Here is a 144179-nt window from a genome sequence, read left to right as displayed (position 1 = left end):
GTAGTTTTCAACTTGTTCATTAATGACCTAGAGTTAGGAGTGAGCAGTGAAGTGGCCAAGTTTGCTGACGATACTAAATTGTTCAGGGTTGTTAGAACAAAAAGGGATTGCGAAGAGCTCCAAAAAGACCTCTCCAAACTGAGTGAATGGGCGGGAAAATGGCAAATGCAATTCAATATAAACAAGTGTAAAATTATGAATATTGGAGCAAAAATTCTTAATTTCACATATATGCTCATGGGGTCTGAACTGGCGGTGACCGACCAGGAGAGAGACCTCGGGGTTGTAGTGGACAGCACGATGAAAATGTCGACCCAATGTGCGGCAGCTGTGAAAAAGGCAAATTCCATGCTAGGGATAATTAGGAAAGGTATTGAAAATAAAATAGCCGATATCATAATGCCGTTGTATAAATCTATGGTGCAGCCACATTTGGAATACTGTGTACAGTTCTGGTCACCTCATCTCAAAAAGGATATTATAGAGTTGGAAAAGGTTCAGAAGAGGGCAACCAGAATTATCAAGGGGATGGAACGACTCCCTTATGAGGAAAGGTTGCAGCATTTGGGGCTTTTTAGTTTAGAGAAATGGCAGGTCAGAGGAGACATGATAGAAGTGTATAAAATTATGCATGGCATTGAGAAAGTGGATAGAGAAAAGTTCTTCTCCCTCTCTCATAATACCAGAACTCATGGACATTCAAAGAAGCTGAATGTTGGAAGATTCAGGACAGACAAAAGGAAGTACTTCTTTACTCAGCGCATAGTTAAACTATGGAATTTGCTCCCACAAGATGCAGTAATGGCCACCAGCTTGGACAGCTTTAAAAGAAGATTAGACAAATTCATGGAGGACAGGGCTATCAATGGCTACTAGCCGTGATGGCTGTGCTGTGCCACCCTAGTGCCACCCAGTTGCCGGAAGCCTCAGGAGGGGAGAGTGTTCTTGCACTCGGGTCCTGCTTATGGGCTTCCCCCAGGCACCTGGTTGGCCACTGTGAGAACAGGATGCTGGACTAGATGGGCCACTGGCCTGATCCAGCAGGCTCTTCTTATGTTCTTAAGCAACATCATCTCACTCTATCAAATGCCTGGGGGAAAAAAAGATAAGTCTTTAGCTGGTGCCAAAAAGACATCAAGGAAGTTACCATATGGACCTCACTGGGGAGAGCATTCCATGAACAGGGAGCCTCAGCTGTAAAGGTGTTCTTGCACTTGGGTCCTGCTTGCGGGCTTCCCCCAGGCATCTGGTTGGCCAGTGTGAGAACAGGATGCTGGACTAGATGGGCCACTGGCCTGATCCAGCAGGCTCTTCTTATGTTCTTATGTTCTTATCTACTTCTGAGTAGGGATGGAAAAATCTGTCTGTTTCAATTCTCTCAGTTTATTATTTTTCCAATGTTAAATTCAGTTCTCTACATTTCTACAGCGATCTGCAATTTTTTAAACAAAAATCCTCATGAAAATTCACCATTTTGGTGTGAATTTCTCCAAATAAACACTTTTTTGTAGGCAGTTTTGACAAAGGTACACATTTTTGCAAGCCATTTCTCATCAATTCATGCCTGATTGCATGTTATTTTCACTCATGTATTCATTTTTATGCATAGTTTCCCCCAATATATGCACTTTTATAAATATTGTTTAGTTGGCAAACTGCATCCCAAAATTCTAATAAATACGAATTTCGAAGGATCACTGTGTTTTGGTTCTCATATTGTTTTGGAAATTGTGAATTTGATAAATTGTGCTTGAAATGTGAACAGAATCAAAATTCTCATCCATCCCTACTTCTGAGGTCTTGCTCCAAGTTCCCCCATTATCGGATGTAGCATGGTGAGCACGAGACAGAGGCCTTTTCTGTTGTGGCACCCAGAATTTAGAACATCCTCCCAAGGGAAATCTGCCTGTCCCCATCACTGCTTGCTTCTTGATGTGCAAGTCTGGCTGCAACTGTTTTATTTGTTTATTCATCAGGATTATTAATTGCACTTAGATTAACATTGATAAATTTATTTTATATTGTTTGTACTATACTTTTATATTTTATCACTAATAGGCAAAAAACCCTTGGGGTTTAAGAACATACCTGTAGCCAACATATATTTCTATCAAACTTTTAAAAGCAGGGAAATAGGGCAGCTATAGTGAATGCACCAGGGGTGCAGGAGACCTGACCTCCTCTCTGAGATATTGTACTGCCCTCCCAGTGGCTCCTGAACGGAGTTTGGATAAGGCGGCCCCTTCCGCCGACTTTGCTTCTGCCAGTCTCTAACGAGTCGGATTGTGCCCTAAGTGTGTGCCTTTTGCACTTGCCTCCGGATGATTGATCTCGGGATTCTAGTAAAAAACAAAGCAGATCCTTCAAGCCTGAAGTCAGCCCATTGCTGCCTATATTACTTTATCTACCATTTTATATTAGCTTCCCCATTTGCAATTGTCTCCTTTTCTCCAAGGAGCTCCCCCTCCCCATTTTATCCTCACAACAACCTTATGAGACAGATTAGGCTGAGAAACAGTAACTGGCCCAAGGGTCACCCTGGGAGTTTCATGGCTAAGTGAGGATTTGAACCCTAGTCTCTGCAGTCCTAGTCCAGTGCTCTAACCACTACACCATGCATGTGCAGCACAATCCTGTGCAGGTCTGCTGGGAAGTAAGCCCCATTGAATTCAAGAGGCCTTACTCCCTGGTAACTGAGTGTAGGATTGCAGTCTCAGTTCCCTGGGAATAAATCCCACTGAGCTCAGTGAAGCTTACTTCACTGTGAGAAGACATCTACAGGACTGGACTGCACAAGGGGATTTGTTTATGTTAACGCTACACATTGAGGGATCATGGCCTCAGTCCATGGACTATCTAATATGAATTTCACAAACAGGAAGCAACAGCTCACCGTATCTGCCAGGTACATGATGGTGTGTTGAAGATCTATTTTGTTTGCTTCAAGCATTAGTCACAAACAGCGGAGATGCAGGTAGGGTGCAGGTCACTGCCTGTATATGTGCTGGCTGGTGGACCCGAAATATAAATATCTAATTTTCATTAGTGAGGAATTATATTAGTCATGAACACAGAGAAGCAGGTAGGAGCCAAAAAGTGCCAATTAAACCCTTGGGCAATATCACATTTCCCCCAGTGTGGAAAGGGGCATTTTAGGTGATGATAAAGGAATAGAAAACAGCATACCGTAAGGCTAAATCAGGCTTGGCTAATTTCTATGGCTTGTGTTCAATGTAGAACTAAGGAAATTGTTCCACCGGCACAAGCATTTCTGCTTGCCCAACAGAATGATATCCCCTCTCCTCCCCTGCACACTGTTCTGAGGGTTCTTCTGACCTTCTGGAGCAGATTTGGGGAGGGCCTGGGGGCCGTATGGGGGGAAGAGAGGGGGAAAGTCCCATTGCGCTCTTGGGAATCCTTGTACTGGCTTCTGCTACTGCAATGAGTTAGTTGAATACAGCTCTATAGAATCTTGAGGAAGCCTCTGTTTTGCAGACAGCATTCAAAGAGCTTTGGGTTATATCCAGCTTTAGCCATACTCAGAGTAGACCCACTGAATTTAATGGCTATGACTAATTTAGGCCTATTAATTTCAATGGATGTACTCTGAATGGAACTGAGGTTACTGAAACCCTGAAAGTTTGCTGTGCAAACTCAGGTTTGTCCTTTTAGACCACTTCTATCCAAGGTGGGATCTGCCAGAAGTTCCAGCAGCCTGGAACTCTAGGTTGAATCCAACAAAGGCATTGTGCAGGTGGAAGAACTTCCACTGCTTGTGTAATAATAATAATAATAAAATAATAAAATTTTATTTAATTAGTCGCCCATCTGTCCGCCTAAGCGGACACTCTGGGCAACGTACACAATATAAATACAATATAAAAACATATGCATATAGCAAATTACAATATCAACAGCAATTCATAAACCATCCTTCAGTAATACAATATAAAAACCTAACCCACCCCAGAAATCCCATAGGCCTGCCTGAACAGCCAGGTCTTTAAAGCTTGGCGAAAAGCCATCAGGGAGGAGGTGTGACGAAGGTCAAAAGGAAGTAAGTTCCAGAGGGTGGGGGCCACAATTGAAAAGGCCCTCTCTCTGGTCCGCACCAGTCTAGTTGTTTTCACCGGTGGGACTGAGAGAAGGTCTTGTGAGGCTGATCTTGTTTGGTGGCATATTTGGTGATACTGGAGGCGTTCCTTCAGATAGACTGGGCCAGAACCGTATAGGGTTTTAAAGGTTAGTACCAACACCTTGAATTGGGCCCGGTACACAACTGGCAGCCAGTGTAACTCCATCAACACTGGGGTAACATGATCCCGGCGACGGCTCTGCTTTATTAAGCGTGCCACCGCATTCTGTACCAGTTGTAATTTCCGGACCGTCTTCAGGGGTAACCCCACGTAGAGTGCATTACAATAGTCTAATCGAGAGGAGACCAGGGCATGTATCACTCGTGGGAGCAGGTGTAGAGGAAGGTAGGGACGCAGCCTTTGTACCAGATGAAGTTGGTACCAAGCTGCCCGGCTCACTGCAGAAACCTGAGCCTCCATAGACAGCTGGGAGTCCAAAATGACCCCTAGGCTGCGGACCTGGTCTTTCAGGGGTAATTTCACCCCATTAAGTACCAGGTCAAAATTTCCCAACCTTCTCTTATCCCCCACTAGTAACACCTCGGTCTTGTCGGGGTTTAGCTTCAGCCTGTTCTCTCCCATCCATCCACTTACGGACTCCAGGCAATTGGACAAGGTATCCACAGCCAACTCTGGTGAGGATTTAAATGAGAGGTAGAGCTGCGTGTCATCCGCATATTGGTGACACTGCAGCCCAAAACTCCTGATGATGGCTCCCAGCGGTTTCATATAAATGTTGAATAGCATGGTTGAGAGGATAGAGCCCTGTGGCACACCACAGTTGAGGGGCCAAGGGTCTGAAACCTCATCCCCCAACGCTACCCGTTGGTATCTGTTGGAGAGATAGGAACGGAACCACCGTAAAACAGTGCCTCCTATTCCCAGCCCCTCCAGCTGACTTAACAGGATACCGTGGTCAACGGTATCGAAAGCCACTGAGAGATCCAGGAGGACGAGGAAAGTGTGTTCTCCCCTATCCAACGCCCTCCTCATATCATCCACCAGAGCGACCAAGGCTGTTTCAGTTCCGTGTCCAGTCCTGAAGCCCGACTGGAAAGCATCTAAATAATCTGCTTCCTCCAAGTGTGTCTGTAACTGTGTAGCCACGACATGCTCAATCACCTTGCCCAGGAATGGTAAATTGGAAACTGGGCGAAAGTTGTTTAAATCTTGGGGATCCAAGGAGGACTTTTTCAGAATAGGTCTTATTATTGCCTCCTTGAGGGCTAATGGCATTGCACCCTCCTCCAAGGACGCATTTACCATTGCCTTAATCCCTTTGCCCAGTTCCACTTTACAGCTCATAACGAGCCATGACAGGCAAGGGTCAAGCAAGCAAGTGGTTGGTTTCACAGTAGAGAGCACCTTGTCCACGTCATCAGAGAGAAGAGGCTGAAACCGATCCCAGCAGACCGGACTGCAACTGGCCGCCTCTGGACCACTACTTGTAGCCACGACGTACGGAATCTTGTCCTTCAGGCGCTAGATTTTATCGGCAAAGTGTTTTACAAATGTGTCACAGGAGGCTTTTGAGTGTTCCAAAGGTTCCTGTGCAACTGGACCGACCAGGCTTCGGACTTCCCCTCCCTCTCCTCTCCTCACCCCCCCCACTTCCTCCAAATATGCTCTGGAGAATTGGGGGAATCCCAATAACAGATTTGGGGAGGCGCGGAGAAAGGAGACAGAGGGGACATTTCGTTATACACACAGCAGCTGTTCCACACATGCAATGATTTGGTTAGATGCAGCCCTATGAGGAGTGGCAGCTGGTGCCCAGGATTGCCAGGGCAGAAAGCAGGAAGACCAACGGCAGGTGGGGGTTAGCTGAGGGCAGACTGAGGTTGGTGGGGTAATGCCCCATTTGCCCTAAGGGACCAGCCTCCACTATGAGCTGGTTTGTACGAGGCAGTAGTTCTCCACATGGAGGTGCCATTGGTGGGAACCAGCACTCCTTTATAGTAGCATTTCAATCAGCAACTTACTTAAAACCAATGGTCAACACAATATTACTAGCATTTATATCTGGCCTTTCTCTCATAAATATTCAAAACTGCTGTAGGGTATGCCTTTTAAATTATGTGCAAGGTGAGGCACTCTTAAGGAATTTCTGATCCAGATGTTGCATGTAATCACTGTGGCAAGAATTGTATATGCTAAACCTGGAAAGCAGTGTTATGCCCCAAGTCAACAGGAATTGATTCAGAAATTCTGGGAGCATTCAGAGTGATACAGCTAACAATGATGTTATGAACTGCTAAAACATTAAACAAGTGATATCTAGTCACACAATATATTGAGAAAGAACTGGGAATAATGGGGACCAGAATAGATTTTTTGTAGATTGTTATAAGGAACATATTGCAAATATTCCATTTAGAAATTACCAAAGCATTAGCAGCAAGAACTTGCGGGGCTATCCTTAAATTTTATCGTACAGTGGGTGGTAACCTAATTGAGCCCGCTTTAAAAATCTTCCAGTGTAAGGTTATCCCCCAGATTACATATGGAGCAACAGTATGGGGCTGGGACGAAACCTTTACTGCTAGCCTGGAGGTTATTCAAAATAACTTCTTGAGAGGCTTGTATAGAGAGGCTGGGCGGCAGATGCTGGTGGAAAGCTAGGGGCAGGCCATGTCAGATAAGAGGAACCAGGGAGAGATGCATAATATCTGTCCCTTGTTCCAGGCCTGTCCAGAGCCAACAGATAGCTGGGGGATGCCGGACTCCATACTCCAGCCTTCGATTACTGCTGTGCAATGCCAGGTCTGTAACCCAAAAAACATCCCTCATCCACGATATGATACTGGATGAGGGGGCGGACCTGGCATGTATTACGGAAACCTGGCTGGATAATGCAGCTGCTCCTATTCTGACTGCCATGTGTCCGGCTGGGTTCTCGTATGCACAGCAGCTGAGGGTCGGTAGTCGGGGAGGGGGAGTGGCGGTTATTTATAGAAAGTCTTTGGTTTTCACCATTGGAGGTGGAGGACCTTCCCCATTATCTGTTGTCTTGTCCTATTTACTTGAATCCTCAAGCAAAGTATTTGAAGGGCTTGCTGGCAAGTCAGTACCTGGTCTCAGATCGTGAAAAAATATGTTACCTGATGTCTGACGTAGAAGCCTATATTACGCATAGAGTGTCCTTATTTGCCCTGGCAGCTCAAAAACTATGAGCAAATTATATATCGAACTGACACCTTTGGGGGCTCTACATGGTAACAGTAATCTCCATAAGGCCCTTTTATATGATCATGGTCTGATAAGCCCTATACGGCCCTTTGGAGCTGTTTTTAGTTTATAATGATCCTTTATTGTGAACCGTATTACTCTCTCTTAATTTCAAATGGACTGTTTTAGCTTTGCTTATTTTAAAACGGAATGTGTGTTGGACTTGTGCGATGGCCTATGGCTCTGCAAATAAAGTGAAAAGAAATATTCCTATTATTAAGTACGTTTCTGTAGTAGTAGTAGTAGTAGTAGTAGTAGTAGTAGTAGTAGTAGTAGTAGTGTGTATGTGTACATGTATATATACAGGGCTGGCACCAGAGGGTGGCCAGGTCGGGCCCTGGCCGAGGGCCCCTGAAAGGTCCCTCCTTAGGATGGGTGGGTAGTGCTCATTTGCGTGATCCATGTCAGTGTCAGCTCCTGACCCTGCTGCGGATCACAGAGAGGGAGATCCCAAGCACCCCCTAATACCGTGCAGGCCCACAAAGCTTGCCTGTACTCCCCACCTACCTTTTCCTCGAAGTAAATGTCCTGCCTGAACTCAAAGAGACTCAAACTTAGCTGCAGTTTTTTCTTTTATTGAAGTAAGAGAAAATTCATTTCTGTGTGCTTCATGAATCTACCTATGACTTACTCAGACCTCAGCATCCCTCTCTAGTTAACTAGGCATAACCTGGCAGCAATAAGATGTTGACTCACCAACTAATCCTTCCCCCTCACCCAGCTTAAATAGTGCTGGGTGGGCTCCCTACTTGCATGTAGCCCAAGTTACTGTTGGGTGCGCACATGTAAGTGCAGACTCCTCCTGAGCTGAGATTGTTGAATCTCCTGCTGCATTCACCTCCTGGACTGGGGCAAAGGCGTTGTTTCAGTCTCTGCCCCTCCTCTCCCTCTGCAGGGGGAGAGCTGTCTGGTGGCAGTGCGGGTGCTGGGGGAGGCGCCTTGTCCAGTGGAGGGGTGACAGGCGGGTCTGGTTGTCTCTCTAAGGGGGTGTCTGGGACTGAGAGGTGACCCATCAACATCCAGAGTGGTGCCTGCTTCAACATTCCTTCCCTTGCTGAGTCCTTCACCGATTGGAACATCCCAGTTCCTGTCTTCCTCGCCCCCCTCCTACTCACTGGTCCACCCCCTGCTAGCATGGTTCACGACATCATCCCCCCTCCATGCCAGTATTCTTCATGGAATTTTCTCACCAAGTCTGGCCTATGGACATCAGATGCCGCCTCCAAGGATCTTTCCCACATTCCAAAATCTTTCCAGTGGATGAAATACTGAAATTTCCCACGCCACCACAGCAGGAGTCAAGGATTTGTTCCACCTCATTTTTGTACTCGCCATCAATGATTATTGGCGGTGGGGCGCATCAGGCTCTTGGTAAGGACTTGGAGTCTCTTCTAAGGTTAGCAATGACCTGTGGAACACTGGATGGATCCTTATTGAAGAGGGCAAGCAGAGCTCTATCAGGGACTTTTTTCTGTCAGTGTTCTCCTAATTTGTTGAAATTAATTAAAAATCAGCCATGATCACAGAGTACCTGTAATCCTATTACTGACCTTGCCTCATACTCTGACCTTCATCTTCTGCAGCTAAAAAGTTTTTAAAAATGCCTTGCTGAATTTTAATTAATTTAAGAAATTTAGCATTGGAGTCAATGATAAGCACAGCCATGCTCAGTAAGAACCAACTGTCAGTGTTCTAAAAGCCAGACTCACAGCTGCTTGTCTTGGCTACTCAGGGGGCTACACCCACACCAGACCATTATTTCACTTTAGACAGTGATGGCTTCCCCCAAAGAATCCTGGGAAGTGTAGTTTGTGAAGGTGCTGAGAGTTGTTAGGAGACTCCTATTCCCCTGACAGAGCTCCAGTGGCCAGAGTGGTTTAACAGTCAGTCGCTCTGACTGAAGCTCTGTGAGGGGAACAGGGCATCTCCTTGCAACTCTCAGCACCCTTCACTAACTACACTTCCCAGGATTCTTTGGGAAAAGCCATGACTGTCTAAAGTGAAATAAAGATCAGGTGTGGATGCGGCCAGGGACAGCATTGGTTTAAATTTGGGTGGGAGACTTCATGTGCCTGCTGTAGAATAAAAATGTGGGGGAAACGCTGAAAAACAATGATACTGTTTGCAATGTTTTCCTTTTGGAAAGGATAGGGGCTTTCCCTCTGCCCAGTGCCCACCCACCCAATCTCCTCCCTCTCCCCTCCCTGCCCCTTGCCCAGGTCAGTTTTAACTATCCTAAGCATGATTGCACAGGAGTAAATCCCATTGAACTCAAAAAGCATGCAAATGATCAAACCTGCCCTACCCCCTCCTCTCTCCTATCCCCTTCCTCTTGCCCCTTCCCTCCCCTTCCTTTGCCCCTCCCTCCTTATCTCCTTCCAATCCTCTCCTTCCAATCCTCTCCTTCCTCCTCCTTCCCCTATTCCAATTCCCTCCTCCTCCTCCTTCTTCTCTCCCCCTCCTCCTCCCCCATGGTCAGTTTTACCTATCTTAAGCATGATTGCAGAGGAATAAATTATATTGAACTCAACAAGCATGCAAATGATAAAACCTGCCTTTCCTCTCCTCCCTCCCATCACCTCTCTTTTGCCCCTTCCCTCCCCCTTCCTTTGCCCCTCCGCCTCCCTTTCCAATCCCCTCCTTCCCCCTCTCCTTCCTTCCCTCTCCTCCCCCATGGTCAGTTTTACCTATCCTAACCATGATTGCACAGGAGTAAATCCCATTGAATTCAACAAGCATGCAAATGATCAGACCTGCCTTTCCCCACCTTCCCTTCTACTCTCCATTTCTCCTCCCTTCTTCCTCCCTTCTTCCTCCCTTCCCCTCTCCCTTCTTCCTCCTCCCCTGCCCACTCCAGCCCTCCCTCTCCTCCTCCTCCCCCCATGGTCAGTTTTACCTACTCTAAGCATGATTGCACAGGAGTAAATCCCGCTGAAGTCGACAAGTATACAAATTATCACCTGCCCTCCTCCTCCCTTCCCCTTCCTGCCTGCTCCCCTCCCTGTCCTCCCATCTGCCCTTCCTCCCCTCCCTCCTCCTCCCCTGCCCTCCCTCCTCCTCCCCTCCCCATCCCCTGTGGTCATTTTCAACTATCCTAAGCATGACTGCAGGGGAGAAAATTCGACTGAACTCAATAACCATGCAAATGATCAATCCATTCTCAGCAAGCTTGCACAGGATCCAATTTCTTACCTCCTGGATTAAAAAACAGAGAAATACATTCATAGGCAAAAAAAACTAGCAGTTTAAGAATGTACCTATAGCCAACAGATATTTCTATCAAACTTTAAATAGCAGGGAAATTGGGCAGCTCTAGTGAATGCACCAGGGGAGCAGGAGATCTGACCTCTCTCAGATATTGTACTGCCCTACAAATTTGTCAAAATGCAAACACAATTTGGTTTGGTCTTTCACAGTCCAATCCACTTCATGTGCAGCTTGGAAGAATTTGGTAACATGCGCCTCTGAGCATATGGTGAGTGGTGGCAACATTTGCAATTAGCCTAAATAACCAAAACAAGACATGTGCTGTGCTGATCTTGTACTAGCAGGGAGGAAGCAACAATATTAAGACAGTTGATGTAATTCAGATAGTCACTTTAATGTTTGATTTACTTTGCAATTCTAGTGTCCTATAGTAAATCATTTTCTTTTGCTTCTGTTTCTGTGAATATGTGAAGTACAGCAACACTTTGCATAATTTACATTTAAAAAACTCCAAAAACAATTGTGGAATAATGGCACTGACTCTTCTGCAGAATAGTTTCCAATGGACATGAGGTCTCAGTTTGCACAAGATAAAACAGTGGGAGGTGAAATATACAGGCATACCCGCTTAACGTGGCTTCACTTAACGTCGTCTCGCTATAACGTACATGCTCCATACATCCCCATACCCCACTTAACATTCACATGCTTCGCAATAACGTACACTTTATTGGCATGACGCCGCTGCCATGTGATTGCATGCAGTACAAGTGAAGACAGTTGCTTCACTTAAAGTTTATTTTCGCTTAAAGTATACTCTCCGGTCCCATTGCGAATGTTAAAGCGGGATATGCCTGTATTCTAGCAAATTTCTAGGTATGTTCTATGTTTTTAATTGACCATACCCACCCTTCCTTAAGTGGAGTGGTTTAAGCATAGCAGGCTGAACACATGCATCTTGGGCAGGCCAAGTTTGTTTTTTCTAACAGCTGGAGTTATTGCTTAAATAGCAACATATTGTAATCAGTCTGATATTGCATCACACTGCAGTTTCAGATTCAACTGTTAATACACCCAAAATAGAAACAGAACATAACCTCCAGTTTGAAACACAAAAGACTGTCTTCACCATCATATGACATTGATTAATAAATGTCATATGACATTTCATATGACATTTGAAATTAATAAAAATAAATTTGACGCAGATTTCTGGGATGAATAATGAGAGAAATATAATTTTTTAGATTAGATTCCCTGTAGAAACAGTAGTAACACAGGAAAGAAGCAAAGTAAGAAGAACACTAACAAACATACAAAAATGTAATTCTCCATCTTTGGAGATGGTAGGTATTGCCACCACTCACAATATGCTCAGAGGCACATGTTACCAAATTCTTCCAAGCTACACAGGAAGTGGATTGGACTGTGAAAGACCAACCCAAATTGTGTTTGCATTCTTACAAATTTGTGGGGCAGTACAATATCTCAGAGAGGAGGTCAGGTCTCCTGCTCCCCTGGTGCATTCACTAGAGCTGCCCAATTTCCCTGCTTTTTAAAGTTTGATAGAAATATCTGTGGGCTATAGGTACGTTCTTAAACTGCAAGGATTTTTTTGCCTATGAGTGAATGAGATCTACTTCTGCAGTCGTGCTCCTGGTCTCCTGTCATCAGATGGCAGGGTGGGCACAAGACAGAGGGTCTTTTCTGTTGTGGCTTCTCTGGTGCTTCTTCACAGCCTTGGCCTCACACCTGCCCTGCCCTGCCCCAGCCCCATTCAGGGAATGTGCAATGACAGGTGGGGACAGAAGGCTGGCTTCATAGCTCTGCCCTACCACACTGGCCGCTGTTAACAGCCATTTCCTTTCCACAGTGGATTTTTCTCTGTATAGATTTTGTTGGTGTTTTTCTTGTTAAATCTTTCTCATATATAGGCAATGCACAGTGCAATCCTGAACTTGTTTACTTGCAAATAGCTTCTCACTTAAAAAAAAACAAAAACAGGTTCCCATTCAGTTCAGTGTGGCTTGCTCCCACATTAGCCCACAAAGGATTGCGGTTTTATTTATCTATTTAACAAATATCATATACTCAGAGCCACCCCTAGGCACCAGGAAGCGGGGCAGTTGCCCCGGGCCCCACGCTTTGGGGGGCCCCCGTGCTTGGCGATCTCCCTCCCTGCTTGCTTGCCTTTGCCACGCCAGGCAGGGTGCAGCACTCTCTCTCTCTCTTTCTCTCTGCCCGGGACAGGGGTTTGCTCACCTGCCTGCCCGCCATGCTGAAGCTGCCGCCACCACCGCCACTCCTGCTGTGGTAAGCGAGCGGTAGCCACCCAGGGGACAGCAAGCTGGGCTGGCAGTTCCAGGACTGGTGCCTGCGCACCTACGGTGACTCGGCCAAGACCAAGATGGTGACCTGGAGCAAATGTGGGGGGGGCAACTATGCTTTTGCCCTGGGCCCCGCACATGCTAAGGGAGGGCCATACTGCTTGATTGTAAAAAACAAAACAAAACCAAAAAACCTGCCTAAGCAGTTGTAGCGTGTGTGTTTAGATAGGTATAGGGAACCTGTGGTACCCTCTTGATGTTGCTGGACTACATCTTCCATCACCCCTGACTATTGACCGTGGTGGCTGGGGCTGATGGGAGGTGGAGTCCAAGAACAGGCCACAGGTTACCCATCCCTGGTTTAGGTGGAACTAGGTAACCATTCACTCATAAGCTTCCATATAATAATAATAATAATAATAATGTACTGCCTTCAAGTCGATTCCGACTTATGGCGACTCTATGAATAGGGTTTTCATGAGGCTGAGAGGCAGTGACTGGTCCAAGGTCACCCAGTGGGCTTCATGGCTAGGTGGGGATTTGAACCCTGGTCTTCCAGGTCATAGTCCAACACCTTAACCACTACACCACAATAATAATAATAATAATAATAATAAAGCTAAGTTTTGGGAAATCTCAGAGGTTCTTCACATTCTTTCTCTCCCAGCCCTCTTTTCCCCGCTGGATAACCCTTCCTCAGCTGGTTAAATCTTCCTTTTCTTGCAACTGCCATGACGATAGACCCTGTGCCCTTATTAAGCTTTTTCCTTAGCTTATTAGCAGCAAGGGGTGGGAGGGAGCAATTTCCATCAGAATCGCGGGAAGGGGAAAATGGAAATGGACTGCCTTCAAGTTGATCCCTATGGCGACCCTACAAATAGGGTTTTCATGGTAAACGGTATTCAGAGGTGGTTTTACCATTGTCTTCCTCTGAGGCTGAGAGGCAGTGTCTGGCCCAAGGTCACCCAGTGAGCTTCGTGGCTGTGTGGAGATTCAAACCCTGGTCTCCCAGGTCGTAGTCCAGCACCTTCACCACTACACCACACTGGAAGGGGAGGAGAGGTTTAAAATGTTCCTCTCCCTGCAGCTGACTGGGGAACAGGTGAGAATGGTGGAAAGGGGGTGGGAATGCAGGAAAATGTTCATCCTTAATCTTTGTCGGGAACCCCCACCCACCCCCACTTCGCACTGCTCTGCTGATCAGTGGGAAGGTATATTATGGGCCATGTAAGATTAGGCAGTGGACCAGAAGCAGCTGAGGGGGTGTGTGCAGATTATATACTTCTGGAAATCATGTTCCTTGGAGAGTATGCATACTGACCAAAAAATATATATTTTCCCAGAGAATGGATGAAATGCAGTTGAGATCTGTACATTCCCCAAGGGCTGTTGCAGATTATGCATAAACTGAGAGACCCCCCCCATGGACAAATCCTTCGGATCTCTGTCTCAAAGTTAATCCGAGATAAGTGAGATAGAGCTTGCCCATCTGGGAAGGCTGGATCATTATGAAATCTGCAATCTCCATCCTGAAATTCATTCTGTTAGCAGACCTCATGGCTGGAGTATCCTGCCTAATTTTTTGATCTTTGGGTTTTGTTTTGTTTTTTAAATTTTTCTTCATCCAACCACCCCTTTGTGAAAAGGTTTTGGCTGACGGAGTTCTGTGCTGGAAATCTTATCAAGGAGATTGCAGCAATTCAATTCTCCACTAGGAGGCTCTCTTGTATTAACTGATGCCAGAACAGTGATGTTAGTTACACTTTCAGTCTTTGATTTGTCTACCAAAGAACTTCTGAGAATCCGCTGAGGAACATCTGCCCCTCGTGGGTGATTCTGGGGCATGTCCTAGGATAGACAAAGTTCACATGGGGCCCTGGCTTAGTCTGTTGGGCCTCATGGTCACCCTACATCACAATTACAACATGCATATAAATACTGCTGTTGCAGGAGCAAGCAACCAGAGAATCGTAGCTTTCTTTAACAAGGCTCGATCCTTCCATTCCTGCCACTGGTGGCTGGTGCCCATTGGGACTAGTAGGGCAGAAGGCAGGGAGGCCAACAGTAGGTGGAGTCAGAGCCAATGACAGGCAGACCCACACCCGTGGGCTGGTTGTAAGTAAGTAAGGAGCAAGGTAGGTGGGGACTGGCTGAGCACAGACTGATGTTGGTGGGGCAGCACCCCATTTGCCCTAATGGAGCAGCCTCCGTTGTTTCCTGTCAGTGATAGAGATCCCCATGGACTTCTACTGAGTCCCCCCCTCCCAGATATGCCACCCCTGTGCCACATTTCCAGCAGCAGTACTGGCTCTTCCTAATAATATGAAATCTTCCCACATTTCACTTACTCTCATCCAATAGCATGCTGCTGTCCAGGCCCCAGCCCATAGGCTGACTCTCAGAAGTCAGGCCCTGTCCTGGAAACAGGCAGTGTTTGTAGAGTGCATCAAAAATGCCCCCAACTTCACCACTCCTCTTCTTAAGATGCAAAATTGGGAGGTGTTTTGGTAACTTCATCTGTGCGGGGTGGTGGTGGTTCTAAATGGGTGATGGGTGGCATGGACTTAACAGTGGTGGCAATTGTGCTCTCAGCAGATTCCATTTTTTCTTACCCACAAGCCTCCAGAGAGAGTTAGAGCAGGAAGCATTCTAATGTCTTCACAACAATGCCACATCACCATGAAGACAGCAACAACAAAACTTCAAAGGGAGGCGTCAGCTGGAATTGCTGAATTAGAACTAGCCAATCAGTTTGATTCTGTTTGTTTAGGCTTGAGCTGAGACAACTGTTTCCTCTCCCTCTACAGCTTTAAAAGCGAGGATAACAGCATTATCACCAGTTACGGCTATTGTAAATAGTCACCATGCTTATCTTGTATATGTTCAGGTAGGGATGCATGATTTCCTTTAGAGGTTGCCTGATTTGGCTGAGAGGTCAAATCTGAATCCCCATTTGGAAAATTGAAGCTTCATGCATGCCCCATTCACCGTAATGGAGGAATTTACCCCCCCCCCATTTTGACAGAATTGGGTGAAATATGCAGATGTATCAGCCCCTTCTGAGGGGAAACGTCTGCCAAAATACAGACACATTTGTCTAGGGTTTTTGTGCTGGGCACCATTAAAATTTGACACACACACACACCGCACGCACATACACACGGAAAAAATAACCATCTATAGCTTCTTTTTACTTTTTGGCAGAATTGGATGAAACTTTTCGGCCTGATAGCCCCTTCTGAGGGGATGCACATCAAGTAGCTATCAATAGCTGCTAGCCATTGTTCTGCATCTACGGTTAGCGGCATTATGCTTCTGAATACCAGGTGCAGGAAACTGCAGGAGGGGGAAGTGCTGTTGCACTCAGGCACTGCTTGTGGGCTTCCCACAGGCATCTGGTTGGCCACTGTGAGAACAGGATGCTGGACTAGATGGGCCTTTGGCCTGACCAGCAGGGCTTTTCTTATGTTCTTATGATGGGTTTCAGGATAGCTGCAGCAGTTTTCTTTGCAAGGGCAGTTTTGGAATGGTTAAAGAAAAGGATTCACGTTATCCTCCCTTTTTATAATGTAGGCAATTTGTATGAGAACAGTGTACACGAGAGAGGCATCCCAAAGTAAGAAACTTGCCAAATGAGAGACAAATAGGTCTGTGCCTTTAAAGGTTGATCTTTGGAAGGGAGAAAACAAAAAGGCATTTGCTTCTCTCCCTGTGGTTTTGTGGACAAGTTTAATATGAAAATGGCATGCATTGGAATGATGCCCTTAGGAAAGTAACCTGCAAAGTTTCAGAAGGATGGGGGCAGGGATTAGGGAGTCATGATGAATGAAAAAACAAGCATGTGTTTTGCTCAACTGGCACCAGAAGTCACAGAGATGAAACACAAAGCCAAGGGGATATGTGGGCATGTGGCATGGAGGCACAGAGGGAGAAGAGCATCCAGCATCTCTCAAGCATGCCTTCACTAGCAGAGTTAGCAAAGAGCACAAAACAGACTAGAGCATGTTCTGCACTACTTCAACATCCCTTCCCCAAAGCACTGTGATTGGAAAGCCCTGATAAAATCATTTCCCCTGATTAGAAACTAGAACTGTCAATCACAAAAGAGATCTCCTCTCCCCTCCTTCCACCCAGGCATTTTCCTTATATGGCAAGCTTTGGGAGAAATGTTCCATTTTTGCAGACACACTTTCTGTACAGTGTTTTTTTAAACATCCAGATCTCTGAAGCGTCCCAAATCACTTCAGAGTCTCTGCTTCAATCTGAGAGCACTTCACAGAGATCCCAAATCTGCCCTGCTTCAGTTCTTGATTTGGGATTCATCCAAATCTTTTGCACATCCCTACATTACATTGAATTGTTCCTCTTGTATTTCAAAGCCACTCGGCCCCACTGTAAATATATTAGTCTGCTAGCTAAGCTTCTGCCTGACTTTTTGCTGTTTTCCCATTGATAGTAAAGCGTGTCTTGTTTTTCAACTTACATTACATCAAAGAATTATTGCTGTGCTTGAAATGCTTGTTGGTAATAGCTATGCAGCCCAAAGCTGAGCTGAAAGTTCTTGGCAGAGCATGCTTTAAAAAAAAAAAAAAAAAAACGAAAAAGGGGACTATTACATTTCAGAGCCATTTGACTATACTATTTCTAACCCCCCCTTACATTAAGAATATAAGAGCCTGCTAAATCAGGCCAAAGGCCCACCAAGGCCAGCATCCTGTTCTCACAGATGCCCATGGAAAGCCTACAAGCAGGACCAAAGCACAAGAGCACTCTCGCCTCCTGTGGTTTCCAGCAACTGGTACTTGGAAGCATACTGCCTCTACCTATGCAGAAAGAGCATAGCCATCATGGCTAGTAGCCATGGATAGCCTTTTCCTCCATGAATTTGTCTAATCCTTTTTCAAAGCCATCCAAGTTAGTGGCCGTCACTGCCTCCTGTGGGAGCAAATTCCATAGTTTAACTATGCACTGTGGGGAGAAGTACTTTCTTTTGTCTGTCCTGAGCCTTACAACATTCAGCTTCGTTGGATGTCCGCCAAGTTATGAGAGAGGGAGAAAAACTTTTCTTTATCCACTCATTCCATGCCATGCCTAATTTTATAGACTTCTATCATTATTATTACAATTTTATGTATATATGCATCTGTCAAACTGAGGATAGCACTTCAGGCATCTGATGAAATGTACTCTAGTCCGCAAAAGCGCATCCTATAATAGATTTGTCAGTCTTTAAGGAGCTACAAGACTCTCTATTGTTCCCCCGCCCCCTGCAACAGACCGAATTGGCTAACCTTCTGCAAAGTGTCCGTCCAAGTAGAATCTACTAAGTTAAAACTAAAAAGGCCAGTGGTTCGACTCACTAGAAGGCAGCTTCATATCTTCAGATATGAAGGTGAACGTAAGAAAAGCCTTGCTAGATCAGACCAGAAAGCCCATCTTGCCCCAGCTTCTGGTGTCCACAGTGCCCAACGAGATGCCTATGGGAAGCCTGCAAGCAGACCCTGAATTCAACAGTGCCCTCCCCACTCATGAACCCTGGCAGCTGGTATTCAGGGACATGACCAGTAGCCATTGACAGCCTTACCCTCTGTGAACTTGTCAAATGCCCTTTGAAAGCCCTCCCCGTTGACAGCCATCTGTATATCTTGCAATAGCAAATTCCAGAGTTTTATGTGCTGTATAAAGGAGTACTTCTTTTTGCCTGTCCTGAATCTTTGGAGCCTTATTGGATGACCCCCGCATTGTAGTATTATGCGAGAGGGAGAAAACACTTCTCTACCCATTTGCTCTATACCAGGCATAATTTTGAACACCCCTATCATGTCCCCCTTTCCTTATCTGACCTGCCAGAATTGATGACATCTTCATTTTGCCTTCCCACTTCTTATCTGCACTCACTGGATTTAACAGCATTGACTTATGGCATTGGGTAAGGCACAGTATATGCCTCTCTAGCTATTGGCCTTTACTACCCAGGTTGTCCAGTTGATGGCGGTAGCACACCACAGAACCAAGGCTCTTGAGGAAGTTCTTCCCTTTATTTTACTTGGAATAAGGGTCGCTGCATGCCTGCATGTATCTCCTAAATATTTCAACTCTAAAAACAGATTTGCATTAAAGGCTAGGAGGGAAGCAATTTCCTGTTCATGCACTTACTTTCTTTTCTGGGAATCACCCAGAGACCCTTGCAGCGAGGTGACTGGTTCAGCTCTTGATGCAAGAAGAACTTTATGAAGATGGAGCAAAGCACCAAGATTTCTTTCTCAGTGTGGTATTGCATTCAGTGCTGGCTCCAGAATGTTGGGACTTGCACTAGGGCCCTGGGTCTTGCAAATGTTGGGGGTGAACACAGAGTGAGGAGTCTTTCCTGCTGCCTTGGAACTTTTAGGCAGATTGAGGCACCCACCTTAGGCAGCAGATGCTGGAGGGCAATGGCACCAACTCGACCCACATTTCTCCCGAGCCCCCTTTCTGGCCATACCCCAGCAACACCGTTGTTTGCTTGTTGCTGGCCTGGGCTGTCATTCTGTCTCGCATCCTTGTCTGCTGCCAGTATTTCACAGACAGCACCACCGGGGAAAGCCCCATACCAAGCAAGCAGGCAGAAAGACGGATAGCCCAGACTATTGCACTACAGCAGGCATCACCTGTGCCACCACACATTGGTGCTGCCACTGTAGCATTTGTTTGAAGGGACAGTGCTCAGGTGCCAGGTGGAGCAGAAAGCAAGCAGTACCAGGTGTTGGAAGTGTGTATGTGTGGGATTTTTTAAATTCAGTTCACATTGAAAGGCAAACCTGCCAATTTGCACTTTCTGAAACAGTATGCAAACAGAAATACAGCCATCCTTCAAAATTGGCACTTCTCGGAATTTTGCAATGAAGTTCTCCAGTCCAGTAATGTGTACCAAAATGCATATACTAGGGTAAAGCGTGCTTAAAAATGCATATACTAATGAAAGCAAGTAACATACACACATTATACTAGGGACAATTGCTTTGCAAAACTGTTGATTAGGCAAAACTGGGTATATTAGGAGGAATGTGCACTAAAACACGGATGAATTTTCATGAGAACTTTTAAAAGAAGAAAATATGCAGACTGATGTGAAATGTGAAGAACTGAACTTAAGATTGGAGAAATGAGGAATGGAGAGAAATTGAAATGGACAGATTTGTCCACATCTACTTGGAAGACAGAACGGTGTATATCACCTGGCCAGACCTGCACCCTCTCAGGCGCCTGCTGCCCTCAGATGCAATGGAAGGCACTGCCCTGGCACCAGTGTTGAAGTAAGATTCAGCCGCCATTCTATACACAGAATGGGGTGGGCGCCATCTTGTACTTTGCCTCAGGCAGCAAATGTCTTGGACAAGTCCCGTCCAATGCGCCATGCAAAGCTAGGGGGAAAGGAATATGCATGTTGCTCAGCACTGCACAGCGAACTTACCTTATCTCCCCAGCCTCTCCTGGCTGCTGCCATAACCTAGAAGCACAAAGAGCTAAGAACGCTGTCTACTCCAAATCCTTATCCAAAGGATCAGCCACACTCAGATACCCCTCAGTAGATTAATAGAACCCAAGAAACCTGCCCATGCAATCAATCTAAATAGGAGAAGAGAGAAGGTAGGAAAAAAACACCAATATTTCCCAGCGTGGGAGGTGAAGGTGGGGGAGATGTCGGTGCTTTTTCTTAAGACTGGGCATGTGGCTTCAGACAAATGCAAAATCGCATTGATTAGGTTATCAAATCCAAACCTGGACAAGATCCAAGAGGATTATTATATTGATGTTCACAACGGTATGTTACGTCAGGGTGAGAGATATCGACTGCTCTGAGATCAGTCACTGAATTTCATGGCTGTGTGCAGATTTCAGCCCGGGTTTCTCCTCTCCAAGTGCAGCATGCTGTCCACTATACCCCAGACCTCAGGTCCTCTCTAGCCACCACCAGATGATATCTTCCAAGTGCCACTTCAGCAAGGAATAGAGAACCCATGCCCCTCCAAAAGTTATTGGACTTCAACTTCCATCAGCCCCAGCTAGTACGGCCAATGATCAGGGATAGTCCAATAACATCCAGGAACCCAAGGCTGAAGAATATTGGGTAGCAGATAAGGAACTGGGGTGGGGGGAAGACAGTAATTCTGGGCCAAATCTAGTTTACTGAAGATGCTGCCAACCCTGAGATGAGAGAGGTGTGTGTGTGTGAAGGGAGTGAGAGAAGCAGCATCTGTGACAACAAAGAGACTAGGAGTGGGGAGATCCAGGTTCATGTGCTCTGTCATGAAGCTCACTGGGTGACCTTGAGCCAGTCCATCCCTCCCTCCCTCCCTCTCTCCCTCCCTCCCTCCCTCTCTCTCTCCCTCCCTCTCTCTCTCTCTCTCTCCCTCCCTCCCTCTCTCTCTCTCTCTCTCTCTCTCTCAGCCTAACATACCTTACCTCACAGTGTTGTTGTAAGGAAAAATTGGGGAATTATATATATATATATATATATGCAGGCTTCAGCTCCTTGGTGGAAAGGTGCGATAGGTTCAGGGCCTAAGACTGATCCTGTATCTTTAAAAAAGGTAAAGGTGTCCCCGCACTTATAGTGCGAGTCATTTCTGACTCTTAGAGTGACGTCTTGCAATGTTTACTAGGCAGGCCGTATATATGGGGTGGGATTGCCAGTTCCTTCCCCGGCCTTTCTTTACCCCCCAGCATATGCCGGGTACTCATTTTACCGACCACGGATGGATGGAAGGCTGAGTGGACCTCGACCCCTTTTACCAGAGATTTGACTTCCTCCTTCCGTTGGAATTGAACTCCTGCCGTGAGCAGAGCTTTTCCTGCGTTACCGTCGCTTACCACTCTGCACCATGGAGATACGCCACGTATCTTTAGGAGAAGAGAAAGTCAGCTAAGTGCAGGTGTTCTTGCCACATGGTAATGGGAAAAACCACATGGTGGGATTCTCCCTTCCCCCTGCACAACTTTTAAAAATACAGAAGACCTTGTGGAGGCCGGGCTGGGCAATGAAGAGGTCTTCTGTATCTTTAAAAGTTGTGCAGGGAGAAGGGAGAATCCCACTTTGTGGTTTTTCTCATTACAGTGTTGCAAGAACACCTGCACTTGGCTGACTTTCTCTTCTAAAGATACAGGATCAGTCTCAGGCCCTGAACCTGGCAACCCTAGATATAAATGAAATAATTATTAACAATAACAAACAACAAGTCCTTACATCCATGATGCCGTCCATATAAACAGCCTTCTAAGAAATCTTAGCAGGGGGAGTAAAGCATAGGGGCTCTGCTGAGTCCAGAACAAGCACTGAGCCTAGTGGTATTCATCACAGGCATGGTGCAGCCAGCCTTTGGACTCCTCAAGCAGTAATCCTTGCCTCCCATGCAAAGCGACTGCACCATGGTCAGCAAGTTACTTCCACCACTTTGAAAAGCGGTAGAGTGAAGGTGGGGCACAACATCAACCTCTAAAGGAGCCAGCAAACAAGTTCTGTTTTCACACAGGCTTCTTTTGCCTCTTTGGCTTTTTGGTTGACAGCTGGGCTTTCAAGCTTGTCCTGGGGTTGGGGAAGATGCTCCCATTGCTAGATGGTTACCATAATATTTTCCTTCCTTGCCTTAAGGTCCCCCCCATTTAGAACAACAGCACATCTACCCACATGGTCTTGTGTCATCATCTCTCTAGTGGGAACCACAGTATGAGAAATGACTATCTTGTTTCCTCACCCTCAAAACTGTTCTGTGACATTGTTGTGGACTGTTTCCACCTCAGCAATGGGCGAGGTCCTTCTCAGGAATGCACTTTTGCCAAAGTATAGCAAGGTTAGAAATGCAAGCAAGCATCCCTGAGTGCCTCTTACCATTAATGACAGAGCTGTGACTCAGCCCTTCTCTCCCAGAAGGAGCGCAGCTATGCAGATTGACCCAAGAATGCTTGCAAAGCACTTTGGGGGGTGTTCAGATGGGCTTAGCCATTTGCAGTAATTTGGGTTAAATACTATTTGCACCTACCATGTATTTAACGTAATTAAGCCTCACACCACCCACTGGTGTGCTAACTAATTATCGGCTTGCTTCTTTAAGAGATGGAAAAACCACAGCAGAAGGCTGAGGCAGCCAACTACCCTCAAGGCCAGTTGGGAACTGCAGGGCTTCCTCCTGCTCCAGGGAACCTACAGCTCTCCAGATGTTGGGCTCCAACTCTCATCAGCCCCAGCCAGCATGGCCAATGGTCAGGGAGGATGGGAGTTAGAATCCAGCAACATCTGGAGGGCCACAAGTTCCCCATTTTGGTCCCAGTTCTGAGGTCTCTGAGACATTCCTGGACTATGAACCACTAACAAGTATAGACTGCGGCCTCGTGTGGGATTATTTGCACTTCCTGTCAGGTTGGAGGTACATGTTTCTGCAGAAATAAGCAAAGGGGCTGACTGATCTAGAATCAGGAAGCATGCTTTGGAGTTGCCATGGCTTCCTTCTCCAGACTCAGACTACCAAGGCAGCTGGGTAGCCACAACTGATATATGGCAGTGTGGGGTACAGAAGTCCTATTTCCACAACAGCCCTAACAGAAGATAGGTACACAAGAACAGGCTCCATGTCAGATGCTACATATCCCTGTCTGTGCTGCCGCCACAATAATCATGCAGATTCACTGGACTCCCATGCTTACATAAGCTGGCCTTTGCAACAGTTTACACCCGAGAGTTTCACAGATCCCAGGATGCACAGTGTCCCAGTCATGTTCAAATGCCATAGCCACTTACATAGAAACAATGTAATGACTCCTCCACAGAACTTATGATGCCACGTCAGCCCTAGTGTGACTGGCCGTTTTGCATTTTGATGCCCAAGATGGAAACTTTAAATGGAACTCCCTCCTAGTTCATCACGTGGGCCATCATCTACTAGGCAGTTTTCCTATGGAAGCTTGGATCTGCACAAGCCACCACTCCATTAATGGCACCCTCACAGCTCACTCACTCTTGTCATTGAGGCTTGAACAGGAGAACATCCCGAAGGATTGTGTCGCATAGTTTAGATGTGCCCATTCCACCACCATCAGTTGTAACCAAAACTTATCACTGGTGGCAATTGCTTCATCTTAATATAGGAAACTCCAAGACAGACCACTGGTCCATCTAGCAATATTGTGAACATGTTGGTTGGCAACGGCTCTCCAGGGTTCTAGACAGGGGTCTTTCCTAGCCTTGCCTGGAGATCCTAGGGATTGAACCTGGGACCATCTGCATGCAAAGCATGTGCCCTATCACTGAGCTACAACCCTTCCCTACACGGTAGAGCTGGCAGCCACCTATGAGCCTGGAGGGACCCTTTATCAGGGGCAATACAAAGGGGAAGGAGCTTTCAGAATGAAACATGGTTGCCCTCCCCCATATCAATGGACAGCCCCTTCCATCCTACTTTTCCCTGCTGGATATGTAGGTAGAAGTGAATGGTGGCAGTGACAGCATCAGTAGGCCAATACTGTAATTACCCACAATTACAAAGGAAAGCAGAGTAGTGTTCTGCTGCAGCATTGTGGGCAATTTCAATGGGACCAGGGCAGCAACACCGGCAGTGGTGGGACCTTGCTAGCTTCCCACAGATGCAGCCTGCTAATGCTACCATGCAGGTATAGGAAAAGAAGCAAAGAAGAGTTGGGCAACAATCGAGCACATCAACATGGTGAGTGTGAGTGAGAGGGAGAGAGAGGGAGAGAGAGAGACACCGAGGTGCCCAGGACAAAATTCAGTAGTGATAGTTGGGCTTCATTTTGGAAATTTGCCTAACATGCCAAAATGCCAGGAGTCAGGTGTTTTATAGTTTGATCCCGACACGTCCCATTTGTGCCGAATCTACAAGCTGTGGGAAGCTTGGAGCCAAAAGCGATGCTGGGTATCTAAATACGTGGAAGGACTGAAAGGTACAAAGTTAAGCTTGCACATCCCTGGTATCAGAGGTGCAAAGCCAAGGAAAATATGTGGCAAAATCCAGTTCTGGAGCCCTTACTCTTAAAATGCAAATAAAAATGATTCCATTAGTAAAATCTCTAGGGTTCTCCAGTACAAAACAGGCATTGGGTTTGTTTTTTCCGCCTCAGTCGGAAGAGAAAATGTTCACTTGGTTGAGGCTGGGAGATCTGCCCTAGCCTGAGGCATAAGTGATGTCAGCATCATTCCCAGAAAAGGCACCACCCAATGCGTCCCCTTTGTGCTTGTAGCGTCCACAATGCCTTGGGGTGAGGAATGATCAAAACAAGGGGGCAGGTGGTGGCTCCACTTTGCTTCTTCACGACACCCCACACCTACCTTATGTAGACAGGCCAAAGTCTCTCTCAGGCTTTTAAGAAGAAACTGGGGGCTATCAGCAAAGGGGGGCATTGATTTATCCCCCATTCCATGATTGGATATATGCAAAAGGACCCTCTGACCCTATTGCACAGAGGCTACAAAGGTAAACATCACTTCACCCATCTTATCTCTAAAGCCTAACTTCACATCCACACCATATATTTAAAGCACATTTATACCACTTAATTAGTCTTCCCCCAAAGAATCCTGGGAACCATAGCTTACCCTTCACAGAGCTACAATTTCCAGAACCCTTAACAAGCTGCAGTTCCCAGGATTCTTTGGGGGAAGCCATGTGCTTTAAGTGTATGGTGTGGATGTGAATCAAAAGGCCACAACCATGTGCCCATTCACCATTACCTTGAAAGTGGGATGAAATCCTAACAGAGTAAATATAAATCAAGTTCCCATTTCCCATATCTCCAGCATTCCACAGAATATAAATAAGGGCATTGTTGAAAACGTGTAACATCCCCATCCTCATGCCAAGGATCATGGTCTGAGTCACCCCTTCTCCATATTGTTCTGTATCAGTTTTATTGCTCCTTAGATACGACAGATGTAAATTTGCATACTCTTAACAACATTTAATGTGTTTTAGTGGATTGTCTTCAGCAATTATGTTGAACATCACCTTGTTAACTTCTGGTTCAAAGGCAGTATATACATTATTTTAATTAATGAGTAAATAGATATTCATTTGCTCTGAAATATTCTGTCCCACACTTGCTACCAATGCAGGGTGCGATAGTCAATTGACCATAACTGGCTTTAATAGTGTCAATGCACTGGTAACCTCCAGGCTGGATTACTGTAATGTGCTCTATGTGAGGCTGTCCTTCAGGTTGGTCTGGAAGCTGGAGCTGGTGCAAATGCGGCGGTGAGACTGCTGACTGGGGCAGGGTATCATCAATGTGTCACCCCTATGGTTGAAAGAATTGCACTGGTTGCCCATTAGCTACCAGACCAAGTTCAAGATTCTTGTTTTGGTGTACAAAGCCCTATACAGCTTGGGACCAGATACCTGAAAGATGTTCTTACCCCTTATATACTTAGTCGATCACTATGTTCTGGAGGTGAGGGCCTCCTGCAGATACCATCTTATCAGGAGGTCCGTTCTGCTCAACATAGGAAGTAGACCTTTAGTTTGGTGGCAGCCACCCTTTGGAATTCCCTCCCCTTATATATTAGACAGGGCCATCTCCATTATCTTTTCGGTGCCTACTGAAGACCTTCCTCTTTCAACAAGCCTTTTAAGTAGTGACCGTATCCCAGTCCGCGTCTGTGCGGTAATTTTTAAGAAGTTTTTAAAGCTTTGGGTTTTTGAAAGATGTTTTGTTTTAATCTGTTTTTAAAGATGTTTTATTTTAATATATTTTAAAGTCTGTTTTTAAGATATTTTGGATGTGTTTGCTAATCTGGGCTCCTTCTGGGAGGAAGGACAGGATATAAATTTACTTAATGACTTAATGACTATTATTGTTGTTGTTGTTAATAATAATAATAATCATAATACTTCAATAGAATGGATGGTTGCAGATGGATCCTATGCATGTTTATATTCAATAGTAAAATGGCACAGGATTGCAGCCTTTGGTAAAATGGGTGGGGTTGTTGTCTTACCTCTTTGGGATGCCAGAATAAGTTATCAAGGCTGGAAGCAGAGGTGCCTTGGATCCCAGAGATCAGGGAGGAATTTGATTCAGTTCACATTTAAGGGCAAACATAACTAACTCACACTTTCCAAAACAATATATGACTCAAAATACAGGCATTCTTCAAAAATTGCACTTCTCCAAATTTTGTAATGCAGTTCTCCGCCCAAGTAATGTGTACAAAAATGCATATACTAGGGTAGCGTGTGCATATAAATGCATATATTAATGAAAACAACATACAAAATGCATGCAGTTAGGGAAAATTCTTTGCAAAATTGTGTATATTAAGCAAAATTATACACAAAAATGTGTATATTAGGAGAAATTTGCACTAAAATGCTGATGGATTTTCATGAGGCCTTTTTTAAAAAAATCACAATGTGGAGAATTGCACTTATGACTGGTAAAATTAGAAACTGAGAGAAACAAATTTGCCTTGGAATAAGTCTCACCAAACTCGGTGGACTTACTTTTCCCTCAAAAGGTCAAAATAAGGGCAAATTAGAGGTGGTGACAGATCCTCCGTGGCGCAGAGTGGTAAGCGGTGGTAACGCAGCCAAAGCTCTGCTCACGGCTGGAGTTTGATTCCAACGGAAGGAGGAAGTTGAATCTCCGGTAAAAGGGGTCGTGGTCCACTCAGCCTTCCATCCATCCGTGGTCGGTAAAATGAGTACTCGGCATATGCTGGGGGGTAAAGAAAGGCCGGGGAAGGAACTGGCAATCCCACCCCATATATACGGCCTGCCTAGTAAACTTTGCAAGACGTTACCCTAAGAGTCGGAAACGACTCGCACTATAAGTGCAGGGACACCTTTACCTTTTTTAGAGGCGGTGACTTATCAGGGAGAAAGCCTAGAGAATGTAGACTCTCCAGACAGCTCTTCATATAAATGGCACCACCATAATATTATTTGAAAACCGAGGGCTGTCAGACCACATGGACACCCTAAGTGTCTCAGAGGGCTTTCCCATCTCCTGTTACCTGAACCTGATAACTAGACACACCAGTGATTGCACATGAGACCTTCTGTATGCAAAGCAGGTGTTCTGCCATTTGAGCTAGGGACCCTGTCCAAATGACTGTTCTCTAATTATTATCAGACGTGTTGCAGGTACGGGGTTTCCCCACGACCACCACTCATCTCTGTGCTGGGAAAACCTGCAGCTGCCTCTCACACAGTTTGTAAAGGTGTAGGAGGAGCCTAATTGGGGGCCGGGAAGGCTCAACCTTACTTTCAGGGTTATTCACATGAGACTGCACATTATACAGATCCTTCAGGATGTGACCTGGTTCTCATGAGGCACCAGCTTAAAATCACAATGTGTCCTTTGTGAAGTCATCCAATTTAGGACCCATCTGCATTATACATTTAAATCTGTATCACACCACTTTAAACAATCATGGCTTCCCCCAAAGAATCCTGAGAAGGGGAGTTTGGGAAGGGTGCTGAGGGTGGTTAGGAGACTCCCTTATTCCCCTCACAAAGTTTACTGTTTCTGGAGTGGTTTAACAATCAATTCTGGGAACCCTGGGAATTGTGAGGGGCATATGGGGTTTCCTAACAATTCAGCACCCTTAACAAACTACAGTTCCCATGATTCTTCAGGGGAAAACATGACTTTCTAAAGTGGTAGAATGCTTCTTCAAATTTATAGAGCAGATGGCACCTTCGTCTTGAAATCAACAATGTTCTTTGCAGCCCCAGCTGCGTGTATACTGATACCCACATTCTGATATGAGTTTGAACAGTTCTACACAAAAATACATACACACAAGTGCTCTTTGACCTTATTATTACATCTGTAGTAGACAGCAGTTAATTTTCAGTAAGCCACTCTAGAAGCATTTCCACCTTTCTTGCACACACACCTCTTCTCCCAGTTTAAAGCATATTGTGCTTAGGGACACCTAATTGTGCCCTGTCACGTTCTGGGGGTGTGGCATGAGCACAGAGGTGCATATCCATATTGACTCATGGCAGGGATGGGGAACTGCAGGCAGGAGCGGGAGCCAACTGTGGCCCTTCTGGCCTCGCTATCCAGCTCTCAGAATGCCACACACCCTCTTAAGCCCTACACCCCACCAGCCTTCTTTGCAGCTTCTCTGATTGTTTTTGCCTGCCTGGAACGTATCCTTGAACTCTGATAATGACTCCTGCTTCTCAGGATGGAGGATAGAGATGGGCATGTGAATGGGTGTAGAAACTCACCTAATGTACAGAGGGAAATTTACATTCATTGCTCCACCCACGTTTGCCTCTGACCCTGTCCAGGACTGGCATTTAGCCCCCAGAAGGTTGTCCAGAAGAGAATGTGGCCCTTGGGGTGAAAAAGTTTCCCCATCCCTGACCTATGGCCTAAATCTTTGGTTTTCAGCTAGTGGGCCACGATGGATAGCTGGGTCCTGAATAGGGTTGCCAGGTTCTTGGCCTGAGACTGATCCTGTATCTTTAGGAGAAGAGAAAGTCAGCCAAGTGCAGGTCTTCTTGCAATCCTATAATAGGAAAAACCACAAGGTGGGATTCTCCCTTCCCTCTGCACAACTTTTAAAGATACAAAAGACCTCTTGGTTGCCAGGCCCGGCATGTCACAAGAACACCTGCACTTGGCTGACCTTCTCTTCTCCTAAAGATACAGGATCAGTCTCAGGCCATGGACCTGGCAACCCTAGTCCTGAATGAGACAGGATACTACCAGATGTGTTTGTTTAGCAAGCAGAGAGAGATAAAGAAGGGGAAAGAATAGGAGAGAAAGCAGAAAATTGGATCTCATGCTGCAGAATGTAATTAAAGGTAGAAAGCCAGAAAAGGTTTGACAACTACTGGCCTAAGAGAAGCATGTTTGAATGTCTCTCACTCACAGCAGTTACTTTTTCTGTTTGTTTTCCTTTGGTTTGCCCTTTAAAGCCCATTTGCTGTCTGTTAATTAAAAAAAAAAAAACCACTAAGCACGAAAACGAAGAACTCTTTGCAAATATTTCCTAGAGCAACCTTCAAAATGACTTCCTTGCATCTCCCCCCCTATATTCCTAGGGCAGCTGAAGTCAGCATTTCTTACAAAACTGGCTGAGGCAAGTCCTTACCTCTTGGAGGGAAGAGAAAGGCAAACACACACGCATAGCTGTGCAGCTACCAGCCGGAGCCTGTCGCCTTGGCATGCAAAGTACACGCTTTCTCAGTGACAACACTGCTCAGAAATTCCAAGCGAGTGAGAACAGGGAATGGCAACGAGCCTGCCTTAACCACAAAGCAAAGCCCCCCCCCCCCGTCTCTGAACTGCTGGTTTCAGATGTAGACAGGACAATATACCTCTTCTGCAGGCAGGTAATCTGTCATATAGCCAGCCCATCCCTCTACCACTGCAGTGGGTAGCTTCAGGCCCAGGGGCCAAATGTGGCCCTCCGGGCCTCTCTATGTAGCCCTCACAAAGCTCTCCAGGCCCCCCCTTTGGCCTTGCTTTGAACCCCAAGTGTTTTTTGCCTGGCAGAAATATGTCCTTGAACCCTGATAATGCCTCTTGCTGATCTGGATACACAGGGGTATGTGAGTGTGTGCAGAAACTAGCCTCCTGTACAAAGGGTAAAACATACATTCATTGCTCCATCCACTTTTGCCTCTGTCCCACCCCTGGCATGTGGCCCTCAAAAGGTTGCCCAGAAGGGCATGCAGCCCTCTGGCAGAGAAAAGCTCCGATCCCCTGCCCTACTTCCTTTGGACCTTATTTTGTTCTTGATTGTAAATGATGTACTTTGGAGAGAAGGGCATGAATGAACTAAAGGGGCTGAAAACTGCAGCACACTGCCTATGCCCTGTACAAAATTCAGAAACACAACATATTTCTGATGAAGCAGGTCCACTTCATTTGGTATTCCCAAATCCAGGGAAAACAACTCAAAGTGGGTCATTACATGCAACCCCCCAAGACCAGTGTTAACATTCATGTGTGAAACATTACTGGCTCCCACAACTGATGCAGGCTCCTGTTTTGAGACTATTTAAATCAGCAGGAGCCAGTATGGTACCGTCTAGATGATGTTGCACTCCAGCTCCCATCAGCCCCAGCCAGCACGGCCAATAATCAGGGACGGTGGGAACTGCAATCCAGCAGCACCTAGAGTACATCATGTGATGGGTACACTATAATTCCCACAATTCAGTTGTGGGGGAGCCATTTGCTTCAAATATATGGTGTGGATGTGTCCACGGATTTCTTGGAAAGAGTTTCTGGAGAGAGTCTTAAGGTGGAGGCGACTGGGATGTAGAGTCAAGGGTTGTAGTTCTCCTTATCTTCCCAGGACAAGGCCAGAGCACATGAGAATGATTGGCCTGTGGGCTAAAAGTTCCAAAAATGGAGACTGGCTCTATAACATTTGTCACAGAGAAAGAGTAGAGGTAGGGATTCTCCATCAATGAGCCAAAGCAAGAGACGCCCTTAGTTCTTTTCATCTCTGAGAACACTGACGCTCTGCCTTGGCTTTTGATGTATCATTCTCAGGTTGTTCCCTCAGGGGATGGAGGGCGAGCCTGTCACGGCTTGATGGATGTTCAACCAAGCGCTGCTTTCCCAGAGGATTTTTCAACAGTTGTGCAGCTACCCTCACCCCAACTTTGTGTAACATAGAATGGTCGCTACTCTGCCGTTAATTTTTTTATGGCTAGGAATTTTAAAAAAAAGAAAAGTTGACTCTTCCCTGAAGCGGCTAGTCTAAAGCCAATGATTTACACACATATGTTCATTGTATAGTGACTGCAATGTCAAGTGATAAGACTTTCCCACAGGCAGAACCTCTACATCATCACTTCATTTCACCTCACGCATGGCTCTTTTCCCTGGAAGCAGTTCACGTTTGCACACGTGCACCTGCAAATCGTTGAGAAATCATTGAGAAAGCAAGGCCTGGTCTATTCAAACAGCAGAACGGGGTGGCAGAGTTCTGAGGTGGTGGACCAGTTCCTTCAACTGGCGTGGGAAGGGGGAGCGCAGCTTGTCAGGGAGATTGGGCCTATCCCAGCCTGTTCCCTGCTGTGATAATTAAATTTCCTGGCTGATTGCCGAATGTTGTTACACAGGGAAGCAAGGTAAAACATGATGCCCCATCCTGCTATATGGAACCACAGTCCATTCTACCACCTCTGGACTCTTCTACCTTATTGCCACCTCATTCTGCTGCATGCATAGTACACCACGCCCTGTCAGCCTCTTGTGAAACTCCAGATTTCAGCAGCCAATAGGGATGGGTGAATATGTCATTTTTGGTTTCTCTGCCTTTGGGTTCTCTATGTTGCTTGTTTTTCCATTCTTAAGTTCAGTTCTCCACATTTCCACATCAGTTTGTGAGTTGTTGCTGCTGGTGTGTGTTTTGTTTTGTTTTAAACTTCTCATGAAAGTTCAGCAGCATTTTAGCACGTATTTCTCTTAATATACACACTTTTGTATGCACCTTAGTCTAGTACACGTATTTTTGCAGAGCAATTTTGCCTAATATCATGCATTTTTTGTATGTCGTTTTCACTAACGTATGCATTTATATGCACACTTTCCCCTAGTATACGCATATTTGCACACACTACTTGGCTGGAGCTATTGCACAATTCAAAGAAGTGCACATTCGAAGGAGGGCTGTGTTTCCGTTCACGTATTATTTTGGGAAGTGTGAATTATTAGGTGTTTGCCTTTAAGTGGGAACTGAGTCTAATTCCACATCCCTACCAGCTATTATTGGGGGTTGTATCCAACTAGAGTAGACCCATTGAAATTAATACAGTTATGTTAGGGTGCAATCCCATTCATATTTACGCCAGGCTGGGGGGAGTTGAGATGCAGCGGACCCCCAGCTGAACTAGCAGGCTCCCGGTGCTGCTGGACTTCACCAGGCTCCACCAGCAGAAGCCCCCCACTGAGCCGCAGCGCTGCCAGCGCTGCCAGGGGTTTGCTGGGGATGGCCAGCCTGGCAGCCTGGCAGAAGCTGGCGGTAGTTCTGAAATGGGGCATGGCGGGGGAGGAGCCTCCTCACATTCGGAGCCCTCCTCGGATCCCAATCCGCCCAAAATCTCTGCTGGGCAAAATGCCGGCATAGTAAAAAAAAATGTAATGGGTGTCTACAGGGAATATTTACTCCATGGGAGGCTGATTGGTGGTTGCCAGCTTCTTTCTTCCTGCTCATGCATGCAGCTCCCGATGCAACTGGCAATCAGCCAGGCCGGTGGCTCCTGAGTGGGAAGTGGATGCCGCGGAGCTTTCCACTGGCTCTTCTGCCATCACCACCCCTCCGTTGGCTTCCCACCATTTGGATTGCTCAGCCCATCATGTCCAACATTTTCAGTGGATCTACTCTGAGTAGGACTAATACAGCCTACAGCCTGAGGAGTCTAGCCCTTCTCTGCTTTCTACTTCCTCGCTTGGGCTGCAACCTTCTGAGAGACTCTTGCTTGGCCTGTATCAGGAGAAGTATCAGGAACTCCTTGCTTTCTCTGGATTCTTGCCTGATCTGTTCCACCTTTCTCCAGCATTTACTTATTTTTAAGATGCAAGTTTCACAAATTCAGTTCACAAATTCAGTATACTAACAAACCACAATACCATTTTAATAAAAGCAAGTATTTCATTGCGTCTCAAATAGCACAAATTATTACCAAAACCTGCACATACTAACAGTATCCAGCATGCTATGACCCTACGTAAAAACCAAGACATAGACTAGCCATCCATAGACTAGCCATTAAAAGCAACAGTAAACAGTTCTGTGCTGCTTGGACCATATTTACTTGTGACTCATCATGCCTAACACGCCAGTAGCGTACTGATAGTCAATGTCTTCAGATGGAAAACTTTATGTGACCAAGACCCCCACCCCCTCCTGCTTCCAGAGTATGAGCTGTGAGTTGGGAATTCCAGGTTCAAATCCTACCACAGTTTGTTAGGTAGCTTTATTTAGACAAACCATGATTTTCCCAGGATCAGCCCCCCAATCTGCAAAATGGGGATATTAACAGTAGCCTCCTATGCAGGACTTTGTTGTAACTTGTAGGGATGGATGAATCTGTCGGTTTGGGTTTCTCTCGATTTCTCATTTTTCCGGTCTTAAGTTCATTTCTTTGTATTTCCTTATGAATTTGCAATTATTTTTTTTAAAAAGCCCTCATGAAAATTCATCAGCATTTTAGTGCAAATTTCTCCCAATGGATACATTTTTGTATGCAATTTCCTCTAGAATTATGAATTTTGTATGTTATTTTCATATATGCGTAGTTTTCTGTACACTTTGCCCTAATATATGCATTTTGTACACTTCCTTTGGTCAGAGGACAGCATCCAAAATTCTGAGAAGTGCAAATTTTGAAGGATAACTGTGTTTTGGTTTGCAGAATATTTCGGGAAGTGCGAATTAGATAGATTTGGTTGAAAACGTGAGCCAAACCAAATTTCCTCCCATCCCTACACAACGTCTAACAATCATTGAGATGATGAAAGCAATGGCAGTTCTAGTAATTCTGAGCCCTCACAAGTTTTCCAGTTTCACTGTACAATTGTACTTTAGAGGTATTTGAGGTTTTATTCCAAAATCCAGATTACCTAAAGTTGCAAAGGGGAGAAACGTCAACTCAAATTTACACACACACACCCCATTTTTTTCTTGCCACATCAACCTTATGGGGATGGGATGGAGAGAGAGAGAGAGAGAGAGAGAGAGAGACTCCTTCCTGCCGAATAGAAGGGAGAGAGAATGTTTGTAATACCAGGCACCTTAGTCAGCATCTCTCAAGCTCTCTTTCTGTCTCTCTTCACTTGTGTTTTTGTATTTCTTAAGCACCGGCTCTATTTTAATTACCAGTGTGGGGTTGTTAGAATCACACACTCCCTGATGCTATCATGAAAGAAAAAGTGTTTTGGAGAGCATGAAAGGGCAAATGCCGTTGTGGGAGATGGAGAGGGCAGGAGCTCATCAATTGTCCATTCTGATCTGCCTCACATTTCCCCACCTCATTCCTTCCATGACTTGGGGTAGTTTAGAAATGTGGGTTTCTCTGCACGTTTCAGAGAGATCCAGGCAAAGGTTATAAACAACATATAACACAGTTAGTGGATGGAGCAGCCTATTTCTAGTCCATGCCAATTTCACTTGGGTTTATTTGTGCATGTGGAAGTTCCATTTAACTCTTACAGCTAATTTCTGTGGATTGACTTCTACTCTAAACTCAGGGCTTGGGTGCATTTTTACTTGAAGTTGCTTCAAAATCTACAACACCAGCTGAGGGTTGGATTCTCTTGGCCCAATACATAAAGCCGGATTAAAAAAAAGAAAAAGATGCACCTTAAGAGCCCAACAATTTGTTGAATCCAGCATCCTGTCTCCAAAAGTATGCAGCGTGAAGTGCAGAAGAAGCAGGGACAGAATCAGGATTTACAGGGCTTGATGCAACAGGGAGACGGGCAGTCTAGGATGCCTAAGGAAGGAACAATCTTGCAATGGTTAGTGGTGATCTAGTGGGAGGAACAAAGTGTTTCATAAATTCATATAATGGGTGCTGTCCAGATATTTTGAACTACAACTCCCAAAGGCTGTGCCAGAATAAATGAGCATGCTTGCTGGGGCTGATGGGAGTTGCAGGTCATAATACCTGGAGGGCACCAGGTTGGCAGAGGCTGTGCCAGAATAAAAAATGCCTAGGTGCTGGAATAACACATACATGTATGCTTCTGTGTCTCAGCACTCAGCAGCTAAATAACCAGGCTGCATTCCCCATGTGCCCTTATTTAAGAGTAAGGTCCATTTCACTGAGTGAGAATTAATTCTGAGTAAGTATGCACAGCACAGATAGGACTGGGCTACCAGTGACTCATAGCTGAATGTGCGAGCAAACTGTCTCCACTGAAAACTATTGTGTAGGAGGTGATGTGTGGTGACTTGAAAGCTCTGTCTATGGTGTTTGACCTGTAGTGGCTGTTTCACCCATGCATGTTAGGTTGCAAGGCTGCATCTGTTGAATCACCATATATCACACAGCTGTCAGGTTAAGGAGAAAGTGTGGTAACCTTACTGCAAGTCATAAGCCCATGACATGAAGTTATCTTTAGCAGGAAACCAAACAGAACAGATCTACTTAAGAAATTGTGGGAACAACTAAATACTGTAAAATTAACTGCCACTATTAGATATGAAGAAAGGTTTAGAGAAATTATAAATGGGTGGAATCTAGCAACACAATTTGCTTCAGGAGAAGGAATACATTACATGCATTTTTAACATAATTTATATTCTCCCTGGAATAAGGCAGGATTGAGATCAATATTTAATATAATAACTGATTATTCAGTGGTTCTTTTTATACCATTTATACTAGTTAATATAGTTATTTTCATGTAATCCTTGTGGCTCTTAAACGGCAATCCACTTAAAAATACATGTATATGCCCGAAACTGTAGATACAAAAAAGATGCATGTTTCTTAATATTAGAATGTGGTACTGTATGTTTAAATTATTTCGGTATAAAGTATCTTAAGATTTTGTACATAAATATTTTAAAAGCACATGGCACTGAAGTAAATGAGTGATCATTTCACATATGTGACCTCCCTAGGACAACTAATTGCCTTCACCGTTTGGTATTAGAGATGATAGGAGGAAACTGAGTTCAGATTCATCACGGTCCAGCTGTAATGATATTTAGGAACATTCATTACTGTTTGAAGATTGTTGCATTTTTGTTATCACAGTTGGAAGTGGAGTTTTTTTATTATAAGACATCTAGAGTTTACCTAGATATATAAAAAGTAAGTTCGCAACATTCTGTCACACTCAAGAAACAGAACTGGTGATGGGGCTATGCAGGTGAAGAGGCGGGACTATGCAGATAGGAACAGGCTCAATTCTGAACGGCTGGAGTTCCCAGGAAAGAGATATGTTTAGACCCACTAGACATCATGGTATCTGCAAGTGTCTCCCCTATGAATGAATGGTTGCCATTCACTTCTATTGGGAAGACGGACGAAACTGCTGCATTTGGGTCACGGTTGCAATGAAGATAAAACCTGTTCTGCATGCCTGGCATTGGATGGCCCAGCCCTCAATGGCAGGCAGATGTGTGTGTGTGTGTGGGACACTCCTTGTTAGTACACATACATCATTCACTCAAACTCTCTGTACTTGCCATCACAGGAATGAGGCCATGTGGAAGGATCTGCCAGGGTTTTCCTGCTTTCCACCATGTGAATCAATGGAGCAGTGTCTCCACAGAATTGCATGGAGAGGGGAACCAAGGGTTGTATTCAGCATAACGCTAAGTGCTAAGGTTCTAGCAGTGCAAGGTCTTCTCCTTGTGCAACGGAATGTTCTCTCTTCCCATCACTCCACCTGCCTCCTAAATCTATTCAAGAAGCTTTCCAGTTTTGTCTCACTCCATCCAAAAAGGAAATTCAACCCACTGGATGTCCTGGGCAGGCCAGGGAGCAAATATGGAGCGTTGCAGGGGGAGCCGAGACAGATCTGATTTGCACTTATTCATCTGGTATAACTGCCGCCTCCTGTTCTATACTCACAAAATGCCAATTTTATCCAAAATGGCTTGACTGAGAAGCTTGCACTTTGAGCACCCTTGAACCCCCCTGGCAGAAAGTACACCAGGAACGTTCACATGGATAAGTGACTCGGTGTCAGCGATCCCCTCTGCCTGTGTCCTAGCATTCGTGCCTGTTAAATCTGTGGGCTATACAACTGATTACTGTAATGCAGGGGTAATGGGCTCCAGGGGCTGCATGCCGCCCTCCAGGTGCCTCTGTCTGACCCTTAGGCCACAGAATCCCTTCCCAGGCCTCACTTCCCCGCCCCAGCCACTCCGCTCACTGGCTTCACTCCACATCCACCTTGAGTGCTTTCTGCCTGGCAGGGATGTGTGCTTGGACCTTGACAATGCCTCTTGAATCCCTGAATGGAGGATGGGGAGATGTGGGTGGGTGTGAGTGTGTAGCCTGCTATACAAAGATAAGACTCATATCCATTGAGCTGCCCATTTTGTGCCTCTGGCCATGTCCACCATTGGCCTGTGGCCCCCGGAAGGTTGCTCATTAGAGAATGTGGCCCTTGGGCCGGACAAGGTTCCCCACCCCTGCTGTAACGCAAATGTAAGTGAGAAAGGGGAAGAAATGCAGGCCAAAGATTCTGCTTCATTACAAAAGCACATTCCACATGCTCAGAGATTTGTCTAACTTCTGGCCTTGATCAAGCATTATCACTTTTTTTCTGTGTTTCTTTTTGCCTGGTTGGGGAAGCATGAGTAGTCAATGTGGCACGTTCCAGATGTTGCTGGACTACAATCCCCATCGTTCATTACCATTGGCTGAGTTGGCTGAGGTTCAACAACAACATTTGTCCAACCACATCTAGAGGGCACCAAGTTGGCTACCCAGGTTGGTCATAGTGAGAAAAGGCTCCATCATCACTGTGCAGCTCTAGGAGTGATTTTGACAATTCACCTGCACAGAGGAATTTGAATGTCTTGCTTAACAAGAGGAACAGATGTCTTCATATCTGTGTGCGACTGTGTGGGGGTTTGTCTGCCTGAGCTTGTTAAACCACTGTTATGCATCAGCAAATAACTTGAACAGCGCACTCTCTCAACTCACAGCGTATGGGGCATCTGTGTGGGGAAAGAATAGGAATATTCCAGGTGTGTGGGGAAGGAAAGTGTTGCTATTTGGGTTTTTCAGCTCAGATAGTCTTGAGCAAGCTCCCCAGGACAAACGTCTGTGGTGGGTGGGTGTACAATCCCTAGCAGGATGGGGCACATGTGTGGGGAACCTTTTTTATCCCAAGGGACAATGTTCTAGGGGCCACATCTCAGCGCAAGGCAAGGGCAGAGGCAAAAGTGGGTGGAGCATTGTATGGAAATTTTGCTTTTGTACAGTAGGGTAGTTTCTACACACACAGAGAGAGACCTCTCTGTCCTCCATCTAGGGAAGCAAGAGGCATTATCAAAGTTCAAGCACATATACCAGCCAGGCAAAAGCACTCAAAAAGGGTGAGAGCCAGGACCAGTAGGGAGCGTGGCTGAGAAGGTGATGGGGCCTGGGGAGAGTCCAGAGGGCTAGACAGAGGGGCTTTGAGGGCCATATTTGGGCGCTGGACCTGAGGCTCCCCACCTTTGCACAAAAAGACAATGATGCTCTCCATTCCATTTCCCTGAGGATGATGGGGTAGAGGTGTTCAAGTTCTAGCTGATCACCGTATGTGGAGTTGGAAGGTGTCGCAAACCCGTGAGCATGTCTTGTACTGAGGGTCAAGACCAGGCAAGACTTAAAGCACATGATTTTTTTTTTAAAGTGCTTAGATTGGCCTACCCCTGAGCTTAGGACCTCAGCTCCTTTTAACTGTGGCTGCCATGGATCAACCCATACACCCCTAAAACAACATGCTTTGCCACTGAATTCTGGGCCTTTCCCACTGTCACTGGAAGGCATTTCCCTTGAGCTGCCGCACGTGGCTTGGCCTGCTTGCATGAGCCATCGACCGCTATTTACAGCCGGAGCTGCTTCTTTCTGCAGCACAATTGCTCTTGGGTCATGGCGCCGGCACACTGGCTTGGACCGTGCAGATCGGGGGAGGGAGAACTGAAGGGAGGAAGAGCCATCTTTGCACTGCCCCTTCAGCACCTTTCAACCCTCTGATGCACCAAAAATACACTCCTCTACCTCCAATCATACACTGGAAGGGCAAGCCAGCCTAAGGGTCCTAGTTTCCTGTTGCACATTCCCTTTGTCCTGGGATGGGGAGGAGAAGCTGTTCTTATCTGCACTAGTACTGGCTAGACCTCTTTTTACGGCTGCCCTTTCCCTCCCAGCTCCTGCAGGCCGCTCCCCACCCTGGGATTCCTCAGCTCTGAGGTGGTTCCTTTCATATGTATTTGTTCCCCTTCCAAAGCCCTGAATCAGAGGGTGTGTCTGCCAGGCTCACAAACTTTCGCAGGCTCCAGCAGGAAGAGGGGAGAGACACCCTTTCCCACTGCTAGGTTGCACAGGCTGCCTCAGCCTGGCCTACCGCCACCTGGGCCTTGCCAGAGGAGGCAGCCAACTCTGAAGTACTGGCTCTTTGTTCCACCCTTTTTGATAGCAGGGTTCCTTTTAATTCCCTCCCTGAGTCTCACAATCGCAGCCTTGTTTCCCACAACCAGCTGCAGAGGGGAGGAGGAGAAAGGGGGCAGCCAGCTCTGACTGTGCCATCTCTCCCTTCCACCACCCTCTCCATCGTGACTCGTCCTTTCACCTGTCCTTCAGTCCTCATCAGTGCTCCTCCGGCCTGGCCTATGAAACGCCCCAGCCATGTGCACGGGCTCATATATGGCCCCATGTTTGACAAGGTGTGCGTGTGTATATATATACGGGGGTGGTAAGGGATGGAGGAACCTGCCTACTTTGCCCTTTCTGAAACAATATGAGAGCCGAAACATAGTCAGTTTTTAAAATTCACTTTTCCACATTTTGCAGTGCAGTTTTCCAGGCAAGTAATGTGCATAACAATGCATATATTCATGAAAAGGACCTATAAAATGCATTATATTAGGGAAAATTGCTTTGCAAACGTGTAGATTAGGAGAAATTTGCACTAAAATGTTGATGAATTTTCATGAGGACTTCTATTTAAATTCTTTTAAAGTTTTACATTGAACCAGGGCATCATAGACTCAGCTTTGGACCGTGGGTGTTTTTCTACTCTAGCTCTGGCAGTAACCTCAGTTATTTTTCCTCACTTCTTACACAGGATCCAAGCAACATAGCTGGCTGCTGAACTAGTGCGTTCCAAGCACTCTCCCTGTTGTAGGGTTGCCAGGTTCTTGGCCTGAGACTGATCCTGTATCTTTAGGAGAAGAGAAAGTCAGCCAAGTGCGGTTGTTCTTGCAACCCTGTAATAGGAAAAACCACAAGGTGGGATTCTCCCTTCCCTCTGCACAACTTTTAAAGATACAAAAGACCTCTTGGTTGCCAGGCCTGGCCTCCAAGAGGTCTTCTGTATCTTTAAAAGTTGTGGAGGGGGGAGGGAGAATTCCACCTTGTGGTTTTCCCCATTAAAATGTCGCAAGAACACCTGCGCTTGGCTGACCTTCTCTTCTCCTAAAGATACAGGATCAGTCTCAGGCCATGGACCTGGCAACCCTACCCTGCTGCCTTGCTGTCTTCTTAAAGACCTGGTTTGCAGCAGTTTTTCTGCCTGTTAGCACAGTCACAGGACCAACCTTTCATGTGTGGACTGGCAAAACACTGTTGATACCCATGGTCGGAGGAGTGGTCCATAAGGTAGTGGATGACCCCGCCACTGCCACCGCACACATTTCAGCAATGCTTGCCCTGCATTTCCTAATTCCACCACCCCACCATTCCCTGTCATGCACTCAGCAAGCGCTTAAGGAAAGCTTAATATTCTGCACATCAGCTGTTTGGGATAGAGAGCAGGGGACTAGATTCAGCCTTCCCAACTAAACAGCTGATTGGAGGAATGTTTCCCTTTATTTATTTATTAGCTGCATTTTTATACTTCATCTGAGCTCAGGGTGATGTACAAGAAGGATTATAACAACAATATACAGCTATCACATAAAAATGTATATAAATCACTTAAAAACAAAGTCTCCAATTATTATAAGCATTCCCAAAATCATCACCGATACCTTTAATTGGCTGTTTGCAGTATTTTTAGTTTGAAATGCAAACAGTGAAAGAAGACTTTCTTCTTTTCTCTAACTTGGCTCACTTCCAGATGACCAGTTTGCTGAGTGTTTGTCCTGATTTGTTTGCACAACGTTTGCAGGGAGGGTAGACAACATTGCCTATTCACTAAGAATTTTTCCTGATTGCCTGCTGGGACGTGATAGCACATCACATTGAGCAATTGTTACCCCACCCTTTCCAGTGTGTTCTCCTGTCACTTTCCTTTTTGCAAAAAGTCCGGGGGGGGGGGAGAAGCAGGTCTGTTGTGCAAGAACACCAAACCAACTTCAGCTGTGCAGGCTAAATTTGCTGCTATGTGGTTGAATCCTACCCGAAAATAGCCAACAGTCTAGAAGTGCCCCTGGTTTGAATGTTTAAAGCCACTCAAAGAAAGAAATTAACAGCCACACTAGGATGGATCCCTGGGAAGCTATCAAGGGGGGGGGAGAGAGAGAGACTTCCCACACTCCAGAAAATTGAAGCACTAAGAAACTGACCAGTTTAGGAATCTGACAAGCCTGTCATTGCATCCTTATGTGCCTCACCAAACTAAATTTAAAGGGTGCATCTGAAAAATATATTATTTTGTCCCAAGAAACTTCAAAGTTTGCAAGGAGTAACATATGCAAGCTAGCAAACTATCTGATAAGCTGCTGGTTTTGCATGCACATGCTGAAATCCAAACACTGTTGTTGTTTTTCCTCTGAAGCCTAGGCATGCAATTTTTTTGTTTGAACATACTGGGGTTTCCCCCCCTCAAAGGCATAGTATAGCTGCAGGAGGAACAGAATAATTCAGTGCCCTGAGAGGAAGGCAAGGAAGTCCAAGAAGAGCATCATGTGGCCACACCCTACCATCTGAATGCGAGCTTTTTGCAGTCACAGTCTTCATGTTTTTCCATGTATTTGCAACATAGTCATGAGCGCCTGAAACTTTAAAACCAGAAAGAAAGAAACATTACGTTCTCATGACTGGGTGGCAATGGGAGAACAGGGGGAGGGTAGGCAAAATGCTTGCATGTCTGTGCTTGGAGCATAACGTCCCTGTGCAACATCTGTACCTTAACTTGGTTCAGTTTTCCTTTGCTGCTTCGGGTCCTCAAACTTCAAGTGGCCACTTGGTGGTGCTGTTGTCCTAATTCTTCCCAAACTTGTTAGAGAACAAGAAGCAAGCAATTAAAGAACGCCACCCTTGTGAGAACAGGGTGTCCAATCTGTTTTACTATTGCATAGAGAGGAACGAAACTCAGCCACCCACACAAGCACATCTGTGAAGGTACTGGTGCAGATCCTTGATTAGCAGTTGACAATAACCAGTACTGACCAAAGGTAATAAGGACCTTTAACTGTTACGAAGAAGAGGGATTTCGACAGGTGCAATCTCCCCTCCCCAACATGACAAGCTGGATTTGCTAAAAGCCATTTCTCTACACATCTATTAAAGGTGAAAGCCCTTTTCTTCATTTGGCCATTCTAGATGGGCCCGTTCCTGTCCTATAATGGGTTCAAAGTTCTCTGGGCCTTGCAAAACATCTTTGCGTATGAACTGAGACAACTAGTGTGTGTGTGTGTGTGTGTGTGTGTGTGTGTGTGTGTGAGAGAGAGAGAGAGAGAGAGAGAGAGAGAGAGAGAGAGAGAGAGAGAGAGAGGGAACAGCCAGGCAGATTTACTTCCAAGAAGTGGTATTGTATGGCCCAATATGCACTAGGCACTGTACAACCCCCCCCAAGTTCCTGCCCACGACTCAGAAACTAAAAACAACTTTTAAAGGAAACAACCCTTCCTTCCTTCCTTTAGATGGTGGGCAGATATTCATGTTGATGCTGGCAGTTCTTGCGTGACACAACACGTTACGTTGGATGTAAGATGGTAAAGAATTATCACAGAGGCTTGAGAAAGTTTAAGAGTCTTTACTAAGACATTAGGGCCAAAAGGCTTAAGAGTAAATACATGTAGAGTTTCTTCATTCACCCCCCTTCTGGTACATCTCTCTCCAAAGGTAAACACAGAAGACAACCTCTCAGTTCAGAGGCAATACACAGAAGACACAACTTACAGACTCTGTTAGAACTTTCCCAGTTGCTATCTCACGTTACCATGACAACCGCTGGCCTTGGATGTCTGCTCTCTCTCAGGCCAGGAGATAACACTGTTACTTCTCCAAACTTGCAGGCTTTATGGAAAACAACTAGAGACAGTAATGCCTATGGGTCAACAGTCCAACAATTCATTCATTCATTCATGTCTAACCAAAGTAGGGTTGCCAGGGTCTTGGCCTGAGACTGATCCTGTATCTTTAGGAGAAGAGAAAGTCAGCCAAGTGCAGCCCAAACCAAAGTGTTCTTCAGGACTGATATGGAAGTAACTTGGAAGTTCAGCAGGGAAAATAAAGCTGCTTAGAAAAATTCCTAGTCATGTTCGTTCAGAATCATGACATGCAGAGCTAAGGGTAGCTGCTGGGTGCATATCTGGGTTACTTACATTCCCAAAATGGAAGGCAAGAGTGCACACAAACTACTCTACCCTACCCAGAAGCAAGTCTCCACAGACAGTGGATGGAGCTGAAGTTGGATTTTGCAGACCTGAATCTCATGTCTGCCATAGACTCCGTTGGATGGAGGCTACATGTCAGGCTCAGTTTCCTATATGGAAGGGTGTCTGTGGAAATAGAATGAAAACACAACAGCTGCCAACTCATTTTCCCAGGAAGCAAGTCTGCAGATTCTTCAGGAGGTGGAAGCAACCACCAGCAAATCTGCAAATAAATAAATAAAATCATTACGCAGTTTAAAATGGATGTGTAACTAATAAGCCTGTAACAGCAGAGTGCTCTGATTTGGGGGGGGTGACCCATTACCTTTTATGTCATCTTCCATAGCTACTGTTTTTGGAAGGCTATGGCAGGGCATGATTTTGGGGAAAGATACGGCTTGTGGATTTCATTAAGGAGACTCCTACATTTCTGCCCCCAAAATCTGAGCAATAATAGTATTGCTCTCCATTCATCCCTGCCTTTAGTGCAGGGCTGAAGAACTTGTGGCCCTCCAGATGATATTGGTACTCCAACTCCCATCAGCCCCAGCCAGAGCGCATGGAACTTTTGAAAGAGATGATATGTCCATCAGGTGGACTTCCAACTTTTTAAAATACATGTGCATACCAAAGTGTTGGTGGGGTACAACTCCTGCCCCTTGTTTCTTGCTGTGCGTGCAACAGATTGAGGTGACAGCAGGATCAGTGTGGGGTTAACATACGGTGTGCACACTTGAATGTTCAATGTCACTACAAGGGAAACACGTGGGCAGGCACACATTATCAAGGGGAACATCTCGTCCTTCCAGTTTGGGGCTAAAATGTTAGACAGAGACACAAAGTACAGGAACCTGCCATCTAGACACACCATAGTATGGATTATTTCAGCGGGCATATTGTTTCAGGCTTTCCATTTCCCTGTACAGTAGAAAGTTCAACAAGAAAAGAGTGTAAGTAATACTTATGAGGCTTTCTTTTTTGGTGTGTGTGTGTGTGCAACATCTGCTTATATATAAGGCAGGTAAACAGGCAGTTCTAGTTCCTAAAACAGCATTAGTGTCCACCCTTTGCAAAGCAACAGCAGCCCTTCTGAGACTTCTCTTTGCCTGTTAGTTGCAAAAACCCAAACTTCCTTCCCTGACTAAACTTGTTTTTTCTCTCACACTTTTCCCGTTCCTCACCCTGGCAGAAAACCTGTCTCTGCTTTTTGCCGGCAGGTAGGTGTCAGTGGCATTGCCATCTGACTTTGCCCATTAATCTGCTTTTATTGTTAGTAGCTAAGACAGCCACTAAGGAGACTTTCCCAACACTCGAGAGATTAAAACGGGTACTGAAGCGCTACAAAAAGAGAGCAAAATGCACATGTATGTTATTTTAATCTTGTGCGTTAGGGCCACTGCAGATGGTTTGACTATCACATGAAAAACACTACATGTGGTGGTTGTGTGCAGTGGCACATGGATTCTATGAGTTTTCTGCATACCACCTCACACAACCAAAACATTGGTGTGGCATAAGTGTCTGTTGGGTGGTGGAATTGACTGATCTGCATAGCGATGAGCTCCTGCTCATCAAGGAGTCATCATATAATGATACCTGAACAAATTAAAGCAGTCTCTGTGTTGATAGTTCATAGACATCCAGGATACTATTTTTGCCACACACCGGAAAAAGATACTCAATTCCCACACTGCCCAGAAACATTCCAAATGCCTGAGCAACCTGCCACTCAAAATGTAGTTTCGGTGGGATTCAAAAAAAAATGGGGACTAGGCCATGAAGAGGAGCAGCACTGGATTTCAGTCTTGCTTGAAAGGCAGGAGCTGAGCATTTAGGAGTGGCTTTGACTACCTTACCAGTGCCGAGCCTGTCGACTGCTGTCAAAGCACCTGGGGAGCTCAAATAAGTTGTGTATTTTTTTTAAAGTCCTGGCAGATGTTGCAAGTCTCAGTTAAGGCTGAAATGTTTGCATTCCTCTCCTGATTGGCCAGCTGATCAGTGAGAAGAACAAGAGATGGCCTTATAAGGCAAACATGAACAGTTTGCCTTACTTTGCCACACCCATGTAAGAGACTGGACTTGTCTCGAAAAGATGGTGATCATTTGCCTGCTTGGGTGGAGCTGCTTGTTCTGCCTCCTCTGAAAGGATCTTCCTTTTTTCTTTCTTTCTTAGGAGGGGACAAAAATCTCATGGGCAAGGAGGATGGCAAAGCAAGGGAAACAAGAGGACACCTTACTGGACAGAGAAATATTAAATGCAACATTTTTGTTGTGTTAAATAAAGATCTCACATTGAACTCCTTACAGTACAAGACCTCTTCTTCTGCACTGATTTCTCCAGTGCTCCAGAAATATTAGCAATATAGGGATAAGGGAGAAATCTGATTCAGTTCACAATTGTAGGCAAACTTCCCTAATTCACACTTTTTGAAACAATATACAAACAGAAACACAGCCACCCTTGGCACTTCTCTGAATTTTTGCAATGCAGTTCTCCAGCGAAATAATGTGTACAAAAGTGCATATGCAAGGATAAAATGTGCACATAAAAGCATATGTTAGTGCAAATGACAGACAAAAGTGCACTTTATTAGGGAAAACTGACTTGCAAAACTGTGTATGTTAAGCAAAAAATGTATTCAAAATGTGTATATTAAGATTAATTTGCACTATAGTGCTGATGAAGTTTTTGTGTTTGCTTTCTTTAAAATCACAAACTGATGTGGAAATATGGAAAAGTGAAAGGTTGGCAAATGAGAAACTGAAATCAACACATTCACCCATCCCTAGCATTGCCCCAATTTCCTGCAGCAAGCACGTAAGGTGTGGAAATAATATATGTGCATATATCTAATTGGGCCAGGTTTTCTAGACTTATGCATGGGGAGTTTAAAGACACATTAATTCAAGGCTTTAGTACTCACTGAAAGAAAAACCCATGTAACCTACCCTTTACTATCCCTTGCCACACAATTACTACTTGCGAATTGGATTGCATTTATTTTGAAACCAAATGGAGATGCTGTCAACTACTTCTCTCTTGGGAACTTGTTGAAACTGTGTAATCTTTTTGCCTAGGTACATATGCTGTCCTTTGATCTGGAAACAACAGCAACATTTACGACTCTCAATTAAGACTCTGGCTTTTTATTTTTTGTTTTGTACACAGCTCAGTGTTATTTCTGGTGTTTTGTTTTTATCGCTTTTTCATCTTGATTTTGGGTAATTTTGATAGTATCGTTACTGTTTTTATATAAACTGCTTTGATATCTCACAAGATGGATAATCTCACAAGATGGTTCAGAGTTATTCTCCCCATTTTGCAGATGAGATACTGAGTCACCCTCTTAGCCACTAAACTGCCCTAGCTTCTCCTTGCAATGAGAGGGCTAAGTGTCCTCATGTAATGTGAGACCTCTCTTTGAAAAGGTTTCCCAGAAATGTATCATTCAGAATCCATTAGACACAGCTTTGTCTTTTTGTTCAGCTCTACACAGGTGTGACTGGAGTGGATTCCTACAAATGACAGAGCTCTCATCTTGTTTAGATTACTCACCAAGGCCTTTGCCAAACCCAAGAGAAAGGAAAAGCTCATTAATTCACTCATTTGTCTTGCCAGCAGAATCCGACCCAATGCTATCCACAAATTCTCCAGTCACTTATACAATGACCAGAATCAAGTGGCAAAGCTTTTCCTGGACAGGATCACCACCTCCAGCAGCAGGAGGTCAGGGGGTAATATTGCACATGTGAATGTTCCTCCATGGATGGATAAAACCTTGCATTTCCCTGCATTTGGAACATTAGCATGTGAGGGACAGAACTAGATTTAAACTCTAGATTTCCTTAGCATGCTATTTATCTCAAAAGTATGACCTCCTCCTTCCTGCAGTCTGAAGTTCCAGAATTCTATCAAGTTATTCAGTGTAACGTGTAGAGCAGCCCCAGTTTTACTGATGCTCTGTTCAAGGGGTGGGAGCCTGTGGCGCCCCCAGATGTTGTTGGACTCCGTCTCCCATTAGCCCCAGCCAGCATGGCCAACGGTCAAGGATGATGGGAGTTGGAGTCCCCAAGATCTGGAGGGCCACAAGTTTCCCACCCCTGATCTATTCTCTGAGGCCTTTAATAAGTTACAGCATGCAAAAGGAAGAGGAAAAATGTGACCCTCTTTTCATGCTTTTAAAAAAGACTGCTGTTGCAGGCAAGACAAACTGATAAAGAACAGAGAGTAATGCATGCAGTCCATTTTTGTTATTTCTATAGCTTAATGATAGAGGACATGCTTTGCATTCAAAAGGCCTCAGGTTCGATCCTTGGCATCTCCAGGTAAAAGGATCTTTGATACCAAGGGACAGGAACAGAATCTCTGCCAGAGACCCTGGAGAGTTGCTGACAGTTGAAAGTTTATTATTATTATTATTATTATTATTATTATTATTATTATTATTATTATTATTATTATTATTATTATTATTATTATTATTATTAACAACAACAACAACAACAATTATAATAATCTGATATAAGACAGGTTCCTATGGGCACATTTACACCATACATGTAAAGCACATGAGTTCCCCCAAAGAATCTTGGGAGCTGTAGTTTGTTAAGGGTGTTGGAAATTGTAGCTGTATGAGGGGTAAGCTGCAGTTTCCAGGATTTTATTTGTTTATCTATCTATGTATTTATTTATTTTATATATTTATTAGTCACTTTTCTTCATAAAAATAAACCCAAAGTGACATACAATAAAAAGATTAAAACCAATATAAGACTAACACAAATAAAATGTTTGAAAAACACAATACATGGAAAAAAGGGTGGAACAACCCGCTCCATAAAATAGGCTACACCGTCAAAAGCCATCAGAGTCAAATGCCTGGGAGAAGAGGAATGTTTTTGCCTAGCGCCTAAAGATAGATCATGATGGCGCTAGGCAGGGCCGGCGCCAGAGAATGACCATGTCGGGCCCTGGCCGAGGGCCCTTGCAGCCCAGAGGGATCCCTAAAGGGCACCTCCATAGGGTGGGAGGGTAACGCTCCCATTCCATGATCCATGGCAGCATCGGCTCCCAACCCTGCTGCGGATCATAGGGAGGGAGCTCCCAGGCACCCCCCCAATACAGGTAGTGCAGGCTTCAATAAGCACGCCTGCTCCACCTCCCTGTCCCATCCCTGTGAATGATGTGTGCACTGCAGGTGCATGCCTGTCATCAACCAAGATGGGGTGGTGGCTTTCCTAAGGAGCTGATCCCCCCATCTTGGTTGATGGAGGTATGCGTGCGCAGTGTGCACATCATTCACAGGGATGGGACAGGGAGGTGGGACATGTGGGCGGTCTTATTAGCCCTGTGCTCCCTATATGTGGGGGTTGGGTTATGGCACCACAGGCCTGGTACAGGCTGGTGCCCAAGGGCCGAGTCATGCCTGGCACCAGCCCTGGCACCAGGCATGCCTCTCTGTGGAGAACATTCCATAAGTGGGGCCACAAGTGAAGGCCTGTTCTCATGTTGCCACAAGGAAGTGGTATAAATGTGCTTTAAATGTATGAGTTGGATGTGACCACTGCTGGTTAATGATGATGGGTTTTGAAGGTGGGAATTGGGGGGTGAGTCAAGGCAGTCCATTATTAAATAAACATTTATTCAAAAGGGATCCCAGCTGATACAGAAAAGACACATTCACTAATAGAATGGTAGAAGAACTAGAAGCTTGGCCTCTTCCCTCTCAACCTCAGCTCTCTCTCTCTCTCAGCTCGGCTCCTCACTCCACCACAAAGCTCTGCTTCCAAGGCACAGCAAGCAAGACAAACAAACAATACGTACTGCAAAGAACTAAAATAGAAGTGGGTCTCATGTTTAGGAACGGTGGAGAAATTGGATTCGGTTTGAATTTAAAGGTGAATCTACCTAATTTGCAGTTCTCAAAGCAACAAGTGAGCCAAAACGCAGTCACAATTCAGAATTTGCAGTTCTCCAAAGTAATGTGCACGAAAATGCATATACTAAGGTAAAGTATGCAAAAAATGCATATGTTTGTGAAAATAGCATTAGGTGAATCTGCTTTGCAAAAACGTGTGTATTAGGCAAAATTGCATAAACTGGGGTACGTTAGGAGAAATTCGAACTAAAATGCTGATGAATTAGTCTGAGAGAGAAGATGGCTTACACTGGAGGAAATGTTTCCTGAACCTTTTATCCAGTTAGCCAGATCCATAAGAAAAGACAGAAGAAGTCTCTCCGCATCTCCTGTGCGATGAAAACATGCACAGGGTGTATTTTTTGGCATTCCATACCTTCAGGTCACAGGCTTGTTAGGCAGTTTGGAGACTTCTATATCCCCAGCATTAACAACGCAGATGCCAAGCCCTCATGCATTGCACTCATCTTGTCTGGCTCTAGATGGTGCTCTAAGAGCATGCTTCAAAGCACAAAGGGAGGGGCAGGGAAGGAAGAGAAGAAGACACAGGTTGTGCTCAGGGAATTCCAGCACAATTTGTTCAACAAGAGTGACCACTCTCCCAACAACATAGCTGGAATCATGAGGCTCTCCTCAGCTCTCCACAGCACTGTATCATTTCCAGATTATTCTCCAGTAGGAGGTGGTCAGTGATTACCATTTCTTTTCTGATGCCTCACTTGGCCTCATTCTTCTCACGGGAATAGGACAGCCTTTCCCAACTAGTGGGCCACCAGATGTTGTTGGGCCACAACTCCCATCAGCCTCAGCCAGCATTGCCAATGGTCAGGAAAGATGGGAATTGTGGTCCAACAACATCTGGTGGCCCACTAGTTGGGAAACGCTGGAATAGGAGCATTTAGCTTCATACTTGTTTGCACATTCTCTTTTCAAGAAGGGTGTGTCTGTACACTTTGAGCACTGCTGCCTCCTCTTCTCACAAAAAAGTTAGTTTCTCCCAATCATTTTCCTAGCATAGTGATAGGGCATATGCTTTGCATGCAAAAACTCCCAGATTCACTCCCTGGTGTCTCCAGTTTAAAGGGATGAGAACGCAAGTGATGGGAAAGACCAGCAGAGGCTGGTTCATTAGGGCAAATGGGGCACTGCCCCACTAACCTCCATCTATCCTCAAGCAGCTTCTACCTGCCTGGCTTCTTTCTTACATCCAGTCCAGGGGGTGGCCCTGACTGGCAGCTTCTTCCTCCTTCTTAGTCTTAGGTGCCCCTTGTAGAATTCAGCAGGGAGGAGGATGGGGACAAAACTAGAATTAGTTGGCTCTGCCTGTTATTGGCTCTGACTCCTCCTACTGTTGGCCTTCCTGCTTTATCGCCCTACCAGTTCCAATTAGGGATGGGTGAGAAGTTTGATTCAGTTATTTCAAGACAAATTTATCCAATTTATTTATTTATCAAATGTGAGAACGAAAGCATAGCCACCCTTCAAAATAAGCACTTATTTGAATTTTGCAATGGAGTTTGCCAACCTAACAGTGTTTACAAAAATGCATATATTAGGGGAAAGTGTGCATAAAAAGTGAATATATGAGTGAAAATAACATGCCAAAATGTATTATGAGAAATTGCTTGCAAAAACATGTACATTAGTCAAAACTGTCTACAAAAATGTGTTTATTAGAAGAAAGTCCCACTAAAATGCCGGAGAATTTTCATGAGGATTTTTTTAAAACTGCAAATTGCGGCAGAAATCTGGAGAACCAAATTTAAGACTGGAAAAAATGAGATGCTGAGAGAACCAAAATTGAGAGATCTTTTCGTCCCTCTTTCCAATGGACATCAGCCACCACTGGGAAAGGCCTCTCTCTGCCTGCATCCCTGGAGACCTATAGCTGTCAGTCAGCGTAGGCAATACTGGGCTAGAAGGACAAATACTGTGACCTGGTATAAGGCAGCTTCCTATGATCCTGGGTAAGGGTAATGGGGTGGAGGGCGCTTGCAGGGCAGACTCAGGCTGCATACACACTATACATTTAAAGCACATGGCTTCCCCCAAAGAACTGTAGTTTGTTAAAGGTGCTGGGAATTGTAGTTCTGTGAATGGTAAACTACAGTTCCCAGGAGTGGGGGAAGCTATGTGCTTTAAATATATGGTGTCTACACAGCCTCAGTGAGCAGAAGGATTTTCTCCCCAGTTGGGAGCATTTGGGGAGAGAAAGGGGGGGGAGTTAGGGAGGGAAGATTTGTGTGTTTGGGGAAGGAATTAGCTGGCAGAAAAAAGGTTAGGTACTCGACTTGTCCACCATTTCTCCCTTGCAAATGACCTCTTTCCCACCACATTAACCAACTGTGGGGTTGGGAGCCCTGTGGCTGCTGTCTCTTAACATGTATCCCCTCCGCCCCAGCTTCAAATTTAGCATTCACCAGTGCAGCATGTCCCTTAGGTGATCCATGTAAGAGATCCCAGAGACAAGAGCCCCATTCACTTGTCGTCCCTCATCCAATTAGCTGTTGAATGAGGGGGCAGAGCAGGCCTGCTGGCCCTGCCCCCACACCATTGCATCCCCTGCTGATCGAGCCCACTGTAACCACACGTTGGGGGAATGTCTGAAAATAAGAGCCTGCTCTGTGTACGTAGGCTCCCCCTGTGATTTAAACACCTACACGTTGTGTGGGGTATCCTACAGCTGTAGAACAAAGGCCACATCCACACCAGACATTTAAAGCCCTCTGACATCACTTTAAACAGCCATGGCTTCCTGCAAAGAATCCTGGGAACGGTCGTTTGTGAAGGGAGCTGAGAGTTGTTAGGAGACACCCTATTCCCCTCACAGACCTACAGTTCCCAAAGTTGTTTAACAATCAACCCCTCTTCCCAGGGAGCTCTTGGAATTGTACCTCTGTGAGGGGATTAGGGGGCTCCTAACCACTCTCAGCACCCTTCACAAACTCCCAGGATTCTTTGGGGGAAGCCACGACTATTTAAAGTAGTACAATGGTGCTTTAAATGTAAGGTGCAGATGTGGCCAAGCTTTCTGCTTCAGAGGTTCCTTGTACACATATGGATGGCAGGGGCCAGGAGGCAATGTGACGCAGGATTAGGGTAAGTGAGGTGCACTTCCCCCATGTTCAATCACATGAGGGGCAACAAGTGAATATAGGGCACTGACCGCATCTCTGTTCAACTGTAGGTGCCAGGCTGCTGTTAAAGGCACAGGATAAATTCTGGCCTGTATAGCTTCTGTGTCTGATAACAGCTTGGGGGCAAGGAATGACTCACACAGGCCTCAAGGGCAGCTGGGAGCTGGACTGAGAAGAACATGCCTGGCCTGCAACCAGCACTGCTTCGAGTAACAACCCTTTTGTGCCTATTAGCAACCAGCCCTCCTTGTCTTCAACCAACGGCTATTTTTCACTTTAGATTTGGGCCAAGTCCTGCTCTGCATCACGAGTTCAAATACTTAACTAGTCTATCTGGTGCTGGCTTAAAACATGTCCCCTGCTCAAACTGGCCCCTCCCCAATCCAAAGAATTCACTGCTTGATTTGTGGAAGCACAGCGTTTTCTCTCTCTCTCTCTCCAGTTCCTCATCCCCACCCCTCAATCTACAGAGATGCTATTCAGCCTTTAGCCTCTAATCCTCTGGGCTTCATGCCCCCTTTCATTTCGGGAAGCAGCTCATCAGTACAAGCCCTGCATTGTTCTCTGCTGGAAGGAAAGCAGTGCCACTTCTCAGGGTTAGAGGGCGCTGCATACATGTGTACATTTTCATTGCCCACAGGCTGTCCTTATATAATGTGCAGAGTGTGCACCTGGGGTACGGGTGGCAGCAGCAAGCAGTTGCTTCAAGCAGCAGAGGCTCTCCCTGTGCCCTCCCCTTCTAAATATTTTCTGGGTGCTGATAGAAGCGCAACAAATCCCCTCCTCTCCACAGCTGTTAACAGTGCAAGAGCCCCATCCTCCTTTGCACTTGCCCCCCCTTCTGTGCACCTCTCTGAGGTTAACTGTGCATTGCAGAAGGGATTTTAGTAGGTGAAACATGTCAGACACAGGGAGCCCTGCTTCATCATGCTGAAAGGCACAGGATCCCATTCTCCTTTGCCTCTGGCCATCCAGTGCCCCACTCTTCATGGTGGTTGATGCTCCTGAGTGTCCGGGCAGCCAGATTATTTTTATGAAGGGGTGGGGTTCTCTTCCTTATAATCCCTCACGTGGAGATCTTGCAGGAAAACATGACCCCACAGGCTTTTCTCCCTTTCTGTTTTGCTTCACTCTGCCTGCTCATGTGTAAGAAATGAATGCATGAATGAATGCAAGAAAGAAAAAAACATTGCCAGCTAGGTCCTTTTTTGTTTTTGCTCTGCTTTGTCTTGTGGCTTCACTAGAAGCAGCATCTGCATGCACACGCACGTGGGTACACGCACACACCTCAGATCAGGCACACAGCAATAGGGCAGGCTTTTTTTTTTTGAGACCCTTTTGGTTTCCTGATGAAAATCACTCCTCCTCCCCAAGCTGCCTTTTGCTCCTTTAGGGAAACTTACATATGCACATTTGGGTTTGGGATGCTTATGTGTGCTGCTCTTACTATGCATTCCTTCTAGGGTGTCTTCAGATTAGAGATGGGGGAGAATATCTGACAAAATTGAACCTAGTACTGGATGCCGACTGAATTTGCTAGTTTGCTATTCCGTTGGAACGGCACTGATCTCTTGCGGTGGGCTGCGGCTGTAATTGGCATGGATTTTGCAGCCGCGACTGCAATTTTTTTTCAAAAAATCCTCCCCCTATTTTATGTATTTTTTTCATAATTATTTTTCGCAGTGTTTTTCCCCTCCGCCAAAAAACCATGTAGAACACTGTGATCATTCATGTAAGCAACCTAAAAATCACATGTTTTTCTCTGCTGCCAAAAACTGCATGGAATGCTGTCATTTACGTAAGTATCTATGAAAACAATTATGTAACTTTTGCAACCCCCCCCAAAAACCCCTGCAGATCGAATCACCCAAAAACATGTGCAGCAAATCGAATCAGCAAGCACCAGAGAAAGCAGAAACAAAAAAAGGATGGACCCGTAAAGAAACGACAATGAAATGGATGTGGATTGGCACCATGCAGCGAAGCCCATCCCTACTTCAGATAAGTATTTGTTGCGGGATTGGTGCTTCTTGTGCATGCAACTTTTCTGTAACATCCACTCAACATTCACTGGCATCAAAAAGCCAACCTCTATCCCCTCCCCACTCCAAATAATCTGGATTTTCCCTTTTCTGTGGAAAATTCACTAAGGGTTTTTTTTACCCATGTATGATATTTCAATGACCTGTTAGTACTTTTAATCTCCTATCTGGAAAAAAAGCTCCTGGTAGCCCAGAGTGAGCTAATTATTGCTCCAACTACCTAAACTGGCCTGGAACCAGATCGATTGTAAACCCATCAGGTGTGCTCTGAACGTAAAAGAACAGCCTGTATACTACAGTGCCGTGTGTGTGTATGCATGTGTGTACATGTGCAAGATACCTTTTGTACACTGAGATCCTGCCCCCTGTGTAGAGGCCAGACTACCCATGGATAGAGGAGCACTTTTTCTCCCACAATGGTATGCCCAAACATACTGCGTTATTCTTAATCTTCTCATAGAAGGAAATGGTAGCCATTCTATAGCAGAAAAATAAAAGGATATAGCCTGGGGCGATGTTTGGTGGGGTCCATTGCATGATCAGGCTTTTTTTTACCTGTTGCAACCCAGTGCTTTTCCCCATACAAACAAGTGGGAACCCCTGATTTATGTAGGAGTAAAGGACACAACCTTCTTGTGCTTGTGAATGTGTTTAAACCTGCCCTTGTCTCTAGCCTCTGACACTCTCCGGTATGAATTTAGGGCCATTTCAGTGGCCATAGAAACAATGCCATTGTTTCTTCATTTGATGCTTTTTTGGTCCTCCCCACCTGCCAGTAAGTGAATGATGCGAATTTTCATCACCAATATTTCACTTCCTTTCTTGAAAAACAAACAGAAGTTTCTTCCCTGAAAGCAGATGCCCAAAATCTCAAACAAAAATTGATAACTGAAGGCCTTGATATTTTCCTGCCTATGGTATGTCAGCTATCACAGGTCTCTCTTCCAAAATGGGCTTCAAGATCTGTTGTCCATCTGCTTCAAGAAGGCAGCTCACGCTTTCTTATCTTCCCTGAAAGGAATGCAAACCATCCAGTGCAGGCTGTTCATTGATACAAAACCTTTCTGAAGAGCACCCACAAGCATGAAGGTAGTTTTCTGGTGAGTCACTTCTGGAGAGTCTATTATTACCCTTTTGACACACATATTTGTTTCATCATTTTCATTTAATATGGCAATTGCAATGTTAATCTATTGATGGTTCTTTGCCCTGAAGGGGAGGAGTATCTGCATTTTATGGTGACTAGCCTAATGGCCACAGCCAATAAACTAAGAAAACACATTGCAGTTGAATAATTAAAGCCTGATCCATTGATAACAATGCTTTCTTTCTAAAGACAGTCAAAAATCTGTCATCTTAATTTTCCAAGTTCACATGGGATGAACTGGGAGCAAGGGAAATAGATGTTTTGGTTGCTGCCTGACTGGAGAAACTCTTAAACAAGAAAAATGGACATTATTATGACGGGTAGTTTAATATGTGCAAAGGAAAGGCTTCCATATTGTACAGACTCTTGGTGCATTACAATGTGCTATGCTTTTATGAAAGTGTGGATTATAACTATTTCAATAAATAAATAAATGCACTGTGTGAAGACCCATTCAACATCCCAGCAAGATCACTGCTGGTGAGAAGAGCCCCCAACTGCACACAGTACTTCACTTTTCTCCATAGGAGTGAATAGGAATCTTATATGGGAGGAAGCAACATTTTACTCCACCCCACTAGGCGATGTTGTGAGCGAAATTTGCTGTTTGTGATATATATGCTGAAAAATGCAATAGATTTTCTTTTAAGAATATTGGGAGCTAAAATGGGAACTATCCTGGTTTTTTCCCCTTTCTGTACAAGCAAATATATGTTTTCTAGTATGGAAATTCACCCTGTCCTGCCACCTATGCTGTGTTAAATTCCTACTAGATAGCAGCCCTGGTCAGGCCTTCAGCTTAACACACAAGGGTTTAAAATGTGGAGGGGGTAGGGGAACATATGCAAACCCTATTCCCAACCATTCTGGGCATGTGGGTGCATCTTCAGACCTTTGCACACTTAGCAGAAAGGTCTGAAGAGAGTTTCTAAGTGCATTTGCTTTAATGCACTTACTTGCTCCCTGCAGTCAGGAACCCTGTCTTATGTAAGGTCTCCAAGGCGTGAAGGGGAGCTTGCGTGCCTGGGCACATTGGGGGTGGGGCTTGTGTGCATACCCCTGCCTCCTCCATGTATTAAACCCCTTGCATTTTCAGATGAATGCCTGAACAGGACTTGCCATGTTTGAAGAACTACACAACACTGCTGTCACATGATTTAAAGACATTTGGGACAGTATACTTAGGGGTGAAATATGATTTGTTCAATCATATATAAGGTGCATGATGTCTAAGCTGCCTATTATCTCCCATGAGCTGATGCCACACGCAGAAAATGGGTTGCACTGTAGTAGGAAGACTCAGGATCATAGGACTCAAATAATATAGCCATATAAGCTTGGGCAAGACCAAGTTAGGTTTTCTAGCCAATTTTACCTGGGAGGAAATTCTTTCAGAGCTTGAAATATGATGATTAGTCCAGTTGCAAAGGCAGACCCATGCATCCACTGAGGAATGTCAAGGAAAAAAATTGTCTTGTTTGAACCCATGATGATTGGCTTACTTTGCAGTGGGGTGATTATTGTGTGTATTATTTATGTGGTTGAATGGGTAGAGGCATTTGCCTGGGGCTGGAAGCTGGACTAGAGGAACCCTGTGCCTTAATAGCTCTACGAAATACAAATATGAAAGAGAAATATGAACATCTGAAATCCTTTGAAATAGTTACCTGAAAGAGTAAATAAAAATGCATGCATGTGCCAGGAGATGCTGTGCAGTGGACAGAAAAGCCCTGTTGAATGCTATATTGAACCTACATTTTGAATATTGTGAATTCTAACAAAAGTCGTAGGTGGAGAGCTTGTGCGGCATTACCCATGCTTCTTATCCTTGCTTTCATCCCTAGTCGACTAGATAACTACAAATATTAGACTGACTTTGAGTAATGCCCATGGTGTTCATATGCATGATTGCAACAAATACAAGATCACAATAGCATTCAAGTGGGTGGCAAATTTGAGTCCGACTATCAAAAACTAGTTCCAGAGGAGTAGGCATGTGACCTTTTGCACAGTCTTCTAGAAAAACATTATATATTGTCTTCTGATGAACACACACACATCAAATAACCCTTCCCAGACTACAAATTTGAAAATGGGACATCTGGTAACCCAGTATACAAGGATCTATTGTAGCAGATAATACTGAAGTACTCTGCCAGCAGAACATAAATATGTGTGAAAGTTTAATGATTACTTGCTTTACTTTAGATATCAAAAGAGCAGGTTCAAACCCTCCATGCAACAGTGTGCCTAGTTTTTTGCTGTTGAAATGTAAGAGCAAATATTTGACATAGAAATCAGGTGTTGATTAAGGATTGAATGACACTTCACACCTTTTCTTTTGTAACAGCTCAGTACTTTTATTAACACAGCTGTATTTTAATACAATGCAACAGAAATACAAGAAGAGGATCTTTTCTTCAACAGTACCATGCAACCCTATGGACCAGTCTTCTCAAGTAACTAATATCTTGCCCACAGAAAGTTTCCCAAATGAGGATAATGGGCAAAGACCTACAGATCTGACCTGCTTAAAGTTGTCATCCAATTATTGTGACAGTTCTGAATCTTTGTGGTGAAGATCCAGTTTAAAATTTTGATACAGACTTCAGAATACAAACCAGTCACTGTGAAATTTCATCTTCCTAGTCTCTGGGAAATAGATGATTATTCAATATGTTTTAAAAACTGCCAAGCATGGGAGGTCAACATTTATTTATTTATTATTTGATTTATATCCCGCCCTTCCTCCCAGCAGGAGCCTTTTTAAGTAACCAATTCCATCCATCCAACTCTTCTTAGAGCAGAAAAGATGCATCACATGTATTACCATGTTTTCCTTGATTGGGTTTCTTCTCACTATGACATTTTCCATTGGGAAAAATCAGTTCTGGTTTCATGGAGATATTCAACTATATGTGTTCATTATGATTTGGCAAAAGCCTATCAAGATCTAATACCAATAAGGTTGCAGGAGTGCAGGCTGATGGCGAAGTTTGACCCCAAGTCTACCAAAATGCTACCCTATAAGATATATTTACTTGCAGACAAAGGAAAAACTACTCATTAAGTTAAGAAGAACCAAACTATGTTATACAAGTATATGAACAATGCTAATGTTCTCGTCTCCGCAAATACCAATAAATATCCTAGCAGCATAGCACCTAACCTCACATCTGCATTTGTCTTTTATTGTAACATCTGGATTTCACATGCGATGTGTACGCTGGCAATAAATCCTCACCTGAGACATGGGCCAACAGAGCTTATAATGTTCATGTCCTTGACCTGTGATATAGGCAAGCTTGAAATGTCCCATTTACTGTTTCTTTGGAGATAATCCTCAATTCATATTCCACAAGTAGGGATGGAAAGATCTCTCTGTCTCGGTTCTCTCAGTTTCTCATTTTTCCAATGTTAAATTCAGTTCTCTACATTTCTACAGCAATCTGCGAATTTTTTAAGACAAAAATCCTCATGAAAATTCATCACCATTTTAGTGCGAATTTCTCCAAATAACCACATTTTTGTAGGCAGTTTTGACAAAAGCACATTTTTGCAAGCCATTTCTCATCATTTCATGCCTTTTTGCATGTTATTTTCACTCATATATTCATTTTTATGCACACTTTCCCCTAATACGTGCATTTTTGTAAATGTTGTTTAGCTGGCAAGCTGCATCCCCAAATTCTAAACGCAAATTCTGAAGGACGGCTGCGTTTCGGTTCTCATATTGTTTTGGAAATTGCTAATTTGATACATTCTGCTTGAAATGTGAACTGATTCAAAATCCTCACCCATCCCTAACAATTAGTCTCTTTGCCTTCTCTCTCTCTCTCTCTCTCTCTCTCTCTCTCCCCTCTTGTAATTTTCCACATTGCTCTGTTTTCTTAACACCCCTTTCACATGACCTCTGAAGTCAGTAATCACTGCTTAAATATTTTTCTCCTTAACAAACTGGGCTTAAATGTCAGGTGCCTTTCTTTCTTTCTTTCTTTCTTTCTTTCTTTCTTTCTTTCTTTCTTTCTTTCTTTCTTTGCAGTGCAATCCTAGGCATGTCTACTCAGGGCAGGAGTAAGTGCCATGGAATTCAATGGGTCTTACTTCCACATAAGTCTGCATAGGATTCTAGCCTTAGCTATTTTCTGTTCCTGTTACTTTCCCTCGTAAGCAGAAGTGGAACCAGTGAGATCTCATGCTATGGTCTCATGCTTCCTGTACTCCTGAAACTATAGGGAGTAGTGTGAACGTTACTGTCCTTCAGGGCAGCACAGCAAGAGCTCAATACTATAAGGAACCCAAGAGAACGGGTGGAAGGAAAGTGGGATGGTATTTGCAGGGAGAGCTTTCTCTCACTCCACCCCCTTGCAAAGTTCACTTGCTACCAACGGGCTTCAAAAGAGACTACACCAGTAGGATACTGGCAAATTCAGAAGTGCAGGGTCCCTTCATGACAGTCGCACCATGCCCCCTTACAGCCATGCCCTTTTCTACTTTCACACATCTCCCTTGTTCTCTGTGATGTCATCTTCCAGTTCACACTCCACTACAACAGGCATTCCTAGGAGCCAATCAGCATGAAAGGGGAGGGTGTGTGTTAGCTACTGAGAAGCGTCTTCACAGTGGCTGACTCACCTCCTTTAACTCTGATTGGCTCTAATCAGTACCAAAAGACAAGGACTCTTCTCAGTGGCTAACATGCTCCCTTTTCCTGATGATTGGCTCATACATATGGACTTGCTCCCAAAAAAGGTCCTGTGTCCCCCCACGATCCCGAAAGACTGAACCCCTGAACTACACAGATTAAGCAGGTTATTAACCATGTAAAGAGAAGTACTGAGAACAGAAAGGCCCCAATCCAGAGAAAATGGTTGCTCCCAGCAGAGCCAAAATTACTCCCATTTTTATTGTTTTTTTTCTACCTTTGAATTTCCAAAAATCATTGAAAATGTTCACCTGTACTGCCACATTTGCTCTCACTCTCAGCTATCTTCATAGGCCCCAAATGACATCTCCCTATAGTCAAATCTAACTGTGATCCCTGATCGACTGGGAGGGATTACTCATGTGCCTAATCAAGGAATCATTGGCCTGACCTCCTCCCATTTTGTCCTTAAGGACATCATTACACAGGCAAATCTGACAGGCTACATAGTGCTGTGACTTCAGGCTGTTCACTGCATAAATCAAGATTGGTTAGGATCACCCTCATAACTAACTGATGCAGAAAGGAGCAGTACAAGAGGAGGAGCAGGAACTGCAATGGTGCCAAAGCAACAGAAGTGCAATTGAAATCAACAGTGGGACTTTTACTACCTTATCCTTTGAATTCAGCATGGCTTAAATGTTAATAATGTTCTCAGCTTTAGGGCCAAATTGTTTCACATTCCTGATCTCATTCAATATCCTGCAAGTTAGGACTCTTAACATCCCCATGTCACAGAACAGGGACAAGAGACTAAGAGAGTGAATTGTTCCAGCCCATTTATCTGATCAATCCAGGGCTGAGATGGGATTTTAATCCCTGACCCAGCAATTAATCTGTAACCAATGGACTCCACAGTTCTTGGACCTGAGCACACATTTTCAGCTTTACAACTTTGGCTCTAGTTTGTTGATAAATAAAAGACTTACTACACCAACACCTATCTATGCTGATATAGACATGCAAAGTTATATACCTACCCACTTACCTACTACACTGTTCTCTGAATCTACATGCTAGCATGAACCTAACGTGGCTATGTTTAGGTAGGCAGCTAGTCCTCAATTTATGCTAAAAACCACTAAAGTGCACTTACTAAGCTGAACTTCACTTTTTTCTTCTCTGGCTCGCATGGAGCTCTCTCAGTGCAATAAAAGTGGCTCATTCATTATGAGCCATATTGGGTGGTAGCATGTTTACAAACACCAGTGTTGTATCTATAAGTGAGTTGCTGTCAGGGACTGCAGGGCTTGAACGAGGAGTTCCATGGAATCTAACCTGGAGACTGTATATGCTCAGATCTCATCAGGCACACAAAGGAGTAAGGATTTGTCATTGGCCTTTTGTGCTGGCCTGATCAGCACAGCAGTACTGCCTGCCTGCTGCTGCTGCTGCTGCTGCACTTCATACCTCCAAGACCCAGCCCAGACCCCAGGCCAGTGCAAGCTCCCAGCTCCAGTAACTGACTGTACAGACCTGGGATGGAAGAACTAAATTCTAGATCTGTTACAACCCAGGTCTTGCCAAATGGATACAAGCAATGACCCCTTGTGACATATGCTTCCTGTGCACATGAGTAGGGGAATATCACATATGCAAAAGTCTGTAGACTGCTGAAGTGTATGTTTGAAGTCACCATGTAACACTGGCCCCTAATATCTATTTTTTTTAAAAAAAAGTTTATCACTGACCTAGCAAAAAAAAAACATTCATCACTAGGGTTGCCAGGTCGGAACCATCCAAAAACCTGAGAAAACGGGGACGGGCCCTAGTAATGTCACGGGGTGGGCCCTAGTGACATCACGGGGCGGGCCCTGGTGATGTCATGGGGCGGGCTCTAGTGACATCACAGGGTGGGCCCTAGTGATGTAATGGGTGGGCCCTAATTATGTCATTAAGCATGATACATTAAGTATCAACCACAGTTGCTTGGAGCATACAATTAAAAAAAAATTCTCTGATTGGAAATTAAAATAGAAATCTTACCTAAAAGAGGGTGTTCCCAAGTCCAGCTGAAGTGACAAGGTCATTCCTTCTCACAAGCTTAGGGAGCATAGATGCAAAATGGAAATGGACTGCCTTCGTCGGTCCCAAATAGGGTTTTCATGGTAAGTGGTATTCAGAGGTGGTTTACTATTGCCTTCCTCTGAGGCTGAGAGGCAGTGACTGGTCCAAGGTCACCCAGTCAGCTTCATGGCTATCTGAGGATTCAAACCCTGGTCTGCCAAGTCATAGTTCAACACTTTTAGGGAACATTTAATCTAGCTTACTTGCTTCTGGCAAGAAGGGTTTACGTGCCCTCAGGCCAGGCCATTATAGGAAGAAAGGAGCTTAGTGTTGCAGAGATGTTAGATGGGAGCACAGATGGATGCTGTAGTTTGTCATGGGTAGCGGGAACTCTAACTGCGAGGGGAAAACTACACTCCCAAGGATTCTTTGGGGGAAGTCATGCACTTTAAATGTGAGTTGGATGTGCATTATTTCTTGCTGTGAGCTGCTTTAGTTTCCTCTAGAAGCTAACAAGTAGGGCCCCAATACCAAAACAAAAAAATAAAAATTAACACATGGAAGGAATACACCAGGCATAGGGAACCATAGGACTTCCAGTTATGCCTCTGGTCCTGGGGAGTTGCAATTCAGAGCCATCCAGAAGGCCTAAAAAAAAAAAACAAGCAAAGCCCCCCCTTTTTTTAAATTGAAATAAAAGAACGTAAGGTTGCCAGTGGTAAACTTACCAGAGCCAAACCCACAACATTTTAAAGGAATTTATACACCTACACACCTGATCATGTGTAAACAATTAAATAGCTGAAGTTAGTTCAAAGCTTGTAACTAAGCTACAATCCAATACACACTTACCTGGGAGAAAGTACCATTGAACCCAATGGAGCTTACTTCTGAGTAGACATGTATTGGTTTGTAGTAAGAAGTGGGAGATGATTACATTGGATGGCAGTGGTGAAAACAACCCTTAATCCTCTGCTGAATTTTCCTCTGAGTAGCTGCTTTTTGTGTTTATTTATTTAAGGCATTTATACCCCACCCTTTAGCCAAAAGGGCTGGGAGACTGTTACTTGCGTCTGCTGTATAACGGCCAAGGGTGTTGCTAGCAGCAATGCAGTGGCAAATTCAGGAGTGCAGGGTCCCTTCATGAAAGTCACAGCCACACCCCTCCCACCTTTCCCTCTTCTGCTGCTGGGTTGAGAATGAGATCCTTGCTAATGCATTCTTCCACAACAGAGGTCCCTAGGAGCCTATAGGCATGAAAGGGGAGTGTATTAGCTACTGAGAAGAGTCTGCTCAGTGACTTACCTCCTTTTACTCTGATTGGCTCCAATCAGCAGGAAAGGACAAGGATGCATGTTAGAAGACTCTTCTAAGTGGCTAACACACTCCCCTGTCATGTTGATTGGCTCATAGAATGCTGGAAACACAGGGATTCTGCTGAGACCCTGCTCCCAAAAAAGTAAGGCATCTAAGACTCCCCGAGACCCTGGACGACTACACCCTTGTTGCTAAGTTCTTGAAAAACTCTGGGCAACAATCTGCCTAAATGTATACAGTGCTTCTGGGCAAATTAAAATAGTGTGTGTACACACAATATATTTAAAGCATGTTTCTCCTTCCCCAAAGAATCCTGGAACTGTTGTTTGTTAAGGGTGCTTGAAATTTTAGCTGTGAGGGGTAAACTACATTTCCACAATTCTTTGTGGGAAGCCGCACACTTTAAATGTACGGTGTGTATGCAGCCTGGGATCTCACTGGCACTGTAGTTTGCTGCCCTATGAGCAAAATAAAAATAAACATGTGTTTTTAAAAAGTGGGGAGTAGTAGATCTGGGTCTAGCAGAAATGACCCAGGGCTCAACCTCCCCTGATAATGCCCCTAGCGATTGCAGATTATTATAAATAATAATTAATGCAGTTTATAGCAAGCAAAAAAGACTGGTCTCTGCCCTGAGATGTTTAGAACAGAAAAATAAGATGAAGTCTTTCTTCTGGTTGACCCAATTCATTTTAGAGGAAAAGACTCTAAAGCCCATCCCAAGCCTAGTTACTCCAAAGCAATCCTCACGAAATTCAGTGGGCTTTCTCCCACCCAAGCGTGTTTAGGATTGCAGTCTTCATCCTGGAGGAAGAACATGCTTTCTTGGAAGTAACTATCATAGGAGGTTCCCAAAGGGGGCACAAGGCTGCAGCAAGTTTTTCTGAGTAAATGAACACTTACAGAGAAAGAGAGAAAGAGAGAAAGAGAGAAAGAGAGAAAGAAAGAAAGAAAGAAAGAAAGAAAGAAAGAAAGAAAGAAAGAAAGAAAGAAAGAAAGAAAGAAAGAAAGAAAGAAAGAAAGAAAGAAAGAAAGAAAGGGTGGAGAGCAACTTCTGGTTTCACCAGCCCATGTATCTCCACCCCGAGCAGAGAGTGAGTCTGCTACAGGCTGCTGGTGCTTGGGAGAAAAAGGCTCCCAAGCATGCAAGAGAAGAGGTGAGGGAGCCCTGGGATCAGTGAGGGAAAGAAGCGGAAGGGGGGATAGAGAAGGGGGAGGGAGAGAAATACCAATGTTTCTCACGCAAAATAAAAATAAATAAATAGACAAAGAAATCAAAGGGGGAGGGGAGAAAGGGGAGGGAAGTCAAGGACAGGGAGAGAGGATGCCTCTAAATGCAGGGGGGGGAAGGTGGGACGCTATCCTGGGTGAGCTGGAGCTGGAAAAGAGGCAGCGCCCGATGTGTCATCCTCTTATTGCCTGCACTTGGAATGCCACTGCTCCCCGGCCACAGCTGCTCATCAGCTCTAGAGCAGCTAGAACTCCCTAAAACCCTCAAAGCCGGGGCATTTGCCTGCCAGCCAACTCACCTCCTACTTGCTCCAATTTGCTCCACGCCATGGAAGAAGCCTGGGTTCGGCTCTCATTGGGCCTCAGGGGCAGCCAATGAGAATGAGAGGTAGTGCTTGGGAAGGCAAATGGAGTCCTTCCCCTGAGGTGTGCACGTCTGCATGCAAAGGAGAGAGAGAGAGAGAGAGAGAGAGAGAGAGAGGAGGCAAAGCAGATAGAAGAAGCAAGGGGAAAATTGGCGTCTGCATGACTGGCTCCTCGCTCCTGGGAGTCCACAATAGCCGGAGATTAAACAACATGGGGGCAATTCTGGCCGGAGGTGAGAAAAGCAGAGGCAGGGCCGGAGTCTCCGGCTGTTTGCCGGAGACCTGGCATCGCTATTCATCACTGTCCTTGGGCCCAACCAAGGCCTGGCTTGTGAGATACATATTTAAGCTTGCTAGTGAATATAAGGAAAAGCTCTCTGGAGCTTTCTGTGCAAATGGAAAACAAACCTCTGCCTTTAGGAATTCAGTAGATAAACTCAAAATGGTGTCCTTAAAAGCACCCAGAAGAACAGTAGTGGAATGTCCCCACTAACAAAATTGCTTGCTGAGCACCACACCACTTGCTTTTCAAAAAGCCCAGAAAGAATTTAATCTGCATATTATAAGTTTTGAAGTAATTAATATAAATAAAAGAAAGAGAACGGAGAAAGGGCATTGTTTATAATACTGGTCAAAAGACTTTGCTGTTGGCTTCTAGTTTCTTTAAATAGGCAATGCCAGTATTATAGCTGCAATACTAGTTTCCCTCATCACAGAGTATACTGCTGGAAGGGCTTGAGTTACTCTCTGAGCTTGACCCCCACGAACCATAACAGGCAAGGGAAGTTGTGTTGCCACTCCCAAGCCTGTAGGAGGCCTATTTCCAACTGTGAACCTCAGTAATGTAAGGTTTAATGTGGATTCTTATCTGTGGTCTACGAGCCATTTGATGGAATTAGTCTTCTAGAAGAAGGTAACTGGATCCCACTTATATGCTTCTGGGACACCTACTCCATAGAGTGGGACTCGACATAGTAGCATGCTTCACCAGCTGGAGAGTGCTGATGACCATCAGAGTGAACTTCACAGAGCAAGCAGACAGGACTAGGAGCCGCTGGCTCATAACTCTGGGTTCCTCCCTCCACAAAAGCATCACTCACCCAAACAACATCATTTGTAGTACTATGGAGGTTGACATCTGAGCCAGCTTCATGCTCATAACGGTAATTTTCATAAAGGCCACTCTGAGGAAAAGCTTCATCTCTAGTACTATGGCTTATACACAGGTTATCCACTGGGGCCTCTTTATTTCTGCCACTGTAGCTTCTAGAGAGGCCAACTTCTGGCCCATTTCCCCTCTCACCACTTTGGCTTCTACTATACTTTCTAGGTTCTGAATACCTTCCACTTTCAGAGCTGTGGCATCTACACAGACTGCTTTCTGAAACATCTTCAGACCCACCACTTTCAGTTCTAGAGACATTAGGGTGTGAAATCATTGCACATCGATAGCTGTAGCTTCTAGAAACTGTGCCCTCTGGGATATTTTCATTTTCTTTGCTGAAGCTTCTAGAAAGACCAGCCTCTGAGACACCTCTGCTTACTTCACTGGAGCTTCTATAAAAGTCAGCTGCTTTAAAGCTACCACTTTCTCCACTGTGGCTTCTAGAAAGGCTATGTTCCATAGCATCTTCACTTCTTCTGTGAGGGCAAATAGGAGTGGATGTCTCTACGGGGCCTCCACTCTCAGCACTGTGACTTCTAGTAAAACTATCTGCTGAGGCAACTGTATTTCTTGAAAGACCAGACTCATGAGCCTCACTATGACTTGCATAACTTTCATTGTCCACAAACCTTTCACTTGTATTACAATGACTTTCTTTGCTTTCATTGCTGTGGTCTCTCAAAAGGCCACCACTTACAAATTTCCCACTTCTGCTGTTTTGGCTTCTGGAAAGGGCATTCTCTGGGACACCTTCGCTTTCAGCACTGTGGCTTCTGGAAACAGATGATTCTGCAAAACTTCCACTTCCATGGCCATGACTCCTAGAAGAAACAACTTCTATGATTCCTTCATTTTCATCAGTCTGGCTTCTTGAGAGGCGGCCTTCACTTGTTCCACTGTAAGTTCTAGCAAAAACATTGTCTGTAAAGCCCCCACTTCTGTTGCTTTGACTTCTAGAAAAACTACTCTCTGGGATCACTTTGCTTCCACTGCTTTGTCCTCTGGGTGGGTTGCTGTCTGGGTCATCTCTACTCTCCCCACTGCGGAGCCTAGAAAGTCCAGACTGCGAAGAGCCTTCACTTCTGGGGCTATGGCATCCTGGTGAAAGGCTAGATTCCGTGACACTTTCTCTTGCGTCATTGTGAAATCTTGAAAGTAGTTCCCCAGGGACATCTTCGCCTGCATTGCTGGGAGTTCTAATAAAGACACTGTCTGTTAAGGTTGCACTTCTGATGCTTGGAGTTCTAAAACCACTCCCCTGTGAGATGCCTTTGCCTCCACCACTATGACTTCTAGAAACACCTCTGTCTCCAAAGGTTGCATTAGTATCACTGGAGTGTCTAGAAAGGCTGCCCTCTTGTGCACCTTCAGTGCGGGCTTTAATAAAGACAGTGTCTGCAAAGCTTCCACTGTGGCCTCTTTGGCTTCTCTGTGAGTTGTTTCTGCTGTCCCTGCTGCTGCTTCTAGAAACTCCACCAACTGGGACCCCACCATCTTCAGCGCTGTTGGTTCTGGAAACAGTAGGTTCAGCATAGCCTTCATAGATTTCATTTCCATCACTCTGGCTTCTAGAATGGCTACCATCAGAGATGTAACTGCTTGCCCCACTTTGGCTTCTAGAAATGCCACCCACTGGAACCCCACCATCTTCAGCACTGTTGGTTCTAGAAACAATAGGCTCAGGATACCCTTCACTTCCATGGCTACTATCATTCTGGCTTCTAGAAATGCCACCCACTGGGACCCCACCATCTTCAGCACTGTTGGGTCTGGAAACAGAAGACTCAGCATAGTCTTCACTTCCATGGCTACTAACATTCTGGCTTCTAGGAATGCCACCCACTGGGACACCACCATCTTCAGCACTGTTGGTTCTGGAAATAGAAGACTCAGCGTAATCTCCACTTCCATGGCTACTATCATTCTGGTTTCTAGAAATGCCACCCACTGGCACCCCACCATCTTCAGCACTGTTGGTTTTGGAAACAATAGGTTCAGGATACTCTTCACTTCCATGGCTACTAACATTCTGGCTTCTAGAAAGGCTACCATCAGAGATGAAACTGCTTGCCCTACTGTGGCTTCTAGAAATGTCACCCACTGGGACCCCACCATCTTCAGCACTATTTGTCCTGTAAACACTAGGCTCAGCACATTTTTCACTTCTGTAGTTGTCATGGATCTCATTTTCATCACTCTGGCTTCTAGAAAGATCATCTTCTACGTAGGATACACTGGTACCACTATAGTTTCTAGAAAGGCTGCCCTCTGAGATACCTTCACTTTCACCACTGTGAGCTCTAGCAAAAACATTCTCTGTGAAGTCTCCACTTCTGCTGCTTTGGCTGCTAGAATTGTTGCCCTCTGAAACAATTCTGCTTCCAGAACTGTGATATCTAGAAAGGATAGTTTCAGGGGCTTTGTCACTTCCTCTATTTTGGGCTCTAGAAAAACTAGATGGTGAAAACCCTATACTGCTATGGCTTTGGCTTCTAGAACAGCTGCCCTCTTGGACATTTTCACTTGCACCACTGTCAGTTCTAGCAAATACACTGTCGGTCAAACCACTACTTCTGTTGCTTTGGCTTCTAGAAAGGCTGCCTTCTGAAATCCTTTTGATTTCACCACTAAGACTTCTAGAGAGGCTTTCTTCTAGGTTATCCCCACTCATGCGGCTTCTGTAACTCCCACTTCCATGACCTTGACTTCTAGAAACACTGCTCTCCATAGCATCTTCAAGATCTGCATAATTTCCACTTCTGCTGCTTCTAGGACTACTCTCTAAGGTACCTGTATGGATACTGCTGTGACTTCTTGAAGCCTCTGAGGCACCCCCACTTGCACTACTGTGGCTTCTAGAAAAGCTACTCTCAGGAGGACCTCCACTTCTTTTGCTATGGCTTCTAGAGAAATCACCAGCAGAGACCTCCCCACTTCTACCACTCTCATTCCTTGAAAGGCTACATTCCAAACTGCTTCCGCTATGGTTCATTTTATCAGTTGAATGTTCTTTTGCTATGGTTGCCACATTTGAGGTGGTTGTGATGCTGGTGTTTGATGAAGCTGCAAAGGAAAAACACAAAAAGGATGACAGCGGTTTTGGGAGCTTTCTAGTTTAGTTTTGGTTTGAGTATCCATGCCTCTGAGGTGTCCCTCATTTTGAAGGACATTCCACTTACATATTTAATTCTAAAAGGTCTGTCCAGTGCTGTCTCCAGGGCTTTTTTCCCCCAGGAGGAGGGTGGGTGGGGAGGCTTGGGCAAGATGACCTCAGTGGGGCTTCCCTGAACAGGCCCACCTCCTCCATGCTGCTGTCCCCACTAGCCTTGCTGCTGTTTCCCTTGGCCTCTCCCACTCAGAGAGAGCAAGGCAAATGAAGGATGCTGCTCTATCTGCCCATTCTTGTAAATTGCACGCTCATAGAGGGCAAGTGGACATGCGGTGACAGCAAGCGGGAAGAGTAACAGGGCCTGGATGTCGAGGTGTTGACAGTGGGGTGCGGGGTGTGGGCCTTGACAGGTGCCCAGTGATGCCTGCCCCTGACACTGGCCCCAACCCTTTTGCAAAGTCCTTACTGCTTCTGCCTCTCAGCTCATTCACCTTTTCAGCATTTAGAAAGCAGGTTGGAATTCATCTAGGATATCCTTCAGAATAATGAATATTTCCAATAATCTATCAAACTATTAAAAAAGAAACTTACAGAGCTTTGGTGTGGAGTAGATTCTGCTAATGACAGCTGGCGATGGGGACTCCATGCTGTAAGGGAAGGGGAGAAAAACAACCAAATTGGCTAAGCTATACAACAAGAAATGAGGCTAAAGAGGAATAGTTCAGCAGTTTGGGTAAAAGTCCGGAATCTGAATAGGTGCTGCCCTTACTGAATGTTTAGAATTGTGGTGGATAGGCAGCCTCAGAATTTCAAACATTTAGAAACTTCTTTCATATGTTAATAATGAGAAGGGACTCTTAACAGCAGCTGGGCTGCAAAGTTGGCCTGCCCCCAAGGTCACCCAGCTCCTTCACTGTACACCTAATGCCTAGGCATTGAATGTGGATATGTGATAGGTGAAGCCTGTGCATTCAAGGTTCCTATTTGCATGGAAGCCAATGTACGTAACGGGCTACACACATAGACCTCACCTATGTAGACATCCATACCTCAGTGCATGGAAGCTGAGCTGGGGAAGACATGCAACATTAGGTCAGGGCCAGCAACATAGCCCTATTACACCTCTGCATATGTAAAGGGCCTTCATATGGTTAATCACTACGCTCTGCAGGTGAGGGCCTCCTGCAGATACCATCTTATCAAGAGGTCCATTCTGCACAACATAGGAAACGGACCTTTAGTGTAGTGGCACCTACCCTTTTGAATTCCCTCCCCTTAAATATTAGACAGGCGCCATCTCTGTTATCTTTTTGGCGCCTACTGAAGACCTTCCTCTTTCAACAAGCCTTTTAAGCAGAGACTTTATCCCAGTCTGCGTCTGTGTTGGAACTGCTTTTTAAGATGTTTTAACGCTTTTCTAAAGATGTTTTTAAAGCTTTTTAAAAATGTTTTTAAAGATGTTTTAATATGTTTTTAAGCATGTTTTTGTTTCAATATATTTTAATATATTAAAGTCTGTTTTTGATGATTTAGTGTTTTTAGTGCTTTTGCTTGCTGCCCTGGGCTCCTACTGGAAGGAAGGACAGGATATAAATTTAATAAATAAATAAATAAATAAAGCACACAGGGGGCTTGAGAAGAACTATCCATGTGTTGGAATTAATCTCTGAACCAAAACTTGGATTCAGTTTGCTGCTCTATAACAGACTTAATCAGAAGTGTGGTTTTAGGTAAGTGGCCCAGCATCTCTGGATCTTAGATCAGGTCTCTGTCAGGTACCAGATACTGAGAACATGTGGGGACTACAATTTTAGTCCCTTCAATCTCTAGGCACAAGCTACAAACTTCAGGTCAAGGGAAGCATAGAATCTTCCTGTATTTCAGAACAGTGCCATGTAAAATGTTCAATGCTAAAAATCTGCTGACGTGCCCAGTTTTCCCATTCAAAATTTGAATGTGTAATTTTATATTTGAAATTCAAAACTGCATTTTGAATGAGACATTATATTTCAGATTCTAAAAATCAAGTTCTGTACAGTGCAATCCTATACATATTTACTCAGAAGTAAATTTCAGTGCATTCATGATTGTTCAGTGTGGGCATTTCTTGTTTTGATTTTTTAAAATCATCAAGTATGAAATGTCACAAGCTGTCAGACAGTTGAATATGCAAATATTATCTGGAAGACATTGAACCTCAAATGCCCCAGAGGAGAATTTTGAACAAAAATTAGTTTCAGCTGTGTCTTCTACTCAGTTTACACGTAGAAAGACTTCAAACCAGTTTACTCACCTGATTTCTTCCCCTTCCATCAACTCCCTGTAGGTAAGAATTTCTATGTCCAGGGCCAGCTTGATATTCATCAGATCTTGATACTCCTTAACGAGGTGTGCCAAGTCCTGCCTAGCATTGTGAATGGCTTCCTCCAACTTAGCCAGTTTGGCTTTGGCATCATTGAGGGCAGATTCACCTTGTACTCCAGCCTCTTTGATGTTATCCTCTAGACGCAGGCACTAGAGTAGGCAAAATATAGCATGGAAGATGAGTGAGGTGAGGACACATGGTCTGGTAGTTTCCCATGCTCCGCTCTTCATCACTGCTGGGGTTCAACTAAAATGCTCTGGAGGTGGACACTCCTAGGGGATGTTAGGTCCCTTGCAAGAGCAGGGTGTTGGGCTGTAACACTTCCCATGAGGGAGGGAGAGAGCAGGGTAAGATATGGGTTTATCAGCCTGCTGCTACCACTTGAGGTATATCTCTGTCACCTTGTATCCTCACCTATAATGGGGTTAACTTTGTTATATTGCTAGGTCACTCAGGAATACTGTCAGTAACAGATCATGCTGTGAACTTGGAGAACAACCACTTCCAAGCCACACTAGAAAGGCAACAACTTTAGGCTATTTATTCAGCATTCACTTTGATTTGCTTGCACCAAGATTAAGTGGAGGTTACACTAGATCCAGTTTTTATTGAACATCACACTCACTCACTCACACACACTCTCTCTCTCTCTCTCTCACATACACTCTCTCTTACATTCTCACACTCTCTCACACACACTGCCCCGACAGAGTCTCTGTCAGTCTCTGTCAGTCTCTGTCAGTCAGTCTCCCAGTCTCGGTCAGTCAGTCTCCCAGTCTCGGTCAGTCAGTCTCCCAGTCTCGGTCAGTCAGTCTCCCAGTCTCTGTCAGTCAGTCTCCCAGTCTCTGTCAGTCAGTCTCCCAGTCTCCCAGTCTCTGTCAGTCAGTCTCCCAGTCTCCCAGTCTCTGTCAGTCAGTCTCCCAGTCTCCCAGTCTCTGTCAGTCAGTCTCCCAGTCTCCCAGTCTCTGTCAGTCAGTCTCCCAGTCTCCCAGTCTCTGTCAGTCAGTCTCCCAGTCTCTGTCAGTCAGTCTCCCAGTCTCCCAGTCTCTGTCAGTCAGTCTCCCAGTCTCCCAGTCTCTGTCAGTCAGTCTCCCAGTCTCCCAGTCTCTGTCAGTCAGTCTCCCAGTCTCCCAGTCTCTGTCAGTCAGTCTCTGTCAGTCACTCTCACAGACAGACAGTCAGTCACTCTCACAGACAGACAGTCAGTCACTCTCACAGACAGACAGTCAGTCACTCTCACAGACAGACAGACAGACAGACAGACAGACCATTCCCCTCCCCCGGGTACTCACAAACGTTACTGACCAGTCTGCCCACCATCATCCTGCCTCAGCCACTTACTGGCATTCTGCCCACCCTGGCCTGGAGAAAAATGCTGCCCCTCCTAGGCAGCTTACTCATCTCCCACTGAGGCTACCGTTGCCACTGTGTAGGCTGCTACTGCCATGTGAGCTGCTTGCTAGCCTCCGCCCCTGATCCTGGCCTTGAGCTCAGCACAGCTCAGCCTCACTTCCCCCCTTGCTTCCTTCATTCCCCGCTGCCCCCAACCTTCAGCCCAGCGCAGTTGCAGTTTGCCTGCTGTCTCCCTTTGCCTGCTGCTGCCACAAAGGCGGGCAGCTGAAGCATTCTCGCTGCAGTACTCTTGCTTCAGCTGCCTGTCTCGCCTGTCTACTGCACTTGCTGTGAATGCTTCAGCAGCTGCCATGTCTGCACTGGAGTGTTCATAGTGAGTGTGACACTTGCAAATATATAGGAAGACAATAACAAATTTGTCAGAACTCAGTATTTTGCAGGAAGGATTCAATTTGGAAGGCAACAGGGGAAAAGTGTAGGATGAAGAAATGTTTAATGGAAAGAAGCGTGAACACCCCCAACAAGCCAATTAGGACAAGTGCAGGATGAATGTTCATTATCATATACTCACCCCGGAAACTAATAAGAACAAATGTTCAATAAAGACTGAAAACAGTATAGCCACTGTGCAAGTTTTGTGCATGCAAATCAGGATGCATGCTGAACAGATTGTCTGGAAGAGCTCTCTTACATAAAATCATCTATGTCAAGTGGGTTAACAAAAGAAAGTAGACAAAATGTAACTAATTAACATCTGTACTGTAATATGAAACAAAGTCCTTACTTTCTTATAACACAGACATTTGTTTATGCCACGGATGGAGTACCTATGGCCCTCCAGATATTGTTGGATTTTAGCTCCCATCAGCCCCAGGCCAGCATGGCCAACAGTCAAGGGGTGACAGGGGTTCTTAACCAACACCACCTGGAGGGTTAGAGGTTCCCCATCCCTAGTTTGGGCAGAAGCTTTAGAGATGCCAGGGACTGAACCAGGAACATTCTGCAGGCAAGCATGTGCTCCAAGCTATGGCCTCTCCAACATGAATACTGCCAACCACACATCTGTTTTGCCCACCATCTTCTAGTTGATACTTGATAGCTATTGTAACATTCAGCTAGTCATACCACACTGATTTCATCATGAATGTCAACAAGTCAAGCACTGCAGCCACATACCCCTGATTTCTCTGTCTGTTCAAGGTAACACATTCCAGAAGACAGACATTCATCTAGTCAAACATTAGGATAAATCCCTGAAAATGCCCAGTAATATTCTGAAGAATAGCAAAGAGGGTGCACTTTTGCTTATGAATTGTGTGTGAGTGTGCGTGCGCGTGTACATGCAAGTGCACATGCATACAATAGAACATCTGTGTGAAATCTTGACTGGGCATATGTTCTGACTTTTCCCCATGCTTGTTTTCCAGCCTCCTTCCCACCCACTTACCTGGCTTTTTAAGGACACAATACAAGACCTCATTTTCTGGATCTGTATGTTTAATTCAGCAATCACCCTCCGGTCATTAAGAAGATGGTCCCCATATTTAGCAGACAGCACCTCTCTTTCTTTCAACTGGAGGAAAGAATGAACAGCATATTATATTCCAGTTAGCAAAGCAATGCAAGCACACTGAGTTACAGGATTAAGGAATGCAGAGGCCAAGAAGAGACACATTTCTAAGAAAAAAGGCAACTATGATTGTACTAGGGATGGGATGTGTTGGCCGGTGCCAGTTCGAAAGCATTCGATCAGCTTAACAGGCTGGCATCAATTTGAGTTCATTCTGTATCTGCTAGCCGCTGTATATATATTAATATATGTTAATTAATACATACTAATATTTATAATTTGAAAGGAAATATTGATAAATTATCATTCTTACAATCAATGTTTCAGAGGTGGATTTTTTTATTTAAAAAGTCTGTTTTCAAAAATAGCCACAGAAATTCGCTACATTAAAATCTGATCCTCAGCGACTGAGAATAAGCAAATTCATGGAAATTCAGTACCAAATCCAAATTAGGCGGAATTGTAGCACATCCCTAGATTGTACCCATTATAGCTGGGACTTTTAATGCCAAGCTTTCTTTCTCTCTAAGGACTCGAGCCTCAGGGCTTAGCAGGCCTTTTAGATTAGATTGGTGACCAAATTGGCATTACCTAATCTTTCCCAACTGAATGGTAAATCTGTTTTCTTCTTGCACATCCAAATCAGGATGATTCATGAAAATATCCTAATATTCTTCGCATTTCATTTTCTCCCTCTCCCTCTTCACCCTGTTTGAACAGGACATCCCCTTTCATGCCAAATTCCAGAGATCTATTACTTCCTTTTCACTGAGACATGAAAATCATTCTGTCCACCAATGATAAACCAGGTTTATCCCCTTCCATGTCTTTGTTGTCACTATATATTTTGGATGGGTATGCAGTGCTATGGTAGAACCAGTAGCTGCCATTTTGCCATCTTGCCCTTTCCCCCACTGTGTCCTGCCTATTGCCCAGAGGGACAACACACAGTTTTGCAGGGTAGCAGTGTCTTCCCCAGAATATCTTGTTGTTGTAAACCAGTTGTGGTGAATCTCTGCCCCACAGGCCTAATGAGGCTGAGGAGGCCTCCCCATTTGGCCTATGAGGTGGTTTTGAGAAAGCCATGCCCACCTGTCTATCGCCAGGCACTGGATGGATGAGATACCAAATTCTAAAGGAAGAATCAGGAGCATGCTCTAAACACACTCCCCATTTTTCCTTTCCAGTTGCTGCTTCTATTTGACACCTTTTTCTATTACCCTGCATGACAACAGAAAAAGGCATCAAATTTAAAAAGTCAGGTCGGAAAGGAAAAATCAGGAGTGCACTCTCGATGCTTTGAATCATCTGATGTCATGCAATGTCAAGTAATTGGCAGATGGATAGTCCCAGATCTAGTTCCCCACCCCTGCTGTAAACCATGAAACTGATTTTCAGTGTTTAAGTCAACACAAGCTGAATTTTAAAACAGGTTCATTTGCACAGTGCTGACCTGGTCACCTCCTATATTTTCATAAAGTGTTTAAATTCTTACATACCTATGTGATAGAAATATATTATGTTCATTTACACCTTGACTTTATTCATTCATTTGTAACTATGGTCAGGGTTTACATCCTCTTGGTCTGATTTTAAGCCCTGCACTTTTTCTGTGTCATTCCATTAGGACTGATGTCCTCACACAGGGTTTGGGGGCAGATAGTAGCAAGTACCTTGCTTCGGGTGAGTGTCTCTAACTCTTCCCAGCTCCTGATAGCCAGATCTTCATACTGTGCTCTTACTTCCTCCACAATCCGGTGTGGATCAGGGTTGTATCTGTTGTTATCAATCCCCAGCACAACTGAGACATCCTTGATTTGTGACATCACCTCCTCAAGTTCCTAGATAAGCAGAAAGAAAGCTGGGAGCTTGTAACTAAGTAATGGAAGCTCCGCTGAGCATGGATATAATCATAGCATCACTTTTTGATATTCAAAACTTTTCACCTACATTATCTTAGTATAAGGTGACCACTTATACAACATCCAAAGAGAGGACTAAGGAAACAATTTGCATAATATGTATATATGCTAATTTATATGTGTAGAAGCAAATTTAGAAATGGCAATAATTTAAATAGAAATAAGATACATTTTACCATAGTGGTGAAGACTGTAACCCGAGGGCTGTGTTACGTAAGGCAGGACAAATGCCCTAACATCTCAGTAATCCTTACAATCCTAACCTTAACCTGTAAAGCAAGTTAGTTCTCTATTGCCTCTATATTGCTGATGCAGGGTTAAGCCTGAGTGATGGTAGCTTATCCTATACTACCTACCTACCATTTGCCCTTAGATTCACTTTAAATCCAAACCTGAAGGTCCAGACCACGTGATTAGTTTTGATCTACTCTTGGGAAATGGTATGGGGAGGAGCTGTCCAACACTCACTGGCCATTAAAGGCACTTGCCTATGTGTGGCATGAATTGACTAGTTACTCCAGCAGTAAGTGGTGATGATGCATAAGGTTGGACTAGGACCTGGGAGACCAGGATTCAAACCCCCACTCAGCCATGAAGCTCACTGGGGTGGGGGAGGAGAAATGTGTATGCCACCTTCAGCTCCTGGGCTGAATCCGCTCAGGAGGTGGGAAATAAGTCAGACATCTCTCAGACGGCACTACATGTATATATGCATTCAAGAGCGATTGTATCTACACATGGCACCATACTGGAAATGCCATTACTTCTTTCTCACCCACACCAGAAAAGTAGGACAATGTGTGCCATAGTAGTAGTACATACATCCCTCCTTTCCTCCAACGGGCTCACTGTACATGGTTCTTCTGCTCCCTTTTTATCCCCACAACAATATTGAGAGTTAGGTTAGGCTGAGAAAAAGTGGCCCAAGGTCCCCCAGCAAACTTTGTGGCTGATGGGGATTTGAGCCTGGATCTCCCCACTCATAGTCTAACCACCAGACAGGCTCTCACAAGTTAGGTGGCTGTAGACTGGAGGGAGATATCCTCCATATTTTGCCTCACTGTGCCAGATAGATCACGCAAATCCTTATTAATAAACAATTCTGAGGTCCACTTCAGTGTTGAAAAGCAGTCATATATTGACAAACTATAACTACAACCAAGTTTCTTCAGGCTCAGAGGACTTGCTATGTTCTTAGATGTCTGCTGCTGAGTAATTTGAATTAAAATTCAAGGCACATACCATGAAACCTCAAGAGGTTTGTTTTCAGAATATCGAAGGATAAGAATCGCCTGCCTTCAGGGGAGCCCATTCTCTGTATCTGCGAAAGATGCTGCAGTCCTATGCAGTCCTCTAATTAATATCAGATAAGACTGGCACAGTGATTCATGCAGAGAGGCAATAGGGAACCTCCTTCAAGCATGGGTATTCTGCTGCATTGATTGATTGATTGATACCCCACCCTTCCTCCCAGCAGAAGCCCAGGGCGGCAAATAGAAACACTAAAACACTCTAAAACATCTTAAAAACATTAAAACAAAACGTTGCTGCGTTGCTGCACTGGAAGTGACTGGAGGACCCAAACACACCAATGCAGAACTGCAGCAGTATTCATTTGTCTGCCATGAAGCCCAATAGAACGGAGGAGGAAAGACCAAGGCAGTGAATGATACTGAGAGGCAGATGCGGCCTCCGCCTTGAGTTTACAGAAGCCTTTCAGGACTGCATTCCCTTCTCTCTCATGGCACGGTAGGGTGCCCTTGCCCATGCTGTGGGAATAGGTATTCCTACTGGCCTTGTAACTCCCCTTTGAATCTTTTCTGCATCTCGTCTGCTCCGCTGCCAACTGCACGAGAAAAGGTGCAAGACCATTGCTCCGCTGGGCTTGCAGCGCTACCTCTGCTTTTAGAATCTCTGCCAAATTGTAAGCAGAGCTCGAGTGTGCACAGCCCTGACCTGCCTTTCTCCTCGCCTGCCGTTTTGTCTCCTGCCCGTTCTTCCTTTTGGAAACATACAGCAGCTCTTTGACCTCTGGTGCATACCCAAGGGATGACTGACGCTGTCATGATACAGAGGAAGGGCACCCTGATCACATTTAAGAAAGGGGAGATTCAGTCCAGTCACTCTCAAAGGCATCATAATCCTAGGTGGTAAACCACACACACACACGCCTGTGTGGCTGACGGACAGGCAAGATCCAACCTGACGGAATCTGAAGCCAGAACACCTTGGGTGTTTTTGTCCGGCCTCATACTTCTTCAGCCTATGCCTTTCTCTAACCATACCTGATTTATGACAGCCTCCTTGATTTCAGAAAAGAAAGAATCAGGTCATTACGTTATTTCCTGCCTTTCATTGATCAGAGCCTTTGTGAAGAAAACTTTTGTTTCGCTCTTTCTTTGTCCTCTCTCTCTGCCCTCCCTCACTTTTATGGAAAGTTTAAAACTGTTTCCACACATAGGATTACAATCTTGTTTGCACTACTGACTCTCGCCCCACTGGGAAGGAACAAAGGATGAAGCTGAAATGAATGGCTTGTCCGTCAGCAGCAAAAAGCCACTTGCCACTAAGCAGAGTTTGCAAATTATTGTCTCTTCTATGGACGTTTAGTTCTTGAGTACACAGGAGTTTTTACATACACACACCCCTCTCATTTAAAAAGGAATTAAAGTCTTCAGAGATGAATGCAGAGAGATGTACGTGTGAACAGTTTTGAAAAATTCACAGAACACTGGCTACAGGACACAGTACCCCTGCAGCAATTAAAGTTGGCAACTTTGGGGAGGGGCTAAGAGATGAAGGAGAGGCAGAAGGCAGAGTCTGAGGTGGTGCTAGGAAAGAACCAGGTGAGTCAAGGGTGGAGCCTGGAACAACAACAGAGCATGGGTTTATTGAGTAGATCAGCAGAATATTGGCTAGTAGGCTGGAAATCCTAAGAGCAATTTGCTATATTGTTCACTCATCTAACTTGCTAAAGGCAAGGATGAAATCTCTTGAAATGGCAGGATATCAGTGTAATAAATAAGATCACATACAAAACTGTATTATACTCAAGAAAATTGGTTTGCAAAAATGTATGTGTTAAGCAAAACTGCATACAAACGTGTTTATTAGGAGAAATTTACTGGTGAATTTTCATGAAACTTTTTTAAAAAACTCACAAACTAGAAATGTTGAGAACTGAATTTAAGATTGCAAAAATGAGAAACTGAGAGAAACCACATTTGAAAGATTTGTCCATCTCTACATTCTAGAGGCACTGGTGTGTGTGGGAAGATGCAGCCCTCCACCACTGCACTTACATAAGCTAGCCATGTCCCTCCCTGGCCTTAAAACAAAAGAGAGAGAATTTATTCTGCCCTCCAATTTTTGGTTCAGCTTCTCCCCCCCCCAAAGAAAAAAGGTAGCAGGTGATAGGGAGAAAGGAAGAGAAGAAGAAAAATTATTTTTACAAGTGGGAGAAGCTCTATTTGAAGAACTGCTCCTTGGATGGGGTGGGGATTATCATGTTTATGATCACAGCAGCAGCAACTTTGCATCCCCCCCTTTCTTTTAACTAGCAGATCCTTCATTGCTTGCCCAGCAGACTGCCATTCTCAGTGTTTCTGAATGAATGACCCTATATCATGACATAGCGCCATTCTAGCAGGGATAGGGGACAGATTTGAGTCAGTTCACATTTAAAGAAGAACCTAACCACACTTTCCAAAATAACGCAAGAAGTGAAACACAGCCATCCTTCAAACTTCACACTTCTCTGAATTTTGCAGTGCAGATCTTCAACCAAATAATACACACAGAAATGCATATACTTTGCCCTGAAAAGAGCCCAGGGTAATATCTTAAGCAGATACAAGAAAGCTAATGAGCAGTTATCCACAACTTATCCCTGGGGTTAGGTGAAAGTAGGAACTGAATCTGTGGCCAACCACGTGCTTATGGAAAGTTCACAAACAGGTTAGGAGGATACGAGCCCTCTCCTGCTGTTGTTACCTAGTGACTGAGATTTAGAGGTCTTCTGCCTCTGATACTGGAGGTAGTAATCACTGATACCAACCATGGAGGTAATAGCCACCAATAGCCATATCTTCCATGAATTTGTCTAATCCCCCTTTGAAAGCTGTCCAAGTTGGTGGCCGTTACTACACCGTGTCATAATGAATACCATAATTTAAATATGCACTATGTGAAGAACAAAATCAATTTATCTGTCCAGAATCTTCTAACATTCATCTTCCTTGGACAATCTTGGGTTGTAGTATTACGAGAGAAGGAAAGAAACTTCTCAGTCCAGTTTCTCCACACCATGCACAAATATATATCCCTCCATCATTTCTCAATTCCCTCACATTTGTCTTTTTTTTCTAAACTAAAAACCAAACCAAACAAACACGGTGACCTTTCCTCATAAGGGCATTGCTTCAGCCCCCTGATAATCTTGGGCCCCATTCACACTATACTTTAAAGGACTCTTATACCACTTTAAACAGTCATAACTTTCCCCTCAAGAATCATACCATTCCCAGAGTGGTTTAACAGTCAACCCCGCTTCACAGTGAACGCTGGGAACTGTAGCTCTATGAGGGGAATAGGGGTCTCATAACAACTCTCAGCATCCTTAACAAACTATACTTCCCAGGATTCTTTGGGGAAAGCCATGACTGTCTAAAGTGGTACTATAGTGCTTTAAACGTATGGGGCCTTGGTTGTCCTTTTCTAGGCCACTGCCACAAGCATTCATAGCACGGTGCCTTAACTTCAGGAACCATGGAAATTACATTTCCCACACTTTCCAGTATGAATGGATGCTGCTGCTGCTGCTTCCGCTGCTCATGTGATCATGACAGCATCTAGGCTTCAGTCTTGAGTCCTGTTCTTGCACTAAGCTCTCCCTGCTGTCTCCTCTATGCCTGGAGGTGTTTGGGAAAAGGAGATAATGGCAGGGTGGGTTTGTGGCTGGTGGACAAAACAAATCCATTTTCATCTGATCAATAATTTAAAGGTGTCTGATTTTAAAGGAGTGGGACAGTGTGGGACCCATGGGCTTGGATGCCTGAATCTACTCTTTTTTGAGCTCCACTCCATCACAACCTCATAGAAGAAGAAGCAAGTTACTACCTCTGTGCACAAAGGGTGAAAAAATGTAGCACAAGTCAATAATGCCAGGCTCATTGCAAATCAGTGCGCAAAGGAGAGGTAGGTAGGTAGGTAGGTAGGTAGGGGTGTGTGTGTGTGTGTGAGAGTGTGTGTGTGTGAGAGAGAGAGAGAGAGAGAGAGAGAGAGAGAGAGAGAGAGTGTGTGTGTGTGTGTGTGTGTGTGTGAGAGAGAGAGAGAGAGAGAGAGTGAGAGTGAGAGAGAGAGAGAGAGAGAGAGTAATCTGCAGATAAAGGAAAATCATAAAAGACAAAAACTGCCAGTTTACAAGCTGGCACACTTTACACTAACAGAAGCTAATTCAGTTAAAGTACTTTCCCCCTGAACAGCTAAGGCATACTTTTGGCAGCTAAGGCATACTTTTTCTGAATCAAATCTGGAGGCACACACATCCTTATGACCAAAAATACTTATTTATTGGGTGTAAAAACAACTTGCTGTCAGGGGATTCCTGAGTTTCTTGATGGATCATTGTTCTTGGAGTGCCACCTCCTCTTCATTGGCACAAGGCAAGCACAGAGAAAGTGAGTCGCACAGGAACACAACAGGCAGCCTCCTCTGAGAGCAGGCAATATGCTGCACTTCTGTGTTGGAAGCAGAGCTTGGAAAAGTTACTTTTTTGAACTACAACTCCCATCAGCCCAATCCAGTGGCCATGCTGGCTGGGGCTGATGGGAGTTGCAGTTCAAAAAAGTAACTTTTCCAAGCTCTGGGAAGTACTTCAACGATCCCGTGCATCCAATACAGAAGCAGGGCAGAAGAATTACCCATTAACAAAGGAGGCTGATTGGGAGGGGTAGAGCTGTATATCATGCACAGATGCAGTGGGTACTCACATTTGTGGGCAAGACCTCTGGGCTTACAGTAATGTTAATTAGTTAACTAACATCGGAATTGCTTTTTAAGATGTATTTAAAGCTTTTTTAAAAAGATTGTTAAAAATGTTTTGTTTTAATATATTTCTAAAGATGTTTTGTTCTAATATTTTTAAAGGTATTTTGTTTTAATATGTTTTTAAAGATTTTTAAGGTGTTTTAGAGTACTTTGAGTGTTTTGTTTGCTGCCCTGGGCTCCTTCTGGAAGGAAGGGAAGGATATAAATTGAATAAATAAATTTCTTTCTCAGAGCACAACCAGCAGTTCTCTTGCAGCACACTGTTTGGGAATGACTGAGTTAAAGATCTCTCCTCTCTTGTCTCTCTCTAGGACAGACTATACACAATCACTGCCTCTCATAATTAGGGTTGTTAGTAGAATCTGTTGAAAATGGACTATCAAACGGATTTATTTCTGTCCACCCATTCAACCCCTATTGAGTTGGAAGTAGGGCAAGAGCAACTCCTGTTTGGGTTCTTTTGTTTGTATTCCAGAAGGAAGATAGAGTTAGGGTCCTCCAGCTGGCTAGGCGTGCCAACCTTTACCTGTGCTGTTCTCTACCTAACTTCCTTCCTTTGTAAACTGATATGCTCAGGGAAGCTGACCTGCCCCTCATTTTGTCTTCTTCTTTGACTGTCCCAGGAGAGAGGAGAGATCTTTCTCTCTCCTGAGTCATGAGGGCAATATCCAAGTCTGGGCATTGCGCCTCCAACTTAGTTAGAACGAGATATGCCTTTCCTATCTACTATGTATTGCTATAAATAAAGTAGCTTTTCTTATTTTACTAAGTCTTAAGTCTCAGTGATCTAAACGCAGGGTAAAAGCCTGCTACTTGGATAAATACACACACTGGCACACATGCAGCACAGACCACTGAGTATCTCTGCGTATATATTTCCGTAACATATTGTAGCATGGACTCTTGCTACAAATGCCTTCCCCCATAGTTGTACTCAATAAAAGTTTTTTCACATGTGCACACTATACATAAATAGATGTACAAATTGCAATGCAGTATATCTTATTTATATATTCATAGAGATATAATTGCTATGGTCCTGATAGCTGCCTGATTGCTTTTATTTTTTCCTCAAGTATTGTTTGTGCATATAATTTGTTGTTTGTAGCTAGAGGCAGCCTATATTCACTTAACCCACTTGCTACTTTTTTAAATTTAAAAACCAATGGAATGCATAATTCATTATAGTTCTTTTTACATTAATTCATTATGGTTCTTGTTACCTGTAGCCTTGATCTGTACCTCCTCAGCTCAAGTATGAGCCGCTTTGTCAAAGGTGAGAGAACCTTCTGGATTTGACCACTCATTTTGACCATCTGTCTATTCCATGTTTAAAATCATAAGTGTCCTTGCCCAACACCCAGCCAAATCCCAATTGCTCCCCCCCCCGCAAAGTGTGGTGGTGGTGTTCGTTGCTGGAAGCAACCTATGTGCATTTACACAATCCTCTTTGTACTGTGAATTTAAGTTTTTCATAGGGCAAGAATACATTGGCACAAAAAAGGATTTCAAACTGTCTAACGTAAAATCATGTTAAATGGGAACTTTTAAAAAGTAAATTAGCTTAAATGTTGTGTCTCAGCAGACAAAAACACACAGCCATTTACTATATAAGATATGAAACAAAATGTTGCAACACAAAAGTACTTATATGGGGTTCAGTGGCATGACACTGAGTGAGGGAGAGTTCCTGCAGAATGTTTAATATGCCCACAGGAATTCATACAACCCAGAACACAAAGAGCAAAATGTCGACAGTGTGCTAAGCTATCCCTCCCAATGCTTGAGTGAGAGAAACAAGACTGGATGGCAAGTTAATTGTTGTTGTTATGTGCCTCCAAGTCGACTATGACTTATGGCGACCCTATGAATCAGCAACCTCCAAGAGCATCTGTCATGAACCACCCTGTCCAGATCTTGTAAGTTCAGGTCTGTGGCTTCCTTTATGGAATCAATCCATCTCTTGTTTGGCCTTCCTCTTTTTCTACTTCCTTCTGTTTTTCCCAGCATTATTGTCTTTTCTAGTGAATCATGTCTTCTCATTATATGTCCAAAGTATGATAACATCCGTTTCATCATTTTAGCTTCTAATGATAGTTCTGGTTTAATTTGTTCCGATACCCAATTATTTGTCTTTTTTGCAGTCCATGGTATCCGCAAATCTCTTCTCCAACACCACATTTCAAATGCGTTGATTTTTCTCTTATCCCCTTTTTTCACTGTCCAACTTTCACATCCATACATAGAGATCGGAAATACCATGGTCTGAATGATCCTGACTTTAGTGTTCAGTGATACATCTTTGCATTTGAGGACCTTTTCTAGTTCCCTCACAGCTGCCCTCCCCAGTCCTAGCCTTCTTCTGATTTCTTCACTATCGTCTCCATTTTGATTAATGATTGTGCCAAGGTATTAATAATCCTTGACAAGTTCAATGTCCTCATTGTCAACTGTAAAGTTGCATAAATCTTCTGTTGTCATTACTTTAGTCTTTTTGACATTCAGCTGTAGTCCTGCTTTTGTGCTTTCCTCTTTAACTTTCATCAGCATTCGTTTCAAATCATTACTGGTTTCTGCTAGTAGTATGGTATCGTCTCCATATCTTAAATTATTGATATTTCTCCCTCCTCTTTCTTCTTGGTCCAGTCCTGCTTTCCGTACGATATGTTCTGCATATAGATTAAATACACCCGTCTCACACCCTTTCCGATTGGGAACCAGTCGGTTTCTCCATATTCTGTCCTTACAGTAGCCTCTTGTCCAGAGTCTAGGTTGCGCATCAGGACAATCAGATGCTGTGGCACCCCCACTTCTTTTAAAGCATTCCATAGTTTTTCATGATCTACACAGTCAAAGGCTTTGCTGTAATCTATAAAGCACAGGGTGATTTTCTTCTGAAATTCCTTTATCCGTTCCATTATCCAATGTATGTTTGCGAAATGATCTCTGGTACCTCTTTCCCTTTCTAAATCCAGCTTGGACGTCTGACATTTCTCGCTCCATATATGGCAAGATCCTTTGTTGTAGAATCTTGAGCATTACTTTACTTGCATGGGATATTAAGCTTTGTGATGGACCATTAGTTACTTCATTAACTTTATTTTTAAGGTGCCACAACACTCATTTTTGTTGCAAGACTAACATGGCTAGCCCTCTGGAAATTCATTAACTTGGACAAAATGGAGGCTGAACAGGATTTCCAGTGTTCAAGACATATAGGTGAATGCTCTGTGTAGACACTGGGAGAGGCAAATGGATACCAGAAGCAATATATAAACATATATAAGCAAATCCAATAGACGTGTGTGTACATTTGTTTGATATGCTGCATTCATACCCTATGTTTCATGGCACACAATCTAAATATTTTAAGCATAAACAGTCCCACCTTTGTGCACAAGTTTCCCTAGAATACGCATTTTTGTAAACATCCTTTGGCTGGCGAACTGCATCACAAACTGCATTACAAACTTGCACTAAGTGCAAATTGTGAAGGAAAGCTGTATTTCACTTTACGTATTATTTTGGGAAGTGAGAATTTGGTAGATTCACATTTAAATGCAAACTGAATTGAAGTTCTCCCCCATCCTTAATACTACGGTACACTTTAAAAAATATTGCCCCAACAGCAGACAGCAAATTAGATTTGTGCAAAGTAAGCTAACTGCAGCAAAATGGAAAATACGAGATACAGATGTGAATGAACGTTGGAATGGATTGAGGCGCATCCAGACATCCCTGCTCATAATCACACCATCGACTGTCTTGCTACTTTAGGCTAAGCATAATTGTAACTCTCCCGATTTTTTCCTGTGTTCATGCAGAACAGAGATGGAACTGTTGGCGCTTAAAATATCTAGATTCAATATTCTGCCATGAAAAGCTGGGTATGAATGAAGTAGGTCAAACAAATAGGCACACATGTATTTGATTTGCTTGTGTGTGTTTATATATTGCTTCTGGTAGCTGTTTGTCCCTGCCAGTGTTTACACAGAGCATTCAGCTATGCATCTTGGACACTGGAAATCCTATTCAGCCTCCACTTTGGCTTCTGAAATGTTGCCCCAGACACTGCCCACACATTTTCAAAATTATTTTCATAATCTTAAGGTCTAGAAGCTTGCTTGAAATAAATGTTAAACTGAGAATCTGAGGATGCAAAAATTTGTGTGGCGCAGTTGTGGAAAAATGGGATACATGGGGAAAACTGATGGGGACAACCCACTGCAGTTATTATGCCTGAACACTGGTGGCATTTGCATGCTTATGTAGAAACTTTTGAGTATTTGCATGTTGAGAATTCTTAAGCATTGTACTGGATATCTGTAGCGTACTCATGCCAAAGCATAAACATTTGCTGGCCCTCTGCCTGACACCTGGAGGCGACAAACTGTTAGCATTAGCACCTGTGAACTGGAAAGGGATCTTAATGAAAAAACAACTCAGAAACACAGGGGAATACAAGACACTCTGAGGCTCATGGGAAAAGAGTCTATCAGAAATCATGTATGCCACTGCTAGTAACCATGACAGACTCTACCTTCTGGCTCAAGAATCCCATACATAAGAAAAAACTGAAGAGAAGGAAACATGGTGGTGGACTAGCTCTGTAAGTAGCTACTTTAATTAATAGGCAACTCCATTATGGAACAACAACGAAGTCCTCCCATGTTGATAGCTGGAGCACAGTCTGTGAAATGGGAGCAATAAGAGTTCCAATCCCTTGATGTCAGGGTACAAGCATGTGGGAAAGCCCTGCAAAAGCACTCCAAAGACAAGCTGTCAAGCAGCATGCTAGCAGACTCTTTGTTTCTTTATTTGGCATCAAATAAAGCAGGGAAGGTCAAGTGGCTTGAAGTGAGCTTGCATTCCAAAACAGGGCAGGGGTGCTATTCTTGACACAGTTAAGGAAGGTAAATGGGGTGGGGACAATTCCAGAAAGGCTTTATTTATGGAACAGGTCTTGGAGCAGAACTCCAAGGACAAAACAGAAGTGGCTTGACAAAGAGAGAGGGGAAGATTGTTCTCAACAGAGTGGGCCTTCCAAGGCTCTACACAAAGTAACCTTAGCTACTATTTTATAGAGAAACAAATGTCAAGAGACAGGAATTGTCATGCTAGACTGAGCCAATGGCTCAAACTCTCCTTGATGACAGCATATTTTGAATTACTAAGGAAAGGTCACAGTCGGTTTATGTATCTAGACTGAATGCCATGAGGGCGATGGAGGCAGAAGAGAGAGTCAGTGGGGAATTCCTTCCTGAAAGAGCTGAAGATGTTGGGGCCACACACGACTAGGGATGTCACTGCACCCTAGCTGCAGAGAGGGATGGAAAGATCTGTCCATTTCAGTCCTCCTCTCCGTCTCTCATTTTTCCAGTCTTAAATTCAGTTCTCTACATTTTTGTAGCAATTTGCTTTTTTTAAAAAAAAAAACCACTCTCGTTTTAATGCGACTAATGTACACATTTTTGCAAGCAATTTCTCATTATCTAATGCCTTTTTGTATATTATTTTCACTCATATATTCATTTGTCTGCACACTTTCCTCCAATATATGCATTTTTATAAACGCTGTTGGGTTGGCAAGCTGTATTGCAAAGTCGAATAAATGCAAATTTTGAAGGATGGCTGTTTTTTGTTCTCATATTGTTCTGGAAAGTGTGAATTTGATACATTAGGCTTGAAATGCAAACTGAATCGAATTTCTCACCCATCCGCACCTGCAGATCAAAATGCCTGTTACTGGGGGAGACCAGAAGTCCTGCATCTTAGCTGGCATCATAACTGGTATAAATTTTGTAAGGGTTGGCGAGGCACAGCTCTAGATATTTGGTCAAACTTTTAAAAACTGGTATTTTTTAAAAAAAATCAATAGGTTTTATTCAACTAAGTCCTGCTCAGAGTAGACCCACTGAAATTAATGAACCTGTTTGCCATGTCTATTAATGTCAATGGGTCTACTTTGAGTAGGACTAGCATCAAACAACACCCTATATAATTTACAGTTGTATTTCTAGACTCTGCATAATTTGTCTCTGTCCATCGTTGATCATACTATGCTGTTCTGGGTTTTTTTTTTTAAGGGTTACCTTACCTTGCAAGGCTGTTCTTAAGGCTTCAACCTTGTCTGAGAAAGTGTCACATGGTGTGCTCTCACCTGAGAGTGTTGTTGTAAGATCAAATTGCATGGTTCCCACCATTTATTATACAACAATCCTGTTTGCGCTAAATCTGTGAAGAGAATGAGTTGCAACCCACAGGTGTTTCATGTAAAATCTGGACAAGCTCTAAACGAGCCTGCACTGAATTAGGAATGTACAAGAAAACTGAATGCTTTTTGGAATTTTATTGTAGACTGACAACCTCACATTGTTGCCAGCAAAATAAGTCTTTAGCCCACCTTGCTGCTCCTCTTACCTCTTCATGGATCTTTTTCATTAACTCCGCCACAGCAAGAAGTCCGCTCAGTTTCGCTTCAAGTTCAGTTTTGTGCAGGAAGCCATTGTCCAGATCCTGCTTAGAACAGCAAGAGAAGAAGAGTTTGGGGTTTTCATTTGAGTCTGAACTTTCAACCACAGGCTAGAGGGATAGCAGGGTACAATAGGGAAATTCTGGCAGTAACATTAAGCTACTCTCATTTTGGAACAGGGGGCAGCAACAACAGATATTGTTGTGCATGTGTGTGGGGACTCTGCCAACCAAATGCTTAGATGCCTCCTTAAACATTCCCACCATAACACTTATCTTCCCCAGCAAATGTCATAAGGCCCTAACAATCATACAGTTTAGAGGCAAAAATCGACCAATTCTTCTATTTCCATATGTGATGTAATGAAATGCAAGCTGTTCAAAAACATGCATCCATGTCAGAGATCACTGGTTTAAACATTTTTCTACTTTCCAGAAGCCCTTTACACATAGCCTTCTTTGTCAAGGAACCCTCCTGCATATCTGCCAGAGATTCTCCATGCCCTGCAGATAATTCTGGGACATGTTCTACAGTACGTGCTCAGTTCATATAGGATGCTGGCAAGCCTGTTCAATGTCACTGTTCGACATGGCTCAAATGTGGCAACAACTCACCCCACACTCTCCTGCAGCTGAATGCTGCTGTGGAAAATCACAAGCGATGGGCAATCCTTCCTTCAGGTTTGCTTTTCCACCACCACTTATCTGTTTTGTTGAATAACCTCTGAGAAGCTTTTGAGGAGGCATGGGGAACTTGTGACTATCCAGATGCTGTTGGACCGCAACCCCCATCATCCCTGACAATTGGCCACGCTGACTGGGGCTGACTGGAGTTGGAAGTACAACTGCATCTGGAGAGCCACAAGTTCCTGCTTTTGAGGAAACACATGATTCCCGGTAAAACTATTTGAAAAGCAAAATACAGATTTAGGGAGTTGGGCTAAGGGTATCTCTCCTGGTTTAGGTTTGGGTCATATACTTCCCTTTCTCTCCATAACTCAAGATATATGTATGATTTTATCAATGCTTTAGGGTTGTATCTCCAACAAGGTTCACACAAGGGCATTTGCAATGGAGCTTCCCTCCCCTCCCCTCTCCCCAAAATTTGCCCCAGATTTGGGGGTACCCAAGGGGGGTGAGAAGAGGGAACAGAGGTTCTGTTGTGCAACTGGAAGACCTTGCACAAACAGGATGACTTCATTAGGTACAACCTTTAGTTCTGTTGGAAATGGGTGGGGTGCAGAAGGAAGGAAGCTGGGCTGGCCCACAGAGTAATCTTTTAATTATAAGAAAAAGGAGTCTGTTGAATAGCACCAGCAGAGTAAACAGAAAGGCACTTGCAAGCTGGTTTAAATGCAGGATGAACACATTTAAAAGAATTCATCATTCATGACAGCAGCCTATCATAGGGAACATTTTTGACGTCCAACCTGTTTCATACTCAAAGGTCCCCAGAGCAATTGCCTTCAACTAACATTCAAGGCTGTCCCTTAAAAGGTGGAGTGAGGCAACTTAATAGTAACACAAGAGTGTCATTATAGTTTAAGAACAGGAAATGCTGGAAATTTCTGCTTGCATTTAAAACACTATGGAAATCTTGAACAGGTTTCTTATAATTACAGAGGTTTGTCCCAGACATTGTATTTTGAGTGCCAGATGACACTGAACAATTACATGTTGTCTCAGTTCCATGTTTTTAAAACCTCCTTTTCTGAAGAATAATTATGATCAAGATCAGACGCCCAAACTATTTAATACAAAGGAAGTATGTCTGATGCCCAAGATCAACAGTCCCATGATTCACTTGCCCCCTCCTTTCCAGCAACATGTAGAAATAACAAATGCTCTAATGATTTAGAAATTATTGCGGTCCGAATTTCACTTGCTCTGCAAGTGGCAGCCAGGATGCTGACACCACCACCCTGAAAATCAATTTTTACATTTTGGAAACTTAAAAATCAAAGGTCTACTTCTGAGAATTAAATTAATTTTCAACCCATCTTTCTCATTACTCATTTCAGTAATGTTTTGTGTATAAACCGGCATATGTACTTAAAAAGAGAGAGATTTGACTCCATTTTAAAAATTCAGTCTTTCATTAAATTAGTATTTCATTTATTTACCCATTTCCAGTGCTCAAAGTCATGTGAGATAGGATGGGATGCCATTCCACTCCTTTTCAGGTGGACCCACAAGCATTCTTTTCAGGCAGACAAAATTGAGTGTGGCCTAACCATCCCACTTTCCCCCTCCTCCTTGCAATGTCCATTCCAAATCTGAAAATCTCATCAAGTTATAATGTTGGGGTTCATGTGTTAAACAACCCCAGACAATGAAAAACCTTTAAAGGGTCTCTCTACCATACAAGGTTTTAACTAAATCCGCCAGGAATGCAGTCACCATCTAGGTGGGTGGGTGAAGGGACAGAGAACAGCTGTGGGGCTTTTTCAGTGGTGGCCCCCGAATTGTGGAACACCCTCCCAGAGGAGATACACCTGGCGCCAACATTACTATCTTTTCAGCGCCAGGATAAAACTTTCCTCTTCGCCCAGGCATTTTAATTATTTTAAGTATGTTGCATTTATTGGAAGTGTTTTAATTCTTAATATTTCGTACTTTTAAATTGTGTTTTATATTGTATATGCTTATGTATTTCTAATGTTGTTCTTGTTCTTGTGAACCGCCCAGAGAGCTTCGGCTATGGGGCGGTCTATAAGTTTAATGAAATAAATAAATAAATAAATAAATATACCATGGCATAGGCATGAAGCTGAAGAGCTTGTGTCTGCCTACCTTTTTGAGTGCTGTGAAGGTGAATTCCATCCCAGTGCGTTTGTTTATTTCTTCCTCATATCTAAAGGAAAAGAAAGATGATTGGTATGAATGAAATAGAAGGAGGTATCATTTAAACAGTGTGTAATTTAGGTTCTCTAGATTTGTTTCCTTTACCTGTTCGGGAAATAAAACCAGTGATTTCCCCCCATCTCCCACCTACGCACCACAAAAACACCTGTGTTATTGTCTCATTAATTTGGGAATTCTCATAGCTCTGAAAGGCACCAGTTTGAATTATGGACCCATTGTGCTGGATGCTGTAGAGATACATTGTACTAAGAGACCATCCCTACCCTAAAGAATTCATGAAACTAGAAAATGCATTGGAGAAAAAATACCATCAGGAATAATTTTGGAAATAACAGAAAAAGAAATAAAGGCACTAGGTAAGCTCTGAAAAGTGGGGAACAAAAACTTCATTTAGCATGGTGGCTAATCACATCATTGCACTACCTCAAAGAACAAGAGACATTTCCTTCAACTGCACCACCCCATTTCCTCTTCCCAAGCTCAAATCAAAAAGTTTGTGACATGGTGCCTATAACTCCTCTGTCATCCTCTCCCACATCACACTGGTAACATCTGAAGTTCTGTATCACATCAGATGCCCAGATCATATGGCTACTTCACATAACAGTATTATTCTCTCAACTTATCGGCATCAAGACTGCTAATGCAAACATGGAAAGTACCTGTATGATCTGAACAACCCTTACTGTACAGAACTTAAAACACTAGCAGTGTGATGACGGAGACTGATGTTATGGGCCCCAAGGATAACCTTTGGCAAGATTGAGAGGATGATGGATGTGTTACAGTTGTCAGAGGGGGCTGGGGAAAACACGAGAGAAATGTTTCCAGAAATCTCTGCCAGCTCTGAGTCTGATAAGCCAGTGAAGAGTCTCCACTGGCACCCAACCCAGATCTAGCTTTGGAACAGACAGTCTTCAGTGATGAGGATGGTATTTCTGAGCCTGAAACTGCATTCTCATCAAGGTTGCAAAGATAAGAGACGCTTGCAACTTCAGTTATAGTAAATGCTGCTTCCAGAAGAAGCACCTGTCTTGTAGAGCAGGCTAGAAACATCCAGAATTAACCCATAGAATACAAGTCTCCTCCCCCTCTCTCATATAAAAGGATAGTGAAGCCTCTTTAGACTTGTTGCGACAATGTATGTTGTCACCACCACTTTGCCGAGTTTGTTCATGAGAGATATCTAGTCTTATTGTTTTTGTACCCTGAGATATGCTTAGTTTGCTCCAGTTTTCATATCCCGATTCAAGCCTAGAGTGTGTTCCTGTACAGTAGGGCCCTGCTTTATGGCGCTTCGCTTTACGGTGCTTCGCTAATGCGGTGGACTGAATTAGATTCAATTAGACAAAAGCCCCACTCATATGGTGCTTGTTCCTCTTTTACGGCGGTTTTCAGGCATTGCACGCGATTCTATTCAATGAGTTCCGCTTTTTGGCGGTTTTCGCTTTTCGGCAGGGGTCCGGAACATCACCCACCATATGAGTGAGGCCCTACTGTACTAACTACTGGAATATACCTTCATAAAACCAAGCCTTCTGGTCCTGAGTCTGCTTCTTAGTTGGGAGGCAGGATAGTTTGCCGCAACCAAAACCCATCCCTGTAGGATGTGCATGGGGAGAAATGAATGATCTCATGGATAATGGTGCAGGGGCACCACCAACAGTGGAGGGACTGGCGGCTCTCATACAGACCATAATTACTGAGAACCAAGTCTTGAAAAGAGAGGTGCAGTGTCTCTCTACAGCAAGCACTGACACCTGCTCCTGCTCTGGTTCCTGTTCCTGTTCCTAGACACCCACCACCTGTGGGTACTTCTTTTTTTTATATATATAATTTTTATTCAAATTTTTCCAAAAACAAACAAAACAAAGTCAAAAAAACATAACAATACAACAACAAAAAATGAAAATAAAATAGTTGACTTCCGATTTGTCACAGATCAGCTATAAGTATATAATATACATCAAACCTGTCCCTTAATATATACATACAGAATCCCTTTTCTCCATAGGCTGTCTTAATTAATCGTCAAATCCCAGTATCATCATTTTATTTTGATCTTTCAACAAAAAGTCCAAGAGAGGCTTCCATTCCTTAAGAAATGTATCCGTCGATTTTTCTCTAAGTAAACATGTCAATTTATCCATTTCTACTAAGTCCATTAATTTCAATAGCCATTCTTCCATTGTTGGTGTTGATTCCATTTTCCACTTTTGTGCATATAATAATCTTGCTGCCGTAATCATATATAATATTATTCTTCCATATTTCTTTTTTATTTGTTTATCCATAAAACGCAATAAAAAAAATTCTGGTTTTGACTGAATATTTATCTTTAGAATTTTTTGCATCATCCTACCTATCTGTGCCCAAAATGATTTTGCCTTTTTACATAACCACCACATATGATAAAATGATCCTTCTTGTTGTTTACATTTCCAACAAACATTAGAAACATTACTATACATTTTTGACAACTTTTCTGGAGTCATGTACCAACGGTACATCATTTTATAAAAATTTTCTTTAAGATTATAGCATAGTGTAAATTTCAAACCTTTTTTCCACATATTTTCCCATTGATCCATTTGTATATTATAACCAAAAATTTTTGCCCACTTTACCATACACTCTTTTACTTGTTCTTCCTCCATATCCATTTTCAATAAGAGTTTATACATTTTTGCAATTATATTTTCATCATTTGTACACAGTCCTATTTCAAAATCAGATTTACTTATTTCAAACCCATACATTTTCTTGTCCATTTTATATCTTTCTAACAATTGTAAATAGGCAAACCATTGAAAACTATATCCTTCCTTTGTCAGTTGTTCTCTCTCTTTCATTGTATATTCTCCATGTACATTTTCTAATAGTTCTTGATAAGTTAACCATTTCTCTTTTCCAGCCATTTCTCTTCTATAAAACGCTTCTTGACTTGAGACACATAATGGTATTTTCGAATAAAACCTTGGTTTATATCTATTCCATATTTTCAACAGAGGACGTCTTATAAAATGATTGTTAAAGTCTACATTTACTTTTACTTTGTCATACCATAGATATCCATGCCATCCCCACTTCAAATTATGGCCCTCCAAATCCAATAGTCTTTTATTCCTCAATAAGATCCATTCCTTTATCCAGACTAGACAGCAGGCAGCAAAATAAAGTCTCAGATTTGGTAATCCCAGTCCTCCTCTTTCTTTGGCATCTTGTAGTAATTTAAATTTGACTCTTGGTTTTTTTCCTTGCCATACAAATTTAGAGATATCTTTTTGCCATTGTTTAAAAGGTAAATCAGAGGATATTACAGGTATTGTTTGAAACAAAAACATCATTCTCGGTAATACATTCATTTTTATCACAGATATTCTACCCATTAATGACAGTTAATAGTTGTAGTTTATCCCATCTTAGCAAGTCTTTCTTTATCTCTGTCCATAATTTTTCATAATTATTATGAAACAACTTTGAATTTTTATTTGTCATAATGATACCTAAATATTTCAACTTTTTCTCTATTGTAAAATCTGTCTTGTCCATTAACTCTTTCTGTTCCCTTAAAGTTAAATTTTTCACCAACATCTTTGTTTTTTGATTGTTGATCTTAAATCCTGCTAACGGTCCAAATTCTTTTAATTTGTCCATCAATACATTAATTCCTTCCAAAGGATTTTCTAGTACAATTATCAAATCATCAGCAAATGCTCTCAATTTATATTCTTCTTTTTTTATCTTTAATCCCGAAATTCTTTTATCTTGCCTTATATCTCTAAGCAGCACTTCTAAGACCAGAATAAATAAAAGAGGAGATAAAGGACATCCCTGTCTTGTACCCTTTTGTATTTCACATGAATCCGTTAAATCTCCGTTAACAATTATCTGAGCCTTCTGAGATGTATAAATCGATCTAATCCATTTTATAAAATTGTCTCCAAAATCCATTTGCTCCAAAACCTGAAACATAAATTTCCAATTCAAATTATCAAATGCTTTTTCAGCATCTAAAAAAATCAAAGCTGCTTGTTTATCATTTCGTTGTTCTAAATATTCCAAGACATTCAAGACATTTCTGACGTTGTCACGTAATTGTCTTTTAGGTAAAAACCCTGATTGATCTTCCTGAATAAATTGTTGCAATATTATTTTCAATCTTTCTGCCAAGATCATTGTAAAAATTTTATAGTCATTATTCAATAGAGATATTGGTCGATAATTTTTTGTTTTAGTTAAATCTTGCTCCTCTTTAGGTATTAATGTTATATTAGCATTTTTCCAACTATCCGGTATCTTTCCCTCTTGCAGAATAAGATTCATTGTAGACTGTAAAGGTAGTAAGAGTTCTTCCTCCAAACATTTATAATACATTGCAGATAACCCATCTGGTCCTGGTGCCTTTCCTAATTTAATTTTGTTTATAGCTTCAGATATCTCTCTTAACGTAATAGGGCCATTAATAGCTTGTCTCTGAAAGTCTGTAATTTTAGGCAAATTCTGTTTAGATATATACTCTTCTATTTTTTCAGATGGAATTTCCTGACATTTGTACAATGTTGAATAATATTGATGAAAAATCTTTTTAATTTTTACATTATCTGTCAACGTCTCATCTCCTTCTTGTATCTTTAAAATGATATTTTTTTGACGTTCTTTTCTTAATTTATATGCTAACCATTTCCCCGGTTTATTTGCAAATTCAGAAGTCCTTTGTTTAGCAAAATTTAGTTTTCTTTCAATTTCTCTAACTGTCAGCATTGATACTTGCTTCTGTAACATTTTGATTTGATTTACAATAGAAACTTTAGTTGGATTCTTTTTCAATTCTTCCTCTTTTTGTTTTATTTCTTCCAAAATTAATTGCATTTTCTGTTGTTTCTTTTTTTTTAATTCAGAGTTACATTTAATAAGATATCCCCTCATAAATGCCTTACTTGTATCCCAAACGATATTTTCACTTGTTCCTTTATGTAAATTATGTTCAAAAAACTCTTTTAATTTCTTCTTACATTCTTGTACTACTTTGGCATTCTGTAATAAAGATTCATTTAGTCTCCATCTAAATCCAAGATTTTTCTTTTTTAAAGTTAATATCACAGGGTTATGATCCGAAAAAGTTTTTGGTAATATATCCATTTTAAAAGTGTCCTTCGCTAAAATTTTAGACATCCAGATCATATCAATCCTCGAGAATGTTTTGTGTCTTTCTGAAAAATAAGTAAATTCCTTTGCATTATCATTTATATATCTCCAGGTATCCACCAATTCTAAATGTTCCATCAGTTCAAAGCAAATCTTCGGTAATTTACCCTGTGTCTCTTTGATATTTTTTTCAGAAAGCCTATCAATTTTTGGTGAGATTACCCCATTCCAATCACCCATAACGCACCAATGGTCATATGAAAACTCTGACAATTTTTCCATAAGTCCTGTGTAAAACCTTGTTTTATCTTCATTGGGGGCATAGATACCCACTATCAAAATGTTTGTACCCTGTAGAGTAATTTCAACCCCCACAAATCTACCACTATCATCCAGTAATACCAATTTAGGAAGCAATTGTGGGTTAATGTAGAGAACAACTCCATTTTTTTTTTTTGGTCCAGCCGAAATAAATTCTTCACCCAAATTTTTACAAATCAAATATTTGGAATCTTTCTTCTTAATATGAGTTTCTTGTAAACAAATTATATCCAATTTTAATTTTTTCAAATAGTGAAACACTTTCTTTCTCTTCTGCGCCGTATTAGCTCCATTTATATTCCAAGTTAGATATTTGTAATCCATCTTTAAGCGTGTATTTTAAAATGTGCCTGATGCTCCTTTTAATCCATCATCTTCCTTTCCTTCCTCTGCATATCTTTGTTGACTTTGTTCCCCAGGAATTATATCCATATCTTTGAGTTTATCTTCATCCATATCTTTTGAAGCTTTTCTCAAGAAGTCCCTTGCTTTTTGAACAGTATTCAATCTATATTTCTGTTGTCTGAATGTAAAGATCACTCCTTCTGGAACATCCCATCTAAATTGAATTTTGCGTTGCTTAAGTTTCTCTGTAAGGAAAGCATATTCTTTTCTCTTACGTAAAAGTCTAATAGGAATTTCTTTCATCACCAGTATTTCCTTACCATCAATTTTAAAGGTATTTTTAAAGTGTTGCTGTAATACCATATCTCTGGTCGTCTTCTTTATAAAATGAACAAGCACATCTCTTGGAATTTTATTCATTGTTGCATATCTGGAATTAATTCTATACACTTTATCTATTTCAAATTCCATCCGATCTTCATTCAAATCCAGAAATTTTACTAGAGCATTAACAATTTTATCTCTGATGTCTTCACCTGTTTCCTCAGGAATTGCACGGAATCTCAAACAATGTTCTTTATTTTTCATTTCAATCACAGCCATATAGTCCAAGTTTTTTTCTAATTCCAGATTTAATATATCTGTTCTATTCTCCAAGATTTGTACCTTTTCTTTAATGTTTTTTGCATCCTCCTTTATTTGCCCAATTGTCCCTTTAATCTCATTCACTTGTGTTTTAATATAGTCTTTTATATCTGTCAATTCAGTTTTCATTTCCTGTTTTATATCATTAATCCCTTCCATTATTTTTTGAAACATATCTGGGGGTATAACCCCTTCCTGTGGATCAGTAGAACTTCTTCTTCGCTCCTGGGTCTTAGTTGCTTTTTTAGTTGTCATTTTCAAGAAAAGCCTTTAATTTCTGATATTAATCACTGTTCCAAAACCTAGAGGCAGTCTATTTCTTTTTTTTTCCTCCACCAACAAAAAAGTTAATATTCCAGGCCTGTTATTGAAGTCCAGCCAGCACAGCACAGTTCTTATCTACATCCAAGAATGCAAAACAATTCTGGTTGCCAACACCAAACAATTAGTAACATATACGAGCAGCAGATTCGTCCAAAAAGAAATAGTCCAAAGAGAAAAATAGTCCAAAATATAATAATTACCTCTCATCCGTTTTTAAACTTTAAAACTCCAAATTCAGGCCAGCTTTTTGTCGTAAAAAAAGTATATAAGTTGTTTACATTTTCTTTCTTCCTTAATTATATTTAAAAGAGAAAAAGTATGACTCACCCAGGTTTCTCAGTTGCTGATTCGTAAACAAATCCCTTTTATTGTAGTAATTTAAGCCAAATGATAAGATTTAGACAGAAGTAGGCTCGCTGGTTAAGAACGTTTTTTTTTAAGAAGAAAAAAAACGCTTCGCTTTTTTCCAGTACAGCTTGCGTGGAAATCCTGACTCCGTCTTCAGCCGATCAGCATGCCTTCTTATCTCAGGGATTTCCTGATCAATTCCAGCCGCCGACAGCTCAACGAAGTCTTGTGGAAAATCTGATCGGTTCTCCTACACCTTGGAGAACATTTAAGCCAGTCCAAGATTCCTCTTGGCTGGCTTTTAACCTGAAAAAAGCTTCCTCTGAGGCAGAGCTCCCTCAGAGACAACCACCAGCCAGCACTCCTTCCGGGAAGTCCCACCTGTGGGTACTTCTGAAGATTGCATGCTCCAATTGTTCCTGTTAAGTAGGTGCAGCACCCCATCTTTTTGTTATATGTATCGACTGCTCAGGTGTTGTGAAATGGTAACCAATACCAGAGATTACCTGCCAACTGTATATATTCGACATTTCTGGACATTAGGAGAACATCCTGTGGACTGCTCTAGCATGGACTGAGGCTGCCTTCCTGCCTTCCGCACCCACATGGTGTGTTTTTGCTTATTACAAACCACAGCAAGGCCTGGGTGCAGGCCTGGGGGGTGGGGAAGTCTGCACAAGTATTATTATTATTTAGACTTACTAGTCAATCATTACAAAAGAGTCTCTAAGTGACTTATAAAAAGGTGGAGCCACAAGCAATGCATAAAAGCAAAAATATATCACAATGTGAAGCTTTTACAATGAAATGCAGTAGAAGGGCTATTTCTTATGCAGTGAACTTGATTTGTGGCTTAGTTGCTAAAAGACCTAATGCGGAACAGTTGTAGTCTTAGACCTTTTAAGACCTAGGAGTCAACTTGGCCTACAACATTGATTATACCATGGGATCCCCTGCAACATGGGGTCCACTTAATTTTGTAAAACCATGTCTGCCTATATTCCTGCAAGGGTGTGTGCAGATAAGGGAGGGATCCTGTATCTTTTAGACCAATGCAACAGAGGATAAAGAGGGTTCCTCTACTTTTGAGTAGAAAAGGGGGATTCAAGAGCTGCAGCTTTTGAAAAAAATCCTTATAGGCTATATAACAGCACTTGCCAAAATCTCTTATTCCATGGAAGAGTAATAATAGTTTATCAAAGCAGGAACCAAAGTGCTCCATAGGTGGTTGCACTTAGGGAAGCCATACTAGGGAACACAGATTACAGAGTGGACACCTAGGGCAGCAGCAGTCATTTGATATTACTGTTGTAAGAACTGCCCTGTGTTAAAGAAAGTTCCATTGTGCACACCACTGTCTGCCATTTCCATCATTTCAAAGGCATATAGCAGGAAATATCTGAACTATAATAGGTCTTCTGTTGCATCTGCTCAGCTTACAAAGAGCCTTGCAAAAAGGATGACAAAATGTATCCAAAAACAATGCCAGCAATTCTAAGGTTAACAGAACTGGCTGGACAGGGTAGCGTACCTAAGTTCCCAGGAGAGGCTTAATCGCTCTAGGTGTTTTAAACAAGTTTGTTAAGGTGGTGAAGATGGAATGGGAGCAAGGCAGCTCCATTTTGTGATGCTGGCAGCCTGCAGTCATAGAGACACTTGTGGTCCATTTTCTTCTGAACAGGAAGTAATGGAGCATAGCCTTGGGTGGCATGTAGGTCCAACAGGGGCCCCTGAGGCAAGCTTTTAACACAATGGACTGCATTAATGTAGCAGCCTAGGATGCATTTGCAAGACCTTTGTATTGTTTAAGTAAGTATGTTTTACTCCTGTGCCACACACACACACACACACACACACACACACACTTCAGTTCCATTTGATGGGCTCTGGTTTCCAGGCAGAACCAGGAGACTCCATTTACTGCCTTTCCACCTTGCCAGACAGAAAGCAAATGATGGTCTTTAAATTAACTTAAGATGTTGGCTTTAACTCGCATCTTCTGCTTTATCTTTTCACAGTGCCTCACAATAGGTTCCCAGGCTGCATCCTGGAGAATGAATGTCTATCTTAAAATGCTCCAGAAAAGTGGGAGCGAACGTAGCTGTGGCTCCAGTTCCTCTCTCAGTTGTTTCTGCTCTCCTGTGTCTGCACTGTCAAGCAGAATCCCATACATTTGTTCTACTGCAGGCAGGGGAGCGGCTCTGCGAGGAGCAGGCAGGCGTAGCTATGGCTACCTCATCTCCTGCTTTATTGGTGCGCTTAAAGGTAAACCTTCATTCCCTGGAGGGTGAACATAAGAAGAGTTCTGCTGGGACAGACCAAAGGACCGTCTACTCCATTGTCCTGTTCTCAACCAGATGCCTATGGGAAGCCCAGAAGCAGGACAGGAGTGCAATAGCTTCCTTCTACTCTTTTCCCCCAGAAATGTGGTGTTTGGAGGCATGTTGCCTCTAGGTCTGATCATGACCAGTAGCCACCGATAGATAATCCTCTTTTAAAGCCATCTATAATTTTGACATGCCCCCCAAATGATGGAAATGATTACTGAAGTATAGAAAAAGCTAACACATTCCAAATCAGACAGCTGATCTGTTTAGCTCAGTGGTGTTTACACCAGTCTTCACCAACTTGGTGCCCTCCAGATGCTTCAGACTACAGCTCCCATCAGCCTCAAGTCACCATGGCAAATGGCCAGGAGCGATGGAAGTTGCAGTCCAAAATATCTGGAGGGCACCGAGTTAGGGAAGAATGATCTACACTGAGTGGCAGACAGGAATCCTTCCTAGCTCTGCTTGCAGATGCCAGAGATTGAAACTGAAACCTCTTGTCCGCAAAGGATGTACTCTACAGCCTCTCCTAGTGCTTCTGCACTAGGCCTTTACTATGGAATAGCTCTGTTCACTCACTTTTTACAGCCCATTTACATGACATCATCATCATCTTCATCATCAACATGTAGGTGTTCTGTGTTTTCCTCATGCTTCTTCCATCTTTTGCAGACCATAGGAAAAAATAACTTGTTTTGGTAAGAGAATGGAAAAAATCTCTAAAGGTATGGGTCACCTTAATGTTACTTTTCTGCCTTTTTGATGCGTGCAGCGATATATCAGTCAGTGAGCTTACCACCATGGATCTGCACTTCCACATATCTTTGCTAGGACTTACTATTATTTCACAATGAACCTCAGTATTACTTATTATTTCACAATGAAGTGCTTTGACAGAATTAGGTTGGGGCAAGCTTTACCCAGTCTTCAGATCTGGCACAGGATCCTTCAAACAAGGGTGGGGAAACAAATTCAGCAAGCAGAAATCCAAGCATGGACCGAAGGCCAGGCTCCCAATATTTACACCTGGCCTGGCCATTCCAGAGATTTCACGCTGTTTGTCGTTCATAGAAGCTGATCTTGCAAACTCCTATTCCAGGGATGTGGAAGCTGTAGCCCTGCAGATGTTCTTGGACTACCATCATTCCTGGCCACTGGCCAGGGTGGCTGGGCTGATGGAAGCCCACATGTTCCCCACCTCTACTGAACTTGAAGTGGGATGCGAACACACACAGTCCAAAGCAAGTCATTAGGCTAAGTTCCTGCCTTAGACCACAAAGTTCCCAGTTCAAGCCCTGGAGCCCTTGGACCAGCAGTACAGACAACGCAGCCTCCATGGCTATATATGAAAAAGGCTCAACCAACAGAAACAGCCTGCGGCTTAGGGAAGAGGCAGCTCTTCCAAACACAGAATGGGTGATGACGGAACCTCCTCCGCACCCTGGGAGCTACCTATTTCATAAGCCCCATTACAAGGATAGTTGCAGAAATATTGGTTCTTCAGGTTTATCTGCCCTTTGGCTGGAATGTTTGACTTGTCGCCAGGGCACACATGTTATGCTTAATTACAGCCTACCTCATCCATACAACCCTGAACCCTCTCCTTCTCTTTTGCAGCTCATTCTGTTACCTCCTGGCCTCAGCCCACCCAGAGAGAAGACTTTATGTATTGCACAGAGCTCTCTGATCAAAACATCTCAACCCATCCACGTGCTTTCAATCAGGGGTGGTTGCACAGGAGTCACTAGTATCAAGGAGTTGCACTGAGGAGGTGACTCATGTGGAAGAGGAATGTTCCTTCCCAACCACAACAGCTGGAGATCTTCACTGAGAACCACATGTACAAGGGAAGGATGAGCAATGGCAGGTGGTAAAGGCAGTGAATAATGGTAATGTGCCAGCATGTGCCTGTTTTACTTACTTACTTATTACTACATCTGTATCCTGCTTTTCATCCAAACAGCTCAAGGTACGTGGTTCTCCTTCTCCCCATTACATCATCACAACAGCTTTGTGAGTTTTCTTAGGCTGAAACAGTACGACTGGCCCAAGGTCATGCTGTGAGCTTTGTGGCTGAGAGGAGTTTTGAACCCTTGCCTCCCAGACCCCAACTCCAACACTCTAATCCAGCCTTTCCCAACCAGTGTGCCTCCAGATGTTGTTGGACCACAACTCCCATCAGCCTCAGCCAGCATTGCCAATGGTCAGGAAAGATGGGAGTTGTGGTCCAACAACATCTGGAGGCACACTGGTTGGGAAAGGCTGCTCTAATCACTATGCCACACTAGCTCTCATGTTGGTGTTTGCACACAATTGTGATCACATTAGGTCTACCCTATTGGATTTTTGTACTTCATGTGTAGTGCCTTTTCTAATGTTGTTAGCAGGGGCTCATGTCTGTAGCCATAGGGGTTGGGAGCCTGTGGCCCTTCAGATATTATTTAACTGCAACTCCCATCAACTCCATTCAGCATGGCCAATAAGTCAGGGATAATAGGAGCTGTAGCCCAGCAACATCTGGAGGCCCCATGCCCACCATATAAAGGATGCTCAGAGCAGCCTCTAAGGCAGCCTTTCCCAACCAGTGTGCCTCCAGATGTTGTTGGACCACAATTCCCATCTTTCCTGACCATTGGCAATGCTGGCTGAGGCTGATGGGAGTTGTGGTCCAACAACATCTGGAGGCACAGTGGTTGGGAAAGGCTGCTCTAAGGTGCTTAAAAATAAACAAAAAACCAAAACTAATGAATATGATTATCAATACAATGTGTAATCCCAAAGTAGTAGTTTTCAAACTGTGTTCCAGGGAACCCTGGGGTTTCTCGGGAATTTGTCAATGGGTTACTTAATGAGAAGGCCAGCAGTGATGAACATCAGCTTGTGTCCCTTTAGCAATGTCTCCTTGCAATATGCAATCTTGGAAGTGTTGGACACATTGGGGGCATCTGTTAAATGTAATAGGCCAGGTTGATGCTCCAAATTGAGGAATGCACCAAAAGTCATGTTCCCCAAACCTTGAGGTTCCTTAACAGGCAAATCCATGTCAAAGATTCCCCAAGGGTATAATGTTTTGAAGTCCACTGATCTGATTGTTCCTGGAAATGCAGGTGCTGAAGTGGGATGAACATTATTGTGTTCTCTGAACAGAAGTATTCATGAAGGTATGATCAGTTACCAAATCACCAGTTCTACATTGCCACAGGGTAGCATTGAGAACCTCCTTCTGATAGGAATGACAAAGGGCAGATCCCTGTGCCTGAACTAACTTTTGCAGGAATGGAGTCTGAGGAACTGGGGCTAATAGTGATGAGAGAGATGAAATTCTAAGCTTAATAGACAAAACAATACTGATAAATCGCCAGGTCTGGATGGCATCCACCCATGAGTTCTCAAACAACTCAAATGTGAAGTTGCTGATCTTCTAACAAAAATCTGTAACTTGTCCCTCAGACATATTTCCATGCCTGAGGATTGGAAAAGCGGCCAATGTAACACTAATCTTTAAAAAGGGATCAAGGGCAGATCCTGGAAATTACGGGTCGGTTAGCTTAACATCTGTCCCGGGACAAGTGGTGGAAAGTATTTCTAAAGATAAAAATTACCAAGCATATAAAAGAACAAGCCTTGCTAAAGCAGAACCAGCATGGCTTCTGGAAGGGTAGGTCCTGTCTCACTAACCTATTAGAGTTCTTTGAGAGTGTCAACATGCATATAGATAGAGGTGATCCAGATGACATAGTGTACTTGGACTTATAAAAAGCTTTTGACAAGGTACCTCACCAAAAACTCCTGAGTGTACTTAGCAGTCATGGAGTAAGAGGAGCGGTTCTCTTGTGGATCAGGAACTGTCTAGGAAACAGGAAGCAGAGAGTGGGAATAAACGGAAAGTGGAGTCCCCTAAGGATTGATATTGGGACCTGTGCTTTTTAACTTGTTCATAAACAATCTGGAGTTAGGAATCAGTAAAATGGCAAATGCAATTCAATGTAAACAAGTGTAAAATGATGCACTTTGGAGCAAAAAAATTTAATTTCACATATATGCTCAAGGGGTCTGACTTGGCGGTGACTGACCAGGAACGAGACCTTGGGGTTGTAGTGGATAGCTCAATTAAGATGTCAACATAGTGTGCAGCGGCTGATTCCATGCTAGGGATCATTGGGAAAGGTACTGAAAATAAAACTGCCGATATTATAATGCTATTGTTCAAATTTATGATGTGGCTGCATTTGAATGCTGCGTAGTTGCCTCACTTCAAAAGTGATATTGTAGAGTTGGAAAAGGTTCAGAAGAGGGCAACCAAAATTATCAAAGGGATGGAGGAACTCCCCTATGAGGAAAGGTTGCAGCATCTGGGTGAGTAAGAGGTGACATGATAATTATGCATGGCATGTAGAACATGAATAGAGAAAACTTTTTCTCCCTCTCTCATAACGCTAGAATTGGTGGACATCCAGTAAAGCTGCGTGTTGGAAGATTCAGGACAGACAAAGGAAAGTGGTTCTGCATGCAGCACATAGTTAAACTATGGAATTTGCTCTCACAGGAGGCAGTGATGGCCATCAACTTAGATGGCTTTGAAAGATTAGATTAGACAAATACATGGAGGATAAGGCTATCAATGACAATGAGCTGTGATGGCTATGCTGTACCTACAGTCAGAAGCAGTATACCTCTGAACAGCAGTTGCTGGAAACCCCTACTGAAATTAAAAAGTAACAATAACAAATGCTCTTAAAATACACTGAGTTTTTCAAATCTGTCTTTGACTGAATCTGGGAGTGGACCTTCAGACCATGATAAACTATTGCTCCCCTACTGAAATTTGACCCCCTTTACTAAAATCTAAAATGGTTCCCCTAATTATTATGCAGACTCAGGGTATTTAAAAACCTTTTTTGTCACAGTAGACAGGTTAGGTTTTTGAACAATCCTGTAACGGGTTGAGCTGGTTTGAGCAGAAGTCCAGTGCTACACAAGGAGAAAGTTCTTTTAATAAAGCATGGGTTTTTTGTATTAGATTTTTTTCCAGCAGTAAAAGTTTAAGAGCGAATGCGTAGCTTTCAGAATTAGAAGATCTGGATTTGATAAACCTGGAATACGCTGGCACTAATTGCAATGGCTGGTGACTGATTCAGTAAACATATCTATCTACATTGCCATCTCTGTAACATACAGGCGTCCTGATGCTATCACAGAGCTAACAAAATCTGGCTGTATGATTATTTCATGAGGCCAATGAAGCTCATGAAGAGAAAGAATCAGGGATGTAGTCGTCTGGGGTCTTGGGATGTGTGTGTTAGACCCCTTACTTTTTTGGAAACATGGTTCCAGCAGGGTCTCTATGTTTCCAGCATTCTATGCGCCAATCAGCATGAAAGGGGAATGTGTTAACCACTGAGAAGAGTCTTCTAACATGCCTCCTTGTCCTTTCCTGCTGATTGTAGCCAATCACAGTGAAAGGAAGAGAGTCAGCCACTGAGAAGACTCTTTTCAGTAGCTAACACTCTCCCCTTTAATGCTTATTGGGTCCTAGGGATGTCTGTTGTTGTGGGAGAAGGCATTAACAAGGATCACATTCTCAACCCTGTAGTAAAAAAAGGACGTGTGGCTACAACTAGCACAAAGGGACCCTATGTCTAGGAACTTTTAGATTTGCTATTACACTACTGGTAAGAATAAAGCTTCCTGCCCTTCCTCTGGATGGATGAACTGTTTTGACCCATTTTACAGGGCTGAACAATTGCCAAAATGGAAGAATGCATGTTTTGCTGGTCTTTTTTTTTTTGCACAATAAGCCCCTGTTTTGGCTCAGTACTGTCTAAAAGGGGTAACTATTTTTTACAAGTAAAGGGTTTGGGGGGAAATATTCCTACTCTCAAAAGAAATAATTTTAGAGCAAAAAGCAAAATATGAGCATATTTAATGCCGTCCTAAGTGTAATGCAGCTCTGAACACTGCTGTGCAAAGAAGAGGGGAGGAAGACAAGAAGCAGATACTCAAACAGATAAATAAAAAGAGAGGCTACCTGAAAATGGTTGTTCCATATTTGTTATTATCAGGAGAATTCAGCTTAATTGTGCATCACTTTTTGCATCTAGTTACCCTCCCCGCCCCAACATGGTTTCTACTTTAAATATTCTCAAACCTGCATATTCAGGGTATGTATTCACAACAAACATGTGATTCTCACATTGAGAGCAGAAAATCATGAATATTCACAGCATCCTTCCTCAAATAAAACAAGGCCAGGAGAAACTTTTAGTCAGTTGGAAAAGTGATCAAGTTCAGGTGAAATCATGTTAAAGCCCTATCTGAAATGCACCGTCTTGGATGGAAACATAATTATCTCTCCGATTTTGTTAGGCAAACAACAACGTAATGTTTAAAACAAGGAAGCTTCACACCTTTTTACAGTTAATTTTTTTGCTGGTACCTTCTGTTTTTGCATGCGAGTTCTTTTTTTTCCCTTGGGAAAAGTTGTCATGATGTCATAATGAAAGCCCCATTACTTTACCTGATGATAGATGATGTCAGGGGATATCTTTTCAAAGTTCTCAGATTGCTCCCTGGCACGTTTCAGTTAAAAAAACTTCAAACCTCCTCAAGATTAACAAAAATAAACATCTTGGGAGTGGGAATGCAGATCTGGGGGTGTCATTCACATATTTTTTTTTTAAGGAACTGAGAATGCTTTTTCATCCCAATAGTCAAGGGCGATTTAATGTAAATCACCCTGAATATCTGGATTGTTGGGATCCTAGAGCCATCTGGATGATCTCCCAGATCTGCATCCCCACTCCCAATATCTTTATCCCAAAGTTTATCTCTGCTAGTGCAAATGGTTGTGGAGATCTGGTGTCAAAAAAATCCCAAAAAGTGCCTACTAATCAATCTGGGAACCAGCTTCCTCTTTTATCTCGATGGGTGTGACCTTGATAACACTTGCTTGGAAATAGGGTCTATGTCTGAGATGGCTGCCATCTTTGAGTCTATATATTTAAAAAAAATTAAGTTATGCATAAGTAGGTATATTATTATTTATCACCCCTATAACTGCTGGGTTGTCTACAGAGATTTTTTTTTAAAAAAAATAGGTCAGGCTCTGCCTGGAGGCTTACAATCTAATTAGAACAGGACATGTTAGGGGGCAAAAGGGGAAGAAAGTAAAAAAATGACTAAGTGAATAGCTGCATCTTAAAAAGTCACTTGTGAATATAGTAATAGAAGAGGAAAAACTGGATGTCAGATGGAAGAGTATTCTAATGCCAGGAAGCTGCCATGGAAAAGGAACACAGGTGGGAAATAGAGATGCTAATCTTAGGCTTAACTAGGAGGTCGGTTTTAAGAAGTATAGGATCCAGGAAGGAACACAGAGAAAGAAGAATAGGGGGAGTGAGACTGAAGGGGTAGGTATACTAGGTTTACACATAATTACACATTAAGCTCTTATTGCTTCTCATTTTCCTTTTCCATTTGGCTGAACTTTGTGCTTTTCAGCCAACATGCATTATTCACCAGTCAAGCCAACAAACCAACATGACATTAAACACATCATTCACAAGCCCAGATTTGGCAGGGGTATGTGTCTGTTTCACCAATGGGAATTAAAGCACTTCATACAGGCAACATAAAGTTAAGAATGCACTTGCAATCCGATCTCATGCTCTGCTCCGCTGAGAAGCAGTGCACAGAATTCAGTGAAAGATGAGACTCAGCACTGGCACAATGCACTTATGCCCATCACTCTGGTGTTGGTATCCAACTGTACCCTCCACACTGCTGAACTCTCATCATGACTTCTTCCAAGCCCCTCTGTTGTGCACCCATGTAAGTGGGTTTTTAGGGGTTAAAGAAAAGAGGCTGGAAGAGGCTGTCACTGACTAGTCCTCTGCATGGCAACCAAAAGGTCCATTAGGGATAACCTGGCTTCAGTTGTCCACGCTCTGGTAACCTCCAAGTTAGATTACTGCAATGAGCTCTACATGGGGCTGCCTTTGAAGATGGTTCAGAAACTGCAGCTTGTGCAAAATGCAGCAGCCAGATTGGTAACAGGGACCAGACGGTCTGAACGTATAAAACCAATTTTGGCCCATTTGCATTGGCTGCCTATAGGTTTCCGAGCACGATTCAAGGTGATGGCTTTAACCTATAAAGCCTTACACGGCTTAGGACCACAATACCTGATGGAACGCCTCTCCCGACACCAACCGACCCGTACACTATGCTCAACATCCAAGGCCGTCCACCAGGTGCCTACTCCAAGGGAACCTGGGAGTCTGGCAACAAGGGAGAGGGCCTTCTGAGTGGTGGCCCCCAAATTATGGAATGATTCTTTTGACGAGGTGCGCCTGGTGCCAACACTGTTATCTTTTCGGCACCAGGTCAAGACTTTCCTCTTCTCCCGGGCATGTTAGCATGTGTTTTTAAATTGCTTTTTAAAAATGTGTTTTTAAACGTGTATATCTGTTTTTAATGTTTTTAATTTTTGTAAACCGTAAAAGAGCTTTGGCTACGAGGCGGTATACAAATACAATAAATAAATAAATAAATCCCTACCTCTCCAGCACAGGGCATAGTGGCTGCCTTTCATTTTATAAGCCCTTTAGAAAGTCTACATCTCAGAGTAACGACACCTCATCACAACATTGGACTACCTGGAACAGATGCAGATGTGAAGTGTGTAGGTATAATCCTTGAGAGGTGCAAAGTACATCCAGAAAGATATGAGTTACAGATGAGCAGGTGAGAAATGTGGTATAAATATGCCCACCAAACCTGTGAAAGACTAGAACAGGAGTAGGGGATCTGGCAATGGCCCATGGCCAGGGATGATGTAGTCCAGGAATATCTGGAGGGCCACAGGTTCTCCATACCAGAATAAGAAGAGACTTACTTGTTCCGGAAGGAGTCCATGGCATCCAGCACTTCATCAAGTTCTGAGTCCAGCTGTTCTTTCTCGGTATCGATAGACCGAATCTCCATCCTCAGTTTGTTCATATACTGGTCATAGAGGAGTTTGATGTCCAAGTCAGACAGGGAGTTATCTTGTTCTTTCAAAAAGTTCCATCTCGTGAGCAAGACTTGGTTATGCTGTTCCAAACTCTGGACCTGTGAGATTGCCAACATGCAGAAAGAATTAGAGGAAACCACAGGGACCTGTCTTCTCTGATGCAGGAGTTGAGATACCAAATTAGGTCTTTCAAATTCTTCTCCAGTCTCTGGATAAAGCACTGACATCAGCACCACAACCCACAACATTGCACCTATGTTTTGTTACATGGCACAAAAATATTACCCCAAATTACTTCAATAACAAACATCTGAATCCATTGAAAATTACCACCCTTTGTGTGTGTGGGTTTGATTATTTGTTTGTAAACCTTTGGATACTATCCAGGACCAAAGTGTTTCCTACCTGTAATGTAACTATTTCATTTAAGGATATTGTGACATATGTTTCCTATACAGTGGATGTCAAGAACTATGTAGAACACTTCTTACACAAACATGTGTTTTGAAATACTTGTTAAATACCAGTGTTTCAAATATGCATGAAGGGCATTCCGGATTGGCTGCAACATACACCCGTGCAGGGAGATTAATATATTTCCCATCTATTATATAAAGCACCTTTAGCTACTTGTGTGAAATTTTACTTTCCCCACCACCTCCTTTGCTTGTCTGCTGTGTCAGTTTTTTGGTGTCTGCCTCCACAGCAGCTACACTGTTTTTACAGCCATTGTGCAAATGCTGATGCTAGTGTAGGGGGCTCTCACTTAAGGGTCCCAGCCAGGCAAATTATCTCCTCGTAACGATACTAACAGCCCATTTTCAACATCAGCGTGGCAGCTTTCTTTGATGATGCTGTAGTGATGCTTTCCTCCACCAAGCACCTGCACAGCACACTTGTACTACATGAGAGTTTCATCGTCCTTTTAACTCATCTGTGAGCAGCGGGAAGGAGAAGGAAGCCATCCCGAGGTGCTTTTTTCATATCCCATAGAGGCCAACACAAACACATACTGGCTTTTTTCTTGGTGAAAGGACAGAGCCATGCAAACATGGCAAAGTAATTGTCTTCCAGCACCTCTTTCTGGAATCAGTCCCCCTAGTAGGAACAGAACCACTGCTAAGTGGTGCCTCCCACACCTAATTCCCACACCCTATCCAGAAAGATACCGTTATTAATGGTATCAAAAGCCATTGAGAGAATCAACAGGGTCACACTCCCTGATCTATTTGTAGATCTGAATTTCTTAAAAAAGGCTGGTTAGACTTGTGACAGAAGACACATACTCCTTCTCCCTGATCCCAGAAATATGAGATAGTATCACTCTTCACATATTCAGAAATACATATATTTTCATTATTACATCACTTATTAAAGCCAAGCCCATTCAAAGGATCATGAAACCTGATTCAAATAAAATCCAGCTTATTTCGTATTTAATTTTGACAAACGTTTTACTTTCAAAACATACGCATTGTTTCCAGAGAAAATGCAAATGTAGTCAATGGACTCTGCCATTTCTCCCTTGGTGCCCTTTATGCCTCGAACTGCCTCCTGGAACATCTGCAGTGACACCTGCTCTCTTACTTTCTTTGAAGCCCTCCTCAAAACCAGAGCTTGGAAAAGTTACTTTTTTGAACTACAGCTCCCATCAGCCCAATCCAGTGGCCATGCTGGCTGGGGCTGATGGAAGTTGTAGTTCAAAAAAGTAACTTTTCCAAGCTCTGCTCAAAACCAACCTTTTTCCATGAAGCCTGAGACACAACCCCTTGGTTCCCCGCACCACATGCACTGCCGAAATGAAGCCCATGTACGTGTGACTGAATTGAATGCATGTGCTTCCCTTGTTTATTTCCCCAACCCTGTTGCCTCCACTGTGTTGAACTTTAGGTTCTAAGTTCCATGGGGTGCTATGCATTTGTGATGGTACTGTATAAAAAAAATACTTATTAGATTACATCATGGTAACTATTACCATAATATCTGTATCTATATATTGGAAGGGGTGGAATCCCACCCATAACTAAGAAGAAGAGTTTTCGCTCTTCACATGTTGTCATGGAACTTTAACCCCAGACAAGTGCACCGAAGCTTGCAACTGTAGACAGTCAGGTGCTCTGAATGGGAACTTGAAGTGGATCAGATCCAGCTGTGCTAAGAAAAAGGAATAATAAAACTACCCTGCCCACCTATCATCCCTACCAGCCAAGAATGCACAGGTTTAAAACCAAGATAGACATAAGGAAGTGATTCTCAAACGGTGCGCCCAGGCACACTGGTGCGCCCTAAGAGGTGGCTAGGTGTGCCTCAAATATTATGAAAGTATATTTTAAAAATGAGAAGAAACCCATCTGTATAGGGTAAGTCATAGTTTTCTATAGTTTGTTTTTATTCATAGTTTAAAATATATTAAAATATTTTTAATTTTGTACATGAAGTGCGCCAGAAATTTTTTATATGTTTTACAGTGTGCCGCAAACCAAAAAAGTTTGAGAACCACTGACATAAGGATTTAAGGGCAGGAGGAGCCAGAAGAAGTGACTGCTCCCCTTCCGATTTTTATCATGAGACTGTAATCCCATGTCTTTTCTCAAGTTTAAAATAGTTGGGTTTAATTAAAAAAACATATTTACAGCTTTAAAGAAACAAGCAGCAGTTCCAAAGCTGCCACCTCAAATCCACGGTTCATTGCAAAGAGAGACCCTATGGAACTCATTGCCAAAAGATTCTGTGGAAGCAAAAACTGTATAAATGAGGCCCCTCAGAATATTGCCAAGAACAGCAGCAAGTGGACTAGAGGCAAGGAGCATCAACAGTATGTAAACTATAATTAGTTTAATCGTTATGTCTATAGCATCTTTGGTCTACAGAGTCTGAACAGCTCTTTCCAGATTTATCCTCAAAGGCTGAAAGCTCTCATAAAGCAGCCTCTTTTCATTGTTCCATTTGTGTATCTCAAAGAACACCAGAATGAAGTAAGTACATTTTATCAGGTAGAATTACATGTTTTACCATGTTTTTCCCCACCTTCCCCTTAATTTTCAACAAAATAGTCTCTAGAAGAATTTTTATATATTATGTGTGTTAATTGGCTGATCAAAATCAGGATGTCTGTGTTACCAACAACTGTTTTTGTGAATTATTATCACTGTTAATTACAATTTCCAGAGGTGCCACCATGTTAAGTCTTTTGCAGCAAAAACAACAAAGAGTCTTGTAGCACCTTAAAGATTAGCAAATTTATTATTGCATTTGCTTTTGTGGGCTACAGCATGTAATTATATCTGTCTGCACTTTTCCGAATTTCATTTCCCTCTGACCTTACTGTTTACAATCCCCTCCAAACCCTGTGACTGTTTATATATATCTGACAACTGAGGATCTCGCTCCATGCATCTTATGAAGTCCACAGAAGGTTATGCCATAATAAACTTGTTAGTCTTTGAAGTATCAAGACTCTTGGTTGTTTTCCCTAGAAGTATTCATCTAATGAAGTGGGCTGTAGCTTATGGAAGCTGATGCCATGATTTAGTCTTAAAGGACTGTATACAAGGCAGTCGTTCTGCTTCCACAACAGACCTTCCCCCTCCCCTGCTCTGCAGCCTCCCGCACATACTCAAAATCTGCTTTAGAGCATTGGGGGATCATCTGGAACAGGTTTTCGGGGTTCATGAGAAGGGGAACCTTGTTGCGCAAGTGGAACTGCACGTTCTCAGCCTTGGAAACAAGAGCTGTTGGTTTTGTTGCAACAAATGAACAACAGCTACTTCTCTGGAACTCTCCAGGAGAATAGATTTTTTTTTTTAAGTATGGGGAATAAAATTCTTGATGGAGGATTCTTTTTATAATTAAAAATGGCTTTTCTCATTGATGCACTCATGCATACATAAAGTTAAAAAATGATATATACATAAACTTATAAAACATAGTGCTGATATTTTCTTAATATTTTTGTTCGTTGCATCCTGGCACGGCTCACACGTTAGACAAAATGAACACATGTCCTTAATCTCGAGAGAATGCTATATGGGCTGCTGATGTGTACCTTTGCCCTGCTGTAGCTGCGCTTGAATGCCCAGCTAGCCATTCTGACACTTTTTTTTTTTGAGTGGGGGTAGGAGGTGAGGAGAAATAAAGAGGGCAGCTTAGAGTTGCTGCTGAATCACAAGATCTGTTCTTCAACCTTTCCAGCCCCTTACAGGTCTCCAGTCACTTTCAGTCACTTCCTGAGGATTTGATCTGTACCCCCTGCTTCCCCTTCTAACAATACCTAAGGTAAGGAGAACAGACTGATTAACATGTTTCCAACCCCTGAAAGACAGACTTAAGGCTCTGCCTAGGACATCCCATTGTGAATATTTCCATCTCTGTCCTTTTGTCTCTTTCAGTGCAGTCATGCTTGCATCAAATATCTCTGCTGTACAGATGAAGACAGTAACTAACGTTAATGTTTAATAAAACACTACTAAAACATTTAAATTGGTTTTCCACCCAGATTTTTTTAAAACACTAATTAATTGCTTCTCCCTCAGTAGAACAGTCTCTCCACACAAATCCCAAGATAGAAAGTTGCCAAAAGCCTCCAACACTGAGGTTTCAAGAGATGTGGTGAGCATCTTACCCAAGAGGGAAGTACCAGAAGCCTCTGTGTGTGTTTCTGGATCGCTATCTTTTACAAGTGGGAGCATACTTTTCCTCACAGGTATAGGAATTATACCTGTGAAACAAGCCCCTGTGTCTTTTAACAGTGTTTTTCTTGTCTCACTATAGAGCTGTAGAGAGAGGAAAGGAACCAGAAAGGAGAGACCAAAGATCAGTTCAGAAAATAATTTGTGGGCAAAAACCAGTCATCTGTGGCCTCTGGCCACACAGTGATGTGAGTGGGCATTTGTACCCTGCAACCAAACTGAAACATGTGGTAACTGTGGTAGTATAGTAAAGCATGCCTCACTGTGCAGATGAAAATTATAGATGACTGTAGACAACCAACAATGAACTCATATGTGGTCGCCACACCACAAGCAGCTCTTAATCCATTCTGAGATGCACTATGATAACAAATTGCATCCTGAAATCCAAACTAGAACATGAAAGAAAAAGGTCTCATTCTTAGGACCTCATCTGAATCTCAACTTTTGAAAACAGGAGAATAAAGCGGAGGAGTAAATGCAAACCTTTGAGACACGCTTCCTAGTGATCCACAGAGTTATAGCTATTGGCTCTCAAAAGCAAATTACCTAGAGTTGTATCCAATGCTAGTCCTATTCAGAGCAGACCCATTGAAATGAACAAATGTGACTATCTTGGATCCATTCATTTAAATGGGTCTACTCTGAGAAGACTAGCATTAGATACAACCCATAATTAGTAGACTAAGGAATATAAAAGTTGTGAACCAAAATAAATATGTACGCATCATAGAAAAAGTTATGGACAGGCACCCACAATTTCACTCGCCAGATCACCAGAGATGAGTGCCCCTTGCTCTCTGGCAAGCAGAACACCCAGCAGCTTCCAACAGACTTTGTGTTGCAGTCTGGAGAAGGGAAGAGAAAGAACCAGGTGTTTCTTTTGCTGGTTCTTCCCTTCTCCAAACTTCATTGCAACCAGTGAAAGAAAATTCAACCTTTCTTCCCTCTGCATTTGGACAAAGGCATGAAGGAGAAGTCTGGTCACAACACACCAAGTTTAGATCAGATACGAACTGGCAGGAGCTGTTTTTTCCTTCTCCAAACCTCTTTGTAAACGGCTTGGTAGAGAGATAAAGATTTCTCTCTCACTCACTTGCATCAGATAAGGATCAGCACGAGTTTCACTCTCTGTATCTTAATCTTATACAAAGCTCCACACAAGTGAGGCAAGACTCCACCTCTCTTCCAGACTCTCTGTGCTTGCTGGGCAAAAAGGCACAATTTCATCCCACTTGTGCAACAGTTTGGAGAAAACTAGAATCTAGGCTAAATTCAGCACAGATCAGGGATGGATTAATTGGACAATTTCTCTATCACAGTTTCTCATTTATCCAATCTTAAATTCAGTTCTCCACATTTCCTCATCAGTTTGCAATTTTTTTAAAAAAATCCTCGTGAAAATTCAGCAGCATTGACATGCCTTCTCAGAGAAAAAACGACAGATACATTTCTTAAGGAATGGAAGCCTCTTTTGGACTTTTTGTTGAAAGAAAAAAATGAAATGATGATAATGGGATTTGACGATTACTTAAGATAGACTATGGAAAAAAGTGAATTTCATATGTTTTAGGGGACAGGTTTGATATATATTACATACTTATAGCTGATCTGTGACAAATCGGAAGTCAAGTTTTTTATTTTTATTTTTGTTGTATTGTTTTTGTTGTTTGATTTGTTTTATGAAAATTTGAATAATAAAAATTATTACAAAAAAAAGAAAATTCAGCAGCATTGCATGTGCATTTCTCCTCATATACACATTTTTGCAAGGAATTTCCCACAATATAACACATTTTAACATGGCATTGTCCCTAGTATGTGTATTTTCTCCTAATCCAAGCATTTTTGGGTTGGAGAACTGCATCACAAAATATGGAGAAATGAAAATTTCAAAGAATATCTGTGTTCCAGTTCGGGAAGTGTGAATTAGGTGGATTCGTATTAAAATGCAAACTGAACCAAGTTTCTCCCACATCCCTACCAGTGACTTCTCATCACAAACTGAATAGAAATCAGCGGAGGTGCCATGGGCTTAGATGGTCAGGACTGTGAGTGTGGCTAAATTAAAATCCATCCATTGAAGCTCCTCAAAGAAAATGTGGCGGGGTTGCAATTCTACTCCACCAAACACCCTGCCTCTAGTTTCCTCAAGTCTCTCTGTTCTCTAGGGAGAAAACTAAGACACTAGGTTGCAAGTGCATTAATAAATATCAAACAATTATACATTAAACAAGCCTCGGGGGGGGGAAATCATAATCCACTGGCAATTCTCACACTGATTCCAAGCCAAGTTTACACATTGAGTCAAGAAAGAAAATGGTAGCCCCTGTAAACTTCAGTTTATGAGTTAAATTTTCATTAAAAAGTTCCACATTCCTAACATATTATCAGTCAACCTTGATTACTGGCTTTAGGTCAAGATGCTGTGATGCGATAACAAGCCTTCTAATCTGTGTTTATAATTATCTTTCTAAAGAGCATCTGTTGTTCTTTCTCCAAAGATTGCACGATAGAGAATTCACCCCTTCTCTTGGCAATCTCTTCCTAACTTAATTACCACCATTGGTTCTTGCTTGCAATGTTTTTTTGGAACTGCCTATGAACTACTAAGGAGAGATGTTTCATAGGCTCCTTCCTGTTAATCCTATTATACAGCTCCTAGAAGCTTCAATCAAGATCATTGCCCTATTGGACAAAGTCAAGTCTTGCATAAGCACAGAAGGAACACAAGCTCAAAAATATCTCCAGTTAAAGAGAGCACACAAACTTGGAGGAAACTGAACACATGCATAGGTCAGGGGAAAGAAAAAGGAAACTCCTGGCCCTCCAATGCCAGTGTTAATCCATCTTCGCTTCCCTTTAGCCAAGGGAAACCTTTGCTTTTAGTGAAGCCAGGTTATGGTCATTACACAGCTAACTGATCTGAGATTTTCTGAGTTTCTATCCACAGAATACTATTTTCTATGACGACTGAAAATGATCTGCCCTTACTTAGGCGGTGTAACATTCTAACCCTTGCCCAAACTTGATTTTACACTGATCTGTTATGCTTTGGGTTTAACGGCCTTAACATATGCCAAATTCTGCCATGAGAAACTCACCCTAAATACTTTTCTGAATACACAAAGCTGCCTTATATGAGTCAGGTCACGGTTCTATCTAGCCTGCTTTTTATGTCTGGTAGTGGATCTCCGAGACTGCCCAGCGCTTTGGAGAAGAATATTTCTGAGTGTCACCACCCAGTATGGTCAGATGTCGTCTTTTCTTACCAGGCAGCCCTGTATTTCAAGGGCTGCCCAGGGCAACATCCTCTTTCCACATGCCCAATACTGGACATACAGGATAAGTCCAGGAGGCCAGGTGAGTGGTCCTTTTTTCTCTTAATTAATTTAAAGGCAAGCTAGCAGCTGGCCATGAACTGAAACCTCAAAGGACGCTGGGTGGAAAACAGCACCATTTCAGTTTCATATTAGATTGTAAGTTGCTGTGAGATGCCTTACGGGAAGTAATTCATAAATGAAATAAATAAATAAATAAATCCCAGGATCAAGGAAAGGAAAAGGAAACAGCATCGTTTCTCAGGAATGTTTGAGGTTTCCATTCATCCAGAGCAGTAGTAAGCTGGCAGCAGCAGCTTGGCTGCCACTAGGGCTGCCCCAAGACATTTTGATGCCTGAGGCAAAGAGGAAGATAGTACCCCCTCTCCACTTCATACACAGTACCAGCAGCTGAATCTTTTTTCAACACTGGCAACGGCAGTGTGCTCCTGAGAGGAGCAGCCCATCCTAGGGGTACAGGGCAGACTACTTGGCCTACACATCTCTGTTCTCCAGCAATTCACTGGTGCTCCCCATTTCCCAGCAGCTGCTACCTGTCTAATGGCAGGGTGGGCCCTGGCTGAAGGCTTTCTTTTGGCTTAATTAAGTTACAGACTAAACAAATCTCCCACCAGACACCTTGTCTCATATTAAGAATCCTCCCTCCACCTGAAGCGAATCATGCACTCTTTTTATTTTTAATTTAAATAATAGGGGGCAATAGTGAGATGACTGCTATTGAAAGTAATTAATTTAATGGAAATTAATTTTGGCGCAGAAGCATGATGAGAAATTAACTTGGGCTTAATTAAAGAGATTTTGGTTATCTGGGATGGGGGAAATTAATTGAAGAATTCATTTGGGGAGATTTGGATGGGATATTCGTTTGATTACCTGCTGTGAAACTATAGTAATTATTTCTAAATGTGTTTCTATGCATATAAGTAGCATATGCAAATGTCTACCATCTTTCCCCCCCCAGAAGTGTACATCCTCTATTTTGGCCACATGTAAGTGGACACCCTGCTGCCATCTGAGATCCTATTAACAAGAAATGCCGGGGATCAAACTTCTGCTTTGTATGCATAAAGTCCCATGCTCCATCACTATTGCTACATGAGGCTGGGAAAATTTCACTGAACACTTCTTTCCTATAAAGCTGAAACACCTGAACAAAATAGCTGGTTTGGTCCTAAGGCTGCACAAGTGATGCTACTGGTGCTACATGGGAGACATTTCTGAACACAGAGACATGCTGAGACTCAGCTTAAGTGCCAACCTCAATGTGATACTGTCTAACATTGTGATATTGCAATGCATGAAAGGCACCATGTACAGTGTAGCAGTGCTACACATTTGATCACAAAATCGCTTGTATTGTGTCCATTTTTGTGGATTCTTAGTGTGAATAGTTTCTATGGCAATTTAAATGTGCAAAATGCTTCACAATTCTTATGTCACTTATTTCCCATAACAACCGCATGAAAGGGTCAGTGGCAGGAGAACAGAGGTCTAGAAAGACTGACTTACCCAGTGCTCATTCATACAATACTTCTCTCCGCCCTGCCCCGCCCTGATAGCTAAAGAGTTCCAGATATACCCAGCCAGGCACTGTTGTGGAATGACACTGAATAAATTCATTGATCACAGATATAATGGGCAAATTCTGATCACAGCAGGTGGAGGGGTGTGCTGCTCTAATCTCAGAAATTGCTGCCCACTAAATCAATGATTGGCTGGTTCATTTAATGTGTTTCCTTTCTCCATGGGAGTACATATATACAATAAATTTTTATAGGAACTGGCCTCCAGGGAATGAGTTAATGCAATCTGAACTTAAGGCCCCCCAATTGACATGTTAGGAAGAAAGTATTTTGTCACCGAGCGCTGCAAATGTGTACCTCCTCCTCTTATCTTGCTTCTGTTTCAAGAAGTTGCATGACTTGATGCCATCATGCTCAGAGTCCCGTTCTTCCCCCCCTGAAAAAAAAGGGGGCAGGAAAACTCTGCAGCACAATTTATCATATTATGCATTTTCTAAAGCTTACAGCAGAGCAGCCGTTGACAGCCTGATGACCTCCAGATGTTTTGAACTACATCTCCCATCAGTCCTATTCTGGCCATAGCTGATGGGAGTTGTAGTCCAAAACATCTGGAAGGCACTAGGCTGGCTATGGCTCTAGTAGAGACATGGGGGAAAGACAGATTGACACCTGCTCTCAGGTCCTTATTAAAATGTAGATTGAATTTCAAGCCTAAACCCAGCATTCTATTCGCTATTAGACCTTTTAAAGGGGAAAAAAACCACCTGTCTGCAGTGAACATTTTCCATGTAGCCTTGTCTGCTGACAAACTTTGATATATCTGTTATTGAACCAAAGTGTGTTGCTGAGGATTCTGGTGAGGGTTGGAGTAAACACTGGGTATACAGGTTGTTGACCAAGCCCACTTGGCTTCACTGCTCTCAGTGAGCTGAGATTTCATCCTAAAACACTTTAAACATTCTCCCTTGTGGCTTTACGTTCAAGGAGAAGAGCTGTAGTGGTAGAAAAGCTGCCTTTCAATGAAAGCCATCCATTACTGTACGTTTTTATGGAGAAATCCCTTACAGATTTGCATGAAAGCAGGAAGCAGTGTCTTCCTCAACACAGTTGGCAACCGCTGAGCAAGACCACTTTGGCTCCCAGTGTGCCTTCTGCTTCTTCAGAAATAAATTTAAAATCTATATATGGTTCTTAAGCCTGGCTTTTCAGAAAGCTGGATCAAAGTTCAGTTGTACGACATCCAATAACACACACAACAAAGAACATGGGTGCACATTTATCTATTTGGATGTCATAAACACTGGGTGTAGTATTCACATAACTAAGGAATAAACAGTTTCTCATAAACCACAGTGGTGCCAGGGTGAGTGTACATGTGTATTTTTTTTTTTAAGATTGGCATTTGCTGCCTACATTTGACACTTCAGTGAAGCAATCCTTCGGGAGATTATCATCTGTTTACAGAACATGAAGGCTTTGCAGGAACCTGCCTTGGGTAGTCCAACTGTTTTGCTTTGACAACAACTTTCTGCCTTCCCCATGAGCTTCCTCACTTGAGAGAGGTGGTGGGGGACAATTATATGCTGCTGCAGTGACATTTCTTCTTCAAACTTCTAAAAGTCTTCACTCCAATGAAATCTAAAGGAGTCTCCATGATCAGTCTATGCAAATAATCCAATTGTTTTTCCCTGTTCAAAGTACTAAATACAGCTGGAAAATAAGCTGGACTTTTCCTGAATTCATAAGGCCCTACATGGTGCCTATCAAAGGACCCGACAGTCATAAATGGCAAGATTTTATAGCTGTTGTATGCACTGCGCAGAATGTGCTGGAAGACAGAAGTTCAGTGGCTACCAGTTCATTTCCAGCCTTGGTTTAAGGTCCTCGTTTGGGGCTTTAAAGCCTTACATGGATTAGGATGGGGTATGTGAAAGGCTGTCTTCTCCTACATGAACCTGCTTATCAACAATGATCTTCATCAGAGACCCTTCTTCTGCAGGCCCTTTCCCAGATCCTGCTGTCTTCTGAGATTAGGCAGCAGAGAAAGAGTCTTCTCAGTGGTGGCACCCATATTGTGGACCTTTCTCCCTAGGCACTTTGCTTGGCATTTACAGTCTTTTAGCATCAACAACCATCCCATAATCTCAAGATGTTAATAGCATTTGTTTGCCTTTGTAACTTCTTCCTCTCTTAATTGGATTGTTTTAAGATCTCCTAGGTTTTATTAACTAGCTGCTTTTACTGTTTGTATTATTATGATAATGTTTTGTCATTATTGTTATGTTAGGCACCTTGAGGTGTCTGTAAAAAGGCAAGATGAATGAATAAAGTATTTTATTTATCCACTTTTGACTATAAGCAGGTCATGTTTTTTTTAAAAAACCCATAAATAGCTCCCTTCATGTAGTAAACTAGACCATCAGGGAGAGGACTATGCTAAACCCTCTCCATGATGCGCTACTTTATCACATGATGGGAACTTTTAACTTGGGAATGCATTTGAGACTATGGCACCCCACAACATTCTGCACTGGTACATCACTGTGTCACCTATTTCTGCATAATGGATCTTCTATTTCCAAGCAACGGTGGGGAATGAAGAGGGTAGGAAGGGTTGGCTTATGCTGAACCACGGCTTGAATCCTCACAATTCTCTGACTTGTCTAATTGTTGGGCTGATGGAACAGCTGACAAGGTACAATGGTGTTTGACAGGAAGACTAGGAATTTAAAATAAAAAAGATAAGCATGATCCTAAATCAGAGGTGTTGTTAGATTCTAATGCAGCAGGACTCAAGTCTGAGTTGGGTCCCTGCTCTACAGCATCCTTAGCCTAATTTTGAATCCAGCATTTGTCTTATAAACTACAGGCCAAACAAGGTATTCTGTTACACAAGCCATTAGAAAGTGGACTAGTATGTGAGGGGGAGGGCTTTCCTAATAACAAAATCACATATATTTCCTAGGGAATCGTTGAAAGTGTACCTATCCTGCTGACTTCAAATTCGTTCAGCAGTCATAACCTCCCCCAGGAAACCACAGAAGCTGTAGCATCTCCAACATCTCTAACATAATTCTCATCAAAGTACAATCACCTAAAATCACTGGGGGAAGCTATGACAGCTAAACTGGTACAGCACTCTTATAAATGTATACCTTTCAAGTCAAAGGGCAGCTACTTAATGGACAGTCTTGGAATTTTTATTACCCTGAGGACCTTTCATGACTGTTTTTAATACATTAATAGACTGTTAACATTTCACATAACACCTAGATATCTCCTTTTAAGGAAAACTGTGGCTGCATCACATTTTCTCTCCATTCAAAATGAAATATTACTTTATGTATGTTATGTGGAATGTAGTTACATGAGTGACACCCACACCATATATTTAAAGTACACACCACTTTAACAGGCATGTCTTCCTCCTAGGGGTGCTGGGAACTGTAGCTCTGTGAGGGGTAAAATACAGTTCCCAGGATTCTTTGAGGTAAGGGATGACTGTTAAAGTGGTGTATGTGTTAGGGATGGAATGCTCTGTCAATTTCAGTTCTCTTAGTTTCTCCTTTTTCTAATCTTAAATTCAGTTCTCCACATTTCTGCAGCAATTCGCTTTTTAAAAAATTCCTCATGAAAATTCTTCAGTCTTTTTGGCTGAATTTCTCCTAATAAACACATTTTCATGTGGCTTTGACACATTTTGTACTCATTTTTTGTAAGCAGTTTATGCATTTTGTATGCTATTTTCACTCATATTCATTTTGTGCATACTTTCCCCTAACATATGCATTTTGTAAACACTGCTTGATTGGAGAACTTCATTGCAAAATTTGGATAAGTGTGAATTTCGAAGGATGGTTGTGTTTTGGTTCTCATATTATTTCAGAAAGTGTGAATTTGATAAATTCGGCTTTAAATGCAATCTGAATCAAATTTCTCTTCCCTCCCTAATATGTGTGCTTTAAATGCATTGTGTGGATGTGACCATGGTCATGTATTAGATAGTACCTTGTAATGTTACTTGTGAATGATGAGTGACATAACCCATCATAACTGTTGCCCTCATGTGTCTGCAATTTTGTGACCATAGTTTTAGTTGTTTTGTTTGTAAATAATTTCCAACCATGCTTCTCTTCTGCCCCATCCCAGTATGCGAGTGTTTATGAAGCCCTTTAAAAAACTGCACAATTTTTAAGGCTATCAAGGGGATGCAGCAACCATTTGGGCTTTTTCAGTTTAGAAAAAAGACAAGTAAAGGATCACATAATAGTGAAATTGATACTGAGAATGTTTTCTTTTTCCCATAATATTAGAACTAGGGGTCATCCAACGTAAATAAAGGTGGTAGAACAGACAAAAGGAAGTACTTCTTCACACAATGTATAACTAAACTGTGACTTGTTCTACCACAAGATATAGCGATGGCCATCAACTAGAGCAACTTTAAAAGGGGAGGATAAGGCAATCCAATTCATGGAGGACAAGGTGATCAGTGGCTACTAGTCATTATGGTTATGTTCTACCTCCACTGTTAGAGACAGAATGCTTCTAAATATGAGTTGTTTGGGAGCAAAAGTGGGGAGAGTGTTGTGCTCATGTCCTGCTTGTGGGCTTCCCCTAGACATCTGACTAGTCACTGTGGGAACAGGATCCTGGACTAGGTAGGCCTTTGGCCTGATCCAACAGGGCTCTTCTTAACTTATGCCTGACCACAGCACATACTTTCAAATTATACCATTTTGAGGCTATGTACCTTCAGTCTCTAAACCGAACAGCATATTTGCTCTTATTTCATGTTTTTAAAAGCTGTAAATGGCTATGATCCATCTCCCATAAACACACAGACCAAGGCTATCCCAATCCCCTCATTTGAGGACTGAATACTGCACAACAATCATGGATTTTGGACTAGTAAGACTACAGCACTAGAAATAAAATCCAGGATCTTGTATTACCTAGAAATAGGCAACATTGGTAGCCTTTGGACTGCACTAGGGCTGGCCTGGGACATTTTGGTGCCTGAAGCAGAGCAACAACAACATAAACATAGAAACTGCAATAACAGCACAATCATAAACAGGCAACAATTTGACATCCTCTAACAGTACTTTAAATCTACCACCTAAAGTGACCGCCTTGCATTTCCCTCATGATAGAGTAGGCCCAGTTTTGCATTTTGGTCAACACAAAGACATTATCTTACCTTCCCAATTAAGGCAGCAAATTGGTTGTTGAGGATCTTGATCTCATCTTTCTCCTTGGTCCTGATCTCATGGAAGGAGGGATCAATGTCCACGTGTAGCGGGGTCAAGAGCCGCTTGTTGATGGAAACCTTTGGGAACGAGGAACAGCTATATCCGGTGAGGCTTGAAGAGCTGAAGATCCTACTGGTGGTGACACCCATGGGGGAGCCGCTGTAGGCCCTGTTCCTTGAAGAAGGGGAGCAGGAGCGCTCTCTTCTCACATTATAAGAGGCTCCTGGTGAAGTAAAAGAGCTGCTGCGGCTTCTGAAGTCCCTCCAGTGGCTAGTCATTGTGGCTATGAGGAGGCCTGAGGAGCACTAGGCCGGGTAGCTGCTACTGAGACAGACAAGAAGCACCTTGAGGAGCAGCGTAGATTTTAATTCCTGTCTGTGCTGAGCTCAGTTTAGCTAATGAATTACAAACACCTGTTCTGCTATGTTCATAAACGGAGGAGGGTGTGACTGTTGATGTAATCCAGATCAACCTGTTAGCTTTCTCTCTCTCTCTCCCTCCCTTCCTCCTTCCCGCCTGCCTTTTGTAGTTTTGTTTGTGAGGTGAGTGCACATGCACAGGCACTTGTAGTTTTTTTTAAAAAAACTCAACCCAAAAATTACTCACTTGCATCTGTCTACATGCACACTGAAAGGGGGGTGGAGAGGCTTCTTCAGCCTTAAATGGCAAAGAGAGCTTTGAAAGGAGCAAAGTATCAACCTATTGGTTGAATGCAAGACCTTAGAGGAGCAGCCAGCCTAGAGTAGAACATGTCAGGACGTTTAGGTCCTGTTCCCTTAGTTATGACCAGAACTGAGTGAATCAAAAGATCTGTGTAGTAAAAACCATGGGGCAATTAAGGGGTGATTTTGCATTTCCAGTTCATTTTGTTTTGGACAGTTTGAACAGTAACCCTGACCACAAGCACCTTCTTTTTGGCTAGCTATTAAAACAGGGTGGCTGTGAGTTTATGATAAAGGTAGTGAAGTGAAAAATAAGGAAACATGCCATGCAAAGGTTATGGGGGAAGTGGAGGTTCTAATACATGTTAGTGGATGGATAATAGCCAACCTAAGGATGCTGGAGTAATTCAGTCACTGCTCTTTACAAATTCCAGTACAAACTGACCTGAGTTGCACCTCCTGGACTAATGTGCAAATGTTGCATTTTTCCAAATATTGTGATGCACTTCTCAGCTCAAATAATGTTTCAAAAGGCATTTAAAATGTGTAATCAGGACCAGCACCAGAGTGTGGGCAGGTCAGGCCCTGGCTGAGGGCCCCTGCAGCTCAGAGGGGCCCTTCAGGGTGAGAGGGTAACACTCCCAGTCCATGATCTGCAGCAGCATCAACTCCCGACCTTGCTACAGATTGCAGAGAGGAAGCTTCCAGGCACCCCCCATACAGACCGCATAGGCTTCAATAAATGCACATGCAAGCCTCACCTACCTCTCCCGTTGCTTTGAATGCTGTGTGCGTTGTGTGCACATGCCTGCCATCAACCAAGATGGCGGCAGAGACTTCCTTAAGGGGCTGGCGCTCCCACCATATTCCTGGTTGACGGCAGGCATGTGCGTATGTAGCATAGCCCCTTAGGGAAGCTCCTGCCACCATCTTGGTTGATGGTAGGCACGGACGTGCAGCACATATGGAATTCATATGAGGCAACATGAGAGGTAGGTGGGGCGCGCGGGTGGGCACCATTTGCCCAGGGCAGGCTAGTGCCCAAGGGCCCAGTCATGCCTGGCACCGGCCCAGTGAGTAATTTGAGGAAAAAATTAAAATATACATTTATGTATTTGTTTTTGCAGATTTAAAAAATAAAATAACAAATTAATGTGGAAATATGATGGATGGAACAGCCTTTTGAGTGGACATATACAGAACTGACGCCAACCAGAACTTTTCTATCCCTACATGCGTCACAGGCAGAGCATTATTTGGTATTCGTGGGCATGGGTAGGAGAGACCATGCTCCTGTCTGCTTCTTCCATGTGTCTACTTTTTAGCTAAGTAACTAGAGGCAAACCAAACAAAGTATATATCTTGTAGTTTAGCCCATGATGTCACTATCTGATATTTTGGCTTTGGCTCACATGGCACGCTTGCCACAATTTAGAGGGTGTTGATTTTTCTGGAGGAAAAACATTCAATTTTAATCTTGTGCATATGATTTCACTGGCCACAGTCTGCTGCGCAGGTATGCACACATAACTCCTTCTTTCGAAATTAAGTGGCTTAAGTGGGTATAACTCTGTGGTGAATGAAGACCCTTATCTGACCATTTTAAAAGTGGGAAGGCTAAATGCTGGGAAGCAAAAAATTAAGTGCTTGAGGATTATTGAGGGGGACACTTGATTACCTGAAGGGTAAGCAGAACCAGAGCTATATGTTGTTACAGAAAATAATCTCATTCAGTCTAGCCCTATATAGATATAATTATATCTGTTTACATGCATTCCACTGCTGTGGTATTTAGGGGAGATTGTCTGCCAACACTTATGAAGTGACTAACAATTATTTAAGAGGAAAACAACTATTAAGCATAACTGTGGCGGACTGTGAACCAGTTCCTCATATAAACTGTGAAAGATTTTAAAAGCCCTTGGCTCGTATTTATGAGTATCTGGAAAAAAAGCAATTGTTTCAGTTTAGGATGTTTCAAATTCAGCCTTCACTTGGGTGAATTCTTGAAAGACTGGACAAGCCTCCTGTGCACTGCTCATTCCTTTGGTTTCTTCCACAACAGCCATTTGTTTCATATTTGCAGTGTCTGAGGCACTCATTTTAAATGCATATCCACACAACATCATTGAATGTGTCCCGATCCCTGTCCCATCCCCCGCGCTGTGTATTATGTGGCTTTTACCTAAGCAGAAAAAAATCCGACAAGCATAGTAAAGATCAGTATAGTTGCGAAAATTGGCTCTTTCAAAGCTGATTCAAAGCAAAACTATTCAGTAGGTGGTGCTTTTCTAATGTCTCATGTGATGTTTCTGAATCTTGGGGCTATGGTATACAGTCACACCTCCTCTGTTCTGCTTTGGTACATCACAGCATACCTGGGCCATCTTATTATCAGGATCAACCATAATAAGTTGCCTTTCCCTTTCACTTTGCACCAATGGCAGCTGAAAAAACGGCTTCAAGCAATGGCCAAGGAGTTTCATGTTGGCAACATGAGTAGCTCTGCAACAGCCACAGAATAACTGTTTTGTGCATATAGCTCGAGAGATGTCTGCAGTCTGCCCTGAGGCACAATCCTGCTCCATCCTCTCCTTATTTACCTGTAGCTTTAAATATCCCCCCCCCTTAATAGTGGAGCAGGTCAACCCCATCACTTTTCTGTGCTGCTTGCCTTACCTCTGGTCATTACCATTTTTAGCAAGGGTCCCATAATGCCTGTCCAACAAGTTGTGCCCCTGTGCTTCTTTTGGGGTGAGAGAAGCAGCAAGGGAATGCAATCAAGCACCACCCCAGTTACCTATAACTACTTCTTTTTTTAAAAAAAAAAAATCTTAATAACGAAGCAGGTCTTCCACAATCCTAGCAATTTCCAGTTGTATTACCTGTTCCGCTATGAGAAAAAGAAGAAAAAAAGTGCAGGTGCCACACAGAGAGATATACGCAGATACAAACACATACAGGTGCTATGAAAGTTATTGTACTGCTTATAATAGATATACATCAGACTTTTGGATGAAGTGCAAGTCTTGCTGCACTATGAGAACCCAAATCAGGTATAGCTGTCATCCACCTGCCCCAGGTGGTGCAGGAATTATAAGAGTGGACAGACAGTTGCAACTACACAATGGTACACTTCCTATGTGTGTGCCATTCCAAAATTTCCACTGTACTTTGTGAGTAGTGTGCATGCTCAGCAAGGTGAAACGGCAGCGGATGGGAAACTTGGAGAAAGGAGAAGGCTTAGTACAGATTTACAAAATAGGCACATTCAGTCTTGCACCACCCACAGGTATGGGATACAGTGGATGTAAACACAAAAAATTCAGGAAAGTGTGGAAGATTCTGTTCTATCCCAGATTCTGGTTGAAGTGCAACAAGAAGGAAAAGAAATCAGAAGCCTTCTGTGTGGAAACACCCTGAACAGCAAAACTGGGGATATTACGTTTTGTCTTGCCTGTTTGAACTTGCAGAGAAATCAGGAAAAGGGATCATGTCTCTTAATAATAATAAAAAAGTATGGCCCCAAGCTGTCTTGATCTGATTATAATTAATAAACTATAATCATTGTAAAGATCTGAATTAAGTTTGACTTTGGCACACAAATAGCTTTTCAAAGGCAGGACATGGTTAGCCATTGTTCACTGAACTCTGCTGATTTGTGGCTTGGCACCAGCAGAAGCATTGCACAGCAGCACTTATAAAACAAGGCCGGTAGGCCACTTTGGTCAGGCCTCTTCTGGTCAGGCCTCTTGTCTCATCGTGGCTTCTTCACATTAATAGCCCCAAGGATATGCAGAGCTTGGAAAAGTTACTTTTTTGAACTACAACTCCCATCAGCCCAATCCAGTGGCCATGCTGGCTGGGGCTGATGGGAGTTGTAGTTCAAAAAAGTAACTTTTCCAAGCTCTGATATGTTAATGTGAACTTCATTGAATGTTAAAGATATCATAGTCATGCCGAAGGATAGCCCTGCTGTTACTAGATCACACACTGGTTTAACTAGAATAAGAAGAGATGGATATTCTCCAATGGAGGTTTGCTATGACAGAGAAAGTTTTAATGTGGTAGGCCCACTGGGTCTGGGAAGGACATTGTTTAGTATGCCTTCCCATGAGTAAGCTCATATTGATAGAAAACAGGGTTGACTGAGAGAATCCTTTTCCAAAGAAATATAAATAGTTCTACAACTCTTCTTTATGCCCACCAGTCCCTGTTGTGAGGGAACTATGGAATAGAGATGGGGAAGAAATTGATTCAGTCCACATTCCAAGCCAAATCTATAAAATTCACACTTTCTGAAACAATATGAGAACCAAAACACAGCCAGCCTTCGAAATCCAACATTTATTCAAATGTTGCAATGCAGTTCGCCAACCAACCAGTGGTTACAAAAATGCATATGTTAGGGGAAAGCATGCATAAAAATGAATATATGACTAGACATTGCTTGCAAAAGCAGGTACATTAGTCAAATGCTTACAAAAATGTGTTTATTAGGAGAAATTTGCACTAAAATGCTGTAGATTTTCAGGATTAAAAAAAAAATCAGTCAAACAGCTGCAGATATGCAGAGAACTGAATTTAAGATTACAAAAATGAGAAACTGAGAGGACCAAAATTACAGATCTTTCCATTCCTGCTATGGAACGATGTAGATTCGGTTGCACTAGTGAAGGAGCATAATGCCAGTGAGCCCAAACATAATGCATAGGCCCTCCAGCCTCCAGCATCATTAAATGCCACATCTCTTAGGAGGTGAAATTACCAGTAGGAACAAAGCACCCACCCCCAACTGGCCTCTTTCACATGACTAGAGTTGCCATATTACCCGGTTAGCCAGGTTTTACCCAGATTATAGCCCTGCTACCTGGTGCCCGCTTAGCCCATTAGGTGCTCTGGATTTTCCAGGTGGGTGCTGAGCTGCAGAGACTGGTGGGGAGAAAAGAAGAGAGGCGCACTGGGAGGGCAAGGTGGGCAGTGCTGAGGGCTGGCACCAGCCTGCCCTGGGCCCCAGCACGCAAGCACGTTCCACCTACCTACCTCTCCCTTGACATAAATGCTGGTTGTGTTGCAGGCGCAACCCTGCCACCAACCAAGATGGCGGCCGAGGCTTCCCTAAGGAGCTGATGCCTCCACCGCCATCTTGGTTGATGGCATGCATGCATGCTACGTCAAGGGAGAGGTAAGTGGAGCATGCAGGAGGGCATCGCAGGCCTGCGCAGTGGGGTGTGTGCCTGGGAGCTCCCTCTCGCAATCCACAGCAGGGTCAGGAGCCTGGATTTGTGGGACTGGAATATGGCAACCCTACACATGACTAACATAGTTATGGGAGAAACATTTAAGAAAAAGTAGAAAGCATTTACAGGAACCTGCTACAGAAGCCACTCATCCAGTTTTAAGTTGGGCCTTTTATTGCCAACATGACTAGATCCCAGCAGGCCTCCAATCTTCAGTCAATTTCAGAGTTATGGATTGAGCTGCAATTGGGTGTTAGGCTGGTTGGAGATGGATAAGAGAAGGCCACTGTTGTCTCCTTCATTCTTTTCTTATAGTGAGTTTGGTCTTTTCCTCTTTTTATTAATCCAGTTCTCCCCTTTTCTCCCCTTAAATTCACCTCAGTTTCCTTTAGCTTCCTTTGGGCAAAAGATTTCACAGAAGATATTGACTCACACCTTGGGGTGGACCTAGCCTGTACTATTTATTTATTTATTTATTTATTTATTTAATTTAATTTAATTTATATACCGCCCTAAGCCCGAAGGCTCTCTGGGCGGTGTACAAAAAGATAAAAAACAAGCAATGTATAAATACAATAAATACAATAAATCAAGAAAACAAAACAAACAATAAAAGAACCAAACAACATCCAAAATACAAATAATGATGAAAATGCTATTAAAACACACTTTAAAATGCCTGGGAGTATAAAAAGGTTTTCACCTGGCGCCGAAAAGATAGTAGCGTCGGCGCCAGGCACACCTCATCGGAAAGGCTGTTCCACAGTTCGGGGGCCACCACGGAAAAGGCCCTGGTTCTAGTCACCACCCTCCGAGCTTCTCGATGGGATGGCACTTGGAGGAGGGCCTTAGATGTTGAGCGCAGTGTCCGGGTAGGTTCATATTGGGAGAGGCGGTCCACCAGGTATTGCGGTCCCATGCCGTGTAGGGCTTTATAGGTCAAAACCAGCACTTTGAATCTAGCCTGGAAACAAACAGGAAGCCAGTGCAGACGGGCCAGAACAGGTGTTATATGAGCGGACCTTCTGGTCCGCGTCAGCAATCTGGCCGCTGCATTCTGGACTAGCTGTAGTTTCCGAACAGTCTTCAAGGGCAGCCCAACATAGAGCGCATTGCAGTAGTCCAGTCTAGAAGTTACCAGAGCATGAACAACTGAGGCGAGGTCGTCACTGTCCAGATAGGGACGTAGCTGGGCTACCAGGCGAAGATGGTAGAAAGCATTCCGTGCCACCGAGGCCACCTGGGCCTCAAGTGACAAGGAAGGATCGAAAAGAACCCCCAAGCTACGCACCTGTTCCTTCAAGGGGAGTGTAACCCCATCAAGAACAGGATGAACATCCTTCATCTGGGCAGAGAAGGCACTCACCAACAGCGTCTCGGTCTTGTCTGGATTGAGCTTCAGTCTGTTAGCTCCCATCCAGTCCATTATCGCAGCCAGGCAGCGGTTTAGCACGTTAACAGCCTCACCTGAAGAGGATGAAAAGGAGAAATAGAGCTGCGTGTCATCAGCGTACTGATGGCAACGCACCCCAAAACTCCTGATGACCGCACCCAGCGGCTTCATGTAGATGTTGAAAAGCATGGGGGACAGTACCGATCCCTGCGGGACTCCACAATGGAGAGTCCAGGGCATCGAGCAATGTTCCCCAAGCACTACCTTCTGGTGGCGACCCACCAAGTAGGAGCGGAGCCACTGCCAAGCAGTACCCCCAACTCCCAACTCCGTGAGTCTTCCCAGAAGGATACCATGGTCGATGGTATCAAAAGCAGCTGAGAGATCAAGGAGAATCAACAGAGTCACACTCCCCCTGTCCCTCTCCCGACAAAGGTCATCATACAGGGTGACCAAGGCTGTTTCCGTGCCAAAACCGGGCCTGAAACCGGATTGAAATGGATCAAGATAATCAATGTCATCCAAGAGCCCCTGGAGCTGGCCGGCAACCACCTGTTCTAGCACCTTGCCCAGGAACTGAACATTCGCCACAGGTCTATAGTTGTTCAGGTTATCTGGATCCAAAGAGGGTTTCTTCAGGAGCGGTCTCACAACCACCTTTTTGGCAGTCAGGGACCACTCCCTCTCTCAGAGAGGCGTTTATTATCTCCTTGGCCCAGCCAGCGGTTCTGGTCCTGCCAGCTTTCACCAGCCAAGAGGGGCAAGGGTCCAGCACAGATGTGGTCGCCTGCACCAGTCCAAGGATCTTGTCAACATCCTCAAGCTGTACAGACTGAAACTCATCCAATAAACAAGGACAAGACCGTGTTCTGGATGCTTCATTAGATCCCACTGCCATAATATTGGAGTCTAAGTCCCGGCGAATGCATGCGATCTTATCCTGGAAGTGCCTTGCGAACTCATCACAGCGGGCTACAGATGAATCTATGATGTCCCGAGGGCCAGAATGTAAAAGCCCTCGTACGATTTTAAAGAGCTCCGCCAGGCGGGAGAGAGATGCCTTAATTGTGGCAGCAAAATATCTCTTTTTTGCTGCCCTCACCGCTACTATATACCGCTTAGAAGAGGCACTCACCAAGGCATAATTGCATTCGTCAGGAGTTCGCCGCCATCTGCACTCAAGCCTCCTCCTCTCTTGCTTCATCACTCTCAGCTCCACGGTATACCATGGAGCTGTATGAGCTCTACATAGGAGGGGGCGCATGGGAGCGATCGTGTCAACCGCCCAGGTCATCTCCGTATTCCACAATCCAACCAGGGCTTCGACAGGAGCGCCAGTCTTCTCAGCCGGGAAATCCCCCAGAGCCCTTTGGAAACCCTCAGGATCCATTAGTCTCCGGGGGCGGACCAATTTAATACTATAATTTAGCAAGGTATTTTGTGGGATGGGGAAAGGCAGTGTTATGTGTTGGAGACACAGAATTTCCTGCTTTTCTGTTGTTTTTGTGCTCCTGTAGGCCCTTATGTTGTGGGAATAATAACCTCTTAAAAGGGTGTTTTCCCACCTTTCCTGTTTACACTGCCACCCCTCTCTGTCTGAGCCAAATATTCAGTGCAATTTGGAAAGGTATGCATCTCCTAGTCCTAATTGGTTCTATTTGGTAAAAGGATAGAGGAGTCAGAGGCCAGAAAGAAGCTGGCATGAAGTCATTGTGTGTGGAAATCCAGAAATCCAGTCAGACAACCTCAATGCCCTGATTGACTTGGAGCTGTATTAGCCCAGTTATGGTAATTTATTTTATTTTATATACTGCTTTACAACTATAGTAATTCTCAAAGCAGTTCACAATAATATTTATAGGTGGATCATATTGCCCTCACAATGATAGAGCTGGGTGATGATGATTGTTGCTGCTGCTGCTGTTGTTACTGGGATTTGTTTTAATTATGCCCCACTTTTCCTTCTGCAAGGGAGTTGCTCAAAGTGGCTTCCAACTATAAAAGCAAAGATAATACCAGGTGCTATCAAGGAAATAAAAAATAACATAGGAAGAGCCTGCTGGATCACGCCAATAGTCCATCTAGTCCAGCATCCTGTTCTCACAGTGGCCAACCAGATGCCCATGGGAAACCTGCAAGCAGGACCTGTATGCAAGAACACTCTCCCCTCCTGCGGTTTCCAGCAACTGGTATTCAGAAGCAGACTGCCTCTGATCGTGGAGGAAAAGCATAGTCATCAGGGCTAGTAGCTACTCCATGAATTTGTCTCATCCTCTTTTAAAACCATCCAAGTTGGTGGCCATCACTGCCTCTTGTGGGAGCGAATTCCATAGTTTAACCACGCGCAGTGTGAAAAAGTACTTTGTCTGTCCTGAGTCTTCCAATATTCAAAAGAAAAAAAATTCTCTATCCACTTTTTCCATTCCATGCATAATTTTATAGACTTCTGTCATGTCACCTCTTACTCATTTTTTTCTAAACTAAAACCCCCCAACTACTGCAACCTTTCCTCATAGGGGAGTTGAATAACAATGATGTGGTTCCTTATTCTGTATGCCTAGAAAATGGTTGCAGTAAAGTCAGTATTAGGAACAGGATGGGGCACATTGTTTTTTAGAGTCCTCTCTCCAGTCCACTAGATGTTACTGCCACTACCATTACTCTGTGCAGATGGTATCAACAGCTCCCATCCCTTTGTGCAGGGGAAATTACTGCTGGAGGCATTGGGAGGAACAGCAACCAGGCCCGGTGCCAGAAGGTGGCCAGGTCGGGCTCTGGCTGAGGGCCCCTGAAGGGCCCCTCCTTAGGGTGGGTTGCTAATGGTAGCTTAGGATGGGTGGGTAGTGGTAGCTAGCTTAGGGTGGGTAGTGGTAGTTCCAAGGCACCTCCCACTGCCGTGCAGACCTGCAACATGCTCCGCCTACCTCTCAAAGCAAATGCTGGTCGCCAGGGCAACACCAGGCATGCCAGGGCCTGTTGCGCTGCAGGCGCAAGTCTGCATCAACCAAGCTGGCTGCAGAGGTTTCCCTAAGGGCCTGATGCCTCCACCACCATCTTGACTGATGGCTGGGATGCACGCGCATCTACCGCTACTGAAGTACAAATGGAGGATATGATGATAAATGACTTGCAAAAATGTGTACCTTAGTCAAAACTGCCTACAAAAACGTGTTTATTAGGAGAAATTTGCACTAAGATGCTGGAGAATTTTCAAATTGCTGCAGAAATGCGGGGAACTGAATTTAAGATTGGAAAAATGAGAAACTGAGAGACCCAAAACTGACAAAACATTCCATCCTTATGGGGGAGAGTCTTCATGATGCTGATCAGGTGTTTCTATACACGTCCACCTTGCTCAAAGTAATGATGGATAGATCATGGTCACAGAAATATGGTAAAGCTGTTGTTTATATTAGTTTTCCCAAACCTCCCGAAGATTTTTCCCACAGAACTGCATCTTTAAAAAGCAAAGATAATATTGGGTGCTATTGGTTATCAGGAAGAAAAAGGGATTACAGTGATTAGGTTTAGCTGTGCCTGGTGTAATCTCAGAGAACCCAAACTAAATATATGTTACAATGAAAATTCCCAATTCCCAATTTAATTTTGAATTTTTGCCAAAAATTATTTTATTTTTTTAAATAACAATGCTATATGTTGTTGTATAGCCTCACCCTCTAACTGGATTCAGCCAGGCAGCAATTTAATCCTCCGCCATTCAACCCCCTCCCTGGTTTTCCCTTTTTCTTTTTGAATTAACAGCATTTCATTAGGTTGTTGTTTTTAAAATTGGCCTCAGATTATATTTTTAAAGGTTTTTGTTTTAATTTCTGCAAATGTTGGGGTTTCCCTGAGTATGCTGTTACTTCCCTGTTGTTTCTTACCAACTCCATTTTTGGTTCTGTAGTCATCAGGCTTTGCCACTTGAGTTCATTTTTCGAAGGCATACTGTTTAATAAAATACTTGCACAATTAAATTTAAAAAATAATCCAAAAGCAACGCTAATACACTTTCCATCATGAAACCATGTTATAGTAAATATACACATTTGGTAAACATCTCCCAACCTCATGCCATTTTTATTTTGAGTAAACCATTATTGAGATGGTTTTAGCTGTATTTTGTATTTTTACCTTTTTATGTGAGCCACCTTGGGGCAGCTTATGAATAAATACTAGAAATGAATGAATAAACAATTCAGGATTGGGTTGAAAGTTGCTTATAGCAACTATCTAGCCTTTGGTGACAATGCTCATGTTAGAACAGCATCATTAATCAGAACTTGTGAAGAAAAAAGACCCCAGATACTTGAAAACATTCAAATGAAGTTTCTCTCATTTCCTTTGGCTTTCAAATCAGTGTGGAATTTCATTTCTGCTCAGCAAACACAGCCCTGATGAAGAGACATGATTTATCTCGTGCCAGATAATGTGGTGTGTTTGTGCAGAAAGAAAACATCCTAATGCTCTCACAAGAAGGAGCTAAGATTGCTTCCCAAATGCTCCCCATCTAAAATGTCTCACAAGATTTTGGAGTTCCACATTTCCAAAGTGGAATTGGTCCATATATATAGTTTTTATTTCTGAATTTTGTACAGGGTGTTGCGTATGCCTAGGGCTCATCTACACAGTGGTTTACTGTGTGTTTGGTGCTACTCACACCTCCTTTATATTTGCATAGTTCACATGATGTTACCGGCAAACAGAAGCTATCATGCAGTCTTCCCCTGTAAATCTGTACTAATTCAATCCACTGATAATATGAAAAGGGGAGAAAAATATGTCAGCTTTGCTTCCCTCCTTCATGTAGGTGCTTTGTTTCACTGTTTTCAGGTGTGTGTGTCAATCATTTCCCTCTCCTCAGCTACTATCTCCTCCTTCCTTCTTTCATTTTGCTTCCTGTGGGCTGACAATCAACTTCTGGCTGCTGCCCTGGCTGGCCTTTTTTTGTGGCTGCAAAAGGTGCCTGTATTTTAGTTTTCCCCTAACTTGTGTGCAAAAGTGTAACACTGCTTAAACAAAGATTTGTATTTCAGCTGTATCCTACCAACCATACACAGGGAAAGCATAGATATTTGCAGGGTTTTTTTTTTAAAAAACGAACCTACTGCAGCTGGTAGAACACACTGAGCATGCTCAGTCACCTAGCAACCAGAGGGAGTGGAAATGTATTATTAGAGTGCAGGGCCACAAGGAAACAGCAAGACTAATCCTTGAGTGAATGGGAAAAACCAATTGGCAGCTACAATTGAGCAAGAACTGCAGATGTTGCAAATCAATAACGAAGGTAAAAGCAGTGTATTTGCTATGAAGAAATGCTCCCATGTAGATGAGCTCCTAATTTGCTGCTCTTCAAATTCTTTCACAGCAAAAGCACATTTTGATGTGATCATACATTTGACAGCAGTATTTGACCAATGTGCATGCATAGATGTGCAAATTGAAAAAAAATATTCTTTTTTATAATATTTTACCAATGTGTAAGACTGCATTATGCACAGATAAAACACTGCCCAAAAAGAATCTTTGGAAGCATTTTATAAATCCATACATGCTCACACTGGTAACATGGGTGGAAGAGGCAAATGAGCTGAAGAAACTGAAGCTGCAGCAAAATAGGCATGCTCCAGTTCTGGAAATAATTGTAGATATTATTCCAGTTAAACCAGAATTTCATAGAGGCACCCAAAGAAGAATGTGAACACAAGGAACAATAAAGCAATGGAATGGGGGAGATCCACTCCCAAGGCTGACCCTGCAATTAGGCAGAGTGAAGCAACCAGCAGATGTTGGGGATGGAAGTAGCAACAAGATGTTGGAGGACAGAGCAGTGTCCTCCTCCATGTGCCCTGGAAACTAGACTGCAGCCCTTAGGTACAGTGACGAACACTGTCTTGTCATTAGTCTGGAAGTAAGGGCCACGTTCTATTGCCTATGGATTCTACAACATATTCTAGACGCAATCATAGTGCATTAGTGGTGGATTTATTCTGCTTTATTAGTTATTCTGTGATGCTTCCCCAATGCTACCCCATTATTGCTGTCTGGACAGGCTGTAGCACAACAAAAGCAGGACAACAATAAAGCAGAATTTTTGTGGTATAAAGCATTTCAACAGGAAGTTACAGGACATGCACTGTTTGGAAATGAAACCGTTTGACTTCCCCATCACTTTTGTAGACACAAGCGTGACCACCTCCATAGTCTAATGAGCACAAATCATACTGAACACACTATAAAAATGATGTCTGGAGCGGCCCTAAGATTCAGCTGCCAGGTTGACTTCTGTACAGGGAATTGTGAATGTGTGGAGCACAAACTTGTTCTTTGCCTAAGGCAGCATAATGAGTTAGAGGGATGGATGGGATAGAGTGATTTGGTTAACTCTCATCTGTTCCCTTTATGACATCATCATAATCATAATTCTATTACAGCAGTAAAAATAACAAAATTACTTCATAATAACAATTAAGCAATATCAAAATGAGCTTTTAAAACAATTGCAGTAGGTGATCCGGATTAAAGCGAAAAACAACACAGAGGCATCTTCCCTAAAGGGGAATTGGGTACATCTATGGATGGATGTCTCAATTTCTAGTCCATGCCACTTTTGCATATGTCGACCCATATGTCAATTCCATCCTGTTTCCATATAGGAAAACAGGAAACCGCCTTATACTGAAAGAGACCAATTGGTCCATCTAGTTCAGTACTGCCTACAATGAATGGCCACAGCTCTTCAGGGTTTCAGATAGGGAAAATTCCCAGCCCTACCTGGAGATAATGGGGATTGAACCTGGGTCCTTTTGCAGGCTTCATGGTGGAGTGGGGATTTGAACCCTGATCTTCCAGGTCCTAGTCCAGCACTCTGACCACTATACCACACTGGCTATATATGCATTTCTAAAGGCATTCTCTCTCTTAAAAAATCATTTAAAAATTTTTTGTTTGCATTTTAATGAGAAATTATCTAATTTACACTTCTCAAACCAATTCATGAACCAAAATACAGCTATCTTTCAAAATCCTCCATTCTCTAATTTTACAATGCAGTTCTCCAACCAAACATGTTTTAAAAATACACAGAGAAAAGTGTGCATAAAAATGCAGTGAAAATAACATACCAAAATGTATTATATTGCTTGCAAAATGTATATAGTAGGCAAACCTGCATACAAAATGACTTTACTAGGAGAAATTTGCACAAAAATGCTGATAAATGTTTTTGAGGATTTTTTTAAAAATGCAAATTGCTGCAGAAATGTTGGTCAACTAAATTTTTAAGATTGGAAAAATGAGAAAATGAGAGAAACTGATACTGACTAGGGTTGCCAGGTTCTTGGCCTGAGACTGATCCTGTATCTTTAGGAGAAGAGAAAGTCAGCCAAGTGCAGGTGTTCTTGCAACCCTGTAATGAGAAAAACCACAAGGTGGAATCTCCCTTCCCTCTGCACAACTTTTAAAGATACAGAAGACCTCTTGGTTGCCAGGCCCGGCCTCCAAGAGGACTTCTGTATCTTTAAGAGTTGTGCAAGAAGAAGGGAGAATTCCACCTTGTGGTTTTTCCCATTACAGGGTTGCAAGAACACCTGTGCTTGGCTGACTTTCTCTTCTCCTAAAGATACAGGATCAGTCTCAGGCCCTGAACCTGGCAACCCTAAACTGACATATTTTCCATCTTGGGTTGTGAACACCAGATTTCCCAATGACTTGGTGTGAAATATTTGTTATCTGTTTATCCATTAGAGTTGAAGTCAAATTTTACATAAATTTATATATAAATAAAATAAATTTATAAATAAATAAAATCTTTTCAGGTACTCTTGTCAAACCCTGCATCATATCTCTTATTAATAAAAGTTTCAGGTAACACAAGCATATTAACAAATGTAATATTATTCGGGGATAATTCTATAGTTATTTTTTCATGGCTGAGTGGAGCTGACTAAACTGGCTGGCCCTAGCTCAGGTGTGGCTCAACTGGCTCAGCCATCATTATGTTCTTAAGTTAAATCCCCAAAAAGGGGCAATCTGGGGGTGTGGAGAGGGCAGGACTGAGAAGAGAGGGACTCACACCATATCCTACATCGGTTCAGGTCAGTCATGTGACCTCCAGTCTCAGCATGAGCTGGGAAAAAGGCTGCCACCGAGCCAGAATTCTCCCCTCCCAAGTGCTTAGGATCTGGCATATGTTAGGCCAGCTTAAGTTACGCCAGCTTCCTTGATGTAGGATTGCTCTGATTATCTGTTTTCCTCTGTAAAGCCTCACAGCATCCACATTTCAGATTTTGTTCTTAAAATATGTGAATAAGGGGGGAAAGGCAACAATAAAATCCAAGAATATAACACAAGAATGTGAGAAAATTATCTTTAAATACAGGATGGGCCCACCTTTAATGACAAGTTTCACATTATGAGAAGATTTCAACTTGTTTGTAGTTGTCTCACCCACATATTCTCCCCAAAATTTTTCAAAAGCAGTAATAACACTAATTGGAGAGGGATGGAATATTATACAGCCACAAGAGTGGCTGTATACTATAGCCAGCATGGATTTTTCGCATTCCGCAATGTTAAATTGAAAATACCCCCATGCCATTCTGCTGCTTCCCATAAGTTCATTTCAAAATAAAACCTTACAAAACATATAGTCCTGAACTCAGACATGCTTACTTAACAACCCTCTAAATTTTCATGGTGATACACAAAACAGTCAGAGAGAATAGAGAGTTCAGAGTGTAAAAAGAGAGGGGGGAAAACCAGACCCCTTTTGGACTTTTTTCTTTCAGAGCTCGTAATTTGTTGAAATTAATTAAAAATCTCCATGTTCACAGAGTACCTATAATCCTATTACTGACCTTGCCCCATACCCTGACCTTCATCTTCTGCAGTTTAAAAGTTAAACAAAAATGCCTAGCTGATTTTTAATTAATTTAAGAAATTTAACATTAAAGGCCCGGGCATGCTCAGTAAGAACTGTCAGTGTTCTAAAAGCCAGACTCACAGCTGCTGGGCTTGCCTAGTCAGGGGGCCACACCCACACCAGACCTTTATTTCACTTGAGACAGTCATGGCTTCCCCCAAAGAATCCTGCGAAGTGTAGCTTGTGAAGGGTGCTGAGAGGAGACTCCTATTCCCCTGACTGAACACCAATGGCCAGAGTGGTTTAACAGTCAGCACCCTTCACTAACTACACTTCTTAGGATTATTTGGGGGAAGCTATGATTGTCTAAAGTGAGATAAGGGTCTGGTGTGGATGTGGCTAGGGACAGCTTTGGTTTAAATTTGGGTGGGAGACTACATGTGCCCACTGTAGAATAAAAAGGTGGGGGAAATGCTGAAAAAGAATGATGTTGTTCACAATGTTTTCCTTTTGGAAAGGAAACGGGCTTCCCCTCTGCCCAGTGCCTATGCACCCAATCTTCTCCTCTCACTTCCTCCCCCTCCCCTTCCTGCCCGTCTCCAGTCAGTTTCACCTATCCTAAGCATGATTGCACAGGAGTAAATCCCATTGAACTCAAAAAGCATTCAAATGATCAAACCTGCCCTCCCCTCCTCCTATCCTCTTCCTCCAGTTCCCCCTCCTCCTCCATCCCCTCTCCCCTCCTCCTATCCTCTTCCTCCAGTTCCCCCTCCTCCTCCATCCCCTCTCCCCTCCTCCTCCTCCTCCTCCATGGTCATTTTTACCTATCCTAACCATGATTGCACTGGAGTAAATCCCACTGAACTCAATTAGCATGCACATGATCAGACCAGCTTTCCCCCTCCTTCCCCTCTCCTCTCTCTTCTTCCTCCTCCCCTGCCCACTCCATCCCTGCCTCCATCCCTGCCTCTTCTTTTCCCCTCCCCCCATGGTCAGTTTCACCTATCCTAAGCATGATTGCATGGAAGTAAATCCCACTGGGCTCAATTAGCATCCAAATGATCACACCTGCCCTCCTCCTCCCCTCCCCCTCCTGCCTGCTCCCCTCCCTCTCCTCCCCTCTGCCCTTCCTTTTCCTCCCCTCCCCATCTCCTGTGGTCAGTTTCACCTATCCTAAGCATGATTGCAGAGGAGTAAATCCCACTGAACTCAATAAGCATGCAAATGATCAGTCCATTCTCAGCAAACTTGGATCCCATTTCTTGCCTCCCAGATAAAAAACATTGCCATTTGCTCAGAGGCACATGTTACCAAATTCTTCCAAGCTACATTGGAAGTGGATTGGATTGCCTTGCATTGTGCTTGGTAGCCCAACTACGCCCCTATCTGGATGGCGATGACCTTGCCTCAGTTGTCCATGCCCTGGTAACTTCAAGATTGGATTACTGTAATGCGCTCTACATAGGGCTGCCCTTGAAGACAGTTCGGAAGCTGCAGCTAGTGCAGAATGCGGCAGCCAGACTATTGACGGGGACCAGTCGGTCGTCGCACATAACTCCTGTTCTGGCTCACCTGCACTGGCTACCTATTTGCTTCCGGGCGAGATTCAAGGTGCTGGTTATGACCTATAAAGCCTTACATGGCGTGGGACCGCAATACCTGATGGAACGCCTCTCCTGCTATGAACCTACCCATTCACTACGTTCGACATCGAAGGCCCTCCTCCGGGTTCCAACTCATTGTGAGGCCCGGAGGGTGGCTACTAGATCTAGGGCCTTCTCTGTGGTGGCCCCCGAGTTGTGGAATAGCCTCCCCGAAGAGGTCCACCTGGCGCCTACATTATTATCTTTTTGGCGCCAGGTAAAG

General features: G+C 43.3%; 1 protein-coding gene across 4 annotated transcripts; it reads right to left on the bottom strand.

Annotated features, from left to right (window-relative positions):
- Positions 1-58719: 58719 nt before the first annotated feature.
- Positions 58720-126634, bottom strand: LOC133379509 (keratin, type II cytoskeletal 80-like). 4 transcript variants are annotated; one of them, XM_061614920.1, is made up of 10 exons: positions 126104-126634; positions 111232-111446; positions 92806-92866; positions 89962-90057; positions 77245-77412; positions 75449-75574; positions 72577-72797; positions 70875-70930; positions 67110-70237; positions 58720-59834 (listed from the first exon to the last, which is right to left on the bottom strand). In XM_061614920.1, exons 1-10 carry the CDS (start codon positions 126431-126433, stop codon positions 59817-59819), a joined length of 4419 nt encoding a protein of 1472 aa, XP_061470904.1. In that variant the 5' UTR covers positions 126434-126634; the 3' UTR covers positions 58720-59816. The 4 variants fall into 4 exon arrangements, with proteins under 4 accessions (XP_061470904.1, XP_061470905.1, XP_061470903.1 ...); XM_061614921.1 differs by having other exon boundaries at positions 69965-70237; positions 126104-126627; XM_061614919.1 differs by having other exon boundaries at positions 58720-70237.
- Positions 126635-144179: the final 17545 nt, after the last annotated feature.

Source organism: Rhineura floridana, chromosome 3 (assembly GCF_030035675.1).
Source record: "Rhineura floridana isolate rRhiFlo1 chromosome 3, rRhiFlo1.hap2, whole genome shotgun sequence".
Classification (NCBI taxonomy): domain Eukaryota; kingdom Metazoa; phylum Chordata; class Lepidosauria; order Squamata; family Rhineuridae; genus Rhineura; species Rhineura floridana.
The sequence above is the reverse complement of the archived record's forward strand: the minus strand, read 5'-3'. Positions and strand labels throughout refer to the sequence as shown.

Coding starts and splice junctions, on each gene's coding strand:
- LOC133379509 (XM_061614919.1), bottom strand. CDS start 126,433: ATGACTAGCCACTGGAGGGACTTCAGAAGCCGCAGCAGCTCTTTTACT. Junction 111,447..126,103: donor TTGCTGCCTTAATTGGGAAG/GTAAGATAATGT, acceptor GCAATCTCACAG/GTCCAGAGTTTGGAACAGCA. Junction 75,575..77,244: donor AGACACTCACCCGAAGCAAG/GTACTTGCTACT, acceptor TCTTTCCTCCAG/TTGAAAGAAAGAGAGGTGCT.